The sequence below is a fragment of the Melozone crissalis genome, unplaced genomic scaffold (assembly GCF_028551555.1).
Source record: "Melozone crissalis strain CALT ecotype California unplaced genomic scaffold, PUWL_Pcris_2 ptg000007l_1, whole genome shotgun sequence".
Taxonomy (NCBI): Eukaryota; Metazoa; Chordata; class Aves; order Passeriformes; family Passerellidae; genus Melozone; species Melozone crissalis.
In genome coordinates, this window is record NW_026535785.1 from 9,267,896 (window position 1) to 9,370,737 (window position 102,842).

At 40.4% G+C, this 102,842-nt stretch overlaps 1 protein-coding gene across 2 annotated transcripts; it reads right to left on the minus strand.

Moving 5' to 3' along the window:
• Positions 1–19,571: 19,571 nt before the first annotated feature.
• On the minus strand, positions 19,572–81,964 carry NFATC3 (nuclear factor of activated T cells 3). Of its 2 annotated transcripts, XM_054296392.1 has the most exons (11): positions 81,813–81,964; positions 65,390–66,509; positions 57,320–57,482; positions 45,079–45,278; positions 44,240–44,412; positions 43,331–43,471; positions 41,956–42,011; positions 41,196–41,322; positions 38,345–39,391; positions 29,743–29,844; positions 19,572–21,140 (listed from the first exon to the last, which is right to left on the minus strand). In XM_054296392.1, the coding sequence occupies exons 1-11, from the start codon at positions 81,910–81,912 to the stop codon at positions 21,016–21,018; spliced, it is 3,354 nt and encodes a 1,117-aa protein (XP_054152367.1). In that variant the 5' UTR covers positions 81,913–81,964; the 3' UTR covers positions 19,572–21,015. The 2 variants fall into 2 exon arrangements, with proteins under 2 accessions (XP_054152367.1, XP_054152369.1); XM_054296394.1 differs by lacking the exon at positions 29,743–29,844.
• Between the last annotated feature and the right edge of the window lie 20,878 nt (positions 81,965–102,842).

The window sequence follows — 102,842 nt, forward strand, 5'->3', positions numbered from 1 at the left end:
TGCATGCTTTTTTCTTTTTCCCTTATGTGTATATACATAAGCTAGAAGTACTTTTACGTCATGTAGCATGTGTTTAAAAAAGACATCTGCTGTAGAAGCACTAAATGACTTTGTTTTTACTGTGCCTTACTTCTAAATCATTCCAAGTGCAATACCAGCAGAGCAAAATGTAATGAATTCTGTTGTTGACATGTTCATGGATGTCTGAATTGATCTTTTTTTGTTAGTGTACAATTTGAGTTGTACTTTAAAGAACTGAATGATGTATGCTTCTTTATATTACAATAAAAGAGATGCTTACAATGTGCATTGCCTTTTGAAAATAACTTATGCTTTGCTTTAATGTATTTTCACAGAGCATCAGGCTTTGATAAATAGTCTTACACACTTTTCTCCTAGATTTAGATGAGCATTTTTACTTTGTGACATCTCTGTTTTTTGGGGGATTGTGGTAGGTTTTTTGTGGTTTTGGTCTTGTGGGTTTTTTTTTTTCATTTTGTCTTTTTGCATGTTCTAGTAAGCCAGAAATCTGTATGATGCCTGCTTCTCTCCTAGTGCAACGCATTTTAGGCACCATGATGTAACTGTTTACATGCTTAGTGTTCTCTTTCTGTTGCCAGAGGAAACAAAGTATTGAACTTGAAATTGCATTTGTGTTTGCATTTAATTGACCTAACGGGTCACTCACTTATCTGTGCAACCCAAAATGCTACATTTAAGTCAAGATACAGCCAGTCTGCCTTTTTATACTGAAAATTGAAAAGGGGGAGGCAATCACATCAAGATAAGAAGGTGTGTTTCTCTCTAGTCAGACATATCTCATACCATTTCATCATCAAAATCTCCCAAATTAAGTTTCAGCACAATCAGGTGGAACTAGAGGGAAGGGTTTTTAATTTTATTTTTAATGGGAGTGTTTACACTAACTGATTTCCAATATTCATCTTGGTGAAGTCTACCAAAAATCTTACTTTTGAAGTAATTTGAACAGTATAAAGGATAATTACCCTTTCTCATTGTGCCTTGGAGGAAAATTTGGTAGCTGTGTAGTCCATTTATCACACACTTACAGTCTGCCACAGTCCAGCTGGTGACAGCTTTGCAGGCTCTTGAAACCTTCTCATCTTTCCTCTTATAAAACCCAAATGGAACTTGCGGGTTTCTGCTCCCTTGGCAAGGTGAGGCAGGGCTGGAATGGAGAACCTCAGCCATATCAGTCGTGATTTAGATGCAAACACTCTCCCTACTCTTTTAACACCATTGTGACTTACTTGGAAATGATCACAGTTCTGCTTGGGGATCAGCCCCATGCCCATCACAAACTGCAAACAGGCTCTGCCATGTGTGAAATCTGTACCTATCACCCACTGCTGTTTTATTCCCTGTTTAGCATGAGATGGTGGAAAGCCATTCTAGAAAGTGAACTTGGGGATGTTCCAGGCTGTGTGGTTTTGTGTGTGAAACCGAACATGTGGAACACATGGGACCAGAGTATTATTTTTAGCAGCTACTGGTGTAAAATGACTGCAAGGGGAGTGGCAGTTTTGGGTAGCCCAGAGCCTTCCAGGTGGGGCTGACAAGAGACCAGGCCTGAGGATGCTCTTCTGTGAACTTTGACTTTCTTGCTCATATTGAAAACTGTGGTCTTGTCTATAAAAAAGAATAAAAGACAAAAAAATAAGGGGAACATTAAAATACAAAGTGCTGCTGGCATAGGGGGGAGGCTGGGGCAGGAATCCATCAGATTCTCAAGACATTCCGAGCAGAGAAGGACCCACAGAGACCACCCAATCCAACCGTACCGTGAACGGCCCACGCGGGGATCGAACCCGCGGTGTCGGCGCTGCGGGCACCGCGCTCTGCCCGGTGCTGATCCCCTGAGGGGTCCGGGTAAGCCGGGCCAAGCGGTACCGAGCTCCGCCAGCCGCCCCTTGCGCTGCCCTCTGGCTCGGTAAAACCGGGACGGCCGAGCCCGAGCGGGCCGGTTCTCCCGGGTTCGGCTGCAGGGCCAGAGGGGCCGGGCTGGGCTGGGCTCGCACCCGGCCTTTGAGGCTTTCCGGCCCGCAGGGCTTGTGCCCCGGCCCCGGGGCTGCGCCGGGCCCTCAGGTGAGGCAGAGCCCGTGGCCGTGGAGCTGCACTGAGCCCTCAGCTTCACCTCTGCTGCTGCTGCGGCCACCACAGCGTCCCTCGGGAGCTGCTCACCTGGAATTTTGCTGCAGACGCTTTGGAGCTGATGGGCTGGCTTCAATTCCAAGAGCTCTCCTTCCCAAATGGAAGATAAATACTTGCATCACATATGTTTGGATGATGACTTCCATCACTGATGAACGCTGGGAGCTTGGGGTAAGGCCGAAGTGTTTTGTGTTCTTTGATAAATTCGTTTACTCTTTGTGATTGAAGTTTTAGACTATGCTGTGCTGCAAAGCTTTATCAGAGGAATCCCTGTCTTTAAATGCATGTAGCTTAATAGAAAAATAAAAAAAAAGTTTTAAGTTTTAAGAAGTAGTGAAGTTTGGGAAAGAACTCTGATTTGACTTTTACTGTTGTTAAAGAAAGGGTCCTCACACTCAGCCACAAAACTGGATTCTCAAAAAGAAGCTTTTTCTGTGCTTGCAATCACAAAATCCTTCACCTGCATTTGTGTTGCCATGTTGTGTAACTGCACAACAGAATCGCCACTGGTTGTATTTCTTCTCCTGATTTCACAATACTGACAGTGCTGGTTTGGAGATGATTCATTAGTCATTTCTGCTCCCACTCTCTTGAGACTGACAATTTTACCTGGAGATGATTTCTGTCTTGGCCTATGCCATGGGATGTTCCTGCCCAGCTTAGAGAGAAGACAGTTTATTCTTATTATACTTGTTGGAGGTGAGAGTGAAGAGTTTGAAATGTTCTCTGTTTCAATAGTTGCAGCTGTGCATCCAGAGCAGGCATTTCTCCTTGGGATTTCCTCATTTGCAGAGCAGGCTTGCCCAAGACAGGCTTAAAAGTTTTGTTTGTTTATTTGAACTATTTTCAACAAATATTTTATTAGTGAAATTCAATTCCTAAGTTTTTTTTAAAGAATAAAGGCTTTTCAGCACCTTCATTTCTGAAATAGTATTTGTTCTATTTCAGTCAGTTAAAATGAACTGCTGGTGAAGGCTGGCAGTTCAACCTCCTGGGTCCTGTCTTACATAGAACTGTTATAAATCTGTTATAATCTGTTATAATATGTTTTGAAAATCTGTTATAATATGTTTTGAGTCTATTGCTAGAAGTGTCTCCTAAAAGCTGATTGCATCTAAGAAAACTTAAAATATTCTGAAACAGAAAATTCCTGATGTGCCAAGGTTTGCCTGTAGTCAATTTAAAATTTTGCCTTTTTATATCTACTTGTTATAAATCTTTTGAAAAGGAATAGGTGAGGGCTACTATGTTATTTAGCTGAAATGCAAATCTTCAAATAAAGATGACAGCATGTTAATTTACTCTTGCTAATTGCAATTTCTTTTATTGCAATGTTATTATAATAGTTTTAAAAGATGTTTTAAATACATGTTTTTGTATTAATAGTTTTAAATACATGTTTTTGTATTAGATAGTTTTAAATACATGTTTTTGGAGTTTGTTAATAGCTAATTTTTGTGGCTTTCTGTGTACTTGCTGATAATATAAAGTTGAGTTTAAATGAAATGCCTTCCCTTCTGTAAACATTACTAAGGTACTGCTGTAATTGTGCCGATTCAATGTTAGCTGTGTCTTTGGGAGAATATCTTTTGCTGCCAGCAGATGTCCCCTTTCCATCGGGGTTCGCAGGAAGGAGCTCGGAACAGCAGCTTTGGAGCCGGGAGCTGCAGTGTCCGGGAATACTCTGGTGTTTGTGAGCCTTTAAGTCCGAGGTCATTTTGCAGCTCATAAAATTGTTGATTTAAGCTGCTTGTGTTGTTTTCTCATTTTTTCCTTTTTTTCCCCCAAATTTGTCCTTGTTTTGCCGTTATAAATATTTTCTCCGAGTTCATTGATATTCAACACGGCTGCTTTGAAATGTACAACCTGATTTCAAATGTGAAAATCACAGTGGTAACTGACCGCACTTAGTCGGGGGAAAAAATTAGCTTTTAAAAACTGCTCTAAAAAATGAAATGCATAAAATGTTTGCTAGCAATCCAGTGGCAATGACTGGAGACAAAAGGAGTGCTTTAAGTGTCACCCTAATGAAAACATACTGTGCTAGACCAAAATGAAGGAAAAATGACTCTTTAATCTTCTGGCTTTAAGAAAGAAATCCATAGAACAGCATTACAGTGTCAAGACTTTACAGCAGGTGACATTTGCAGTAACCAACAGGGTTGGAGACCTCTTTGCTGAGGATTCTTCTCCTGGGAAGCTGAGAAGCCCCAGAAGAAAAGGAAAACAACATTATCTCATTTGCTTCTGCTGTGTTTTGCTGCTCTGGAGTGTGGTTTGGAGATTGTTTCTCCAACAGGTGCTCGTTTGATTGGTTTCATGTGAATTGTTCTTACTTAGTGACCAGTCACAGTCCAGCTGTCAGGGGACTCTGGAGAGAGTCACAGGGTTTTCATTAGTATCTTGAAAAGCCTTCTGTATGCATCCTTTCTCTATTCTTTAGTGTAGTTTTAGTATAGCATTCTTTTATATAATATAGTATCACAAAATAATAAATTAGCCTTCTAAGAACATGGAGTCAGATTCACCATTTCCTCCCAACGATGGGAGACCCCCAAAAATACCACACTCACTCACACTGTGGAGTGCAGATAATATAGAAAAAAGGATAAAAATGGGGAGAGTTTTTTAATGTTTTGTATTAGATCTTGAGTTGCTCCAGCACTTGCCACATTTTGGGACTGCCTAATGTTTTCAAGAGAAACTGGAAAGGGAGGGAGTGTGGGGGTTGCATATCAGTAGTTCCACTAGTTAGAAAAAGGAACAAAGCCTCCCACCCACAACCCTTAACCCTCAAACACCAGAGTCATCGTTGTGAATTCCTGTTGCTTTGAAGTCTGGGGACATTAAACAGGGCCTTCTACTGCTCCTAGACCTCCTAGGACATTCTTCTCCTGTTGAGCAATAAGTGAAAATAAGAAGAACCTGTTGTGTTTCATTTGGGAAAGCAGCTTTTACAACAGACCTGATGAAGGTGCAATTGTTCTGGTTTATACCAATGTCCTGTACTGGTCCCTGCCTTCCAGCTTGGCTGTTACAGCATTGTAACTTTTGAAAGGTTTTTTTGTTGTTGCTATTTGGTTTTAATCATTCCTCCTCGTTATCAGCACTTTATCTTCTCCTTGCTGGAGGTAGGGGAAAAGTTAACGTGCTACTGGCATGGATCACTTGTGTGTGTATGTTCCCTTCTAAAATAACTTCAAGAGAAGTTATTTTATGCAACTTTTAAAATTGTATTTGTGTGCAAAAATATTCAAAATCTTCACTCTGGATACGTTTTAAATAATAATACTTAGAAGTATGCAAGAGCAAAATGAATGAAATATTGTTTTATTGCTTCTTACTACTATCCACAAGAACAGGTGAGAGGTGGAAGGAAACAACAGAATAACTGAGGAGAGGAAAAACAATGTATTTTGGGGAGGGGGAGTCTCACTGGATTTTTCTGTGAAAAGCTCCAAAAAGCTGAAATCTGTTGTGTGCAAATGGAACAGCATTAAAATTTAGCTGTCTTTGCTGCATTGAATAAAATCTTTTGGGTTTGTCAGGAAGAGTAAGATCTTTTCCTGCTGTTTTCTGAACTAATTCAGTGTTTGGGATCTCTGCTTCAGTAGGGATGGGAGGCACACACAGTTCTGCTGTGGGAGACATGCAAAGGTGTGGTGGAGCTGCCTGGTGCAAAGGCTGGTGAGGAACGGGTCCTTCCTCCTCCCTGGCCGGGGCATGAGAGGTTAAAGTGAGGAAAGGACAGTCTGAGCCTTACCTGGGGTGTCACATTTGTCACCAGACTTAGTCCAAGGAATTCTTGGTCAAACATGCCCTGGAAGTGTGGGACTCACTCCCATTGGATTAGGTGTGCCCCTTTTGTTTGATGCAATGCAGTCCTTGTGCAATTGGGAACTTCACTGTGAAAATCCACACAGGCTACACTGAATGTTAATTGTAGCAATAGCATGAAATTAAAGTGTTCTTGAAAAGCTCAGGACTTTTTGGTCTTTTTTGTTTTGTTTTGGGGTGAGTTTGGTTGGTTATTTTGTTTTTTTTTTTGAAAAGCAATGTAAAAACTTAGAAAACCAATCAATTTTGCTTAGTTTTTACTGATAAGAAACCTAAATCTGAGATTATAAACCATCTAAATCTAAATCTGGGATTATAAACTGTCAGATTGCTTACAATGCTGTGTATTTTGTATGTGTCTGTTAAATTGCTCTAAAATGTTTTATCCAAAGTCAGGTACATCATATTCCTGATGGGATCTGGAGCAGAGGTGATGGATGGATGATGATCTGCAGGCCATGAGGAGATGTGTCCTAGAGCTGGAGTTACACCTGGTAATGCTCACAACAGCAATCGGCCTTTTCTCTTGTTGTGAGGAGGAGAAGGCCTATAAGGATGGCAGCTCCATATTTTCCAATGAAATGTGGCTTCTGCTTGTCTGTAAAATCTTTTTGTTCAGTTAAAAGGTACTGGTAACTGATAACAGCATGTCTGTGGTTTTATTTAAAGTGACCTGATCTTGTCTTTGTAAAAAGTAAGCCCCAGAAAAGAAGGGATTCCAAATTTTCAGCTAATGGAGGCGGTTTTGGAGATAATTTGGGGTAGAAAGAAAATGGTAAGGCCATGGACCTAGACACTGATAATACATCCCAGAGAGTGTGCTAACAACAGGGGAGACTGTGAATGCATTGAAGGCAATATTTTGGATTTGTGGGTTGTTTGTTTCTTTTTTTAAATTCTGTTCACTGGCAGCAGGTTCCACCAGTGGTTCCTTCTCAGACCCAGCTACTCTGGCTGAACAGCCCCGTGCAGCTGCACTGTGGGAACTCACAGCAAGCTCAGCCTTGGATACCGGAGCTTCCAGAGGGCTTGCAGTGACCAGGATAATGACTCCTGTAATGGTTTAGGGGGTGGGATGGTTCTCTGACCTGTTTTGAACAGGAAAAGCAGGTTGCAAATGTGCTGAGGAGGCAGCATCAGCCCACACTGCCGGTGGGCTGGGACGCGCTGGCAGCAAAGGGCGGCCCTGCTGGCACACTGCCCTTGGGGAGCTCTGGGAAGCCACAAACGCAGAGATCAGCCCAAGCGCGCTGTAGATGGAGCTAAAGCAGCTCTGGGTGGGCAGGTCCAGAGCCGCAGGCAGCCCAGGCTCAGCCCATGAGCACAGCTCAGTCCGGCAAGGAGAAATGCAGCTCCCAGCACTGCTCTGCTCACGTTGCTGCTCTCAGCAGCTGCACTCACAACTGATTATAACTTAGAGACTCTAGAATTCTTGGAGACAATCAGGACAAACCAAAGTGGGGGAAAGAAGGGGTTACTGGGTACAATTGCAGATAGTTCATTGCGTGTCTGTCATTGAGCATAAATGATGTTTAGCCTCTAGATACAGAATAGGAAATTGGATTTGGAATCAGAAAGAAGAGCCAAGGAACAGTTTTTCTTTTGCCAGCACCTCAGTTTTTATTGCTTTAAACAAGGCTTAGTGAGGGGGGACATGCAGAATTTGTGTGGATGTCGCTGTAAAAAGGAACTTTGAGGAATAATTATGGAGCTAGTAATGAAGCAGACACGCCTGGCTCTTGGAGCCCTTGAATTTGTAACTCTGGAATTTGAGTCAGAAATCCTTCAGAAGAGCTATTACTGAATTAGAGTAACTTTTAAAGTCTATTTACCAAGCACATTGTCTCTTCAGAAATTCTTCTCATTCCTATGTATTGTTGTTGATTTCAGGAATATTCAGTTTCATATTTGCTTCAGATAAAAAAATTGTGAAGTTTACAGGGGAAAAATGGTTACTCTTTAGCAGACTATGCCACTGAAAATTGAACTCCAGAAACTCTTTGTGTAAGAGGACTTGCATTTTTTCCTGAATGCTCAAAACCACTGCCATCCCCACCCCCACTTGAGTGGTTTTTTCTATTGTTCAGTGTACCCAGGAAAAATAAGATCCTGTGGTTAAAATTAATTTTTATTTTTTACCCACATAAACCATAGGGTGTTTTTTAAATTTTCATGTTAGAAACACTCCATCATGTGCTCCCAAATCAGCAGTGGAACACTGAAACCCAGAGATGAGTTTTCCAGTAGCTTTCTTTGTGAGTACCTTTGGAACATGCAGTGCTTTGCAGATCCCTGTTTAGATGGAGTTGTGCAGAATTGGTAGCTGCTGTGACAATCCCCCCTCACTGGGAGATGTTGGGAGAATACCTGGGACCCTCTCTTCTCTCCCAAATGGGTTCAGCTGCTGTGCTTTAGGAATTACATAAACACATTTCATGCTTGCTGCCCTTCAATGACTCCAAAGCCAACAGATGTTTTTCAGGGATGGCAGACAAATCCTAAGATCTCAATCTGATTTCTCCATCAGTGGTGAGGTTTGTAAATAGATAACCATCAGCAATATGGAAAGCAACCCAAACCAGTACCTGTCCCCGTGGTGGCTCTGTAGTGCCAAAAGCAGCAAAGCATGGCAGGCTTGTTTTGGGGTTTTTAGATATGAAAATGAAAGTGGCAATTTATGGTAAGGATGACATAACAGAAGTGTGAAAGGAAAGCTTTTGTCCTGCATGTGAGCTCACGAGCAGCTGCTCAGCTTGTGCTTCCAGAACACCTTGGTGGCATGGCCTAGGCTGTGCTCCACACTCAGGGGTCTCACACTGGTTTTTGTGTGTTCACTCCCTCTCCAGAATGTGCCCTGCTCATGTTCAGTGGGGTGGGCTCTGTCAGGCTCTGCACAGGGGGGTTCTCTTGAGCCTCTCCCTGCCTGGCCTGCACACACAGCCTGGCTCAGCAATCTGCCCTGAACAACAGCCCAGGTTTGCCCTGATGTGCCCCAAGTATAGATTTTGTTTGTGGAATGAGCTCATCTGGTTTGGGCCCCATCTGGGTACATTTGAAACATGATGTTAATATTTAGTCTAAAATTATCTTTGTTTTCCACATACTATCTCTACAGTAATAAGATCGGGAACTTGTGATTTTTTTTGAACTCACCCCCTCCTCCCACATAAAATTTTCACTCTGAGGCACAAAGAAAGTTGGTTTTTTAAAGTAATTTTTTGTGAACACAGTAAATGCACCAATAATCAAACCACACATCCAGCCTTTTGTCTCAAGTCTATTAAAGTATTAAAGATAATGTTCTCTTGATAATGCTTCATGATGGGAAAGCATTCCTCTCTTTCAAAAGTGCCTTTACATTTATCTTACTGCAGTGTTCCCTAAAAGATTGCTAATGTGGAACTTTATAAATAATCCTTTCTGCACTGCTGTAAAAGTCTTTTAATGGCCATTTCTGGGAGGTATTTATAGGAGGTACCAGGGGTGCTGACAAGGTGAGGTGAGTGTTTGGCTCTGAGCAGGGAGCGGTGGGTGCTGGTGAGCACAGTCTGTGCCTCCTGCTCCCAGCCCACCCAGCCTGTTCTGAGAACCCTTGTAAACATTGCTCCAGCTGTGGGAAGCCACTGCAGGGACTGCAGCTATTGCTGGAAGGCCAACCAAGGCCAGCCTTAATTATGCAGACAAAAAAAGAGAAAATAATTTAAATGCTCCCAACACTGAGCAAACAACAAAGATTTCCTCTTAACCCCACTGTAGCAAGAACACCTTTTCTCTGAAGGACACATTTTCTTATTTCCAAAATGGCTCCTCTGCCTGAAAGCCTACCGTGAATCATCAGTCCTATCTGGCCATGCCTCTGAATCCAGCCTCTTTTGCCACGTCTCTTCTTGCTTACAAATGTGATTTTTCTGCACTGCTTTTTAGAAAATAAGTCTACAGGGGGTTTATTTGATTTGATTCTCCTCACTCCATTTTTTTGAGACTTCCAGTGTGGGGTACCAGAATGCTGCCTTTCTTAAATACACCTTCATGTGTCCTTTCTTTAGTTTCTTTAGTTCCTTTAGTTTTGCATCTGTTTTGTGGAAGCCACCAGTGGTGCAATACCGGCTTTCAGGTAGTACCTTTAGTGGCAGGGCCAGATGGGAGACTCCCTGGGCAGTTGTGCACAGCTGGTGTTGGAAGCAATTGTTTCATGTGGTCTGGATGCTTCTCTGCTGCTGTCAGAACAAGAGAGGGACATCATATTAATTGTTTATATATAAATTATTCATTACTTTTAAATTAATAAAACTAGAAGCCTGTGTTAAAAATTTCGAGGGTTCATCAACCACCATCTGTTAATTAAGTGAATGTGATGCTGGGGCATAAATAAGGCATTAGATGAACCCAAGTAGCTTTTCATAGCAGCAGAACTTTGGAGCTGGGTAGGAGGACTTTAAATATGAAATAATAGGAACAGAATGGAGTGAGATAAGGCTCTCTAACCAAGAGCTGGCTCCAGGCATTGCTGCCACTGCAGATGTGTGTTGCAGATAAGAAAAGCCCCTGAACAGCTCTGTCCTGCTCCCTCCCCACGTTGTGTTCCTCTGGGAGTAGAGGGAGGGCTGGGTGTGAGTGCATCACCCAAACCCTCCTGATCTTAACTGGGAGCTGCTCCTTCTCTCCTCCCACTGCAATCTGATATGGACTCACTAATAGCACGGAGGGGGAAACAGCCAATGCAGCCTAAAGTTCCTTTGGTTTCAGGATGACTTTAGATGGTGAATTTTTCTGGAAGTAGGGAGGGAAATTGCTGAAAAAGCTGGGAATTGCTGAAAGTTTGAGTTTCAGAAAGATTGTGATGGAACAGCTCATGATCAATATGTTTGCAAAGATCAGGAGTAAAAGGTGCACTTTGTAACCAATAACACTCTAAAATGCTTTCTATATGTGACCTGAAATGTCAACCAAAACATATATTGAGTTCTGGGAACTGGAGATCACAGTACTTACCAGAGATTTTCTCTTATCTCAGTGGGACATAGTGGAAAATAACTCGGACTTCAAATGATAATTGCTTAAGAAAACATTTACCTTAGTAGCCTGCACAAACCCAGGTGATTACATAATACCTACTTGAAACTCACCTTTATTTCAGCTGGCCCTGATATTTCTTAAATCTTGACCTTTATTATAAATATTAAGCACTTGCTGCATTCCAGCTAAGTGGAGGCTGTCTTCTTGGTGACTGACACGATTTTTTCTGACATTTATTTGAAGTACCTCATGACAGAAAGTGGGTTAAAACAAAATTGTAGCACAAATCATCTATGATACAGTGATACTGAATTATTAGCGTCCTACGACACCCATTTATTTTACCAAAGGTTGTTCAGTGCTGTGATGTTCTGCCCTGTGAGAGCCTTGCAGTTCCAGTGTATTTTCAAAACCTGAATGCCCAGCAGGGAGCCTCCAGTATGGCCAACATCTACTAGGAATTGAATGTGCTTCTGTGGCACACGTGCTGCAACCCTTCCTGCAGCTGTGCCCTTTGAAGGGGGAACCTGTTCTGTTGGTGTTTCCATTGAGTGCAAGATGTCCTGGGTCACTTGCTAAAATGTCCTGAGGTCTCAGTTTTTACACTCACCACGTGTGAGGATAAGGAATGGCTTGCAGTTACCCAGATTACTTTAACTAGCGTGAGTTAAGAGTGATTTAGATTGTGAATCTGTGTTTAATCATAATGGTCAGAGCAGTCAGGTTAGTTGTTTTGTTTTTCAAAAAACATACAGACATAGAAATAGATAAGCAACCAGTGCTGTGTTTAGTCTAGTTGCATTTATACTGTGTGAGAAAGCTTTCTCTTTGTGCAGTAATCAGCTTTGCTCTTTCCCCTTCTGATAACCTTACTAAAGGGTTTAGCTTTTGTGTCTTGCACATTTTTGGTGGGGTATCTTTAGTTTTTACAGCCTTTATTCCCTTTCAAGTCTTCTAGAAGATTTATCCAGGTTTAATCTCAGCTGATACCCCCCTTTCTTCCAGATCCTCCTCTTTTCTTAGGCAGGAGAGCTGGGCCACCCTTTTAGTTACAATAAAGGCTGTTTCCCTTCCATATCCATGTAATTGTTTCCAGCCATTAAGCATCAGCTCTTTCACTAAATTACTGAGGTGTTTTGCCTCAATGAGGTGTGGAACTCTGTCCCCTCCGTAGATGATGCCCGTTGTTGTTCACCGCGGCCCTGTGTCAGTGTGTGTGTGCTGGCACAGCGCTGTGGCTCTGTCACCTCGCTGCTGGCTCTGGGGACAGACCTGGCACTACCCAGCACCACTCAGGGGGAGCAGATTCCCAACCTTTTCTCCTTCCAGCACTTTCTGGTTCTAGAAGCAAATCTCCCCTGAACTCGTCTGTGGCCAGCCCTGAGGTGAAGAATCAGCAGCACTCCCAGGAGTTCAGGCTTTGCTTTCAGCGGGATTCATGGTATCCTGGAGCTGTCAGGCACTCCCCTGCTCTGGCTGTGAGGCGGTCCCGGCATGAGCTGGAGGCAGGAGGGACCTGTCTGAGCTCGGGACAGGGACACGGCAGAGGCCGTGACCCTCCCGATCAACCCCGGCTGGTTCAGTGCAGGCAGACCGAGGCTGCTTCCCTCAGTGACCTTTCTGCATGTGAGATTTCACCTCCTATTCCTGCTTGCTTATGTTTGTTTTGTGGGAGTCCCACTGAGAGTAAAGTGACTCAAAATACACAAATGGAGAGAAATAATTCAAACTGCATGTGATTTTAAACCTCCTTTTCAGTTGCAAATAGAAAGCTAAAACTGGTTTGCCATTAACTTCTGGCTTTAAGCCGAAATGTCTGTGCCTTTGAGGAGCTCACAAAGGCTAACTTGGATTCAGGTGTGTGTTTCCTGAGCACCCAGACATTTTGCCAGAAAAAGAGACCCAAGAGAACTGTGCTGTGTCAGCTTTTCTTACCCTGACTTTTCTTGGGGGCAACTAGAACTGCATAGGATCTCTATGTGAATTAAATTTTATAACACCCCTGGCCCCATGCCCAAGCTGCAATTTGCCTTCTTAAAAAAGAAAAAGAAAAAAGTAATCCTAAAAATCTTTTTGCTGTTGTGATCCTGATGGTATCTATGTGACTGAGAGAGTGCCAGTAACACCAAATGAAGGTTTGACACTTGTTTAAACAAATTTGAGAGCTTGGGGAACATTTTCAGAACTGAACAACTGAGCTCCTTGAATCTCAGTAATGTGATTTTTTTTTTGTCAACTCCACCCCTGAGGATATTTTATGTTGCATGGAGCCAGTGCTGATTCTGCTTGCTGGGCCTGTCTGCAGCACATCTCTGCTGTCTGCAGAATGGCCTTCAGTGAAGCCAACCAAGTGCATTTTGAATGAAAGAAACACCAGGTAGTTTGAAAGTTATCTTACAAGCTGAGAGTAAAGACAACATTTAATTGCTTTCAAAATTTTTTCTACTTTGATTATTAAAGACTGAGTTGCTGTTTAAATATAATATTTAATGTCACTCAGAGTTGTTCTGGTTTTAGGTCATGTCCTTCCAGCCAAACAGGAAATTTTTTTTTGTTTTAAGTGATGGAATTCCATTTTACTCATCTAGTCCAGATGGTGTTTGACCTGCTAAAAGTTCATGTGCTGTTGGAAAAAATATTGAGCTTAGTGTACTATATGTGAAAACGATACAAAGTCATGAAGGCAGAGTCTCTGTGGGGGTGGTCTGGGCAGGAGGGCACAAAAGGCACAGGAAAACTGAACAATTTACATTAGAATGTGCCCTGCTTTATGTTTAATTGTTGCTTATCTAAAAAATTATTTTTGCAGCTTTACTGCTATCTAAAAAATAAATCTAAGAAGAACATTGTGGGAGATTTTCCTGCTTTCTGCTGTGAAGTAGTTGAGGTCAGCCTTTCACAGGAGTGGAAATCTGTAATTGGAGACAGACCTGCTCAGTAACCAAAAATATTTTCTCTTTTTTCTTTTCCCCCTTTTCTCTGTCTTTTGTATGTTTTGTATTCCTCTTTCTAGCTAAGGAAACCTTATTGGTCTCCAGTGTCATTTTAGCAGCTGGATTAGTTCCAAAGGGTTTAGGCTTGGGCAAGCAGCATTTGAGTCTCTCAGCAAACTCTGCTGACAGCCACAAAATGTATGGCTGTGCCTCTCCAGGCCACGATGTCATTCAGCCTGGATCTGGCCAGTGTTGGATTGCCTGTTATCCTCCATTGTTTGTGCAGCTTTTCCATTAGAACTTCTGTCAGTGCTGAGGTCAGATGGCAATGATGACATTCTTGGCATAGCTTCTTTTTTCATATCCTAAGAAAAAAATAATCCCATAGTAGCACTTAATTCAGTTTGAGTATTGCCTTATTTGTCCTACTGGCTTGATGGCTTATACTTCTCCTCCAGCTACTGTGACTACAGCCAGGCAAATGTCACAGGCTGGTATTTGCTGTTACTTGAATAAAGTTATCCTTGACCTCTCATAGTTGCTTTCTGTTGGAGATTTTATTAGCCAGTTTTTATTCCTGGTAAGGGAAGAAATGGTGGGAACATGGAAATGCAGAAATGCATGTACTGGCAAAACTGTGTGTGCTGATGAGTGCAGCAGGAACCGATCACACAGCACAGACCTGAGCAGGAGCTGCTGAGACAGGCAGGGGTGAGGATTAATGTCTGAGCAACCTTTCCACATGGAGACCCAGCCTAGAAAACACACAGGGTAAAGTTGAACCAATGGCAGTTCAACTGGAAATCTGCACATCTGCTGTCAACTGCAGCTCTTTCTGACCTGTAAATGGTTGTTGCACCCTTGTTATGATGTAATTCTTAAAATGGCAAACCTTGGAAGTAAACCTTAATTCATGAAATCATAGAAAACCAGTGCTTTGGACAGGCTACGCAGCAGCTCTGGGGGGACTTCTTCAAGTGATGGAAGACTGGAAAAATCTGTTCTTGCATCATACTTAGAGAATTTCCTACTTGAAAACAGTGACATACTGACTGCTAGAAGTTTGTCTTGTCCTTTTCCAACACATTGCAAGAAACACTTGGCTGGTGGATACACCAGGGAGTTCTTGGAATATTTACAAACAGATCCTTTTATTGCTGTGAGAAAAAAAAATTATGATGCATGTAGGACAAAACTCAGCTATTCTGTGCTGTGTGTTTGTTACCTCCTTGGCAGAGAAGAATCCATCACACCTTCTGTACCAAGCTGTAGTAAATTTAGGAAGGCAACCCTGACCTTTCATGCCTTGTCCTAAAAAATGCTCTATGCCAGCCTAAATCCTTGATGTTGGTGTTGCAGCCAGAACCTTGGGGATGTGGAGAAGCTGGATTCAGGAACTTTTGTCTTTGAGTCCAGACCCTGCAGTCATTAATGTGTGGAGGTATTTATTGAGAGATGCTGCAGTTGTTAATACGTAGGATGGTTATTGGTTTTTATTATTGCTTCTTTTCTAGAAAATATTTGCCTTCCCAACAGTCAGGATTTTCCACACTGCTGCTTCCCTGTTTTTCCTGCTTTTTATTACAAGAAGGACCTTTCTAAGCCATCAGTCATTTATCATTCCACTGTCAGAAGAACTTGGAAGAGTAGCTGTTCCCTTTTCCCTCCAGCTTACTTCATATGACACCACTGATTATCCAGCACCACATTCCCAAGCAATACTTTCATATCAAGTCCTCTTTAGGTGCATCACTTTTCTTTGATCAAAAATTACAGAAAAGAACTAGCACAGACTACAAACATTCTTCCAGCTCTTACCAGCAGGTGTCACAGCAATGACAGGAAGGAAGAGGTAAGTATTTATTTTTCAGTGTCCAGTAATAAAAACCACAAATGAAATGAAAACTTTACATTTGCAGCTTGAGAACTTGTATAGCCTGACTTTTCTAGTGGATCAATCTCTTCAAAAACAAGATCTATGGAACATCCAAGTCTTTGCAAAGTAAATATTTCTTTTCTATTGCTTCTGTATCTTAGTCTGGGGGTTTTTCCCTTGTTTTCTTTTGCATGTAGCAAGTGTTAACAAAAGTAACAGTAGGTTAGAGTAAAATAATTTTTTAGAAGATCTCTGCAATGGCAATGATTTTTGTTTTTATGACTGACTGATAAAAATTATCTTTTTACCAGGCAGAATATAGTTCTGAGTTAACTTCCTTTACCAGAGAAGTCTGTATGCAGAACTATGCATGAATTTAAATATATTGAAAATCCTTTTTTCTCTTCCATGGCCTTCTACATATCTTAATACTTCACTCACTACAGCAGTGGCTAGTTCCTGAATACTGTTATTGTAAATAAATTGAAGCCAAAGGGCAAAGAAAAAAGGTAGGGACAAAACAGCTCAATCCTCGCCTCATTCAGTCCAGTGGAGTGTGTGGTAGATACAGAACATACATTGGTATTTTGAGTTAGGCAGGGAGAGAGAGGCCCACAAACAAGCAGCAGGAAGAAGACAGCACAAGTGTGTGTGCTGTGGAATATTGTAAGGAAATACTGGCTACCATATGAGAAGTAAAAGACCTTGATTTCTGCCAGCATTTCCTTTGGGTTTGGGTCCCAAGCGAAAACGTCTGGTTACTCTTCTGAAGGAACTGACTTGAACAGGACATTCCTTTTCTCTGATTACCTGCAACACCAAACCACTGCTGTGCAAGGCAGAAGCGCCGTTTTCACCGTGCCTGGAATAAAGCCGGGTCTGTGCACCGAGAGCCGCGCGTGTGCCAGCGCTCCTGTGCCCCCCCAGCCCCGAGCGGAGCAGCCTCCAGCACATTTGCATCTGAAAGGCGACTCGGACTGACGGCAAAGGAGACGCAGTCAATGGCTTACTGCTGGTGTCGGCGTGTGCTAATTATACCCCGGGTAATCACCCTGCACAACATGTGAACAGCTTTCAAACCGCCGGGGCTATTTTTACTAAAGCTCGGCTATATTTACCGTGCTTCGGCTGGTGCCACTCGAGCGTCCCCTTTCTGGTGTATTTATAGCCAAACGCAGCTGAAGGTACCGGGGCGGGACAGGCGCTCCGCGGGACGCTGCTCCCAGCCCGGCCGGATCCCGGCTCCGCTGCTCTCCCTGTGCAGGTGAGCGTGGCAGCCAAAGCCGCAGCTCCTGCTCCGTGCTCGGCTCGAACAGCCCCGCACCTCCCTGGGTAGGGAAAGGGCCCGGCAGGAAACTGCAAGGGAAATAAAAACCTTTCCAGCAGCACCGAGATCACTGAGATGAGATACACATTGTAAGGCCTGGCTGTACCCACAGGGACTTCCCTCCCTGCTGCCTGATCAGCCAGGATTTGGCAAGTACTATGAACTTTGTTGGAATCTCACATTTATTTCAGAAACTGTTTAACTACATCTATGATAATATCCTTTCAGGAATGGGAATTACTTTTTATGACGAACTCTTTTGAATAATAACTTCTGGAAAAATCTTTCAAAATAATCTCGTGATTGTTTAATTGAAGCAGTAACAGTTGCAAATAGGGAAGCAGCAGTACCGTGCAGGCTGATGCTCTGCCAGCACTGCCCATCAGCTCTGAGGCAGGGGGAGGTTCACAGGCTGGCTCCAATCTGAGCCCCAGTCTCTGTCAGATCACCCTTCCAGGGGGAATAGCCAATGCCCCTCACTTCCCCTGGGTCTGCATTTCAAATAAATGACAATGTATTTGCATTATTTTTATTTATTTGAACACTATGATTTAAGAGCCTAAATGCAAGTTTTTCCCTTTATTTCTGCAAGTAGCACTGCAATCATAACTTACAAAAATGTTTAAAATACAAAATGTACATGAAATTACAATACAAGGCTCTGTAAACATCTAGAACTTAATCTTTATTGTCCCACATTTTTAAATATAAAACTTCAATTTGAACGATTTCCAAACCTCAAGGAATGACATCCATTATGAGTATCAAAAATAGAGTTTCAAAGCTTTGTATCAGAACAAAACCATTTTTTCATTCTTTGGTTTAAAAAGGGTGGCAGTTCCCCTGATAACAGGTAAGTTTTACTACAGAAATTCAGATTCCTAATTTCACAACTCACCCCTGTCCCCCTGAATTAATATGCTACCCCTTTTTTTTTTTTTCCCCAAACATTGATCTTTGACCCTCCTTATAGAAAAGCGACCTCATCATTAAGGCTTTCCTTCAGGATAATCTAAGTTATTAAAAATTTTTGGGAAAGAACTCAGGGAGAAGACAGGACTTAAGGACAAGGAAGTGGATGCCAACAAAATATTAACAGTTGCCGGGTTCTGTTGTTTAATTTAATTTGCATAGTCCAATAGAGATCATGTGCTTTTTATATCACTAAAATTATACAAGATTAACAGTCTTTATCTACGTTATCACACAAGCTAAAATAAAATTAAGACCCTTGTATTGAAGCTTTTACAAGGCAAATACAAAACTGCTTTAGTATCCAAAGCTATATTTTTTTAAATTTCATTTTTAAATAGGAAAGCATTTCTATGTCTACAGGCATCAAGGTATTTAAAGGCATCAGAAAATTTAGTGCATAGCAACTCCGGATTGTTTGGGCTCCTATACTTTAGGTACAGTGTGAATTCCAGCTACTTGGAGAACTTGCAAGGAGAGTCTGTACCAGCAGGATAAAGGAGCATAAATCCCATACAGTATGAAAAGCTTTTCAGTCAGAATTCTCCTACAAACAATGGTTAATGCAAAAGACCCAATACATGAATGAAAACTGGAACGTGCCTTGCCACCAGCACACACTGTGAGACAATGACATGGTTTAGAGCATTGTGTGGTTTGGTTTGTTTTGAAGGTGTTAAAAACAGAAGTAGATGCATTTCTGAGCATGTGAGTTCTTTCTAGGACCTTTAACACACACGAGTAGAGGACAGAGAAAAGCACCATTGCTGAGGGACAATTCAATATCATACTTTCCAGATTCCAGCCCTGCCAATTTTTTCCTGCAAATGTCAAGATTTGCACCACTCAACAGTACATTCACAAAAAAGGATGCTTAAGATTCCCAGCAGGTACATAGTGGCCTTGCATTAAGTTGTTTGAATAATTATGATACATCAAGTCAGTAGCCTCAGGCTGCAGTCTTAAAAGGAAGTACATGATAAAATTACAATTTTACCCACTTAATATGGTCTTTAAAAGTTCATGATTCAGTTGTTACAGAGATGAGATTACAGCTATGGTATTGCTTGGGCACTGACTTCACTCCAGGTGTAAGGTTCTGCCTGCAAAAGGCTCAATCCAAAGTTTTCCCCACCCCTGTTTGCCAAAATGCAACATCAGTAGAAGCTGTGTTTGCTTTCCCAGGTGCTGTAACTCAGCACTGCTCTCCACTGTCAGACCCCTTCATTCCTTTGAAGTCTACACAGGGCATGTGCTCCCCGTGTGTTAACTGCTAAAATGGCTACACTTGCCTGAATGGGATCCAATGCAAATATATTTTCCAATTTTCTAATTCTTTGTGTTAATTCACTCTTAACTTTTGTTAGATCGTCATGGCTCACCCAAATGAGCAATAAAAGGAGCACCTTGGATGTTCTGAGCTCCCTGTACTGCTGGCCTTTGCCATGACCGGTGTACCCTGTGTGTTCCATGAGGGAAGCTCTGCAATGAGTGATTCCTGGGGGAGGGAAAAGGCTGTAGCCTCCACAGGCAGTGCTGGATCCTCTCCACAGTGTCTGACTGGAAAGGCCAGAGATTTTTAAGTAATGATGTAAACAGATTGTTTCAAATTCATCAGATTATGGGGATAAAGGAGATGCATCCTCAGAGCACAGCACAGAGTTTACTGCTGCTGCTGAATCTTGTGTATTTCTTTGGTAGCTCCTGCTTCACACCTTTGAAATGAAACATGGACACATGGTACTGCCCAACCACTAATTCACAGTAAATTACTTTTAGCAAACTGACATTTACAAACAGCCTGAATTTAAGGAACTGCAACTGTCATCTCCTTAGGAGTTCCAAGTGGCATGGTTGGGCATACAGAATAGAAAAGATAACAGATGTGATCAGATGATCTATTGCATTGAAAACTTGAATGCCACTGAATTGGTGATTTCAAACCCATATTCTGCAGGGATAATGGGAATATTTAGATCCTCAGCAAACATTAAATTTTCTCCTGTATCTAACATGGCTTTGATGTTGCTGTTCTTTAATCTAAAATCCTACTGCTCAAATTTGCTTACAAATGTAACTTGCTAAGAAAAAAGCTATTTCAAGAAGGAGCCTGTGCTAATAAAGATCAGGAAGATTATCCACAAAGTTATAAAAGGTAAATTTTGGAATGTAATTTCTATCCCAACACTTTCATGATGGAATGGTCTTTTTGCAGCCTATCAAGTAACATCTTCAGTTTATAAACAAGTGCAGATCTACATTTGGCTTTGCTTCCTATGAATCTAAGAAAGAAAACACTACAGTATTCATATACACAATGGCTTCCGTGGCATTGGCTTCAGATGACAGGTACAACTGGCCACTGGAAGATCTTATTAAGAAAAAAAAAATGAAACAACAGAAGCTTTAAAGGCTTTCCAAAATGACCAAAAGGTGTTACAAATCATCAGTTACAAACTATACTACCTCTAAGGGCAAGCAGCACACTGAAGATGTGCATTAAATCTTCCACGTTCAGGACTGTGAATATTACAAGAGCAAACTAACACCTCCACACATCTGAAGCACTTAAAACATAAAAGTATTCTATTTAAATGCAAAAAGCAAAGCTTGTTTGTAACTTTAAAACAGTTAAAATATCTGGTGTAGGTTCTGTGTGTCCATTTTAAGAAGTCTCTTTACAGCATCTGAGGAACTATAATTAAAATGCTCTGTCTCTACATCAAAAATGTAACCCACTAAAAGGGCTTTGCAAGGATCCACTGTTCCAGTTCATAAAGGCCACAGAGTTGGAAGCACAGTAAGTCTAAGGAGGAAGAGGATGAAGAAATATTCAGAGAAACTGTGACGTTGTCATGGATGTTGAGTCGTTAGCTTATCCACTACTGGATTCCATCAGATATTCTCGTCTCCAGAGACCCAGGACACGGATGTGCAGGCTGGCTGGCCACTGGTGTTCCATGTGACACTGAGATCTGGGACATATCTCTTCCTATGATCTCATTCACTACAAAAATAAAAGAAGAAATATTAAAAATTGACAGTTTTTATACTTTCCAAAAGGCAGAACTCATCAGCATAACCCTTTTAAAAATAAATACTTTCAGAGCTGAGCCTTGATGCTGTTATGTAACAGGAGATGAATGAGGAGCCTGGCTTCAGCAACAGTTAAGCAAGGGGGGAAAAAACGTCCTGCCATAATCCATGCAGGAGAATCCCTAAGCTCCTTGAAGAAAATAAGCACATGAGCATTCATGACACACAGGTAACTGAAAGGCACAGCACAGGTCAGGTTTATTGAGGTTTCCCCACAGAACTCCTTCTGTTCGAGAGTGTGACAAGCACAACAAATAACTCCAGCAACTCCTGGCTCTTTCAGGCTACTTACAGAACTTCCTAAGAACCTGGATTCAGGTTAAGAGAATATTCTTTTTAAACACTACATACCTATTAATTGGGCCAGTTTTCTGTATACTTGCATTTCTGAAACCACAGTAACTGAATTATATCAGTCAATTTCCCAACAGTGAAGATTCAGGATGGACTAATATAGAGGCCAGTTTGTGTGTCAACTTCAGTCAAGTTTAATCAACTTGTACTATTTAGAAGTGAGGGACACCTCCATGAATGTGACAAAGTTAACCTAGGTTATTAAGAAATTATAATCTTGAAGTCCTACTCTAAATCCTATGTCATTAAATGCAGGACAATTGAGGTTGGAAGATGATAAAAATTATAATTTTAAAAGCTAAGTGTAAAAGCCGTGATAGAAATGTCTATTTTACAAAAATGGACCTTGGTAATGTTATCAAAGAAAACTGAAATACATTCTATGTTGACATGAAAAATATCACATTAAATAATAATGACAAATTTTAGAAGAATATTGGACCATAACCACAACCTAAATTATTATTTCATTGTTAGAAGCAATGAGTCCTGTCGATTCCCATTACTGAGTGGGCAGTAAGTTATATCATCTCTTTCTCAGCAAGACTTTGAATAGGCTGAATTACAGAGGCCTTTCCTTAATCATTGCATGAGTTTGCTTGGACCTTCTACAAACAGGTATTTAATGGATCTTTTTGTTGACTAAGGACCATTTTTATGTTTAGAATGTTTTGTTCCGTTAATAAGCTGCTTCTATTGAACACCTCAACAGATCTGGAACCCAGACTTTTGCTACTCTGATCTCTATTGGGTAATTTTACAGAACAGTGTTGATGCACTTCATCACCTTTCTTAACGTTTCCTTAATTTTCCATAGCAGGATTTACTTTCCTACCAACTATTCCTGTCTGGTAGAAGCATAACAAAACCAATCTACAGCTGGTGTAAATTGTGTTTCTAGCACTGAACAGCCTGAGCATTGCCATTCGTGGCAGTAGGATCCATAAGTGGTTCTGAAAGGAAATTTATTAATATTGTGAATATGCTGAAATCCATGTAACTTAGAAAATTCAGCTCTGAAAAGAGGTTGTGTCACTCAGGAGAGCATTAAAACCACCTCCTGCACAGCCCTGTGTGTAATGGAGGAGGAGTTTGTTATCCATCCCTGCAATGGTTTTCTCCTCACGAGTGCAAGGACAGCTTGTTACACCCCTGGTATTGAACCCAAGGGTCCCAACAGGTCACACACACCATGGAAAAGCCAATTCCCTCCAGCATTACAATGTGCAATTCATCTGGCTTAGAAAAACCTGCATTCAATGAACCTAACTGCACGAGGACACTGCAAACTGTGGGACTGCAGGTAGGGCACTTTTCTAAGTATTTTGATTAGGCCAACACAATACATAAGTACAAAACTGCTAAATAAACCCACAACTTTTTATTTTTTAAACAAATGATGGATGCTTATTCATAAGAACTGTGCTCCAGCAGCTTCTGTCAGGGCATTCATTAGCGTGCTCTCAGGAGCTCCAACAGCTCTTATCTACTGAACAGCAGCTCTGTGCAAACCCAATGTCCCAGCTGCTCAGTACTGCTAAAACCTTCATGAGTGCTACAATAAAAACATTACCAATAACATCCTGAAGTTCAGTATTTTGAAATGATTAGTTACTTCCCTTAAGTTTTGATGGCTGATCAGTATCTGTACTAGCACCATCAGCACAAACTGGTCTGTCCTGCAATGTTTTGTAGTTCCCACAGGCAGAGGTGTTCAACTGAACAGCACGTAGCCATTGGCACTGCATTCTCCTTGGAACACATTACTCTGAAGACAATAGCTGGTCACATGGGGTTTGATTTGCCAAACTTCTGCAGAAGTCATTGTGTAGAATATCAAAGCTACAGGTTAGTTTGTGTTGCTTTATTCCAAATAATCACTAATTTGTTTATAAGAAGCTGTTTGTAGCTCAGTGGGATTTTTTTGCAATACTTTTAGCATGTGGTGAATACAGATTTATCTGGTTTAGATGGATTTCCATTAGAAACATCTACCATTTCTTAGGCAAATGTCTTCATTCCAATGAGGAATTCTAGTGGAGGAACCTTACTTGTCCCAGTGACTTTACAAGAATTGCTAATTTATAAAACCAACCAGTATTCAAGTGTGCTTTTTTTCAAAATAAGATGTAAATCACTGTTCTGCCAGTGCACCTTGCAGGCCTCAAAAAAAGGCTGAAAATGCTTTTCCTGCTGTCTGACCAAGGCATTTTTTCACAGACCTTGGCCTCCCAACTAACACATCTTCCTATTCTGTACTTTCCAGGAATGTCCATTTCAACTGTCTGGAACTCTGTACCCAACAAATGGACTGGGGGGAGCCTGCAGACTCCAGAAGACTCTCCATTGTTTAGATGAGGTACAGATGAGGATAAAAATAAAGGCTTCAGAGAAAGGAGAACTTGCAGAAGGCAGCAGCTCAGATCAGTCTCTAATCTTTCATGGCACATATAATATTCATATAATACCAGCATTATCAGAACTTGCCTTTCTGATGGGGAATGGTATAAATTAAAGCAGTTTCAAATGTAAATCATGTAGTCAGCAAGAGATAAAATCTTGCATAAAAATGTACAAGGCTGAGAGTGAAATCATCCAACATTTTCCTTTTTGTATTAAAGACTAAAAGAGAAATCCAGGTCAGTATTTGAATGCATGACGTGTCACCTTCTTGCAATGAGGGGCAAGCACACAAGATGTAACAGTCTGTGATTGAAACTGAAAACTTAATTAATGTGCATAAATACAGGTTTTCTACAATATTGTCTAGCAAAACTCAAATTCTTCAGGTGACAAATTGGGAGAGGAACAAATTTCAACAATTCTGATAAAGGACAAGCTCAGGCCGTACTGCTGATGCTTTATAAACAAAAGAAAATTTCTTTACTTTTATAAAACCACTTTTCCTACCTCTCCTACTTTTGACTATGGGCTGCAGGGGCTACTCTGTCCCAAAAATATAAAGACTTCATCCTCCCTTTTGCTTAACCTTAAGAGCCATCCCATTAGCAACTAGACACTGGGAAAGCAGCATGCATGGCTTTGTTAAACCTCCTTGTCTTGATCCCATTTCCTTTCTTCAGCACAAGTTGCAGGGGAAGGCTGCAGAGCTTGTTTGTGATTCTGCAATACAGATCTCCAGGATGGTTTTCATGTTCTCTGTGCTCTGGCTGCCAGGTTCATGTGTTCTGTAGTTCATACTTTTGCTGCCTCTTTGGAGAGAGCCAGTTTCATTAGACTTTAGATGAACAGTTGTGCAAGCAGACCTTGACTTTTCAGTCCGTGGCCCCTCCAGTTAATCCCTGCCTGTTTGGTACCTGTGGTGCAGGTGCTGACTGCTGATCCCACTCACTCCTCAAGTCAGGAGGAACCAGAAATGCCTTGCACACTGAATCACTACAGAGGCCTTGCTAATATTTAGTAATCATTTGGTACCTACTGATACCTAAAATCATTCTGAATGATCAGTGTCAACTGAGTGGATGATATAAAAAATGCCACAAAGTATTTCCTGTGCTAACAGTCCAGGTCAATAATCCTGAAATGACAACTGGAGCAGACAAAGAGAGAGAGGGGTGCACACACCACCCTGTGTACACTCATGGCACATTCCTCCATACAACACTGATAAGTGCACTTTGAAAACTTGTCAGACATGGCACAGATCAAAATGTGATACAGCAGCTTTTTAAAACACTTTTTTCTCCTTTTTTGAATATTGGGTTGTGAAATGAAAATTATTTTAACAACTTTTCTCTGTCTATGTAATTGACCTCTTTGGCAGTTTTCCCAGATTTCAGAATTTCAGCTGTTACCTTACTTGCAATAGTTTCACCTTTTCCTCCCTTAGTATTTATCTAGAACATAAGCTGGCTGGCAAATTTATACTAACAGTTAAAAACAGAGAGTGCAGAACAGAAGTTAAATTGGTGGGGAGGAAATCTGCTACAAACAGATTAGATTGGCCTGGTCAGTACTGGTGATTCTGCAATATTGCATTGCAAAGCTTTTCCCTCTCTGTGCTGCATTGGAAAAGGAGCAACACACTGCACTGAGAAAGCACCAAATGTCAGACAGAGGCTCCAGCCTACAAAATGAAAAATAGCAAAATATGAAGCAGCATCCTAACATCAATATGGGTAGAACAAAGTAGAAGTAGCTCTGACTTTGGGATCTGCTGTAAAATAAGAGCAACCACTTACTCTGTTTTACTGGGTTCTTCCCACGGTTTTCATTTCTATTTCCAGTCCCTGCCCACTGCACAAGGGGCAGCAGCTGGAGCACTGAGGCCTCCCCTGCCCCTGCCCCTGAGGATTTTGCCTCTGGTCACTGAAGGCTTGCCCTGGACAGCTGACAAAGCCACAGCCTGACAGCCAGGCTGCTCAGGAAGAGCTCCTCAAACTTTGCAACTTGCTATCCACAGTTTTAAGACCTACAGTTAGGTTGAAGAGCTCAGCCATTTGTGCAGTGAGTGACACCCAGAGCTGTGGGTGCTGTTCCAGCACCGAGCAACCCCTCTGGAGAAATTCCCACCTACAGAAAGTGATCCATGTTCACGGATTTGAACAGAACAGAGCTCTTGTGCTATGAAGCAAGACATCAGCATTAGAAGCTGGTGCTTCTAATAATAAACTCCTGGATGTTTTGGATAAATTAAGCCCCCCAGAACTATGAACTTAGAATAACACTCTTAAGGTGTTTCTAAGGTGTTTGAAGTTCTAATATCAAAAGTAAAGGCATTATCCTCCTTAATCAAATGAATTGCTTCTGAATTACTTTGTATCTAATTTCCCCTCTCATTGTGCTAAAAGACAAATATTTTGTACTGGAGCACAAAGGAAAACAGAAGTATATCTAAGTATATATATATTTTTATAAGAATATAAGAAAAGGAAATTCATGAACCTACAGGCCTTTCAGGGAATAATGCAAGTAACCTCTTTTTCCTTGCAGGAAGCCACTAATCTACTTTCTACAGGACAAGCAAGTATCTTTATTGGCAGTTACCAAACATTTTAGGTTTTCCTAAGTCAAAAATGCTTCCTGAAAACCTCTATGGAGAACTTCAGGCAAACCAGTTCAGATTACAGACCACTGCAATGGGCAAGAGCAGAGACGTGCAAGATACAACAATGCTTCCCCAGGGTGTTCCACCAGCCTCCAAAATGTGTTTGTCTCAGGGAACTCCTGAGTTAGAGACAGCATCTTTTGTGCCAAATGTTCCCATTTGGATTTTTCTCTCTGGGATCTTTTAAGGTCTGTGCAAAATTCTGTCAACTGCAACATTCTGTGACAGCAGACTGCAAAGCTTAACTCCCCATAGCAATAGCAATGTTTTTTAGATGTGCTGAACCTGCCCCAGGATTACTTGTTGGTCACTTACTGGTTTCCTTCCCAGCAATTATCTTCCATTACCTTTTCTGTGCCCCCCACTCATTTTATTATATTTGGCATTTTCTCCTCATTCTTTTTTCTGGCTGCAGAGTTCTAGCAGGTCCAACAACAGGCATTCATCTAATTCCTTTGTGGCATCAGTGACAAAATGTGGCCACAAAATAGATCTAAGGAGTAGCATTTTCTTATTCTCTGCTGTTCCCTGGACATTCCTAGCATTTATTCACCCTTTCAAAATGACTTTTAACACTACTGAGCAAGTTCTCATGGTTCTCATGATTCTTATTTTAAATTCAAGACAGCTTTATTGGTGAGTGCAGGTTTGATTCCTTCCCTTACTCTCATTTCCACTTTAACTACCTGGTTTCCTTTAATCACAAGATCTGTGTGATCTTGTAGACGTTTCTGGACAGTTTTTGGTTTTCACCCTTCCAAAAAGCAGAGCAGAGCAGCAGCAGTATCACATTTACCCAGGCTCCACATCAGGTTCTACTTGACACTTAACTGCTGCTTGCTCTTCCAGAGCTGCTGTCTGCCATGTCATCTACTTGAGGACAATTGTCACTGTCACTGCTCTGAAACCTTTCTGCTGACACCTTACACTGAGGCAGGTCCTGCCACATGTCTCTTTTTCAAAGGATTCTGGGCATGACCATCTCTAGTTCCTCAATTGTCAACATCAATACACAAAACTTTCTAACATCACTTAGCTAATTTTAACTGAATAACTGAATAGTCATCTGTTGGTTACATTTCCCATTTAACTCCATAATTTTTATGTTCTGTTCTGATTTCTGCATGTGGAAGCAGCTTGTAGTCTCTCTCACAGCAGAGTAACTGCACACTTAAGAACCTTCCTAAATAATCTGCAGACTGCTTGCAACTGTGTGACCCTTCTGACCACCTATTGTATTTTCATAAGCTTGGTTGTTTTCTACTGTTTGCCTTTTCAAGTTTGTCACAGCCTGTGATGCTGAAACCGCTACAAAACAAAATTTAATTTTTTCAAGAAGTTTTTGTGCATTCCTTTCAACCAAATAAAGAGCTATTTCCTCATGTGGGTTCTCCTCATGTTTTGGTACTCCCTGTAGCAGTCACCTCACTTACCCCTCCTCTAAAGGATGACTCAAGTATTCCATTGGTTATTTCCTGCCTTGGTAGATGCTCTGATCTCCTGCAGCACACTGCAGTCACAGTTGCTCTCCTCCTCAGCAGTATAATTTAGAAGCTGTGTTCTTCCTAATTTAAGCCTGAAAATTGGCTCTCTAAAAATTCTGTACTGGCAGTGGATACAGTTAACTTGTCTGATTTGACACTGAGCATTCTTTAAGGTACAAAACCATCCTACTTTACTCTGTATCCTATCCTGTATTAACACCACACTACACTGTGCCAAATACACAAAATACCCATTAGTTTCATTTTAAAAAATACCATGTTTCTCAATTGCATTTGTCAAATGCTAACACTTGTGTGTAAATGTGTTTCTGTCTGGGCTTCTGTTTGTGTGCCCTTTATAAAAGGGACCTGTCAGCATACATTTCATAGGCCTAAATTTGGGGTTTACCACCCTATGTGTTATTTTTCACTTGGGGACACTGGTATTTTAGGGTTATTTTACTATTAGCCTGAATTTCTATTTTTCAAGAACTCCTGCTCTTCAAAAATTATTCTGAACCTACCAGGTTCTGAATTGCACAGGCTATAGTGCAGAACACTGAAACAATCTAAGTTATAACTCTTATTTTACTAATTGATTTGCTGTTTAAAGACACAGGAATGTCAGCTTGGTGTACAGTCCTTTCCCTGGCTTTGCCATTCCAAATAGGAGCTACTTACCTTACTAATAACATTTTGATAGGTAAGGAAAGCAGAATTAAGTTTCTTGAAAACTGGCAAAAGACCAGTGTGGTTTATTTCAGTTTCATAGGTAAACTTAGGATCAGTCCACACAGTAATTGTGTGAAAGTTTTATGAAGAGCTTGGTTATTTCACTGTTACCAAATGCACATTTATAGTTATTAACCTTTACAAATCTATGGAGAAAGTAGAAAATGTTTTAAGTCTTTACAATGTATATGTGCATGTATTAAGAGAAAAGGGACAGTATAGTTCTTTGGCATTTTAGGCATGTTTGTAATAAAGTGAAAACCACTAAAAAGTCTAAACACAAACAAGACCAATAGACCATGCAACAATTCTAATACCATTAGTATTTAGAAGAGTCATAGGGCCTAATTATCTTGCTTATATGTGAAATAAAGAAGCTGAAATAATAAATCCAGATATTCCAATTATAGTGCACATTCAACTCTAAGTCTAGTTATGGACCTGTATTCCTAATACTCTGACTGGAGGTGCATGCTACTGTATTCCATCTATTTAAATTGACATTGCTTCATCTTTTTGAAAAAGAGAAACATTCCAAATTTCTCAGTTGACTGATCTGGCCACTCTTCTACCTTGCCCATATTTGGCTTCAGATTTTCATATCCTCTTCTGCTATTTTACTAGATCCTACAGCACACAGGAAGTTCTGTGGCAGCTCTGTATACTTTGAGTGGAGGTTTTTACTGAATGAGTGTACACCTGGTTCACAAATGCTAAATTTCCAACTATTTCAGAATACACAGGTGTCTGGTTATAGCAATACTTCAGCATTACACAGTGCTTTTCACTTGCAGCTCTTAAAACTCTTACAACACTTTCCCCTTTCCTTTGTGCTCCAATTTCAAACATTGAAGCATTTCAGTAAGCAGACTCACCCTCTAGATTTTCCACAAAGGAGTTGGACATGAGTGCTGAATGTTGAGTCCATTTCTCTGTTGAACCTGATGGCTGGTATTCCAGGTCAGAGATAAAACTGTCTGTGTCAGAGAAGAAGACAGACATAACTACTGACTGGACTAAACCAAAAGTTACAGTTCACTCAACCAGGAAGTGATTTTCATTTTTCTTTTAATAGCACTAAATTGAAATCCCCCATTTCATTCACAAACACTGCGTATGTGACATAAGGAACTATTTATAAGTTATTAAAAACATTATCACTTTTCCTGTATATTTACTTTCATTTAGCAGCCAGAGCCATAAAGGTAATGGTTATTTTTTTGGATGTCTGCATAGTTGCATCATCATGAATTTATGCTACTTAAATCTGATTTTAGTATTTGTGTTTAGAACATTCTTCCCTCAGTTTTTCCAATTTGCTTTACTTACTGTGGTCAAATTAGAAGTACTTGTGGCACTGGACAGCAACTCCAGGGTGGGCAAAGGAGTCCTAGTGAACCAAACCTGTTGTGCCATTTTGCCTCTGCCCCAAGCACAGGGAGCTGTCCCAGTGCACACCCTGCCCAAGGCACCACAGCCCCAGTGCCAGAACACCCAGTGCTGTCTTGGCACAGGTGGCTCCCTCAGCCTTGGGCCACGTGAGAAACCCTGCAGGTAGTGCAGAGCTGCATTTCATGGAACTGCTTTCCTAGAGGAAAAATCAATGTCAAATAGTGTGTTCATTATTTTAACCAACAAGTCTGTGTTTATTCAGTTGTGATCAGTGGCTAGGCAGGGCTTACAACAGGGCTGGATTTGGTTTTTTTCCCTGCCCAAGACAGGGTTGCAAATTTAGTCAACTACACTTTAACACAATTAAGAAAATTACTCTGGACCCTGGCTAATTTGTGCCTTCTGGATAGAGGCACACACTTGTTTTGCCAGCATGGTATCTAAGCCCTGCTTAGGGATGACTCCTGGGAGAACAAAGGAATCTACTCTTACTTCCTTCTGAAATTCAAGCAGCTCAAATTACCTCTTTGGGTGACTTCTTATGCTTAATTGTTCAAAGTGTAAAGTTACACATGTTTAAATGGGAAGTGGAAAGCATTATCTGGGTTTCAATGAAAATGTCCACCGCCATTGTGAAGGAAAGGAGTAAATTAAGGATAAATTCTTGTCAAATAATAGGAGATAAAAAAAGATCATTTTCCATTTTCCCCCATCAATTATGGCAGAAACAGCAAGAAAGTGATATTTAAATAAAGATCTAATGAATCCAGGGAGACGGGCAGGAAACTGCCTCGTGAGGAAACAAATTAACTGTACCAAAAACCCTGTTTAGAAAGGTGAAGCTTTCAAAAGAGCAGACAACAAACACTGCCAAAAAGCCTCCAGAGAGAACAGTGGAGTTCATTAGCTTATAAAGCAACAGCCTCTGCACCATTAGGACAGCACAGCCTATACAGTAAGGATTATATGTCACTCTGGCAGGAAAATATATTTCTGAGCAATTTTTCTAATTAGTTTCATCCTTAGCAAGATCCTGAGGTTCTTGCGTGCACTACCAAAGCTGCTGACAGTGGTGAGTGTTTGCTTTTATCAGTCCCTGACAAATTGTGCCATGCACAGCACACACAGCATCTCCAGCCAGCACCTTCTGGAACAGAGCATGCACTGCCCTCAGGCACACACTGCTTCTTGTTTGGGAAACGTGGGACATGAAACAACAGCCTTTTCAACTCTGTGATACAGCATAAAGATTTTGTTCTAACACACATATTAGGCAGAACTTGAGGTACCAGAAAAATATACATTAAAAATACCTTTATACTTTGTAATACCCTAAACATTTGAGAAAGCTTTCTGTACCCAAAGAATATAAAGCCAAAATAAAACCTAAGAAGTTCAAACAAAAATCAAGAAAAATGACACCTGGTAGATCTGTTTAACTGATCCAAAATTCATACTTTTCTGAATGAACTCATTGTCCTGATTCAGTCTTTAAGTAAAGAAAGTTTAAGAAAAGCTTAAAACCCTCAATTATGAGCACCCAGTTTGGGTCAAAGCAGGAAGTCAACTTTAAATTAGAGTTCTGTTATGGGTACAGGCAGACCAAAGAGCTCCTGGAGTCATTCCATTTGGTTTTCAGGGTCTCCTCCTACAGGAGTCAATTAACTTCCTGTTTTTGTAGCACTATCTGATTAAAAGTTTGGCCTGTGTGTCCTTTACTGCTGCTGAACTGGAGCAGGATGTGCAGGCTATGGGACATAACCTAGAAGATATGCTGGTTTTAAAAGAGTAAATCTCTCAAAATATTCTAGAATGCATGATTGTCTGCAGTGCTGCTTCAGTGAGTAGCAGAAAGTGGACTTTTTTAATGTCCTTTGCAAGAAACATACAAACTGTGTGTTTTAGAGGACAGGTGAGTGAATTGCTCTCCTGAAAGAGGTAACAAGGACCAGCAAACCTCAAGGAAAACTATGGACAGAGTGCAGCACACATTTCCTGGGACATACACCTTCTGTCAGCCTCAGACAGAACTCTAACAGCTGAATTTATGTGAACAACCTCTTCAACTCTGTCACATTGCTTAGTGCAGTATATTTAGCCTGGTTTTGACTCCACATGACCAGCGAGTGTCAACTTTCCCTAACAAAAAAGAAGAAGCTGCCAGGCTCTAATTAACCCTCAGCAGTCTGTGCTGGAGCAGCCAGCTGATTGTGCTGCTCTGGGACCAAACCTGTGAGGCCAGGGCTGCTGTGGTAAACTACCACGGACAGGGGGTGCCTTGCAGGTCACCTTCCAAGCCATAGGCCAGGCTTGCTTTCAGTAATTTCAGGTTTAATGCCAACTTCACTAAGCAGTACTATTTTTTCCCAATTAACTGTATGGAATGTTGGAGTATAGTTTCCCCCTGCACATTATGTACAGAAAAATGAAATGTGCCTGCAGAATCACAGCACCAGCTCTGCAATTATCTGCTACAGTAACAAATACCCTGCTCATGGCTTGGCTGTGCTGTCACACTCTGCATTTCTGTAGCCTGGTGAAACCAACTCACTGCAGTCATGTTTACCTTTTCCCTCACACAAGAAGAGAACTGAGTCTGACACAGAATCCAGGACAAGCCTGGGCTCTAGAGGACACATGGGCTGTGCAGTGGAAAGTGGTGCTGAAGGGTCTGTGTGGATTTTGTCTGGGGTCACAAGGTGCACTGAGCTCCTTCCAGTGCTGCTGTGACTGCCAGCAGCCACACCTTGGTGCAGAAGTGCCACCTGCACTGACGGAAGAAGTCTCTAACCTCTTCTGATTCTTGAATGGGAATCTTTTTGACGTGGTGAGTCAGCTGAGTTTACTTTGCATTAGTTACAAGATGTTCTGAGGCTCTCCCAGGGAGAGCTGGCCACAGACACCTGAGGATTTAGCTGACATCTTTACACATTAGAAATCTGTAACTGGGATGCATCACTGACATAGATTTTATGGACACAGTGAGTGAATCCCCTAGAAGATACAGTCAAAGCACCCTTTAACTGCTGACAACCCTGATGCAAAACATTTCACCTTTGCTCACTGCTCCACCCTTCAGCTTTTAGACTACTGCTCGGTCTGGATCCTCATTCTGTCCATAACACACATTTTCTCAAAGTAGATTTCTATTCTCTTTCAATCCATTTCAGGTTCTGCCTTATCACCTCAACATCTCACTGCAGGATTGCTTTTTACTGCTGCCTCGTGCTGCTTGACAATACAGATTTAATAATCAGAATGCTAAGAAAGGAGGACTTTGAACACAACTTTACTGACCAGTCTATACTGGTAGAGTTTTCAGAATGCCTTTCTGGGCAGGATTGCCCTGACAGCTCCAGGCACAGGGTAGGTCAGAGTCCTTGGCCTTGCTGGGCACACTGCAAGGTGCAACATTTCACTCTGTACTCAGGAGAACAGCTTGGATTGGAGATGTACATCTCAAGTTTGAGCTGCTCTCCTCCACACTACAGCAGACTCCAGCATTCAGTACTTTCTGTGCTTCTGCAGACCTCCAGTGGCAGGATGCTGCCTTAATTAACACCGATCTTAATGAGTAAGTTTTAAATACAGACAGAAATACAAAGTATAGTCCTTCTCCAATACTTTATTACTCACCACTTTGATTCTCCAGAAATTAAGCTGAAGCTACAGTCAAAAAGCTGCCTGCAAAGATGTACAAGTCTTCTAGCCAAGATCAGAATAATCTGAGCTTCTCAGCAAGAGAATTTATAAACTAGAGAGTTATCACAGAACTATTAAAATGAATGAATGCTAACAGCTTAGAGTTCTACATGGAATGTGTCTGACAAAGCAGCCTCATTGCTTTATATACACAAAGTGCTTAGGGGATTTCTGGTTATGATTTATGGTAAATGCACATACTGGATTTTCTAATCTCCAGCTTTATGTAATGGAGATGCAATGAGTAACAAAATATAAGAGGATTAGTAGAAGGTCATCCTGATTTGCTGAATCTAGCCAAACAATACCTTAAAAATGGTTAAATACAGGTGTACATGTTAGAAATGTCATCACTGTAGAAAGCCATGAAATCCAAGGTAAATTCCCTCCTAAACTGCAAACCACAAAAGATTAAATTTGAGATCGACAGTACTGGAACAGTTTTAAACCTAAAACCTGACAGTGGGAATAGGTAAACCACTACATTAGGAGCACTTTTTAAAAATAGAGGGGGTAGATTAATTAAGCCTCATCATATAACCAGACTGAGTCTAACTTTGGATAGCTTTTCTTTGAAGTGGGGAAGAAACTTTATTAGATGACTGTGCAGCAGTATGGATGATGGATATGGGAAAGGCCAGACATGACCAGCTGCCTGTTTCCTGTCACTTCAGCTGCCTTGTTTGTATCTGTTTGCAGCCCTAAAACTCCACTGTCTTTCCAGGGAAATGTTAACCTGAGGTGTTGGCCAGAGGGCTGACTTGCTGAGAAATGCTAAGGAAAAAAGGTCCAACACACTGAGAGACAGAAAAGGTAGAGGGGACAAATAAAAGTGCGTGGAGCTGTTTTTACTTAGTTCCAGCCCAAAAGTTTCTGAGTTTGTGCAACCTCACAACTGCAAAACCTAAGCAGAAAAGAGAACTTTTCAGAATGCCTTTGAAGTAGTAGCATACAATACTACTTTGAAATTGTGTTATGTTTCAAATATTTTTTTATAATGTAATTTGAATTTTGAATCTATGTGACCTCATGCATTTTGATCCCTTGTTTCAAGTGAATTAGGTGTTCCCTAGGATGCAAGGATAGGAAGAGGGGAAACAAAACATGAAAGCAAATTCAAGGTGGAGATTAGAAAAGTCTAAGGATATCAACAAGGTCCTCCTGAAAAACAAGACAATGAAGAGTCACACAAAGTTCAGTACGGGGGGGAGAAAGGAAAGAAGCAGGAAGGAAAGGAAGGAAAGGAAGGAAAGGAAGGAAAGGAAAGTCCTTTGCCAGACACATGGGCAGGATCTGTCCTTCCATTGTGTAACCTGTGTTCAACCACAGAGTGAACAGAGCCAGGGAAAGGGCAAAGGAACACAGCAACATTTCAAAAGGTTCTCCACCTGGTCACTGGCAAACACCTTGGACTTTGCAGGGAAGCTCCAAATGTGTTCCACTTTCCAGGAGATGCTGGATCAAGACTAATCCAGATGCTCTTGACTTGAGCCCAGATGGATGGAGCAGCTTTGTAGCTCTGTATTATGCAGTGACTGGGAAGGGGTTTTGGTGTGTTTTTAAGAAAACACCTCAATGTTGGTTGAAGAGGCAGTGAGAGTCATTTCTAGGGGTCTTACATAAATGAATTTATGTAACTAATACACACACAGTCACATCTGGAGGTGGGGATTTCTCAGTTTTGTGGTTTTTTTAATGGGGATTTTGTCTTTAAGAATTTTAAATCCAATTCTGTCAAGATACACTAATTCTGTGATTTATTTATCATGGGGTAGCACTTCCATACTACACTGAAATTTTGTAAAATATTTTTTGAAATATTTTATTTTCTTGGCAAAGAAATAGATACTATTTTAATTTTGAAACAGTATACATTACTTAAAAGAAAGAAGATAATTTATGCTCTCACAGTTTTTTGTTTATTTTAAGAATACTGATTTAAATATTTAAGGCTGGTAAGCCAGACATGATTTAAAGAATTTTCAACTGGCTTTGCCTTAGTGTTTTATTTTGAGAGGTTTATTTGCCTTAATTGGTAACCTTCAAAAACCAATTATCCAACTACGTAGAGCTTTCAGGTTTGATGTATTAGTTGGGAGAACATATTGTAACAACACTCATTTTATGTATGTAATTGTGTTTGGATTTTTTTCTTTAATTGTTATAACATTATTGTAGAATAGCCTATTTGCTATTTGTGCTTGGCACTATTTGTACAGAAACTAAAATTCAATTATACAAGAAAAAGAAATTTTAGAATTGTTTTTTAAACCAGATAAATTATTGAAAAGTGTTCTTGTCTAAACATGGGGGTTTTTTTCCCTTAAAGCTGATTAAGCAGAGGAAGTATTCACTCACACTGAGAGAACTGAGCAGCTTTGCTTCTTGTCCCTGTGCCCTTCCAGACTTTGGGAACAGCAGGTTTCGTGCTCAACATCTGATTTGTATTTGCAGATTGGAAAGGCAAAGAAGCCCCAAACCCAACCCCAGGAAATCATCGCACGGTGGAAGGGAAAGGCGCCGCTCACAAACACAGGGCTGCTGCCAAGGGCAAGCTCAGCACTTAAATCCATGCTCAATTCTCCATACATGAAGTATGTTTAATCAGCAGTTATCAGAACTTTAACTTTCTACAACAATCACTTAAAAAAAGAAGTTAATTAAGCTGTGGCCATTTGACTCCCATGTTCATTGGACTCTGAACCATCAGCAAGTGGCCACGCTTCCAGTGAGGCTCCACCAGCTTCTCCTGTGATTCCATGGCTTTGTCAGCACACAACAGGGCAGTGCTTTCAGTGCTAAGCAAAGGAAATAGTACCAAAAAGCAACAAATATTTGTGACATAGAGAAAAAAACTTTTTTACTGTGCATCCATTTTAATTTCTGAACAATTATAAACAAACTGCCAAGATATTCATAAGTGCTAAACACTTCTGCTTACTTTGTGAACAGTCTAACCACAGTATTCAATTATATTTGATTTGTTTCTACTTTTTCTTGTGGGTGTGGAGAGAAGAAGGATGAGAAAAAGGTAGGTTCTAACCTGACACTTCTTGAAACATTAGATTTCCCTCTTGTTCCTCTATACAGAAGTACAAAATGCTATTTTTTTGCTGCATGCATTTTTCATAAAGCCTTGCTTTTCTCCCCTCAGCAAGTCCTTGACAGAATCAGTCTCTTCCTTCCTTTCTAAATAAACTTAAGTTGATTGATAAACAGTGTTTCTAAAAAGAGAGCTTTGTTTAGTTAAGGTGGCTATTGAACTGAAAGCTCAACTAGACTGGTTTCTCTTGTTTTCCTCCTACTGTGCCACGTCTTTAAAGGCATTTCTGACTAAATTTTATTACTACTGTCTGGAGGTAACAATAGCAAAGCTCAATTTATGCAGGGAGTTGGGACTGACACAGATACTTAACAGATGGCCTACACTTAAGTCTTTATTCTACTGCTGATGCAATTAAGTAATTACCAGGGATGGTTAAAAAAACCCTAAACTACAACATTTATGACTACTTTAGAAAAGAGACACTGGCATGATTCTCTTCATCAAAACCAAACACATTTTACACAACTTTTAAGGCCAGGCCTTCCGTTCTTCCAGACTTTATTAGCATGACAGATTCTTTAAGTTGCTTTGCATCTACACCTCAAATAGTCTGATGTTTAGGATCTAATATTTTTCTTTTTTCACTTCTTTGGAAAATAACTATTTAATTAATAACTAAATTTTTTAAATTGTCCAAATATTTACAATACAGTCCTTTATAGTCTGGCCTTTAGCATTATAATGTCCTTGTTCTGTTTATGTTAAACAAGTGAACTTCTCAAAAAGGTAGTCAGAGTGGAAAAAGCAAACAGCCACTGTGAGCAGAGGTGCTGAATGATGACAGTATCTACAGAATGTCTGTGAGGAGACCAAGACAGTGCCAAAATGCATGTGATAGATTATCAAAACACCAGCCTGCCCTTCAAAACTGGGACAACTCCAAGAAACAAGACTCCAAACTCCATCTATGCAACTTCGATATCGTATTATGAGTTTTACTGAAACGTATCAGTGACACAATCAGAAAAGACTTCAAATTACTTTCTCGACTACAAGGTGTCAATGTGTAAGAGTTGATCCTCAAGCCTTATTTTATGACAAAACCAAAGTTTTTGGGCAAATCAGACTAAAATGCTTGAATTGTGTAAGTACAAACAGTTGACATAATTAGTTTTAAACAATTTGTTGCTTTGGACACAAGAATATGATTCCATGACTGATGATATAAATTTCCTTCTTTGAAGAGCAGTGTGATCTAAACAGAACAACCCTCCCACACCCACTTGGTAGTTTAATGCCCATTATAACCCCAGTATTGCAACATTATATCCACTTACCATCATCTAGTGTGATGTCTTGTAGTCCTATGGTTTGAAAATTCAATTCCCGGTCTTCAGGCTCTGGTTTGATGTGCACAGCTGCCCCCTCGGGCGCAAAGGGAGACGAGTCACAGCCGGGGTGGGGCCCCAGGGGTGACACCGAGCCCAGGGCTCCGAGCGCGGGGCTGGCGGCCTGCGGCGAGTGCTGCCCCGAGCGGCCCCCGGGCGGCGGCGACGGGGCGGGCCCTGAGCTGGGGGATTGGTAAGGCAGAGGCTGCAGCTGCGGGGAAGAGGGGCCGGACAGCGGCGAGTGGCCCAGCGGGTGCGAAGCTGTCGGGGACGGGGAAGAAGCGGCCGCTGGGTTCGGAGAGTGGAACGGGACCTGCTGCAGCTGCGGAGGGGCCTGGCCGAGGGAGCGGCTCATGGCAGAGGGCAGGGAGCCCTGCCCCGCGCCCGGGCAGTGGAATCCCATGGATGGCAGCTGAGCAGGTGACTGTCCCGAATGAGCTGCGTGGGCCAGGGCGTGCCCTGCTGGACTTGATGCTGACACAGAACCTGGGTTTGAAGAATGGAACTGCACCGGTGGTAGAGCTTGGCAGCTGAGATTTATCAAGTGAGGTACAGCCGTGTCCTGCGGAAATGAAATGGCATCGAATGCTGGGCCGGGGGCAGAGTTCATGGGAAGGCCAGGCTGTCCATTGTACACATCACTAGGCTGCACAGGCTGGTAAGAAGGCCTCACGGGAGGGGCTGATGTTACCTGAAAAGACTGAACCACAGCAGGAGGCAAAACGTGACACTCTTCACTTGGACTGAGGTTTCTGCCCTGCATGTGTGGCAGGTGTGGCACTGCCGAGGTCACCATGGCCGTGTAGGGCGGCTGCATGGGACACACGAGGCTCCTGGGTGACGTGGACAGCAGATTGTCATGGGGGTGCCCTTGCTCCGGGGAGGGCAGCTGGGCTCGCATGGAGTGCAGGCCCTGGACGCCGCCCGCGTGCGGCAGGGCCAGGGACGGAACAGCTGACAAATCCACCTCGTCTCTGTGCTCTTGCTTCATTATAACTGGAAAAAGTAAAACAGTTTTACAATTCCAGCCCATCTGTACCCTGTGACAAATACACACTGACTGCTGCTTAACAACCACAGTAGCACGTTTATTGTCATTGCTTCCCTTCTGCTCTGCTTTCACCTTCTTTGTTTCTGTGCCTGCTACCCCAACCCTGCAAAGCCAGAACAACTCTCCCAGCAGGTATTCAAGGGCAAGCATCTCCCCTTCCAGCACATCTTCCTATGCAATGGATGGTTTTAAAGACATCTGCAACCCAGCCAGAGACAGTCCAGTTCATCTAAAGGACGTTCTTGTCTCCAGAGGGGGGGAGCTGCTGCTGGGCTCCACCGAAAATGGGCAGATGTGAGCTCAGTATCATGCACTAGGAAATGGTGAAGGCAATTTTTAGCAGGCTTCAGGCATTCCTTAGCCTCTGATCACAAGGACAGCTGAGCTTTGGCAACACACACCCCAGCCTGAGTAGTGCACCATGTTTTAATTACAGCAGCTCTTTAAGCTCATTCCCCAATTTCAGTGATGGCAGCAAACTGTTCTTATAAGAGCTACAAACTGACACACTTTCAGTTACAGGTTTATTTTTTTTAAACTGTTGGTAGGCTCACAACAAGATACTAATCTTAAGTACTAGTAGAAAAATACTAACACTCAAATGCTCATTTACTACTTTATAAAATACAGTTAACTAAATATTACAGTCAAATGAACTGTAATACATATAGAGTGATTTAAGTGCTTGTGTAGTAACAGCTGCAGTTACAATTCAGCTTGCTTCTTATTTAAGTAGTAACTCATTATTTCATTCTATCATTTAAATAATTTAAATAGAGATATTTCAAACAAAAATATAGATGTGTAACTATCTTAAGAGCTGATATTCTTGAAAAACAGTTGACAAATACCACAGAAATCTGATAGCACAGTTCATGTGTACTTGGCATACCAGACACCTCGGTAACACTGCCTAAATTTAAAAAGTAGGTAATTTTAGAGCACAGCAAGTGAGCACAGCTTATTTTAAATTGTGTTAACTAATGGAAGTTGGCTTTGTCAGCATATACAGAAGTTTTAAGAAGTTTATATGAATATCTGTATCTTTAAAGACTCATTCAGATATCTGACTTCAAGTGCTCCAAGCAGCACCAAAGGGTCCTCACCATCACTGGCACCTTGGGAATTCTGACTGCTCCAAATGGGCACACAGCTGAAATAAAGCAAGGGGCAGGACAGGAGCAGGCACTGCACATCTGCTGCAAGCTCTTCCTCACACCAAGTCGGAAGGAATAGACTGTTTACTACATCTGCAGTTAACATATCCTGGTTTTACTTCTGGCTAAGTTACAAGCTGATTTGTCTCAGTAAACTGCAATCTATCCAGAGTAGGGGAAAAATAATTTGACCTTCCTTGTATCTAAACCTATTTTTTTTTCTTTTTTGACATTTGAGAGAGGAAAAAAAATGCACAAATTTGTTCTTCTATGATCTCACTATTCACCATGTCATTACCAGAGTTATTTAAAGAGCAGCTTCTAAGATTCATCATCATTCTCAAAGAAAAGTAGAATGCAAAAATTATTTTGTAGAAAGTGTAATGAAGAAATAACTAGCTGTAGTCACAGTACTGGAGTTCACTACTCTGTTTTTCAGCTTTTTAATTAGATAAGCTTTAGTAACTGTTTTACAAACAGTTCAAAGCTAATCCTATGTTCCTATCAAAGGATCAAAACTGTCTGGAGTATTTTTGTATGTCCACTTTAAAAAACAAAATAAAATGCCACTTTTGTATTTTTCATTTGATACCTGGTGTGTAAGTAAAACGTTGAGATTGGCTTTTTTTCCTCTTGCCATTGCAGAGATAAAACTGCACCTGAACTGCAGCTGTGATGGCTTTGTTATGGTATGGAGGAACTTCAAGTATGATGTTTGCCTATAGAAAAGTTGAAATAAAAAAGTTTTACACATTAAAAGCAAATGAAACTGTTAATTACAGAAAAACTGAAACACTTATGGTAAAACTAAAGCACCCTAATATTTTTAAATTGGCAAACTTCATGCACATTACATAGTGAAACAGTACTATAGGCAAACTTTTATTTATAGAATTTTATTTTCTTTTAAACACAAGTGCTCTGAAGATAATGCTTTAATTAAATAGACATATCATATAAAGGATATTTTGCTTATCTGCCAGAGCACAAGAAAACCTTCTAGCAGTTAAAAAACTGGATTTTGGATCATTAAGCTTTTAAAAAAATTTTAATGCACTGGAAGTAATTTGTCACGTTAGTAAAATTATCTTAAGTTTCCGCTTTTTAATTTTCAAGTTCTTTTTTCATTGCTTTCACAACAAGCATGCTATTTCCAGTTCCTTCAAAGCATCCTCTTAATGGCTACTTTATAGTCTTAAGACAATTTAGAAGTCTCCAATTGTCTGTCTGAATTAGTCAGGGATCTATTTATTTTAATAAATGAAGTCTAAATTTCAGAACAACAATGAAAATATCAATTTACATATTTTAAAAAAAATAAGCTTTCTAAAGTAAGAAAAATTGTTTCTCACCCCTTGACACTTTTCCCTAATTATTTTCCCTTCTACTTCCCACTGAGGTCGTCCATCTGTTGAGAAAAATTTACAAATAATTCAAGCAAAAAGCATTTTCTTAACACTTTAATAGTTCATATTAAAAATGTTTAAATACTCAATATCAAACAGGATTTATTTTCAATCACAAAGAGGCTGTTAAACTGACAGACACACACTGTAAACAGAGTAGAGAGATGCTTTAGGAGTTCCAGCAGTACTGTACTGTACTTGTTCCAGCAACTGTACCAGTGCAGCTGCTGCTGTGCAGGACTGTGCAGTGCAGCCCAGCGTGCAGGTCCTGCACAGGCAGCTCAGCTGCAGGGAGGCTCTGAGCAGGGGCAGGGCACAGAAGGGCTCTGCAGGGCACAGAAGGGTTCTGCAGGGCACAGAAGGGCTTTGCAGGGCACAGAAGGGTTCTCCACTCCTTCTGAAACCTTCCTGAAGGGTGCTTAAACTGCTGCTGCTGCCACTTGTGCTTATTCAAACAAGCTGCTGATGACTGGGAGGCTGAGTCAGCAGCAGATAACCCAGGCCACCCCTCCCTGCCCGGCCCGGGGTCACGGTGCCCGGGGCTCCCCGCCCTGAACCCACAGACCCCACAGGCCCCAGGGGCAATCACCTGGGCAGCCTCCCTGTGCCCTGACCTGGCATAACCCACACCCTGCACTCGGCTCCCTCTGCACTGGGTGCTGTTACAGGGAACCAGGGAACCACAGCAGCAGCTCTGCCTCTCCCAAAGGTGTTCAGCTTGTGTGCCAGAACACATGATTACATAACATTTTGTATTTGCTAATAAAAACAACACCATTCTTATTTACATATATACAGAAATATTAAGATGTAGAAAAATTGGACTTGGTTTGCAAATTTTTGATTTTAATAATTTCTTTTGCTGCTGTTTCCCTGAAAGTTCAAATCAGACACTTAAGCCACCAAAATGATAATTTAAGCTGTTCAGATTTTATGTATGTTTTATTGTTTTCTAGCTAGCATTTATTTCATTTGCTAGGGAGTCAGTTCCTATGCATTGATTAAACCAGATGTAACATGGCATCAATGCCAAATACTACATTTCAATTAGATCCCATTTTCACTTTTTCATTTTTTTGTAAGAAGGAGCAAATACATGGTATGATCTGTACAACATCTTTCAAATACACACATTCCAAGTTAGTTACCCTCCAACTGTCTTCCTGAATCAGAAGGACTACTTCATTAATAACTACCAACTAGCCACAGATCAGTGTCTAAATGAACTTTCCAATTATTACTCTTAAAACATCCTTATTTCTTAAAACCGAGCTCAGGTACTGAGCTTGGTTTGAAAAAAACCCAGCAAGACAGTATTTACCTTGTCCTTTTTCAAAAAATATAATTTTGGATTCTGGAAGAAAATTGGATCCTGTCACCACCATTTCATGGCCTCCATTTACTGAGCAGCTGTTGATGCTGTACTTCTCAATCTGAGGAAGTTCTTGCGCAGATCGCTGAGCTTTAGAAATATTAAGGGAAAAATTATTATTTACAATTTTAATCATAATGACATTTATTTTATGAGTCTAACTTGAAGAATCGGGGATGAAACTAAAATTACCATCTGTTTACATACACAAATCATATTTGTCTATGATTTATCTTTGCTTTTAAAATTATTTTGAAATTACGTAATTACAGAAAAACACCGAGGAGACATGAATGCCAGCAGTCTCTACTGTTACAGCAAATACAATTTTTAGTTTAGGAGTACTGGATTAAAAAAAATTACTGCAGTGGTTTCTAGACAAAATAAATTCTAGGGGAAATTCAGATTAAGGTCATGCCTTGATTGCTTAGTGCCAGTATTTAACAAATCAACTCTCTAAAAGTTCAGCTGTTCACTAGATATTACTGTATAGGGAAAGTCATGGTACAGACTCTTATCAATGAAACGGCATCAGCTTTAGAATGAGTATTTTCACTGAGATGTATCAGCTGCCTCTGTTCATACACAGGCACTACTGAAGCTGTATGACTGCATTGAGGCTAAAGCCCAACCCCTTGTTTTTCCTCTAAACCTCCAAGCTGTTGGCAAGTACCATCTTTACTTAAAGATACATTAACTTGGTAATTGAGTGCTTTACACACAATGCTTTTTACACAATTGCTATACATAATTCTGGCAATACATGTATATATATTCATTACATATATCAGGGTGACACTACTCCTGACACATGCAGAAACCATGAGTATAGAAGATGTACAGTTAGAGCAATCTTACAGCATTCAACAGGAATGGAAGCAGTCTGCAGAGATAAGACTTTTCCACTGGGCTGTGGGATGTGCACACGGAACACGAGGCGCACTCTGGTGTTCTTCCTCCCAATATCTGTCTCTCCTTTCCGGAGCTCTATGTCTGAATTGCGCAGCTTCAAAATACCGGCACAATCGATACTGGAGATGGGAGAGGATGGACAGATGGATCACAACAGAAATGGAAGAAAATAAATCAACTACTGCCAAAGATCACTCTGTAAGCCTTTCTTTTGTTAAAGAATGAAGCTGTTCTATTTTTCCCCCCATTATGGTATTTTAAGGGTTATTTTAAATGTCTGTGATTGAAAGAACGCTTAGTGTGGAAACAGCAGCAAGTACTGGTGAAACGTTGTGTCTTGTAAATGTCCAGCTGCTGCTTTTTTGAACCTTTAAAAGATTATTTGTTATTGCACATTGTTTAACCTCCAAAGTGAGTTATTGAACATAGTAAATGTCATTTACAAGGAGCAAGAGACCACTATTTAGTTCTAGTTTAGAAAGGACTAGAGGACAACAAAGTGTACCCATCAAATCCCATCTGCTATTCCACACAGTGGTGAATTATTCATATGAGACACACAACCTCAGTCATATAACACATTTGTACGAGAGCTTCCCTGCCTCTCTGCTCCTTTACTTCTGACTATTCTACACTGGCTTGCTATAAGAGATGTGTCACTTCATCATGACCCAGATTTGTGGAAAATACGCTGATTTTACAGGACTTTTCTTTCACCTTTGCACAAACAAAGAAAATAAAAACTACACATAGCAACAAAACGGCTGACTCATGCTGTGAAGTACCTGGCTGACATATTATTCTCAGGAAGAAGTGGAATTTCCAACACTTTGGTGCTGGCAATGATGATCTCCTGGCTGGCAGTGGCCACGGTCTTGCCGGTGATGCGGTGCACCTGGTAGAAGGCGTGGGGCCGCAGGTAGCGATCGTCGGCCGTGCCAATGAACATCTGCAGGTTCACCGGCTTCTCGCTGTAGCCCAGCAGCTGAGGGGGGCACAAGGAATAGAGCAGGTTAGGTGACTCCCACTGCAGCTGTGGGTGCACCCCACAAACACACAACAAGTCCAAAGAGTTAGCAGTCAGTAGTATTTCATTACAAACTTCAGAAATCTGCGTACAGGTATCTGTCACCAAACACAAGGACTGGCAACAATTACTGGAATGAATGAATGCATGTCAAAATATCATTATTATTTTTGAATCTCTCAAAGGCAATTTTTCTATCTACAGAATTTCTACATCAAAGCTATGCTATGCTATAAGTCTGTTTCTGGTAATGTTTTTAATTGCCAATTACCAATTTTACTAAGATGCACCTAGATTCTAGAAATACTAAAAACTTTTAGCTTTTCTACTATGAAATGGAACAGCAACTTTTATTAAACTTAAGAAGTTTTGTAAATGAAATGTATCAAATTAGGACAAGAAGATTCAATCAATATCTAGACAATCAAGTGTGGTTTATTTTTGGCAAAGAAAATACTTCAAACCCCCAAATTCTGCAACTGTTCATTTACACATCTTTCCGTTTCTCAAATACACATGTAACCACCAATGCAGTCAGCTGCCATAAAACCACCTGTTGCTTGAGCTAACTGCAGCAACACTGAAACAGCAGAAAAAAATTATGAACTGAAACTAGAAGAAAAAGCCCATTTTATGATAGTACGTGGGTAATTCGTTAAGGAAACAAACATAAACAACAGTAACACCAGTTTCCTTTAACCCCTGTTATTATAAATCTGAAGCCTACAAAATACTTCTGAAAAATCTTTTCCTTCACCTTGCTGCAACTGGCAGATTGATGCAGGCTGTAAGTTATATAATTGCTAAACTGCACTGGAGCAGATTTACGTTTCATTGACTTTGACATCAACTTGTGTTCAAACGGGAGGGAGGGACAGACAGTCATTCTTTAAACGTGGTTTTGCCATGTCAATATTTTTGTCTCTAGGGAGAGTTATTTAGTCACACAACAATATTATCCAAGCTCTTTACACAACTAACACTTAAAAACCAAACAAAACATGTCAATTTAACCTACTTAGAAGAGTAATTTAAGCCAGTAGTCAGCGGCACACAAGCCCAAAGCACACCCACACCCAGCAGCCCCACTGCTGGTGCAGCACTCCTGGCAGGGAGTTTCATGGACCAAATGAAAGCCTGGTTTCTATATTCAAGGTACAGCTTGGGGTCTATATTCAGGGGCAGCACCTACCAGGTCTGTCACTTTTATTAGAGCTTTCTCAGTCAAGAATAGAAATTTAGGTTTACACAGAAGTCTGGAAAGACCTTGTTTTGTCAAATATATTATCCCTAGAGTTCTCAGGGAAAAGCGCTGAATCCAGTTAAAAAACACCAAATCAAACCAAACCAAACTATCCCTTCAGCCACTGAAAGGAGACAGTTTAGATTGTCAGAATTGCTTCCCATGTAAGTAAATGGTTACAGTAAAGAACCTTCTGTGGCAGTCAGTGTACTGGCAGGTTTCTCTCCCTTCACTGTCAGAAGTCAACTATGAACTCCAGGAACATCAGGACCACAAGGAACTTTCCTCTTAGTGCTGCCATCACAGTGGAGCATAGGGACTTTTACACCAATTAAATATATACACATGCATAAGTTCCTTTTTGTGCTTGATGCAGGACTCAAGTGTCTTTCCAGAAGTGTCTTTTTCATTAAATACCAAATGAATAATTGATTTTTTTAAAATCAGTCTGAATTATTTTAGGAGTTTAAAGAAAATTAGGACACATATTAGTTTAGCATTACAGCAGCCATCTTGTCACAAGTTCTCAACACTGTGACTCCACCATCCATTTTCCTCAGAGTTAAAATTAAATCTTAACACAATGGAATACAGCCTAAATGTGACGTTAGTTAAATGTGTTCACTCTAATACTGGGAATTATAAAAATTACAAGCCAGACCTATTCAAAAATTTGACTGACTTCCAAATGCGGTCACTGTGACAAAGCTAATTTCCAATTAAGGCTAATCTTCCCCATGCTGAACAATGGACATGAACACAGCAGTTCTAGAGATACTGGTGATACCAGAGATAAGGAAGGGTGGGGGATACTTGTAAAACTAAGCTGGTCTCTCTACAGTGCATGAAGACCATCTTCTACAGAGGACACAGAGCAGGAACTCAGTTTAGGGAGGTAAAACATCCCCCATGCCAGCAGTCACACTGGTATTGCCCAGGAGACTCTATGGCCATATACTCTGGCAAGGTAGCAGAGATTTAAAAATATATACTTGGTATTGCAGGCAATTTACTGCTTTTATTCAAGGTCAAGTAAAAAGATAAACACCCCATCCCCCCACAAAGTAAAGGAATAAATATAACCAATGTGTGCAATACCTGTGGCAATAAAGTAAGCCAGGGAGTGGGAAAGGAAGAATAACACCCATGTACTCCAGACAGAGTGTAATTCAGGGCCTGACTGCACCAATGGAGCCTCATTAAAGGAAACATCCCAGCCTCAAGCAAGCAGGGACAGGCTGCAGTGTCCCTGTGCTCCCAGCAGCCACAGCCAAAAGCCAGTGAGCTCAACAGGCTGTGCATGCTAACCAGACAGCCCGATGTGCTAGTGAAACTCAGGCAGCTGAAAGGATTGTGGATATAAAACCCCCAAATTTATTACACAAATCTATGCTTTAGAATGAACATTTCCCCCTTAAATCTTGTGTAATAAGCAAGCTGGCTGCTCCAGGCTGACTTGCCATTATTGATGCAAAACCTACCTTGTGAATAATGAAGGAGAACCACAACCCCAAATCAACTTCAGGAAATATTATTTATTTAGGCATTTAAAATGCATTCCTTTTAAATACAGTTTTGCTGTCATTCAAAAAAATATTGATTGTTCCTAATTTCATTGATGGCAGGGTGATGCCTTCTTACCACCTTGTCTGCTTCATGCACAATTCTGTACGTTGAACAGCCCAAACATTTAAATCAGTAAAAATCCCCAACCTGCTAATTGTTTTTCAATGAAAATAAGTACTTAATTAATTTGGGAGAAAAAATACTATCTTTTGTTTAAATACATAATGAAGCCATGAACCTTTAGTTCACCTTAGTAAAGAATATACACAAATAAGAACACAGTGTGTTTTTACAGACCATAGGTATTTAAATGAACAGCATTTTACAACCTACTGGCAAGTGCTGCAGAATCAGCACCATGAGGAAGCATTATGGTAAGGCACTACAGTATCAGTGTGCTCAAGATTCAGTCATGGGTCACTTACAGAGGAACAGTAACCTGAACTACTGGCTGAGCCCTAGGAAGGCTTTCAGGTAAACCTCCCCTCCCAGCACTTATTCCATTAATGTGCAGTATTAGAGCTGCTCACTACAAACAAAAAATTGCTAATTTTACTTTAAAAAAAAGATATAGCACTTTCCCGGGAGCAGCAAACAGTGTGCTGCAGACAAGCAGTAAGTTACTGCACGGTGTCACTAGTGACCTCTAGAAACCCTCCCCTGTAACAGAATCCTGATCCACCACCCACTGCTCTGCCGAGGAAACTCAGCCAAGTTGTTTTTGTGTTTCTATATCGTTTCCATAGCAAAGGTCAGTGCCTGCGTAAGTTAAACTAAAGCTGGAAGGCTAAAGACTGAAGGTCACTACAGGATAAGCCACAAGGGCTTCACGCCAGAGCAGCTCCACAGTTACTACACTGCACACAGGAAACCCCTGCATGGCACTGCCTCTTCAGGGCTTTTACCAAGCAACTACACAGGCAGGCACTTCAGGAGAGAGTTTTGGATCATCAAGAAGCTGTAGTTTATGCAATAAAAACACTGCTATGTTCTTAATGCACACATGGAAAATCCTGTAAAAATCTGTCATGCTAGAGACTATATGGATTCATTTGATCACTAAAGACAGCACTATTTAAACCTGGAATTTTGGGGCAGTGGTGAGAACCTTTCCTTGCTGAGAAAAACAAAGAGGTCACCTTATTTTAGAGGCATCAACCTGGAAAAAATAAATTAGCATTTTTCCAGATTTCATGTGGATTATATTTGGACCATAGCTGGCTCACATATCATTGGTTCCATGCTCTAATCTAAAGAAATCAGCAACTTGAAAAGCTTGTGAGAAGACTCTTTTTAGTCTCTAATACTTAAAATTTTTACCTCCTCATTCCACCTTTTTTTTTAAATTAAGAAGGTTCTGTCCATGTTTTCTATTTATTGTTGCAGGCCAAGTCTTACCAATCGCTACTCAAGTGTAAAAGTGTCATTTCTTAAGACATACAACAAAGCTTGGGAAAAATATCCAAGAGCAAACAGACACCTGACAGTAACCAGGTACTTACAGACATCACTAGGATACTTGGAAATAGTCTGGGTTTTTGAACCAACATAGTCAAAACCCCAAATACCTACTAGTGTCACTGAATGCAGAAATAATGCCAGCATTCCATACACCTACACTTTCAGTCTTAGAAATTAAGAGAAAACATGGAACTGGGTGTGTGTGTATGGGGTGGTGGTGGTAGGGGAAAGATAATTTCATCAGTTAGGTTTTATGCTCAGCTATCAAGCATATTGTGATACCCAACAACATTCTGATGGTGTCAAAACCTATTTAATTGTATTTTTAAAGCATTTTTCCTGCAAAACTTTCCAGCATTTATTAGGAAATTGCCATGCTTAATCAAACTTTCATTGGGGTTTAATACTCATGTTTCATGTGCCCTTTTTTTGCTTGCTAATTGTGGATGAACATTTCAGTGCTCCTTTGCCTTTGCACAATTAACTCACTGCTTAGGGCATTACTGGATTGGTGAAGTAGGCTGATTAGAAAGAAAGCTTTTACATACAAATAGGCCTCCCTAAAAATAGGGCACAGTCTTGAAATACAATGCAAGTTGGACATAATCAAGTCCCTAAAGTTCACAATCCATCTTCACCAAATGCACCAGTATCTATACAGAGATCCCCAGCTCAAATGTGAAGAACAGGGAAGGAAACTCATCTGTGTAAGGATCTACAAGCACTTACTAAGCATTTACTTCAGATGGAGATTTCCAAGGCTCTTCAACACCTTGATATGAAAGGCAGCTTGTAAATAGTTATTTCCCCCTTGACAGACTCACAGCAGCTGGATGCATTTCAGTGACTTCTGTATTCCTTAGAACAGCCCCAGAGTGACAAGGTAAGGAGGACAAAAGAGAAGAATGCAGGCCCCATTGTAGAGGGTGAAAAGAAAGAGCTGTTCTCATGAATCAGCTACTTCTTCCTTTTGTTTTGGAAGACTGAGCAAAATATGGTACAGTTCACTATGAAACCTAAACAATCCTACAGGAAAAGAACCTTCACTGCTTAAATTTCAGTCCACTTCAAAAGTAAAAGACAGTTTCTTTAAAAAAGAAATTATTTAAAGAAAAAACTGAACCATCTAAATGTTTGATCCTCTGAGAAAAGGGAGACATGACCCACAAGGCTGGAATCTTTTGGACAGTGGTATCAGAGAGGCATCAGTGCATGGCTTTGATCAATGGAACTTTTTTCCTGCAGACATTTCTCCACAAGACTTTCCCTTTTGAGTGGTGTGCAGCAGCTGTCCTAAAGAACTGTGAGGATGGCTGGGTTTAAAAGCTGAAGGGCTATCTGCCAAGCTCAGCAGCACATCTATCAGCCATGACTTGGGATGACAAGTAAGGGATGACAAGGATCCAAGGGCATGAAGATGAACATAATTTAAAACAAAAGACACCATGACTAATGCCAGTGATACAATTTATTCTGAATTTATCAACAGCTGCATTTGGAAAAACTTGAAGCAAACCATGGACATGAAATGAAGAAAGCAGAGCTCAGGAAAGCTACTGAAAGTCAAAATTACCTCAGTCATCCCTTGCAGCCCTGCAGAGGTGCAGTGAGTGCTGACCTATAATCCCCAGTGGACTGCTTAAAAGAGACTGCAGAAACTGATGGAAGGAAACTCCATTCAGATTTATCATGCAATATCCCAACTGCTGGCTCACAAAGTCTTAACAGCACATTGGATTCATTTTATAATCTCATTCTGATTCTGCAGAGGTTATAACGTTACAAGAAGTTAAATGTCTGATTTTAAAGTTCAATACATTAAACCAAAACATCTATTTCAATCCCTTCCTGATGTGCAGTACTATTTTCTGTCATTTGATTATTTAATGCACCTTTCCATCAACAGAGAAGGAGAAGCAAACACATGGAAAGTCTTCCTTTGTGTTTTGTTAAATAAACTTATTGAGTAGACTGACTTCAAGACTTTAAAATAGTACAGACCTTTGCAATTGTGAAAAAAATAGTGACAGATAAAAGGAACAAACTTTAATAAACTATTAGGTAGGGGCACAAGTCCAATTAAAAACATTTTAAAGGTCGTCACAAAAACAAACAGATCCTGCAAAGGACTAAAGCAAAAAGAGTAATGGCAAATATCAGTTCATTATTGGATATGGTTCCATTTGTTTACACATGTACAAAACATTCTTCAAGGTTTAAAAACTTGGATTTCTATTTCTGAAATCTCACACTTTTACACACTCTGCTTGCAGACAGGATTGGAAGGGTTTTAAATGCTGACTTCAGGCATTTTTTTAGGTGTTTTAGTCCTGTCCCATTTTACATTACACAAAAAAAGGATATAATCTAATAGCTAAAACAGTATTAGGCTAACAGAGTGCAGAATTGCCAGTCCCATGTAATCTGCCATCAAAGCATCCATGTGCACTTGGCTCTACCACACTCTTGAAAAAACAACGGTGCTATTCCTGAAATACCAACTCCAAATGCTAATTATGCTATGGAGAGTTTTTGGACAAGCATTGCTGGGATAGGAAGAGGTTATTCCCACATAACATGTAGAAAAAAGAAAATTTAATAAACCAATGATACAAAAAGCAGATGACTGTTTTTATTGGTTTTCACACCAAATGCACAATTACTGCATTTTCTAGAGTGAGTACAGGCATCCCTTTTGCTATCTGTTTTGGGGATTCTGAAGCAGAAGATGCCTAAATCAAACTGTTCTTGAAAGATACATAGGTTTAGAATCTCATCCAAAGGTCAATGTTTTTTGCCATTACACAGTTCACACAGGCTGAGATTTACCTTCTGACTTTTAGATTTATTGGCAGGTTGCTGTCACCAATCAACAGGAGGCAACTAGAGCTGGGATAGAGCCTGCCTTCTGGTGAGGGACAAACCAGGAAAAAATTCAAGACAAAAATGAAAATTAGAGAGTGGAAGGCAGGAAGAATGGGAAGGGTTGCAAAACACAGAAAAAGAGTGCTGTTTATTGGACATAGAGAAGAGGGAGAATTCCAATATTATACCTAATATTCAAGTAGTTACATGCATGAGCCACAGGGAACAGCTGGGAAAAGGTGACAGCAACAGAATTACAGGCCAGGAAACATACACTCGTTTAGACAATGCTTTGTTAATTTACTTTTATCAGATCATCTGACATTGCCTGGATAGATCCTCTCTTGTTGGTTGCAGTTTCTTCCATCAGGACTCAGGCAGAGTTTGACAGGCTTTTTGAGAACACATTCCTGCCTCAGAACTTTCAAAGCAGTTCAAAGGGAGTTTACTTTTGCTCAATTAGTTTACTTTTTTCATCCACAGCAGCGCTTATCTTGACTTCAAGCTCTGCAATCACTTTAAACAGAGCTGACACAGAGTCCCTCTTTTACAGATCTCCAAACCTCACACAGAAAACTCTGCTTGTCAGTGAGTAGCTGTGTGTAGCCATCTAAACAAACTGACTTTTATTTAATATTGCTTGGATTTTTGATCTTACATATTTTTTTTTTAGCTGCAGAACTGCTGAGTTGTTCATATGGATTCCACAATGCATCCCTTCCTCTGTTACTGTGAATCTGCTACAGGAATAATTCTGCTTATGGCAGAGGAACAGAATGATTCTATCCTTAAGCACTTTGCAGTACAGGAAAAAGACACTTTTGCTCCAGGCAAATTCTTAAGAGCCACCACCACTCCAAACCTATCCTGCATACCCAGGGTGTGAGTGGGTTCTAGACAGTGTCTGCTGCAGGTACACCATCAGTTGTAGAACCAATTGCCCATCACAGCTCATACCCACAGCTGACTGCCACAGGGGCCCCAGGACAGACACTCCTTGCACACAGAGAGGGGCTAAGGAGCAGCTGAGCCCACAGTCCCCAGTACATCACTCTGTGTGGTTACAAGATGACCAGCATGGGCATCACCTTCTTCCCTAGCAACAAGACAAAAAAAATAAAAGGAAATACTATTTCTTGTGCACAACACAGCCTTTATGATTTTCTACCAAAAGATGTCATTAATTTAAAATCCTTGAGCTCAGAAAATTGCAGAAAATTACATGAGTAACAGGAAGACAATACATAAGACAAGTTTATTTTTTATTTAAGAAAGTTCATTTAGATCGGAAAACTAAGATACAAAAGTAAAAACCACCAAACTATCCCAAATAGATTCTTACCAGGTGCCCACCTGCTCTAAAAGGCTTTTCTGTTTTTGATCATAAGCATTACCCAAGTGAGGTCTCATGAAGAACCCTACCAGTTCAGACAGAAGGAAACTCATTCTAGCAAATTCTAAGTGCAAACATGATTTTATTTATACCCGTGGGAAGGGTGGAAATTCAAGCAATGATGACTGTTCATTTGGAGTTGGATAAAATGTGACAGCTACTTGTTTAAAAAGCTCCTAGATGGGTGAATTGCAGACTCTAACCTATGAATTAGAACGGTAAAATTAGGGAGTGCTCAGAGGCTGTCTCCTGGCAATGCACTACAAAATTTCCACATCATTTGGATGACAAAAGCTCAACATGCCACCTTTCTCCTTGCAAACCTTTCTGCTATATTATTTATTCCTTCCCTGTGAAAACTGTCAGCATTATCATGCAGATTCTCTACCAAGGTAAAAGAACTGTTCCAGATGACAAGGATTAGCTGGAACATACTCCCAAGAAAGCAGAGCTTAAAATGAAAGGTATCTGCTACTTAGAACATTTAGCATTAAAAAAAGCTAAAAACAAGGGAACATCATTATAGAATTAGCTTTCTTAAAGTTAAGAGATATACAAAGCAAAGCATGATGCTCCACTTATTTAATTTCCTCCCATTTGGAAATAAGCTGATTAAATGTACTCACAACAGATGATGCCAAATTTGTCAGAAGCTTAGTGTCCTAGCAACAGGTGTGGTACAGTATTAGTAATAGATTAATGACATGCACTAATACATTAAAGGCTTGAAGCCATGTACTATCTTAAAATCTTTATTTTAAATGATACATCAAGTGCATATACAGAACTAGAGAGGCTTCACAGTTTGGAGATTAAATACTCCAGCTTTCTATAATATAATGTTCAAAAGCAAAACAAGTTGTGTAAGAAGGAAAAGCACAGAGGCCTTTCAGGCACCCAAAGATGTGGCAGTTGGACTTGACAACCACTGCAGGTCTGTTCCAATTAAAGGATTCTGTTCTCTTTACCCAGCTCCTTTCTCATCTCTGACACTGGTAAACACACAGTCATTTCACACAGGAAAATGTGGAGTGCTTTACTGCAATGATCACACACATGAAGTGATTGCTCTAAAGCTAAGAGCACCAAGAAGAAGTCAGAAAGAAGTAGTAGTGCATTCTATGAAGTGGATTTCTGGAATAAGCTTCCAGAAGTACTGGAAAACATTTCAGTTTGTATGAAAGTAATATCCACCTCCCTACAGATATTAGTATTACCTGTTCCAAATTTGGCCTTTCCCATGCTGTTTTTCCAAGCAGTAAGTAAAAAGTAAATACAAATCAATGCTTTGTTTCATAACAGCTTCCTATCTCCTATCAAACACAACAATTAATTTGCAGTCCAGCTGGAAGAGACCAAATTGCAAAGTTGAATATTCATTTGCATTTGATTCATTTTAATTTAGAGAGGCATAGCACAATGCATGTGTTGAAGTGCAAGACTGTCAGACACATAAATGCCATCCTCATTTTTAACACAGCATTCTCATATAGCAAGGTATTTCACAATTTCAATGCAAATAAATAGCTTTTAAAATCATTGGTGTAAGTCACCCACTACAGATTTCTTCTAATTTGCATTACTGCAGTTAGAAGCATCCAGTACTGCAGCTTAGAACCATCTAGAGCTGTAAGCAAAAGAAAGCCTACAAATTTGTCAAATCTTGCAAATAGCAGCATAAATTCCCTTAATGCAAATATTAGAGCAAGACAAACACCCAGAGAAAAAAAATGAAACAATATTGAATGTGGTTCACAGCAGCTCAGGAAAGATTTATTTTGTCAGCTAAAATCTCTCAGGTTTCTGTCCTCATTAATGATGTGTTAAATTCCTCTGAGAGCACCTTGGCATGTGGAAGTTGTGTCTACTTGTCCTCCACTGACTGAAGCAACACACTACTGCACATGAAGGAATGTGTCTTGCCAGCTTTCCAACCCCAGCCCAGGCCAGGCATCCTCAAATTTCTCTACTTTGCAGCACACACCTCCCTAAGAAGCACCTGACCTTGCCTCTGCTGTGCTAAGAAACCCTGTGGTCTGACAAAAGGAGAGAATTGCAGCTGGTTAGGCCACAGCATTGTGAGAAGAAAAACACTGAGCAGCTTTGCAGGGAACATGAAAGCTGGATGAAGAGCTCAACCTGAGAATTGCACTGGAAAAACAAGGAAAGACATTGAAGAAAGAAGATGGGATGCAGATAACCAACCCTTTTTAGAGGGAGAGAAAGGAATGATACAAAGTCTCGAAGAGGAAAAAAAGGTGTAAAATGAAAATTTTCAAGGTAAGCTAACAGAAGAAACAGTGATGAGCAGCCCAAAGAATATGATTAGGAGTCAGGCTGAAGAAATTCATCAGATGAAGAGCCTGGAAGCAGAGGTTGCTTAGACAAACTAATAACAGCAGATCATCCAAGACACTTAAACTCTGCTGGTATATCTTCATTGATAGAGATGAAATGTAAATTTCAGTGTGACACAATTCTCTTGCCAAAGAGGAGGAATAAACTATAAGGAGGAAAAGTGGTAACATGTTTATACTGCAGTAAGAGTAGGAGAAAGAACGAGGATGGGTTATGGCAATCCTATCAGCACTTTGCATCTGGTCTCCAATAGTAATGAGTCACTTTCGACTACTGGAAGAGGATAAATATATAAAATCCATTTTTAATGTCTAGACTGTAGCGAAATATTGAAGACTGAAACGCTGACTTTATTGGAAAAGAACATGAAATATTTCCTCCTGGATTTGGAGGAAAAGACAAAACCTGCTGCAACCTTCATGTAATCAGATTTTTCTCGCCTCTTTTTTTAATAAGGATTTTGTAACTGCAATCTGATTTGACTTATAAACAAGCCATTAAATTTTGTCTTAACCTGGCTTGGAGTTAATATAAAGACCATTAAGCAATACTGAGGTAAGTGAAGAGACACTTCACTTTCACCTAAGGATGTGGCAAACATAAACAAGGCATCTTAAGGAGCCCCAGTTTCTCAGCACCACTTGCCCCATGTTCAGTGAATGAGAGTGGGTTTCATTCCAAGCTGTGTGAGCCAGCTGACACCCTGGATATTCAAGGAGACATCAGTGACTGTCCCTAAGCAACCCAGAAATCTCCCCAGCACAGAGCAAGATGTTTGTGTACACACCTGAACACTCCAAGTGAGAGAGCAGCACATCACATCTCATGCACACAGTTATTCCAACAAGACCAAACCCACATATCTTTCTCTTCCAAGAGAGTATGATGCCAAAGCCAAGTCTAATTTACCAGGACCTTACATCTTATTCTGAGCTCAACAATAACTGGTTTTATTGGTCAGTGTTTTCAAAATAGTTACCATCATATTTAAGGGAGAAAATCTTGCCCAGGAAAGGCTATAAGCTTCACAAAAGGTAACAATTCACAGCATTGTAAATACCAGTAACTGTAGTTTAAAAATTACCTTCTATTCAAGAAAGCCAGACTTCCTACCTTTACTACAGGGTGTCCTCCAGTAGATGCTTTTACTGCTCCTCTGCTTCCTTCTGTTTCATAGTGAGCTCTGTGATGAGTTTTAGGCTGGACTTCTATTTTCAGTTCACACTGCCCATAATGGCTTGGTAAAGGCCAGTCAAGAGGTGGCAATGAAGATGTGCTGCAATCAAGATAAGGACGTGTGGTTACACAAAAGGTGCCATCTGGCACAGCACAAAGCCTTCACTGTAAAACACAGACAATGATGTCACTTCCCATACAAATGATAATCCAACAAGAATAACTATCACCTTAAAATTGTTATGTGAAAAAACACAGTTTAACTGGTACATTAAAATCTTGAACTAGAATGGAATTTCTTGAGCAAAAGAAAGGTACTCTATGACCCCCAGTTCCACACTTCTAGTGCTACTCTATAACAGCTTTATATTCACTTTTTAATCTTAAGTATATCAGCAAGCAAATTCAAATGTGGTTTAGAGGGACCAGTGCAAACTTCTGACAGTCATGAAGTTTTAACTCTGCACTGTCTTCCAGCTTGCTGTTTTTGCTTTCCTTTGGCAAGCACTGCATTTTGTCAGCTATCATTAAAATGAACACTGTGTAGTCACCCTAAGTTTTAAAAATCTACTTGTTCTATCTAGCCATAAAGACTTACTGCAGCAGGCAACAAAGACACCTAAAGTTGTGTTCAGCTCGTCCACAGACACACCCTTACATACAGTAGCAAGGTCACTCCAGGGAAGAACAAAATACAGTAATAGAAATAACATGGAAGAACCTCAAACCAATGGTTACCTACCCTTTTTACCTGCACAGATTTCTAATAAGATGAATAGTCAGATTCAAGCCAGTAATTACCTGGCAGGGTAAATTCAATTATGAACATTTAAAAGTGAAAATCTTTTTATCCCTTATGTACCCAAATTTCTCTGCCAAAATAGTTGGTATACACTGGACAGATATGGTACCTGAGAGAACTCTGTTAATGCACCACAGGCTATACACCAATTATTGGGAGCTCTTACTGGAAGTTGAATGGTAAATCCAGTCAAGAAAAAAAGTATTTGTTGATCATGACCACTCTCCATACAGTGTCTCAGAGAGATTTACTCCTCCTGCAATTAACTAACAATAATGTGGCACAAGTTGCATCAGACTCACATTATCTTCTGAAAAAATATTTGGCATACTAGGACAAACATGGAGACAAGAAAATAACCAACTCTCAAAATTTTGTCATTCTTTGAAAACAAAAAGAAAATAAAAAGAAAAAAACAGCATAAGCGAGCAAGGAAAAGGACTGTGCACGTGCAGATGCCTAAAATGCTAAAAAAAAGGCAAGAAATTCCCCAGTAAATGACACAGCTTTTGAGGCTGTACTGCATCAAACAGATGTTTTCTAGAAGCAGCTGGTCTGACAGTTACAGCTGCTTCCCTTTTGATGCTGGATACCCAAACTGTTGTTTCTCTCTGAGCATTTTCCTTGCCATCTTTATCCCTGAACTTCTCAGCAGCAATGGATTCTTTACAGGTTTTAGGATACTCTGTCATGCACCTTCCTGCCTTGTAGGGTATCAGTTTTATGTATTTTTGCTTCCACATCATCCTTACACATTTTCCAGACAAATACTATAGAGGTACACATTGAACCAAATCAGTGATCTAACCTGGGTTCATTCTGAAATGTAAATTCTTTGATCCTATTAATTTAACAGAGTCTTGGTTGCCTGTACACCTTCAAGCAGAACTAAGGGGTGGGAAGCAGAGTGGGAACTTCCTATCCAGCACTGTCACCTTCCTAAAGTCATAGAAACCCACAAGACTGCACATTAGATCAATTAAAAAACCCAACAGAATAGTCTACAAACTCTTGGTATTTTTTTTTAATTCTATGTACAATTCAATATCAAATGAGAAAAATTATGTCAGCCTTTGGGGTACAAGAAGTAACAAACTTGCATATGTTTTGAATACTTTTTCATATGAAGCAATGCTATTTTGTACCAGATGCTGAATATGGGAAAACAGCTCTGAAGCTGCCAGCTTTACTGCATGTAAGGATCTGTTCTCAAGAAAATATTATTCAGTCTACACTGACAGGTGAGGATCAGCAGTAGAACTGCTAGATTTAACTCACCACAGTTATCAGTTGTAAACTGTGCACTGAGGTTCACTGAACTTCTGCTCAATCTCTGATAGTGCAGAACTGAAATTCAATTTATAGTGGTGTATTGCTCTTAAAGTATCTGGAAGATGTTAAAGAATAAGCAGCTCAGCTGTTTCAGAAATGAACAAGTACTTTTTCTGTCTCTCTTACACAGCCTGACCGCTTTGTGTTATTGATAAAGACACCTAACTTTCTATTCAGAACCCAGATCAGCTGCTGGCCATGAGGGGGTTTTCAAGTTATTTTAGAACAAAAGATTAGGAAAAATAACAATTCATGTTCTAAAGCCCTTCACTTTTCAGTCTTGATGGGGAAGGAACTTGTTTGTAGATATTTCCATGTTTCATCAGTAAATTCTACCCAGTTTGGTGCCAATTTACTGTTAGAACAGCTTGGGACTTAGAAACTTCTGTGAAATGTCTTCTCTCTTTTTTTTAATTAAAAACCTTATTAGCAATGCAATAACCTACTACTAAATGACCAAATCACATCAGGACAGGGAAGTCATGAGTGACAGTCTTTCCAAAGCTTTCATGAAACCAAATCTTTGCACATTGTTGAAACAATCTGTAAACCTACAAATGATCTGGAAATACCAAGGGAGTTTTATAATCTGAATAATGCAACTCTCAGAAAGCTCATACTCATATATATCACATCAAGACTAAAGACTTTGGAGAACAGCAGCTATTAAAGGGAACTCAGAGCTAAAGAAAGAACCCCTTGGCAGCATTCTCAGCAGAAACAACAGCATTTGAAGGCACCACTTCATTGATTTTATCAATATTAATCTAACAGATACCTTCTTCTCTGCAACCATTACCTCCAAAACAGAAGTGACTGATGAGGAAACAGCTGATGTTCAGTAAAAGAACTGCCAAACATGTCCATAAGGATTTGAGCATTCAGAGCTGTAAAAGGCAGGGTGTGCTCATGGGTGACTCTGCCCCCCTGCCATAGGAAGAAGCCTTGGGCAGAAACAGGATTTGCTTTGACTTGGCCCCAGAGCAGCGTGTGTGGGACACAAGGAAGAACAAAGCCTATGGACTCATTAACATAATTCAGCTAAAAACAATTATCTTCCACTTATAGCACTGTTTTTGAACACAGGTGCAACTGATACAAAAAGTCATTTTAGCCACTCTGTATGAAAATGTTCCTACCTCCTTGTAGCTACTAATTCTAGTAGCAACCTTTCAAAGATACCCCCTAGTACCTCCAGATAGTTGTGAAAGTTCACTGGTTGAGATTCCCAAATCTACTAGAGAGATACTTTTATTAACTTTTAGTTGCAGCAAAAATAATTTTCCACTTAAAACTCCTCCCAACATTTCAAAAGAGAAAAAGCTCACTGACCATACAATGGCTATTCCACATTTTTCCTCATCCCAAGTTTTTGCAGAGATGAACCCACAGTGTATTCTGTGACAAGTCAATGTTGCAAGACAGCAACCCCGTGAGAATTTCAAATCATAACTATGATCCAATCCTATGGTTTTAAAGATCTCCTGCAGAGCCAAGATACTGCTGTGGCTGCTCTTCACTGCCTAGAACAAAGCCATATTATCCCTGATGGAGAAATTCTGAAGTTAAGAAATTTGGGGCCATTCCAGCTGCGACAGTGGCCTATCAATGGACTTTATTCATCTGTTTACATTCAAAATACCATTCTGCTCCTGGCAGAACAGTTCACACTGCTGTCAGAGTACTGGTACAGTGAACTGCCATGGGGAAATCTCTGTTCCATCATCCCAGAGCAAAGCAGAGACAGGAATAACAGGTACAGCACTAAGGCCCTGCACTAAACACTACCTGAATTTGCCTGGATTCAGTAATGGTGTGCAAACATTACAGTGATAGCGTCGCTTATTAAAAACCTGAGAGGGTCAAAGTTCCTTTGCTTGTCTCACTTAAGTGGGTTCTTATCTTCAAAGTCAGTCATTTGCAAACATTTTCATTTTAAAGTTTTGCTAGTAGAATAGCTGGTGTTATTTCTATTTATCACAAAAAGGTGATAAATACTTGGCAGATTAACTTTGTCTATAGAAATCTTTCAATGTGAGTGCAGTTCTTAAAATTAAGACTGAAGGCCCAAGATACTTATGGTAAAAATAGGACAGAATTCTGTTCCTCTCTATTCTTTAGACTTCCAAGAGAAGGATTCAAACAAAAGAAACACTTTTCTCAAGTATTCCACTATCTACCACTTTATGTAAACTTTTTTTTTCCTGAATGAGTTAATTACTTTGTCAGCCATCCTAGTTTTCAGCAGTAAAATACTCTCAAGCTGCCATTAGATGTCCACCATTAAAATGATTTCTGAGCTGTAAATATGTCTATTAAAGCCTGTTTGTTCATTACCACTGGGATAAAAAAACTATTTGATGTCCCATCACTTCTCAGTGTCATAGATTTAATTAATGACAAAACAGTCTGGAAACAAAGACCAATTTATGTAGTAGCTTTTAAATCAATGTGTAAGTCTCTATGAATTCCATGAGGGAAGTATAGGAAACTAGGTTTTATTTCAAGATTTTTGACCATTAATGAATATTGCCTGGTTATCTTCCAGACACAAAAGCACAATTTGTTACCATCAAACACCGTGGGGCTAAACAAAGAAAGAAAAAATGAATGACTCATTAAGTTTACTACCCTGCAAACACCTGTTTGCTTGAGACACAAATTAGATTCTCAAGATCCACTTGACCAAACCTGAAGTCTACTCTTCCACTAGTCATTCATGTTAAAATAGAAAGTTTAAAGCAAAAGATAATCAAGGCTTTTAAAAAGCAAAAATACCAGAACTGCCATGATTTCCAATTGCATCATCAGAGAGCACTTTTCTAACAGCCCCATGTTACCTGCAGCAGGGCTGGCCATGCCTGTGATGGTCCTTAACTCCAGAATACCACAACCAAGGTCAGCACCAGCAATGCTCCTGATCTCTTATGAATTGTACTTGTAGAGTGAAGTCCTCACCAAAGGTATTGTATTATACCACCTGCTCAGTAGAGACTTCTAGGTGATCTCTAGACTCTTTTTATTCCCCTTGTTCAAGTAAAAAAAGCACTGTAAAACAGACTTTTATTTTTTTGCACTTTCTGGACCTTACAACTCAAACTCTAACAGCAAGTATGAAAGAAAGTGATAAAATCAGCACATTTGTGGAATGCTGGAGTAAAATGCTAGTGGGAAGGTTGCATCTACTATCACCACATTAAGATCCCAATAAAGGGTTTTTTAATTGGAGGGGAAGGAAAACATGAGAAACATGTCTTACCCATCACCCTGTGGGGAGGCTGGGGGTGAAAGAAAGAGGTAACTTAAACAGCAACAAGAATAACCATGTAATAAATAAAATTACCAAGTTAGTTGCTGAATATTCTGTAGAATGACCAACTGAGTCTGCCATCACACCAGGTGAGTGACACCATCAGCAGCCACCTGCACTATTCCCTGTTCAGAAGCTGCTGCCCAGTTCTCTCACTTGGAGGAAGGAATTGCTGCAGGGGTCCTGCCCAAGCCCTTGCCCACACTTCGCTTTGACAAGGAGCAGAAATGGACTTGGGCCATGTAATACACAAACATTTCTCATATGCCACTGACTGGCAGATTATGAGTTTCTGTGACCAAATAACAAGCTGTCATCAAACAAACCAGTTTAGATGGCATGTGAAATATGACTAATGCTCAAAAGCATCTTATACATTTTTAGATTTTCTTAAGCATTGCACACTTACTGAAAACAGAAGAATGAGGAAAACATGGTAAGGTCTGACAGATAAAGTAGACAACAGATTTACAAAACTTTAGAGAGCACTCAGAGCAGAAAGTGCTACCTACACATTTCACACCACAGAACATGGAAGGCAAATCACTCCCCTTCTTCCAGGGGTCAGTTATTACAGCTGGGTGTGTACTTATTTTATCTGCTTGGAATCAATACTGCTGTTTACTTCATGCACTACTTTGTGCTTGACAACACAATCAAGACATTAACAAGCACACTATTTTTACTATATCTTGTAATTTTTACTACAATTAATACAATTGTACATACATTATGGAATAAACACATAAATAACAATTACATAATTCTTTATGACAACTAATATACTCACTTTTGGTCAGCATCATCAACTATTTAGAAACAGAGGGTCTCGCATTTCATTTTTATTTATAAAATGTACGGGTCAACTTAGGTTTATAAGAATCAAAATTACGAAATACAATATGACAGAATGGAAAGTTTTACCTGCTGAAGATGCACACTGCCATAGCCCCTGAGGAATAGGTTACAACTGCTAAGTAATTCAACATTTCACCGAGGATACAGCTGCCAGTGCAGCCATTTCCACCAATTCAATAATCAGCCAACATTTTTGGCAGCAAATGCACCCAGCTTAATAGGTTTATGTAGCTTCCTTGTGTATAGGTGTAGTCTTCATTGTCTTCTGTCTGTTTGCCCATCTTATATTTACAAAAATTATTCAGTTCCTGCTTCTAAATAAAGTCTGACATTTGAAAACATATTTTTTCTTTTTAATGAAAATACTAAGATTTCTTTTTATTCAGTTGTACAAGAGGAAACAGGTATGAGCTGTCCATGTTTCAAACCACTTTGTTCATCCCAGAGCCACAGCCCATGCCTGTTTGTTCATGACATCTAACCCTACAGTAGTGCTCACCTTTTAGGAACAATGTTAGCATGCAAGCTAACAAAAATGGCAAGTTAGGACTGCTTAGTATCCTACACAAATACAATACAATTCCAAAATACACAAATAAGTTAAAACCAAAACATCATTGTTTTAGTTTGAATGAAAAGACTCTACAAACAGATTGAACACCTATTACTAACAGATGGCAATGGAATTTTAAAAATCCCCAGACTTGAAGACAGTTAACTTATCTGTTAGCACAATTGTTTCAGACCTGGTAGAACAGATCCAGCCAGCAGCTTTGCGTCTTTACTGTTAAATTTTACAGTAAACAAAATCCATAATTGGTTATGTGGAAGAACATTAAAAGAGAAGAAAAAAAAAATCACTTCTATTTACTAAAATCACTACAATTCTGTGGAGAGAAATTAAAACCTGTGGTTATAAAATTAGGCAAAAAATAACCAAATGGCTGAATAAGTATTGTTTAAATGGATTTAGCTATTAACAAGCCAAATTGGATGACAACTTCTCAAGAATTTATACAAGCTCTATAACTTGAAAGATCACTGAAGATCCATTTAAAAAGTGGAAAGGGAGGGGACTTTTGCACTCAATTAAAGCAGTTCCCTGTTCTGAGTCTCCACAAATCATCCTGCTAGCACATGACAGGACTGCAAAAGGAAAAGACCTATTAATTCTATCATGGATGGTGGAAATACCTTGGAACTACAGCCCAGACATCCATTCTTTCTGGATGACTTTCAGCATGGCATACAAATTTTCTTCTTTATTCTATTTCTAGAATTTATGAGCCCAAAGAAGTAAATCGACACAAAAGCAAATAAACGCCCTACCTCTTTTGTGACCTCCTAGTTTTATAAAATCATGTAAGTCAGGTTTCCCTAGCTATATTAAATGTCAAGTGCTCAGATTAGATGGAACTGCAAAGCATGTACAAAATCCACAGGCATTTAATTCAGCTGGGCCCTGTGCATTTACCCAAACTTTACTTAAATTAAACTAATCCTATTTACAATGATCTACTGTGTTTTTAAAGATGAAGGGTATTTGGTATCTCAACTTTTTTTTCCTAATTATAGCATCCTTCAGCCTTCAACAAGTTTTCTTTAACAAGTCTTAATGCATCACTGAAATACAAGGACATTTATATGCCTATTTAAGATGCACAGGAGGGGAAGGCCAGGAAGGAGCCACTCTGTAATCACTCACCGGAATATGGGAGTGTGACCAGGCTTCGGCTTGTTCCAAGTAAAGTGCGAAGGAACAGAAAGGAATTGGTCTCCAGGCAAGTCTTTTTTCAAGGTGTGCTGGGATCCAGAGCAATCATCCACTGCAGTTTCAAGGGATGATGACAAGTTACCTTGCTCTTCAGGACAGATATCTATTTTTCCAGATAAAGTGGCAGTCTGATCCTCTGAGGTCTTTCTGGTTTTTAGAGGGATATCAGTCTCTGTACAACACTGAAATGGTGAAAGCCCAGAGTTAAGGCCTTGTACATTATGAATGGAAGTGTTCAGCCACGTGTCTTCTGTTATGCTTCCTCTGGGAGAATGGCCGGGGGATGGAGTTGGAGAATGGTGAGGAGAGAGAGAACCAGCATAGCAAATCTCAGCGCTGGAGTGGCGGCGTTTCCCACAGGGGGATGTAGGTCTGGATGAGGGCCTTGACGTTGGTCTGGGGCTCAGCCAATTTTCATCTGTAATACTAGTTCTGGGAGAGTGACAGGGAGACTGTCTGGGGGACAGGGCGTGCCCAAAGCCATAAGGCTGCTGCCACGATTCATCGCTGGGACCTCTGGGAGAACCACCAGGTGATGCCAAAGGAGAGCCGAGGGTAAATCGAGCAGCTGCTTCATTCAGCTCTGAGTCTACATCATCATACACATGGGAAATGGACTCACAAGAGGAAGCATCTGAAAACCAACTCCTGGATGAAATGCTGCTGGCAGGGCTGGGACTAAGGGATGATTCCCTGTACGATGGCTCAAGAGGAAGATAGAGATGGTCCCGGGAAGGCCTTTCCATATACTCATTTTCTGTGCCATTTGTGTGTAATTCATCTTCACTGGCCTCAATCCCCTGGTGACAGTTGGGTGAAATCGATGTGATTTGAATGCTGGGGCACTCGAAGGGTTTGGGTCCACCTAGTGGACTGTACTTGGATTCTGGTACCTCACAAGTGCCTTCATAGTTCTTGTGACTCTGAAATCTTGTAGGAGAGGAGTGAGACTGCAGTCCATGGCGAGGAATACAAATTGGCTGGTTGACAGAGGATGATGGCTGCTCTACATTAAAGATGTATATGGATGCACAGTCATCTGACTCAAGATCTGAAAACGAAATTAAAAAAGAAAAAAAAGTAGTAAGAGTCAGAATGCAATACTTGGATAAATGCCATAAACAAAACCCCCTGCTTCCCAGACTGTTATCAACATCCTAGACATTTCCCATTACACTAGTTACACAAAATAAAGCTAATTCTTAATTTGAAGTTTTCCCCAGTCTATTTTACAACTAAATATAACTACAGTATGATTTTCTATCATATATCCTGTTTTCAACCAGATTTCACAGTTTATATACATCTTCAAAAAGAAATTATAATGCAAGCAAAAAAATGGATTAACATCCTGAAAGGACCTAAGCTTGAACACTCAATTCAAACTTCATCTTTCATAACTGTATTCCACTTATAATTAAACATTTTTAATCCAAAATCATTAAAAGTTTGTCTTTTTGACACAAATAGGATGAAGGTACTTTCTGCAAGTCCTGTCAATACTTACAAGCACCAGAACATCACATCCATAATATTGATCTACTTTAACAACAGAAAGCATCTCACAGTGACCCAAGCTTGAATGAAGATTATGAACTACTAAAAACATTCAATCAAAGGAGGCCTAACAAGGAATATTATTAGAGATACTATGAAGAATTGTATTCCTAAGACATATTTTTTGTAGGTTAGAAAACTCTCAAGTGCCTATGCTGAATAGCATTTTTCAGTGCAGTTGCATCAAGTTTGAGCACAAGTTGTTCAGCAAAATAAGTCAAAACAAAATATTCTCAGACCTCACTAACTTATCCAAAACACAGGAAATATTCCAAAGAAAAACAAGCAATTGAGAAGGAGTACAAGTCCCGTTATCAAAATCAGCAGCTTTGTCTCACAGAATTGAAGCAGATTTTCTTGCCCCATTTCTCAATATTAAATTAACTGCCAATAGGAGACATTTGTCTGAAACAAAAGTAGAAAACACAACTTTTTTTTCTTATTTTGTAGGTTCTGTGATTCCACTCTTGTTTCTTTTCACTTGCAAATAGGGTCTTCACTAAATTTTCCACAAATCCAGGCTAGATGACATAAATTGCATCTCTAGGTATTAGCTCTTTTTAAAAAATTATTTTTATCCTGAATATCAGCAGACTAATAATATTTGCTTTAAAATAAATGTATTCTCTCTCACAATCAGTTAAAATATCCAGACTGGAAGCTATGTATTTTAGACCTTTACATGACAAAAAAAATTAGTTTGTTAATGAAGTCAGTCTATTTCATTAATAGCAATCAGCTTAAAAATAACTAAAACTGAAACAAAACATCAGCTCCTCAGAGACAGGGGAGCATTTTCAAATGAAGAGAAAGCACATTGTTACCAAGGAAGGGACTACATTCCTCAGACTTCACAAAAAAAAAAAAAAAAAAAAAAAAAAAGAAAAGGCTGGAGGTTCATGAGCAGGGAACAACTCCATAAGAAATCTATTAAAGGAGGCATATATTGCATTTAAGGAGTACTTAGCAATATTATAAACACTGCATGATTTTACACATATTATGGTTATGTATGACAATTATCCATATTATTTATCATAACTACTACTATATGTGTTAAGAGCACTGAAAATCAGCATAGGCTGATTTCTAAATATGCACACACTGAAAGAATCAGAATTCTCAGGAAGGACTACTGCACGTATCACACACAATTAACACAAGCTCACTAGCAAAACTGCATTTCCCTGTTCTTTCACTAGGGTAACAATCATTTTTTAAAACTTTACTTGAGGGTCTTTTTGCTGTTTTCCATCACAAAACACGAAATGCAGACATTATTGGTTCTAGGTTTTTCACATTTATTGGTGTATTAACGTGCAAGATCACAGATATCTGTTTCCTAACTCAGTATTAATAAAAGCATAGATCTAGGGAAGAAAAAGGCAATCCTATGAAGGCTATAATCAACCTTATTAAAACTTAGAAATAAAACAGTTACAGCCACAGAACTTAATAATAATAATAATAATAATAATAATAATAATAATAATAATAATAATGTTTTAGAAAAACAGCAGTTGGAAGTCTTCAAGCCCTGTGTGTAACCATTTACTGTCATTAATTGTTTTAGGAACAGTAGCAGCACATTGTTTGCACTAAACCTCTCACCACTGCAAAGAGCCTTATTCCTCTTGCACCAATAAACAAGAAATCTTAAAATATTTAAGACAATTTCTCTACTTTCAGTGTCACAGGGGTTTACAAAAAGCAGATGTACATTGAGAATTTAATTTTCACAACGCTGAGGTGGAGAGATCAGACTAGCACAGAATTACCAGCACCAGCTGGGAAGAACAGGGGCAGAGATGGGAGACAGAACTTTTGGGACTCAGGTTTCTGTGGTCTCTGTCCTGAGTTTGGCTGTGCTGGCTGTTACCCCTCCCCAGCTGCACACACAAAACAGGAAGCAAGAAACCTAATGAATATCCCATCCCAGAAGCACACTTAACACTGTGAACACAACACAGTTTGAAGTCTAAATCACCCACATAATTTTCAGACTCAATTGATAAACATGTAGATTTATTTCAGTCTGTGCACACAAATCCTCCCCCTTACAGTTCATGTGTTTAAATAACCTGGTAGCTGCTCACAAAAAGGACAACACTAAGACCTTCACAAATCATGTCATTAATTCTACTAGATTATTTACCAGAAATTATTTTTGTCCTAATAAAGATTGCAGAGAATCCAATCTGAAAGAGCCCTCTAACCTATCTTAAGGAACTAGTAAACATACAAACAAACATACAACTGGGAGGGAGGGGGAAAAGAAAGAATGGAAAAAACTTTGTTGATAACTGTTAAAAGAGAAAGTAGTGAGAACAGCACAAAACAAATCCAACACAGGGCTTCAAGAAGCAGAGGGCAAACATACAAACAAAGGGAAGCCTCACAATAGGCAAGTGTAAGGAAAAGAGTTATGGAGAAGCCCAAGGGGAAAAAATGGAGTTCTGGAAATCTGGTTACTTCATAGGAGAGCTATTACATGCAAACAATCCTATTGGGGGAGGAAAGATAATAAAGAAGTTGGCCAAGTCATGAGGCCTTCACTGACCATAAAATATATGAAAGCACTCAAGACACAGAAACTGGGGCAGCCTACGAAGGTAAAGCACAAAAACTACCACAAAAACATGGGGGCAAGATGACAAAACAGACACAAGCAAAATACACAGAGCAAGAGAAGTAATGCCATTAATCTCAAATCCCTTCATGCCACTGAACAGGCAGGTGTGCTAAATGCTTTTGCTTTGGTAAGGCCAACAGAATAAACTAATAAAGATAACAGCAATGCAGAGTAAAGAAAACTGGACTCAATAAAGGTTAAAAAATAATGAAGGATTACAGGCCAATAAGTTCAACTTCAGTTTTAGAAGTAGTATTAATAGTTTATTTGTTCCAGTAAGCATTTTAAAGGCGACAAAGAAACAAAACAAGTCACTGTTTCCTAAGAACAAACCACGTCAAACACATTTTCTTTTACAATCAAAGGAGATCTGGACAAATGGCATAGAAAGAAACTCAGCTTTGTTTTTACTTACTAAGACTTTTGCCACTGAGAAGCACAGAGAAGCCATGAGTCTTTACAAATTTACTGGAGTCTTCCTCCCCACCCTGCTGAGATCAGGTTCACTACTGAAGGATCACAAAAATGAGCAGATGCTCTATATTCACAGTGTATAAGCTAAATAAAGCTGCAGACTTCCACTGCAATCTCACATCAGGCGTGTGTGTCATCCACTGTCAATGAGAACCAGAAGGTTGCTCATTTTGAATGTACATTTGCTACTGTCTGGAAACAGCCTCGTGTACAGAAGCTCCTGTTCAGCATTAAAACAATGCTGGCTCATCCCTTACTAAGCTGCTAACTACACTTCAACATAAGCTGTCTAACTGGGGAATATAATTAAATAATATCCAGAACAACTGCTTCTAAAGTACATTTTGCTTGCTATTTGCTGTATCAGAGTGCACATTCAGGACCAGCAATGCTTGCCCACCAGTTGTTCACTCCCCAGTGCTGTACTGGCACATGCACATGTGCAGCTGTGCACTCAGCCAGATTTCTCCAGAGAAGGAAGGTCAATTACTATCAAATGTCTGAACACAAGCCCTGTGCCAGAATTACCCAAACTGTTTTATTATTCTAAGTTTATAAGCCCATAAACAAACATTTTCAGACAATAGGAGTTGCTATAAGGCAGGAAGAAAGTGCAACTTGACCTAGGTTTTATAAAACTACTACTGTGAAAACAGAATCAGCAATCAAGTCCTGTAAATAGCATGAGGAAAGACCTGAACACTGACACAGACATCATGTGTGCTCTCAGGCAAGTCTGTCTCATTTACAAGCTTTAAAAAGAATGACCAACTCTTCTGTTTTCCACTTCTATCATGACAGTTACCATTATCTCTTTCTGAACACAATGGTTACAAAAATATTTGTAAAAAGGGACAAAAAGCATATGTGGCTGGTTTTTTATTTCATTACTCTGCAGGTTTGCACAAGTTTATATACTTCTTGGGATGAAAGAAGCGTGTTAATCTTCACAGGGAACACAAAATAGTCAATAATCAATAGTTTTTCTTTTGTGTACTTAAAAACACGATTGATGAGAGTTCTTCTTGGTATACTATTGCACTAAAGCTCTATAATTGGATATTTAACTCCAGTTTTCCATTACAAGCTATCAGTTCTCCAGAAACACTTCCTACAAGCTTAAACATCAGCTTAAAAAATCCCACAACCCCATAGTGAAACATAGCAATGTATTAGTTTATAAGGAGTACAACTGACTAGCAAGCCAAATATGGTATTGAAAAAGAATAAATTGTGAAAAAAAATTAAGGTAGCAGGGTGGAGTAGGGGGAAACATCCTTCTAGACCAAAGTTAGCAATACATGAAGTACTGCAAGTTTAAGTTTTCAGAAAGGGATGATTTACAACTCTCATTTTACGAAGCAGTTTACTCTCTTTGATGGTTTTGTGCTCTGTTTCATGGTCATGTCAGATTACTCAAAAAAGGATAAAAATGAACTTTACTTTTGTCAATCATGTATGCCAGAAGCTGTTCTGTTGTGCCAGTCACAATTTCACTCATTTTCTTTTGTTAAGCAAGTGTACTGGAAATGTAGAAGAAAAAGAACCTTCTCAACAGTGGGAGCTCATCAAGGAGTCTTTTCCAATTCTAATCTGGATAAGAATTCATTATCCTTTGTAGAAATACAGAAGAATAAAGAAGCTGCAGTAGTTTAAGCAGTTTAAACAAGAGAAGAATCCAGCATATCAAATGTTTACAACTGACACTGACTAAAATAAGAACATACTGGCTCTTGGGGTGTAACTACACTAAGTTTTTTTGAGCAACAACCACCCTCCCACACACCTTCACACACCAAGGGGGAGGGGAACTGAGAAGAGATGTTCTTTTAACACAGATGATTTTGGTAATCATATTTACAGTGCACTAACACCTGTATATGTACAACTGACAGAATGGCAAGCTTTAGGGCATGGGAGGAAACAAGCAACCAGGACAGGAACTGCAGGTGTTCACTATCAAATAAAAACGTAACATGCAACTAAACAAACCCTTAGGCCACAGCCTGGTACGCATTTAAACTGGAACTGTTGTCTTAGTGTACATCTAGCTTCACACTGAAGTAATGAAATTACATTTCAAATAGGGAAAGAACAGCTTTGAGCTACATTGCTAACAGGTTATGTACAAGGCAGGTAAAGAATTCCACTTGTAACTGTAAGATTCAACAAGAATTAGTCACTCTAAGTTCAGTTACAAAACAGAAAATAACAACCGGATGCACTCAGCAGTGTTTGTACCTGGGCCTTCTCCAGCTCTCCTGCTATCTCTGGTTGATATGAAGCATGTCTTTAAATGACAACTTTTTATATAAAGCCTTTGGTTGAGTACTTAAGGATTATTCATTAATACTCATAAGAGGTTAAAAAAAAATCTGCTTCTTGCTTTAGAATCCTCCAAGTTCTGTGGACTCCTCTATTTTTAATCCGTGGCTATATCATTCAAGAACATGGTACTTCACTGCATAATAACCTTGTAGACAAAACAGAAGCTGCTGCCCTCCAGTTTGATGAAGCCTCATTTGTCATTCACTGTCAGATCAAAGGTAATCTTAGCATGACCCAGTAGTTCAGAGACATTAGTGTACAGCCTTTTGGAACAGCACAGAGCATGGGCACAGCAGGTACTATCACACAGCACGAGCAGCCATCTGACACTGCTGCTCTGAAGATGAACTCTCTTATTCTATGATCAGGTGTTAGAGTCTGCAAAAGGACTGCAGCCCTGCAGCCCCAGAGCATTTCAGATGTGTAGATGTGAGACCTGAGAGAAGCCTGATCACTCCCAAACTGGTGTGCTGTGCCTGACCCACTGGAAACAGACTGAGCATAAAGGTAAATGAGAAGAGTAGGCAAATACCGAGTGAAGGGAACAAGGGAATTAATTGTGGGCTGTAATTGCCAGCAGGCCAGGTTTGCCTAGATTCTTGCTGCTGTGGGCCAATTTACCATGCACAACTCTTCCTTTGTGGGGGCAAAACCAACAGGCTCCATGGAAAGGCTCTCCAGTTATTCAAACAGAATCAACTGAAATCCTCACCTAATTCCTACATGGATGCCTTTACCACCAACTGACTTCTAACACGACCTTGCTCACAGCAACCTGCTGCTCTGTTCAGAGACACTGCCAGTTCACTGCTCCAGTCCTGAAGCAAGCACTGAGCAGAAACCAAGCTTGCAAAATCAGAAGGTGTTAAGCAGGGCTGTATCAAAGAAAACAGACAGGAGCGTGCAAGAAAATTTGTATTTTAGTTGACAGGAGAGTTCGGTGACACAGAGCAGGGTCTTTGTGCAAACTGGTAGAAAAGGAGAGCAGTAAGCCAAGGCAAGATGTGTGAGTGGGGAGCAGTCACACAGTGGAGGGGAGATTGAAATGGGGGCATCTCCTTTCTGATTATCAACAGAGCATGACACAGAGATTAGAACTGGTATCAATAATATCTGAACAAACTCGTTTGGGAACTCTCCACACCTCAGCCAAATCACACTGTACTGCTGCAGCTGCCTGCATGGCAGAGGGCAAACCATTCCACAGCAGGCACTCCCACCACACAGTTAACTCAGTATTTCAAACCATCAATTATTACAACTTTTCACCAATATTATAATGCAGTGGACTTCAGGTGCATTAAACTCACAGGCTGTGTACATCAACTGTAATGAGCAGAATGACAATCTGAAACTGCCTTGGTTTCCCATCTGCTCACATGAATGTAGAATCAGAAACACCTTGAATTCACTTTGCTAGATTGATACAGTAAAAGGCAGAAACATGAATCAGCCAAATGAAAAAGAGGAGGATGAAGCTGAGCACAAATACCATTTTTCTCAGCAAGGTTCAGAATGACACCCCAAAATGTAGAGATGGTGATATTAGCCACGTGTAACTTTGCATCTCTTCCCAGAGTCCTAAATGGCTTGTGTTTATTCCAGCAGGACTGGAGGCATCACCTCATACTGTACATCAGCCTAACTCCTGCCCCCAACACAAAAAGCTTGGCAATTTGAAGGACAGCAGCATTTGTTCTCAAAAGACTAAACATGACAAATTGCACTGATGAAACACAGAGACCTACATCAGTTAAAGAAGCTGTGCAAAATACAAAATATTGACAGATTTTCTTAGTAGTTCTTTGGATTAAATAATGTATTTCCTTATGGCCTTGTTGTTTGAATACAGTTATCCCAAATGACACTATTAAAGCCTTTTGTAATCAGTTACTGAATCTCCTCCTTCGTGTCCTTGACTTAGGGAACAACTTCTAGAAAGCATCTAAAGACACACATGGGCAGCTATACATCACTGCAGATATTAGTACAGCCATTATGCAGCCATCAAAGCAATGAATCATTGTCACTAAAAGTTAGTAAATGCAACATGACTGGATTAGCAGTTTGTCATTCTGTCACACTTTCATTTTGGCTATGAAGATACAGAGGGCTACTGTGTACAGCAACTTGAGTTAAAAGGTGACAGCTTCTGGCCCGGCCCAACAACAATCAGGCACAATTTCACTCCCTCTCTAGCACAGAGCAAATTCTACCTCTCTGAAAGTATGTGTAAGTTATCCTTCCATTTTTCCCAAAATCATTAAAAACATTAAAATGTGGGATTAAAAAACCATTTCTCACAGCATTTGTTCCCAAAAAAGCAATGTTAGCAGTCATTAAACCATGAAGATTCTCATTAACTCTCTCCATCAACCTGCTAAAAAAACCAGAAAACACCAGAAATATTCAACTCCATTGAAGAATTTTTTCTATATTAAAAATATTTCTCACTTTTAGAAGTGATGACTCATCTTCAAAGTGCAGCCTGAGAGACCATTTTTAAGCATGCAATTCCTATTAACTTAAATATTAATATAAATAATATGATACAACATTTTTGGTATTAATAAATTAGCTCTAAGTACTTGCTCATGTTTTTATCTACAAACATCTTTCATGCAATCTCAAATGAAGTTTTTGTTTCTGCTTGAAAAAAACCCACCAAAATCATCACACAATACCAAATCAAACCACACACAGAATTCTATTTTCATTACTTTACTGCTGAAAGGTCATGAGTTTGTAGTCAGATCTCCAGAATGTTCATTCTTCTCTCCTTCCACCAGACCTGCAGAGCTTTAGATTCAAATTCATCTTCCCTGAATGACTTTGAACAGTTCTAGGATTTTTTAATGTTCTCTTTTGCCAGTATTTCACAAGAACACTCACAGATGAGTGTACTAAAGGTAGAAGAGAACGCTGCCTTCTTCATAAGCTTGCTCAGTTTTACTGAGCCTTACTGATCCTTTCACTCATCTTGAATTCCACTGTCATTCGAGCCCACATGGCATGCCTGGACAAATGCAAGGACTTGGATGCTGTTTTGCTGCCTGGGCTCCCTGCCAAGGCTGCTCCACGTCCTTCCCTGGCCCACTGGGGCAGCTTGAGGCAACAGCTCCCGTATTTACGTTATTGCTGGGAACAGCCAAACTGCTGCTTGCTATGGACCCAGGCCCATCTACTCCAATTTATTCTCTCTCATTCACAGCAACATCACAGAGCTGCCTACACTTCAGGTGGCATCTCACAAACTGCTTCCAGTTGGACAATACAGACCAAAGTAATGGCAGCACCATGTTTTAAGCAGAGGGCTACTTTTTACTTGGAGAAACAGCAAGGAATTTGTACTTTTCAGAAATATGTAAGACAAAAGCACTAGCCCAAATGCTGACCTGTACCTGACCATCTCCCTCATCCCAAATCTCAGGATTTGTTTTCATTTACACTCTGCCCACAATTCAGGTGGGAAGAAAGGGGACAGAGAGTGATGTGCAACTATGAATTCACAACGAAAATAAGTGACATTTTGTCAAACTGGGGACCTTTTAAAAATCCCTGCAATACATAGTGACTCACTATCTAGTGACTCTCAATGCACTATGCAGTGATCAAAGAACCATACTGCCAAAACAGAAAAGTTATCAAATGAGATTAGCTGCAACTACAAGTGCTGTGCAACACCACACAAAAGATTTTGGTATTTTCCCTGAATAGTCTCATCCTGGTCAAGCTTCATTCAAAGAGGGAAGATTTAATTTATCCAGAATACTGTGAAAAATCACAACATACTCAAACATGTCAGCTTGCCAGGATTACCATCTTAATCTCTTACTTTTAATTGCCAGGCAATTCTTGACTCCATTGATACCACTTCAGTACACATTCTCCTTTGGTCTTTCTCAGTGTTTCTCTAAGCTATCTTGAAGTCACAAGACCCTCTGGTTTTGGCCAGATGCAGCTGTTTGGTTTTCCCTCCTCCCCCCTATCAGCAGATTATATAACCACAGCCTATATGACTGATTTGCATTGTGTCCCTGTGTGTCAATCTTTTACATGCAGATACCAGCATCCCCCAGCTTGCAGAATAAAATGATAGTAGCTCAATTTCCTGCAAGTGGTGGTTTATCACTATATAGTTAATACTCAGTTATCAAAGAAATATTTCTGTTAGAAAGTGTCATTTATATCTAAGAGAGAAAAAAATAAATGGATTCAAGTAACTTATCCATTCATTCCTTTGTTGGAATAGCACCAGCTGATCCTATTCTTAACCACACGAGCACTCTTTTGTATAGCAAATGTTAACAGAGCAGCACAGACAGCTGTATTTAGATGGATGACCCAAATTATATATATTAACCCCAGTTACCATCTTGTGCAAAGACTTTCCCTCCTACCTATTTATATAGATATCCAAGTCTAAATAGAATCAAAATAACTTAAAAAATAATAAAACTTCAAGTGAAACATACAGGTGTGCAAGGTAGCCTGGTAAACAGACTTCAAAAGATGTCTCACAAGCTCCTCTTAACTCAGCCAGGGAAAGCAAACTTTGCAACAGTTCTGGACCAGCTCTTTTGAGCACAAAATCAAATTTCACCAAGAGCAATCCTCAGTCAACTCACACCGTAAGTTCACAGCTACTGCCAGCACCCAGCCCTTCATTTCCCACTCAATCTAATTATAAGACTACTCTCTCTTTTCTACCACAATTTGATTTTATTAAGATTATTTACCTTAATCACAACCTCAGGGAAAAGAACAAAAAGTTCAACCATGCTGCAAACTCCTGTCAACAGCTTTGACAGGTTTCTACTCTCTACCAACAACCCCTGACAGCAATACCAGTCATGAATGCACATTTAGGAAGGGAAAAAGGATACTTCACATATTAACGATGAAGGCAAAGCTATAAAGACTTGTATTGTGGTGGTGTTTCAGTATAAATCAATGGTTTTAAGACTTCCATGGCACACATAAATGAAATAACACATACATAGTGCCAGTTGTCACTACAAGAGAACTCTGCCTAGCTGAGGGAAAACTCAGCACCCATCATCACTTCAGAGCACTTGGTATGTGGGCAGGAGACAACTGCAGAGCAGCCCAAGCAGCTCATGGATGCTCACAGAGAAAGGTCTGACACCAAAACCTTCAGAAAAATCAGGCATTACTCTGACAGTCACTATAGCAAAATGTGCATTTCAGTCGTGTTATCCAGTAACAACCCAATAAACCACCATATCCAAGTGAAAGGAAAAAAATCTCAGAGGAGAACAGGAGTAGAAGTTTGTAAACCAATGCAAGAGACAAATCCAAGCACAGCATTTGTATGCAGAATGAGGCTGCAGCACACAAAGATGTTTTGAATAGTCGCTAAATTCATCACAGAACTGGGATGGTTTTTATACTCTTCAGAAGACAAGTAAGAGATATCATAAAATTCATTTGTAACAAGATTACCAAATAGTATTACCTAACCAAATGTTAAGTCACAGAAAATATGAAGAACCCGTTTTCATCTTGTTTCATAAAATAAAATAAATAAAATAAAATAAATACTATGAACCTGAAGCCCAAGGAGGGTAGTTTGATCAGTTCTTTTAAAGCACTCAAATTGTGGGAAAGCAAATAAATAAAATCAACCAGAGAAGATTATTTACATGGAAATATCAACTTCTCCTTCTCTACTTCATAATCCAAGAACAAAAGGTAGAAGTTAAGGTGAAACGCATATTACTGTTTCACGGGGTAACAAAACATTAGCCCCTCTTTAGCTCTTAGAATACTTAATCAGAAATAACAGGAACATTTGAGGCAGGAGGCTGAACAGCAGCATCGATAACTCATCTGTAACTCTTCATCTTCTGCATACTGAACAGTTTGCAGCCTCTAATTTTAAGTTAGTTCTGATTTCATATACCAGGAAGAAATAGTTTTGCATGACACAGAACCCTGTAAGATCCCAAATTCTCAGCTTAATAGTATATACTCCAAGTACAGCTTTTACCTTGTAAAAACTCATTCTTTTAAGGAGAAGATGAACCTCTAAAATAAAACTTCAGAAAATTTTACAGCAACTCATATTTGCTTTCATTTTGATAAGTTTGGCATTTAAAATATAACGTGTCCTCAGCAGTGTGAAAAACTCAATGCAGTTTAATTGCCTAATAAATTCTAGACAAATTCCCCAAAATTACACGGAATAGAATTACAAAACTGGTGGTGGTGAAGGGAATCGGGGCACCATTACAAAAGCATTCCAGCTAATTCAATTACTCCAGTGTCACCCATTACATCCCAAAGGTCCCTTCACTAAAAAGCCCAAACCAGGGGACACATCAAACACTGGCACTGACAGTTGCAAGCCAGTGACATCTCTCAGCAGACTGTGGAGCACCTGCACGTTCTGTGAGGCACGGGCTGACAGAGACATTCCACATGCAGCTGATACAAGGTGGCACAATGCAATCAACTGCTACTGCAGCTACCCAAACTTTTGCAACTAAGAGCAAAGCAAAGATACTTGGTTCACTTCAGTGATCTATAGCACTAACTTCGGGCACTGGAGGCTTGAATTTCTTGGTCATAAAAAGATGAAGCTCATCAGTACCTAGAACTGTACCAACGCTTTTAGTGCTCAACACTATGAACCCAAGTGACAATTTCTTTTTTCTTTGGGATAAGAACACTGAACAAACAGAGAAACAGAAAGCAAGTTTGCAGAAACTCTTGCTCAGTACCTAACATCCACTCCAAAGCAGCTGAAGAGCTTTTGAGAATCTTTAATTTAGCAATTACCTGAGCAAATTTTTACCTCCACTCAAAAACAACTGGAAATGGGCTACCCCTTTTAATTTCAATCCAAGTATTCTGCAAAGGTTGCAGTATTACACTAGGGATTGCAAGCATGTTCACACATCTTTCATGCATTCTCCTCTGCAGCAGGAACTACAACTTTCAGATCAAGCAAAGAAACACTAATGCAGAACAGAGGTCTCAAGCCTGCCACTTAGCACAAAACTACAAATGTCAGTCCTGATATCCTGAAACCCACTGAAATTGTTCTGTGGGTAACTAAAGATCCCAGCTGATTTAATTTCTCTTACTGTTCTTTTAATATCATAAAAGGGATAATCTACTGCCTGGCACTAGCACTCCCTTAGTAGTTCAGATATCTAAAGTATTTCAAGGAAATGAAAGAATAGCTCACTTTGCCTTGCTTTTGATTACAAATACAGTTAAATATAAATATGAAACTGTATATACTTACATGTGTACATATATAAAAGAAAAAAATCCTCGCAACACTAGAGTAGTCTCAGTACAAAAGACACCATTAACATAGATTTCCATGTTATTTGCACAAGAACTTAGCACCAGACACTTCCTTCATCAGAACGCCCGTCTCAAACTTTTAGAGACAAAGCACGAAGGATCAGAATGTGTTTTTAGGTGTTCTCTATGATCATGGAAAACTGAGTAATTTTAGTATTATTTCTTTCAAACTAAGCAACTTTCCCTGTGACCTACATGTTTTATTATTAGCATACACCCTTTGCTTACTTTGCAGCACAACAGACACCACCATTGAAGGAAGTGATATGGGATTATGAAATAGATGCTTTAGGGAGCTCTAAGAACTTTTTGTTTTGTTCATCTAATGTATTTGGAAGAGGGGTAAGGGAAAAAATAGATGTCCAATATGGGACCTCTCATATGAATTCTAGTTCTCCATGTGTAAAATACAAGGGCAGAATAAACAGATGAGCTCTGGCAATACTTTTAACAGAGGACATGAAGGCAGAGTTCTACTCTAACCCTTTGCCCCGCAGGCCACATCTGTGCACAGCAGGCAAGATCATCTCCAGAATTCTACAAAACAGTAAAATTACTTGAGCTTCACATGCAGAATTTCTTACTGAGAGCTACAGCAAACAAACTAGTTCATGGTCCAAATATCACATTTTTAAATTTGACATAAGAACAGTTCTGACTTTTTAAGCATGGAACATTCTCTGTATTCAGAGTAACATCTGAACAGCTTGTTAAGGACTGCTACCCAAATACAAATACAACAGTGAGTTGATCCCACACTAGTATTTCCAGCTTTCTGAGAAACTTGTTCTCTCATTCTCATCTGTCATCAACAAAGGAACACAGTTTAGACAACCAGTTTTATGTCAAAATAATAGAAATGGGGGTGTCAAAATTATTTTTGTTGTCATTTGTTCACATGTTTTCCATTGTTTTCATACGGTACTGTAATGCACTTATCTATGCAGAATTCAGGCCCCCTTCACAACATACACCATCTGCTATTGTACTGAGATGGAAAATAGACAAAGCCTTCCCTGATCTGAATGAATTTGCAAATTAAATCTGAGCATCAAGAAAGTTAGGGATTTTCTAAGGAGTTAATCCTGAGTGCTTTCACACAGACTGTATCAAACAAATTTTTTTCTAATTAACTTAGGCAGACAACCGAGCCAAACAACATGGCTGCATCATTTAGCCTGGATACAGCCGTGTTTCAAGCTATCTTATCATCTAACACTTAGACATAAGACAGCCCATTACCAATCAAAACTTATTTCAAGTGTGTTAGAAAATAAAGCACGCAGCCATCAAACTCTGGTACAGCTAAACAAGGCACAGCTGGTCCTTATTGATTCTTCACGCCACAATTCACAGGGAATACTTTGTTTTCTGCAGTTTCAAGAAATACGAGCATTTTAAAACGGGCTTTTCAGGCTCCAGTACTACAAAACAAAGTAAAATGGAAGCACTCTGAGATGTATGCGTGCATCTGTACACAGGGACCCAAAAAAACCATCACATCTCGACACGCGGTGTTCGCCCGTGCACACGTACACAAAGTCTGCACAACACACTGGGATGTTCTATATACGGGGAACACTTCGGCTGAAACTTTTCACGGCAAGTACCCGAGCGCTGCCCTGCTCCGGCCCCGTTAACACCTCGCTGCTCCCTGCCCGGTCCCTCCCCGGGCTCGGGGGGCGTGGGGCCACCACATCCAACCCCGGGCCTTTTCCCCGCCGGCGCCACCGCGCCCGGGGCGGCTCCTCCCGCACGATGCGAGCGCTTGGGTTTCTTTTCGCAAAGAAAGTTCTTACGGCGGGGAGAGGCCCGGCCGATCGCTGCTGAGCCCCCGCGTCCCGCGGGAGGAACGGGAGCGGCGCCGGGAAGCGGCCGCGGCCTGAGGCACGGACGGACGGCGCCGCTCCCCCCGGGCTGCCGCCTCCCGCAGCGGCGGGGCCGGCGCAGTCCCCGCTGCCCTCCCCGCCTCGTTCGGAGGAAAACAGGAACCCGACCGACCCCCCCGGCCCCGGGGCGCACCTGCGGGCCCCAGCGGCGGCCCGGGGCCGGGCTGCCCGTCCTCGCCGAAGATCAGCCTGAAGTCGAACTCGTCGGTGGCGCCGCAGTTTGCCGTAGTCATGGGTTTGGCCGGCGAGGCGCAGCGAGACCCCGTCGCCCCTCAGGGCCGCGCCGGGTCCCGCCGGGCTGCGCTCGCCCCTCAGGAGCGCCGCATAACACCGGGCGGCGGAGGGGCCGGAGGCGGGGCGGCGGCGCGAGCGGCGGCTGCGGCCCCAGCGCGAGCTCCGGTGCCCGGGCGCTTCTGTCACTCGGGGGGGGGCGGGCGCCTACTCCGGGCTGAGGCTGGACCCGCCCCCGCGCCGCGCCCCGGGCAGCGCCCCCCGCCCCGGCCCGCCCCGCCGGGCCCTCCCTCTTCTGTCCGTGCGTCCTCCGGCCGTCCCTCCCGCGGTGACGTCACGGCGCCGACAGCGCCCCGTGACCGCCGCCCGACTGAGAGACCGCCCGCTCTCCGGGCGCCGCGGGGCCTGCCGGGAGTTGTAGGCGGTGCTCGGCGCCCAATCGGGCGCGGCCAGCGGCGCGCGCGGGGCGGGGCCGTGCGCGGGGCGCGGTGCCACGTGTCGGTCCCGCCGCCGCCGGCAGCGCCCGCCCCGAGCTGAGCCCGCTCCCGCTCCGGACCCGCTCCGTGACCCCTCCTGCACAGCGCAGACGGCCCCACGCCAGAGCGAAGGAGCAGGATTTTCTTGCGGCGTGCGGAGCGTTACGTTCTAAAAGACCGCATGTGAATAGGTGGTGCTCTTGGCTCCAGCTAATGACTGGAATAATTAGGTGGGATGGCGTACGCTGAGGAATGCCGCTTGGGTAACAAATGCTGGCTCCGGGACTCAAAGCTGTTAGCTGCTTGCCTTCCGGCTCAGTGGGAACAGCGGCAGTCAGGCAAACACAGAACCACAGAATACTGAGCTGGAAGGGAGCCACAAGGACCCCGCAGCTCCTGGGCCTGCATAGGACACCCCAAGAACCCCAGCGTGTGTCTGAGCACCCTGTCCGAACACCCCCGGAACTCCGGCCGGTCTGGGGCTGTGAGCGCTTCCTTCGGGAGCCCCTTCAGTGCCCAGCCCATTCCTGTGCCCAGCCCATTCCGGTGCCCAGCCCGTTCGGTGCCCAGCCCATTCCAATGCCCGGGCCGTTCAGTGACCAGCCCCTTCAGTGACCAGCCCCTTCAGTGACCAGCCCGTTCCATGCCCAGCCCATTCCGGTGCCCAGCCCGTTCTGTGCCCAGCCCATTTCAATGCCCGGCCCGTTCAGTGCCCAGCCCCTTACAGTGCCCAGCCCGTTCAGTGCCCAGCCCATTCAGTGCCCAGCCCGTTCCCGTGCCCAGCCCATTCAGTGCCCAGCCCCTTACAGTGCCCAGCCCGTTCAGTGCCCAGCCCATTCAGTGCCCAGCCCGTTCCTGTGCCCAGCCCGTGCCCAGCCACCCTGGCTTGCACTGTGGCACTTCTCATGCCCTTCACTTTCTGGTCACCACAGCTGCTGCACCAAGTCTGTAGAACTGCACAGAATTCTCCTCTGAAAGCAATTCCAGAAAGAATTTTAAAGCATGGAATAGTGTCTTCTCAGTCTTGCATTTTGCGAGATCTGCATCTAAAAGTTTTTAACTATAAGGAAAATAATTAAAATATTCCTTAGCAATGTATGCCATCAATGAAGGGAGCCCAGCAGTCAGCAGAGAGATCACAGAAGCTTCAGGATGCTCTGCCTGCACGATAACATACCAGAATCTATAGTTTTGCCTTGCACTAAGATGAAAAGACAAAAAGGAGGGCAAAATAAACCAGAACTTGCTCTTGCAGCATGAGCATCTGTTCCCTGCAGGAGATGGCAGTACAGAAACTCTGACTGTCCTGATGTGGCTGGAATTTGCACTCTAAGAAATCATAGTACAACTTGAGGGAGCTTAATGCTTGAGTCCTGTGTCCAGTTCTGGGCCCCTCACTTCAAGAAAGACATTGAGGTGCTGGAGCATGTCCAGAGAACGGCAGGGAATTGGTGAAGGGTCTGGAGCACAGGTCCTGTGAGGAGAGGCTGGGGAAGCTGGGGTTTAGCCTGGAGAGGGGGAGGCTCAGGGGTGACTTTATCCCTTTTCTATAACTCCCAGGTGGGGGTCAGCCTCTTCCCGCAGGCAATCAGCAACAGGATGACAGGACATGGTCTTCAGCTATGCCAGGAGAGGTTCAGGTTGGACATCAGGAAGAATTTCTCCATGGAAAGGATTGTCAGGCATGGGAAGGGGCTGCCCAGGGAGATGGTGGAGTCATCATTCCTGGAGTGTCCAAGGAATGACTGGACTTAATGAAATAGTCACTGTGTGCTGTGGAATAAATAAAATATTAATCCTTAATACATATGACCTAGGAAGATTTTAGGTTTGAGCTGAAACTTTGAAATTGATGGGATTTAAACTACTACTCACAAATAGTCAAGTTTGCTTACAGCCAGTTATGTAATATTCACAGTTTAATTTGAAACTCATATTAACCAGAAATATCATCACTATCTCTAAGGCTTCATTACTCAGTTGAAAAATCATCTGAACTAGTTAGTGTGTTGTGACTCTATGGCCATCTCCAGGTTAATATTGTTTGATTCTAAAAAAATTCCAATTGTTTCTATGCACAGGGTCTTTCCATATTTGTTGCTGTTTAGGCAGATCCCAACAGGTGTGTCATAACCCCAGGCATGCATTTGTACCTGGATGTTCTCATTAGAGCCTGTGAATGAAAGTGAGACAAGAAGGCTCACGTGAAGAGGAATTAGCCACAGTGAATAATCCTCAGTCCAGAGGCTCTTAACAGAGTGCAGTGAATTCTCTGTGAATTCTCTCTCTCTGTGCACTTCTGAGGAAGGTCAGTAATCTGTGCTGAAGAGAGCAAGCCTAAATGAAAAGCTACTTTGTGACATTGCAGTTCTAGAGGAAACAGAACACATAATATTAAAAAATACTTTGCAGAACTTGGGACAGCAGGAGTTTGCCCAAGTTTGCCCAAAATGGGAAGTTGCTTCTAGTGCAAAAGCAGCCATATGTTTTTTACTTATCTTGTAAAGCACTGTCCTTGCCATTATCACTTCCCACACACCACCAGCTATTTCTTTACTGAAAATACATGAGCAGCTACAGCTACTGTTCTTACAACACTTAAACCAAAGATTCATGCTCTCTTAGGGTAGACAATTCCCTTTTCTAAAGGAAGCCTGAACCTTTATAAGGAGCTCACAGCCAGTTGGCCTGTAGCCTCTTTTTATCTCTAAATCCAAGGTCACGTAGCAAGACAAGCTGGAAAACTATGTGTAATTGGATTAACTGAGGTTAAGAAAAACCCTCATACATTCTTGAATGAAAACAGATCTTCGATGAACCAGTCAGTAAAATACACTATACATAAAATTACTTTTAACAGCTAATTTTTGTCTAAAAACTTTGGGGTAATCTTTTGCTTTTCAAAGCAGCTGAGTTAGACTTTGTCTTATTGTTAAATAATTGTTGTGTCAGATTACAGCAAATGGAGCAACCACAGCAGTTTCCTGTTCTGTTATACCAGTAGATTGTTCATTATGCACGTCCCCAGTGAAAAATACAATCAAACTTGTTCTCTTCATAAGGGTGGACTTGAACACAAGTATTTGATCCATGTTCTTTGATAAGATGCTCAGACTATATTTCTAATGATTATGCTAAATTAAAGATTTTAATATTAATGACTTGTTAATTTCCCTTGACTGTGAAGTAAATCTTGTCTCCTCTTTTTCTCGTCTCCACTATTCATTCAGAAAGCTATAATATAAGCAGGATATTAAGTATTGCTTTTAGTCTTACTGACTGCTGTCAATTGAAAAAGAAAATAGACTATATGTCCTAAAATAAACAGAGCAATTGGTTATGACATGACCACCTAGCTAACAAGGTAAGAATTTAGAGAACATGTAAAAGGTAAAGTGGTAAGTTATTTACAGTAAGCTTTATAAAGCTTTTAGAGAACATGTAAAAGGTAAAGTGGTAAGTTATTTACAGTAAGCTTTATAAAGCTTTTTACTTCAAAAGCAGATGTATGTCTTTGAGTTCTGTTCTTCCATTGCCAACATCATTCTTTCTTGTTATCTTGCCTTCACCATAGCTTTCATTTTGCTAACTCTGTTGTATTGCACCAGAAAGCACATCCTTTCTGCATCTGAAACTAAAGAGAAATACACCTTCAAACCTCTTCTACACAGCTAAAGAGCAATTGGGGTGTGGCTGGGAGGGAGTTGGTAAAACAACTGACGTGAGTGAGCTCACATCAATTTCCAGAGAATTATGTCAACCTCTGTGCTTGAGGTCCAGGGCATGGATGGCTGATTTGGCTTTTGTTGGCTACTGAGAAATGAAACGGTGGCAGTAACAAGGGCAACTTTATTTCACTTGTGGTTTCGTGAGGAGAAGTTTCCTTTATTTATTCATTTATTTAATATGCATAGGTGGTTTCTGTCCTTGTTGCTTCTAGGCTGTGTTATTGCATCCAGATGGGGATACACCTTGATCTGGTCAGGAGCTGGAGTTATTGCATGTGACTGGAGAAGGAAGGAACGTGCTTCCTGTGGTATTTGAATCCTTTCCAGACTGTGGCTATTTTTTAGGCGTGTTGTGACTTTCGGCTCCAAAAACCTGAGGGCTACATTGTGCTGTGTTTTATTTTCCACACATCATCCGATGCTGGATAGCTAGGAATTCTGGATCTGCAGCCACATCCCAGATCTGTATTTGTGTTGGAGTAATAGGGATTCCTCCCCCCTTCCTATGGGCAGCAAATCAAAGCCAGCTGAGCAATTGTAGCCAGAATAGGCTTTGCAAGACGCATGGTCAGGCATTCGTTCTGCATGATTCAACCAACCAAACAGCCTCGAATTAGGAATATAACACAGAAGGTTGCATTTCTTGTGCTTGATCTCATTCCCATTTGTGGTTGAATCTGGACCTGTTTAAAAGCCCCACACAGCAGCGTGGCATAGAAAGGGCAGATGAGAAAGCACAGAGAGAGACTCCTGGACTGAGCAGATAGTGTTCCTTGGCTGCAGCTACGGTTATGCCTTTTACAACTGCTATTGAAGAAAGCATGAGTACAACAAGGGACATTTTTTGCTCAATGTGTACACTTACTACCCTTAAATTCATTTGCAAATGGCATACAAACAAAATTATCATAGCCTTCGTGTCTCTTCCAGCTAACAAGGCACATCCATTGTTTAAGCAAGCAGAATGGTGTTCTGCAGGAGGAAGATAGTATTTCAGTACAGAGCCTATGCTGAAGAAGATTAAATTCAGCAGTCATATAGGAAAGAGGTTTGCATTCTGCGCACAAGGTCATAGGTTATTTATATTTAATATGTGACATCTGGCATTTAAAATAATTTCCTTGGCTAATTACCAGTGCCTGGGTGAAATATGAAACTTCTGCCGTTGGGGAATTAAAAGCAAAACAAAAACAAAAGTAGATTGCAGAGCACTGGAAAGTTTTCTAGCAAAATTAGGAGTTGTGCTAATTCAGGCATTAGAATACACAGTAGCAAAAAACAGAGCACAAGACAGTAATTTGACTGAACTTTGATAGATTTTCAGTGAAAATCTGCACTCATCCTTTTAAGTTTTCCTGTGTCAGGACTTGGCTACAACACTTCTATCTAGATCTTGAGCTTGCTGTTTGATCAATGGGGCATTTGTAATAGCAAGATTACAAAGTTAAAAAAAAAGATTGCCGACAAGGTGTGTGTTGACAAAAACATACCCACATAAAAACTTAATGAGGTCACAGTCTCATTTAACCATTTTACAGTTTTCCCCAAGAAATTTCATCGCTCTCCTAAACCTACTGCAGTCATATTAAATAGACTTTAACATATTTCTCCTCAATATACTTTTACATTAAACAATCATTGCTTTGCTTTATTGTTTGTTTAACATGCCATGTAAAGCAGACATTACTTCATAAAGTTTGCTGCTGTTTTATATTTCTAGAGTTTTACAGAGCAGGTTGCAAGCCTCCCATTTGGAGGTCACCATCACACATGTTGAAAAGACTAAGAGGGTCCAGAAATCTGGCACTGAACTGCATGGCTCTCCTCACAGACTTTAAATTCATAGTACTTTGCTCTCAGATGATAGAGTGAAAGCAAAGTAAAATTACCAGCTGCATTATTACTGATACCGGTATATAAGGACACTCCAGGCACAAGTACTTGCTTCTGAAATGATTGCTTTTACAGATACCTTAGAGTCTTATTACAAAGCCTAAAGTGGTTTGTGAGTGAAATCAGATGACAACCGAGATTGCTACCAGAACAAGAACAAACTCCTTTAATGCACAGTGATGTTTGCATAAGATAAATATTTGTGGAAACTCAGATGAGGTTTCTTAAAAGCTCTTAGGCTTGAAAAAAAAGACTAAGATGGCATTTTACTTACTTTTCCATATTTTAACTTTCATTTTTGAATGTTCACTAGCCAGCAGACAGTCCTCTTGTACATTACTGGGATATAGAAAATACGGGCTCTGTTCCAAGCTTCCCTTTTTGTGCAGTCTAATTTTCAGACTTCAGAAGGGCACAAGTAACTTGCTATTTACATAGACAAAAAACCTTGTCTTTGTTTCTCTCTAAGGTGAGGGTAATACAACTTCTGTTCCTCTTTTTACTTAGATTGCAAATGCATCTGAGTAAGGACTCTCAAGTCTGGAATACTTCTTATACACTCAATTTGAATATGTAAGCAGCCTGGCCAGATGATTTGGGCTGGTATTTCTCTTTGTACTGGACAAGGAGAAGCATCACCCAACTGTAGTAGCAAAATGGAACCTGAGTCCCAGACCCTTTAGCTATTTTGTCCTAGGATCTATAAATACTATGGTCCTTCTGTGGAATGGTTCGAGTGTAATGCACACACAGTTGAAGGTGCAATGGTTTTTCTGTATTTCATATATACATTTGATATCCTTTGATTAGCTTAGGTATAACCAAAATCTTATGTGCTTAAGTCATCCCTGCTTATATATTGTAATTTCATAAATGATACATAGACTTTGCTTATCCATAAATCAATGTTTCTTCATCAGTATTTTAATTATCTTCAGGAGCAGAAAAACAGTATTTTCCCTCATTACAGCTTTTCACCATAATTCAGAATAAGCAACTAGAATAAAAGTATTACTAAACTTTTCTTGATGTGCCTGTTCCCAGGTTTCCATAGGAAGCCTAATGGGCTCACTCTTGAGTGAGCAGGACTTTCAGCCTTGTGCAAACCTCTCTTGTGTCCTTGACTCGATCAGGCTAAGCCAACATGAAACAATACGTTCCAGTGGGGCGGAAAACTTGCAAGGCTCCCTGGCAGGTTGAATCTCAGACTTCCACCTTTCCTCTGTGGATCCATTGTGCAGTCCTTAGAGCCCATCTGCTCACCCCTTGCTCAGTCTGTACCTAATGAGCTTTCTGACTCAACATCCTAATTTGGGCACAACAGGTTTCAGCTGAGAGGTAACGTGGAACACGGCTGCCGTCCCCCAGCTGTTGCAGGTGCTTGTGTGTCTTTTTTGCTGTAATCCATCCCAGTCTGAAGTCAAACAGGCCAGCCAGGTGGTTTACCTTTATTTTTGCCTTTGCATTGGAGTAGAGGTGGGGGTTTTCATTAGCTGCCCTTGCCTCTCCATTTTTTAGTTGATTGAGTTTCCGCCTGGCTGGATGTCCAGATTGCAGTGTGTAAGAGGGTTGGTTCTTTGACAGAGCAAAGGCTGGGAGCTTTAACTATTTGATTTGGTCACAGAATCAATCCTCATTACAGCCAGTCATCTGATATGCTGCTGGTCCTGATCCTTATCTTTCTACCCTAACCCCTTCCCAAGAATAGACTTAGCTGCATCCTCTAGTTCCTTATATATTGAGTGGATTGGGATAAAGGTACTGCTGTATATTAAACATTTATGGAAAGTGGAAAAGACAAAACACAGAAAGGAATAACTGATTAAATACTATCTCAGTATTTTTCCTAGCTGGAGAATGAGCTATTCAATTAATAAAGTGATCACAATCAGTTCTGGAAGAATATTACTCAGTAAAGGTTCACCCATTAAAATTAATTTAGTTTTGCTGTGTTTGCAGATACTATATATGTATTCATCAGATATGTATACAAAGAGTGGTTTGGCTGGTAATTTATATTGAACAAAACAACAGAGTTTAAATGAATGCTCACATAAAATGGATTTTTAACATGTATTCAAACTAGAAATCTTATTGAAAGGGTTCAGGTCACTTAATCATCGAGAAAAACCAAATCATATGATCAGTCCTTTTGCTTTCATTATCAAAAAGGCCACAGATGCCTGTGAATATGCACAAATCATCTGCCTACAAGTACAAAATAAAATGACCTACTGCTTACTCCTTTGGAGACCAGGGTCTGGTGCTCCTATACATTAAGAAGAAATAACACCAATAAACTACAAATATTTTTGCATTGAGAAAAACAGTAAAAGGAAAGGCTAAACTTGTTAAATTTAACATTATGATGTTATTTGATTGGTAAATAATTCTCTGAGGTCTGTATCAAACTTAAATTAAAAAATGAAATTTGTCTAAAACAATTCTATAATCCATGACATTAAGAGTGATTAATGTTAAAATACAAAATATATCCATTCTAAAATGATACATACTTTAGAGTGCTCAAAAATCTTTTTTCTCATGTATTTCATTGCATAATGTTTTCTTGAGCATTATAATTGCTTGACTTTGACAGACTGAAAATATGATTATTACAAAATGTCATGTGCCTTTATCATTTACAATGTTGGCTAGTTAACATTTAAAGCATTCAAGGTTGCACTGGCTCCTGGGAAAAACAATTAACTATTCAGTTTTATTTTCATTCAGTCGGACTTTTTTTATAAAGAATTTTTTTACACCGAGGTCCACAATCTGTTGATTAATTGGAAAGCAGACAACAGCTGCAAAACATATCATCAGAAAATTGCCCAGTGTTCAGACTACTCTTTAGTTTTGTCATTTACTTCTGGTTTCTGTGATTGTTAGGCTAAAATATCATAATAGTAGTTACATCCAGGTAGTAACATTTGGGAGGCAAGGAATATAAGATAATGGAAACTGGTAACTTCCATGATGATGGGTAAAATACAGACAGGGAGGTGCTAGTAAGTAGTTTTATGGCAATTTTTGCTTTACCTTAATAAACCCTTTTGCTGAACTAAATATATTCAGATAAGAAAAGGTCTCTGGAATCTGCCACTTAGCTTTCCATTGTAACTCCAACATACACATCTTCTCCAGTTTTGCACAATTGAAAAGAAGAAACAATCAATCAGCCATGGAGTGGACTCAGCAGGGCTGGCTGTCCCCACAATCACTATAATGCATGACTTTTTTAAAATGTAGTAGCATTAAGCTGGCCTGATGGCTCAGCAAAAAAATGCTCAAGAGAACAACAGCTGCCCTTCTTGGTGCTCTCCTGCAGCAGACTCTGATCCCCTGGGTTTATACAGTTGTTCAAGAAACATTAAAAGGAAAAGCCTTCTAAAGCACCAGAGGCACCAAATGGGACATTGCTTGCTCCAAGTTTTATCTGTGTTAAGAAAAACTATATTTTATGCTTTAAATTTTTTTACAGTAGCACCTTCCAAAACCAGCCGATGTATTAAAGATCTATATCACAGAATGCAGTTTTGTATTTATTTTTACAAAGGGAGGGGTATGTCTGCTACAGTATGACCATAAACTGAAAATGAATCTTTTCCAGTCAAGACAGCACTTGAAACTTATTTGTCTAAGCAGCTTCCCAAGTTGTAAACCCAGTCCAACTGGCTACCAGGCTCTCACTGTGCTTGGTTCAAGACAATTGGTACAGACCACTGAATCAGACAAAAGATCAAACTAAAAATAGTTTCCACATTGGTATTTATACATCTTCAGAGTATTAAAAATAGTCTTACTGGATTTCTTGGAGTTTTTCTCATTGGGGATTCCCTGACAAATAATATTGAGGCTGTAATAAAATTGATTGTAAGAGTTTAAAATTAAGCTTTAAAATTAGTGTAGAAAACATTTGTAAGCCAATAAATGTTGGAGCAGAACTTGAAAGAAATCCAAACTTTTTAAGGCATAGAAATACACATAGGATATTCAAGCAATGTTAACTCTTTCCTATAGCAGTCCTTTAGTTGGAAAATAAATTTGATCTACTTTTTAATATGCTTTTAATCTGAGATTACAATCTCTTCTTACAGTAATTGATGTCAAGCATTGGCTATTAATGTACAGCATTTCTGGTGTCAACAACTTTGTGAAATATCTAAAACTCTTCTGTTAATTAACTGTAACATCAATTGTCTGTGTGAGGCTTCATGTTAGGAAATGGTAGCTATATGTGGTTTACATTGCTAAGGGAATCACAAATAAGAAATCCTAAAAGGAAAGGAATGGTTTCCAGTAAACTGTACAAGACCAAAGGTTAAGTAACTCTCAGAACATGAGGTTATGGGTTGAAGTAGTTAAAGGGGAAATATTCCAGAAATACATTTCAGAAAATAAACTAATTAACCCATAATATCACCAGAATGACAGGTATTTAAACAAAAGGGAAGGGATGGAAATAATCCCTTTTTTGGGAAATCTACTTCAATATTTATAATTTAACTGGCTCAAATATGACACAAAATTAAAAATTTAATTAGAATTACGCAGGATTTAAATTCCTTTTTACATTATATCCTTGCATTTCTCAGTAGTGGCTCAATTGCTCAAGAAAAACAGAATTCTGGAAGGGAAGTTTTTCCGTTTTTTCTGCTTCCATTCAGGGTGTTTTTCTCTAACACCTTGAGCCAACCTAATTTACAGTTGCCACAGCCTGGCCCCCACCCTCCTGTGCTGATGGTGATTTGTGCTTATGTGAGTGCCGTGCTGAGGCAGCTCAGGGAGCTCAGCCAGCTCAAGGCTCCTGCTCCAAAGAAAGCAATTTTTGTCTCAGTTCCCTGAACTGGCTCATTATCCAGTAGCATGAGTGGCAGCAGGGAGGGAGCTCAGCCAGCTCAGCTTCAGGCTGGTTTGAGAGGAGGTCCCGAGAAGCCCTGGGACCCTCAGTGTTCTGAGGTTAACCACCCTGCTGGGAGCCCACAGTGACATGAACTGTAACTACCTTTGGACAGGTAGTAAATTAAACAGATGAAACTTCACCAAACCTGGGACTTGACCATGGGAACAGTAACATCTTTCAGCAGAGGAGTCACAAATGGCCCAGCATGACTTGTTAGAAGTGGTTTGCTGGGAGCAGCACGGCAGAGGTGCAGTGGGATGGCTGCTCCAGTTGGACATTTCCCTGTGTGGAAAGGGGGTTTCCACACACTTCCTTCCCTATGACCCTCCTGTATGAGAGCTGCCTAAACTCACTCAACCAGATGGAAATGTCTCACTCACTTTTGCTGTGGTAATTTTCTGCCTGGGGCAGAACAAGGTGGGAATGGAGTAATTTTCTTTGGAAGCAGGTTTTTCAGCTCAACTCAGCTCAGCCCGTGCTGTTCCCTCCTGGGCTGGGGATGCATGTCCTGGTGGGATGGCTCAGAGAAGGGGTGACCTCTGCCAGGCACCCCCAGCTCACTCAGTGACACTACCTTGCAGTCGCTATTTAAATAAGCCACATTACCCACACAGCTTAAACTGAAGGTTTTTCTCTGCGAAAATCAGGATGGAACCTCTATCTATCATAACTTTATCACCTCAGTTTTCTTCACCAACAGCCCACCTGCCTATGCCTCAGAGCCAACTCTCTGAGGTATTTGATGGGTGTGTACCAGAGGTCTCTCATTATGCACCAATTTTGCAATGAGGCCACAACAAACATGTCAAAGACAGGGCTTTGCATGTAACCTTCTCCTGTTCCTCTGTTGTTGTGTCTCCACACCTTCTCCATAAAATTAAAACAAAAAGAGCAATTTGTATCAACTGAACACATCCCGTTTCAAAAATAAGGTACTAATAAGGATGAACCTGTTGCTTCAACAGAAATTGTCCATTGCTTGCCTTGTGCCAAACTGCAGAGAGTGAGGAGAGAAACAAAAAAAGCTTTTAAACCATGGGATTTCTGAAGGTTTGATCAAAGAACAATATATGGAGAATGAATGCAGGGCAGCAAAGGCATAATCACAGGTTTCTGACCTACAAGACTTGCAGGAAAAGCCAGCCCAAGTCAGGTACAGTACAGAAATCACTGGAATTGGTTCAATTTGACTGAATGCCAGAGCACACTCTAATCCAGGGAACAGAGCCAGACCTGACCCCATTTGCAGGACCTTTGTTGCTGTTTTAAACATGTATCTTTACTGTGCCAGATAACAAGCCAAAGATGGTATTAGCCTTGCAATTAAAGAATAATTAGCAAAAGAAGCAATGCTTTGATCCATACCAGTTACTTAGACTGCCATTAATGCCAACTGGGGTGTATTAACTATGGATTTTTCTCTAACAATGTTTTAATCAATTAGAATAAATAAATTAATTTAGGCTACATGATAAGTTATAACACCTAAGTCTCAAAACCTACTCCCTTAAAATCAGCAACCTAGCCATTAGACTGGAGTTATAACTACAAGTATTAGGAAATAAATTTAATATTTTCATCTGTTTGTACTCTGAGGCTTATAAGAATATGGTGTTAGGCAATGCCAGTGTAATGGTCTGCTCCTTCCCTCTGTGCCCTGCAAGCATCCCATCTGCTCAGCTGCCTCAGCAGGACCATGTGTGAGACCACCCCGTGAGCCAGACCAAGGGAACTGGCCCAGCTCTGGGCTTTATTTGGGGAGAGGGGAGGATTGTCAGGGCTGGCTGAGTTCCCCTGCTGACACCCCCACAAAAAGCTGTGTCAGCAGGGCCAGTGGTGCAGCAGGAACAGAGCAAGGATGGCTAAAGTTAGTGCTGCTGCCAAGGGCTGCTGTCATGAGACAAAACCACAGGAGCAGCCTGCTCACTGGCCATGCCCACAGCAGCCCCAGAGAAATGCTCCAGCCCTGAGTCAGCCATGAGCCCCACAGCAGGAAAAACCCCCTGAATGAACATAGGGAGGATGAACAGATGGCATCTCCAGGATAAATGCTGGGAATACTCTGCTGTACAGTGACTTTAGGAGAAAAGCTGTGATGAGGCTGATCAGTAGTGAAACTTGGAGAAAATTAATCTGAACAGTAAATAATGAGGCTTATTCGAAGTGATAAATACAGGGCTATTGAATTGTTTGCTAAAGAGTTCCCTCATTTTATCCATTGTTTTAAAGACATTTTGCATGCAGTAAAGCAAAGGATAATCACTTTAAAGGATCATTGTCAGAAAGATGTATATGAAATAGTAAATCAGGAAAAACAGGCTAAAGCTTAGTTCAAATAGGAGAGAATCTTAGACAAAAGACACTTAGACAGAAATTAATCAACTTTTCCCCTCCTTACAATTCATAGCAGTAACTCTGAAAACAAACAATTTATCCTCTAGGGATGATTGTTTTTCTAAGCCATGGCTCTGATGAATGTATTTTTTAGTCTCAGATATAAGGAAAGCTACCAAAGGGTAAAAAATGTGGGTATAGTTTAGATAAACATCTAAGAATTTGGAAATTCATCTGAATGCTTTCTATCAGAAAAAAATGTGCTTTAAGTCTTGTGAGAAAAAGGCTTATTTGTGATGTTGGCTCTTTTATTTCTGTTCTCAGCTGAAATATGATGAGAATAGTCAACCTCACACATGGTGTTTTGTCTTCAGGAGTTGTGGGGAAAAAGTTCAGTTCTAAAAATAGAACATTATGGTGAGACTTTCATCCTATGTAAACTCACTTTGCCTCTTGTGAGAGGGAGAGACAATAGGATAGCAATGTAAAATTTTCCTTAACACTGAAGAGTTGCATGCAGATAAAGAACAGAGAATTGTTTTCATTTTATAAGATTAAAAAGTCCCCATATATTCAACTGGAAACACAACTTTTGTTCTGATTTTTAGTTTCATGGCACAAAATCAAAGATGCCTCTCAGCTGACTTGAACTGTAACTCTGACACCCACCAAGTTCTTATGACAGTGCCTAGAGACGAAGCTTGACCATACACAGCAGTAGGACTGAGTCTCAGCAACAAATGGAATAGGTAGTCTACCATCATTAAATTACCTCCAAAAACTCCATTTCATTTCCAAAATGCCTTAGATATTTATATTTTTTTCATTTTAAGTCAGCTGGATGTAGCCGCTAACATTAGTCATGAAAATGAAACTTGAAATTTTAAATTACTTCAACTTGTTGAAATTTTTCTACCAACAGTTTTATATGACAAATACACATCTGTGCAGGGAAGGACCATGGTGTGCATGACCCTGGTGTGTGCTCTGCCTCACCAGGGGCAGCTGAAGAAATCACATCTCTTCCATAATGGCAATTCTCCCTTTCAATAGATCAGGGGTTTTTTTTTGTCCTGAAACAAATGAGTTTGGTTTATATTTCCTTGGATTAACTCTGCTGGGAAGCCTTTAATATTTGTAATGTCACAGACACCCACATCAACAAAGGCACCTACAGGACACAGTCTGATAAATGCTGCTTTTGCCAGCAGTTCAGTCTTAAACCATCCTTGTCTCCTTGTCCTTGTCTCCTTGTTCCTTCCTTTTCTTTCTGCCTTGTTGCCCCCAATGAACTGTTTGGAGAGGGGTGGCAGTGATGTGGAGAATACAGGTTTTAACCTGCAAAAGCTCCCTGATCCACTATAAATCAGACTTGCACTAGAGGAGACTGAGACTGAGGAGATTCCTACTTAAAAAGGGTCACACACAGCCCTCCATGGTCTCTCCTTCTCTCTCCCACCCTGGATAAGGTTGCAGTTTCACACTGCTTTTGTATGAACCAGCTTGTTTTTACTGACTCTTGCAGTTTATTGGAAAATTAAAAATTCAAATATGCAGACTCTTTTATAACCCCACATAAATGTACAAACTTCCAAGATTCAGTATGTTTGCTGTCCCCAAACCAGATACACAATATAGGTATTTGTATGTAAAAATTCATAGACCAAATTTTAAAGGCTCTATAACACACAAAAAAGAGCTGTTAGGCAGCTGCTCACTCCTCACTTTTATGAATAGAGGGCTGAGTTATTACTCTGTATAATAGAGTACTTGTTTTTCCATGAGGTAGGAGGTAATCCCTAACACTTATTCTGTTTACAGGTCATATCTGCTTCCCCAGTGATTCTCCCAGGGCCTGGTATATTTTCTGAAGGGCAGTGGGACTAGACTGAGTACCTTTCACATACTGACCAGGGTATATGCTCCCTATTTAGAACTCTATAAAGAGATTCCAAAGAATATGCTTTGGTGATAGGGAACAGAGGCACATTTTTGTTTTGCTCCTCCCCTCCCAAATCTTTTCCTTCAGAAAAAACTCTTCGTAATCCTTCATGCTTGTGTTTTTTTAATCTATAGACAAAAATCTGGAGCCAGAAGTCAGAAGAAAACTCAAATGCATAAATCCCTTTAAAAGAGCTTCTATCTTATCTAGGCTTATATACATGTGGTAGGAGCGTGGAGACTGGAGCCAACTGTATTATTTTTGCCAATATGCCTTCAAGTGTGAATAATGTCCCAAAAGTTTATATGCTTTGCTAGATATGTGTTACAGAGCTCACAGATAACTGTGTAGTTTGTCTGTCACCTATCCCAGCAGCTGTGAGAAATACCTGGACTCCTCAGGAAGACATATTGTTCAAGATGTCAACACCTCATTCATTTAGAAAATAATAAATTCTCAGGAGCAGCATCAAAGAGTAGTGAAAAAAGGTTACTGTGGATCCTGAGACAGCTTTTTTTCAGTTCTCTCCCCTGGATCTTTCCCTTCCCCTTGCTTTTTCTATCCCTTATGCTCTTTGGGACCAGTTCAGTACAGAGGATTTCTCTGCAAACCTTGGCTTCATTCACAGTCAAGTAAAGCAAGGGATCAGACTCATCTGCATGTCTAGAGCAATCAGAACTTCAAGTTTATCATTCAGAAATCACACAGACCCATAAGCTGAACATTTATTTGGCCTCTGTATCACAAGGGACTTTGAGAACAGAGTTTCCATCTCCCCTGCCTTGATCTGAGATGGAGCATTACTGATTTTGGGGACATGGTCAGAGTTGTGCAGCTGGTCTGTATCAAGGGATGAACTCCTTCACACCACCAAAGCTGCCAGTCCTCTCAAATCTGCAGTCTGACTACACATGGAGACACTCCCTAATCTAGTTCTGTCAAAATAATCTGCTTTTTGTGGCAAACTATCAGAGAACCATAGGAAAGGAATGAAAGAAAAATGTTCCTTTTTGTTGGCTCCTGTTACTCCTGGGACTGGACAAGGTTCTCACTGACAGTTGGTTACCATGCCTACTAATACCTTGACAGAAAGTGAATGAATACCATGATTTAGAAGAAAAGTGAAATCTCACTAGGAATATCATAGGAGTAGGCAACTGTAAGTAGTTTGTTTAAAGAGAGGAACTGATGGCCATTTGGAAAAAAAGTATTTATATTTAATGATCTGCAAAGTTTAGCCTCTGGCTAAACTATTTAAAGATATCTCTTACAATTAAAACCAGTTAACTCAAAAACTGCTGCAAGATGAAAAATATTTGTTCTCTTGTCCACACTTTGAATTGGCACAACCTTTTTTTTGCAGCTAACTTCCCTCCAAATACTAAATGCTGCTATCTTACATAGCATAGAGAAGAGGCACAGCATCTGTTACTCAGTTAAGAAACAAGTCTGAGTGCCTTACTGCCAGGAAAGACAACTCACTTTGTACAAGAATGCTATTTGTCTGTTAGACATACAAGAATCCACTTAGCTTCCATTTCAGCTCATTTGTAGTTGCCAATATCTACCCTTTAAGTACTTCCAGCTGCCACTTCTGCGTTGAAAAGGTATCTGTTTTCATCTTTCATTTAGGACTGAGACATTGTCCAAAGCATCTGGTAATGCGAACTGTGGGGCCCTGGGTAGCCCAAGAACTACATAATCTGGTTCAAAGAGGGCAATAAAGGAGATTCCTGAGTGGTTCTTCTGGTCCTTTGTTATCAAAAAAATTCTACCTAACAAACGCACTTTCTTTTGCAGGCTTGTTTTTAACCCTGCATCAGTTCCCCAGTCAAGCTGGCCAGATAGCTGCACACAGAGCTGCACTTGCACAACTGAGAGTGTGATGCAGGGGCAGGAGGAGATTTCCACTCTACCCTTCTAGAAATTCATAAATCACAAAACTGACTTGACCACAGTGCATCCAAATCATAGACAGAGGACTTCAGCCTATACAGACACTAACCCAAATCTCCACAGCACAAATTCCTCAGGCAAACATCTACAAATAGGCTGTGGATTCAATAATGATTTCAAAATGTTTGTTTTCAGGAAACAATAGTGGGAGGATAAAGGAGGTAAAACAAGATATTTTAGATCCTACACTTGAGTGAATTATCAGCTGCCACGATCCCTATTGAGAGCTTGCAAGAAGTAATAAAATATCTAGGGCTTAAAAGATACAATCTTCCCTAAAATCACCATCTAGGCACAAAAAAGCAGATTTCCATCACAAACTTGCATTGCTGTCATATGCATCAAAATCAATGGCTAGTCCACCTGAACTACAACTACTTTAACCATTCAATAATGGAGATACTGCCCAACAACTCCCCAGTGTGTCTGACAGTGTATGGACACTGCAGGCATTTTCAGAGCTACAGCTCATGAAAGCACAGCCAGCCTGGCTGTAGAGCAGCTGTTGTTAGCAGAACTCTTGCAGCACAGATTTCATTGCAGGGGTGCATGATGTTCTACAAAACTGAATAAATACTTGAGAAGTATTATTAGCCAGCTCAGAGATCTGTTTCAGTCTAGCTCTTCTGCCAGTAGCCAGTCATTTTAACTGGTATTTTAACAATACAACTTCAATTACATGGAAATAACATTTGTTTTAGCTGCTCCCAGAAATCACAGAACTTACAAAGCAAAGTGTCTCCCAATATCCTTGTTCAGAAGGGCTCTTTTGCCATGACTCTCATCATGTAGGGATAATTTGATGTAAAAAGTCTCATTTGACTAATATGAACACTGCCCATAAACTGCTGGGAGGTATTTCTCTGGGCCTGAAGCTAATGAGGCTGTGGCTGTACTGACCTTTCCTGGTGACTAATAGGTGACTAATACAGGCCAACAGTCCCCATTTTCCCTCTTTAGGCACTCTCCATTCCCAGGTACTGTTTCTCACTGAGGCGCCATCCTTGCAGTTGTGCCACCACTGAGACTTGTTTGGTCCCAGAGTGAATCAAATCAGGGAATTGATTCAGCTGAAAAATAAAAGCAACCACAAGCAAGTGTCTGTGTTGGCAACAGGGAGGAGGTAAGAAGCAAAAGAGGCTGCAGTAAGAAGCAGAATTCAAGGACTTGATACCTTGGTTCAAACCACAGCCTATTATTTGAGCCTTGCTGACAGAGTGTATCTATTCTAACAGGGGATCTGGAGCTGTAAAGGCATGAAATTACTGCTGAGTGGGAAAAGGTCAGTTAAAGAGTTAGAAGAGATGTCAAGTCAGCCTTCGTAGTCCCTTGTCTTAGTTGTAGCTCCACTCTTTCAAGAAAGAAGGAATTCAAGAGGTTTGAATTCAACACTACAAGAGTTTGTTTAGTAGCTTTGAGTATCTCTGAGAAATGTGTGTTGTTTCACGAATAATTAGTCCAAGAATATACTGGCAACATAGTTCAAACAGGGTCCTTCCAATACATTTACAAGACTCAGGGACAGGTACCAACTCCCTTAATTGATTACCCCTTTCTGGCATTCTTCAGTTCACCTCCCATCTCAGTTAAATACTTTTTAATACATACATTTAATGAAAAATCTCATGCAGTCTCCATGAATTACTGCATATCAGTTCCTTCTTCTAAAGCACACAATTAAAAAATTTCAAACAGAAATGAGCTTGGAGCAAAATTCCTTGGCCAAATAGCTTTTAAGTTTGTGAGAACTTAGATCCACAGTGTGTTACTGTAATCCATCTAATTCAGCCAGCATTTCATCCTTTATAAGTAATTCAGTCTAAAGCTTTATGCTCAACTAGTGAAACTTGAAAAAATGCTGATTTCCATGTTAAACAATCTCCTGTCAACAATCATATATAAGAAAGTACATCAATACTTCTCATGTACATAGTAGGTAGATCTGAATTCAGGACATCATCTAGGATTTTGAAGTCATACCTAAATTACCAATAAAGCATTCATGGAGATGGCAAATAATTTCCCCCTGACATTAATATTGTTTCATGTCACCCCAGTTCCAGATCCCTGACTATTTTAACTTTCTGCTCACCAGTTCATCCATAACACATTCTTTAAGCTGCTTTGTATAATGGGTTTCTTTCTCCTTTGTCTCGATGATACCATGAGTCCATTCTGAGTCCCTCAGCTTCCTCCTGCTTCACCACATCCATCCTTGTCACAGAGCACAAAAAGTGCAAAAATATGTACTCCAGCTTCTCCTTTACTCTTGTGAAAAATGGGTCAGTCAGCTTTGTGCTCCTCTCTACCCTTCACCCTTTGTAGTTATATCCTGTCTGCTCTGTTGTTCAGATTTCTTCTCCTAGGTGGTAAATTCTTCACAGCAGACACTCCATATACTCTTAACACTTGGCCTGTTTTGGATTTTGCTATCATATAGAGGATAAAACTATATTCCACACAGACCTGAACTTTTTCTCATATGAACCAAAAAACTCCAAACCCTGTGCAAAATTGCCAATGTTTTTGAGTCAGAAAAGTAATGTAGGAGTCTATTTTTAGACACTGTGTTAAGTTTCACTCACTTTTGATAATCTGTATTTTCCTTTTATGGAGCTATGTTTTGTTTATGGCTTAGAAATTGTGCATGAGATCTCACACGATGACCTTTAAAATAAACCAAGTTTAACATCTTGATATCCACAGTGGCGTGGGAGTCTAAAGATGTGGTTGCAGATACCTGTTTCTCGTTAGAAGGAAGCTAATGACAGATCATGCCACTTCCTCACTTATCAAGGAAGATCCTCGTGATGCAAGTTTTGTGTTAACTGCAGCAGTTCAACATGCACTGGGGGTGTATTTCTGTTATATGGATACAAGTTGTTGACAGAGCTCAATACTGTACATTGTTCATCAATTGATTAATCCATAGAAATGAACAGAATACATTTAATACCTATGCAAAGCTCATAAACTCGTCTGCACAATATTGAGCAGGCAATAAATGTGTAGTACAGTGGATAGAATTTCCAGACATTTTCCAGTTCCATCTCTTCAATCACAAGGAAGCATAACAGAAAATGGCATCTGTTGGTCTGTATCTTCTGATGGCACTAATGTCTCTGCTAATTTGCATAGAATATGCAAAAATATCTGCTAATTTGCATAGAAGGGCCAAAGAATGAAAATTATTACATTCTTTTAGGAGATGAGCTACATTACAGACAGCAACTGTACGAACTCCACAGACACCCTTATCACTGACCTGAGTCCTGAGCTGGACATACTGTACTGGAAAAGACTAAGAAGTATTTTAATTGCCCTTTTCTTTTCCTGCCACTGATGTTTGTGCTGAGGTTGTCAACAGGATGTTTTGTACACACATGTTCTTGAGGATCCCAGCTGCAGTGTGAGTGAGCAATGTAAGGAAAACCAATGCTGGATGCTGCCAACTGTGCCCTACAAACCTCAAGGAAGAAGCTCTTTAATGATCTCTACTACAGAAACTATCTTTGCAGACCAAAGGCTGGAAAACAACTGATGTACTTTTTTGTCACCCCAGCTAAAAACCTTCTTGAATGGAAGTCAAAACCTACACAATACTGTTCAGGTGTAACAGCTGCATCCCAAATTCATTTTATTCACCCGGGGATGCAAGAAAGCCTTGCAATGGAAATTCCAGGATTAACAAGGTGAC

Excerpts from the sequence above, each read along its gene's own strand:
- NFATC3 (XM_054296392.1), bottom strand. The coding sequence starts at position 81,912 with ATGACTACGGCAAACTGCGGCGCCACCGACGAGTTCGACTTCAGGCTG. Across the intron at positions 41,323-41,955 it reads TTAGGGAAAAGTGTCAAGGG|GCAAACATCATACTTGAAGT; the intron begins GTGAGAAACAAT and ends ACTTTTCTATAG. Across the intron at positions 21,141-29,742 it reads CTTTGTGGAAAATCTAGAGG|TGAATGAGATCATAGGAAGA; the intron begins GTGAGTCTGCTT and ends TTATTTTTGTAG.